Here is a 144,179-nt window from a genome sequence, read left to right as displayed (position 1 = left end):
TTTTTAGTAGAATCAGGGTAGTCAGCTGCCATCTTTTTGCTAACAGGGGACGCAGCACTGCATGTGTCGTCCGCCGCCATGTTGGTTTCCTCTCCCCTTTTCTCCTGGCGGGGCGGGAGAGCCACGGGAGATGCTGCAGGCATCATAAACTTATCCATCGTGGGCACCGGGTTGTGCGAGGATGGATTCTGCTAGCGGTAAGTGGTGTAGAGGCTGTGGGAGCCTTTAAAAGCTGTCTGCGCGGCGATGGGTCAGCGGAGCACGCTCCCTCACTCCATTAAGCCAGAAGCATCTATCACAATATGTAAGTGTACAGTCTACATTGTGTGAATTGATTATATGAAGGTGGGTATAATCAAAGGATAATTACAAAAACATTTAATTTATTTGCATCCATGTATGGTATATGATATAACAACATTATGTAAAATTATTCTAAAAGTACTTAAATGCTTTAACCAAAAACGATAATCAATTCTCAATGCTGTATAATCTGGATCTCTATCCTACACCAATGATCAGAGACTTTGACAAACTGTACCAGTGAAAATCGGCCCTTAAAATGTAACTTGGTTACATAAGTAAATAAGGTCTCGTAGATTTAAGGGGTTTATAGTAAGATGGAATTCTCACATTTTTTTAAAGATATGAATTATAATGAGCTGATCCATACAAAACACTCTACAACACTCTCCACACAAAACAGTATCAATGTGTGCTCAACACCAAAAAGTTAAGCTGCTCAAACCGGTACTTATGTAGTATCTGGGCGTCCGAATTTGTGATTGTATGCCTTACCTTAAGGCATACAATCAGATGCGATGCGATGCTGCATAGGATTCAATGTTAAGAAGGTCCTGTTCATTTCCCCACTATCCAAGTGGGCATAGAGTTGATTTTATATAGCGTGGCGAGCGCAGTGAGCCACCGAGCCCGAAGCGTGGCGAGCCGCGCGAGGGGACGCATATTTCTTAAAAAGTATTCTGTGTCCCCTCGCGGGGCTCGCTACGCTCGCCACAGGTTTATATCCAACTCCATGCCCACTTGGATAGTGGGGAAAGGAAAAGGACCCCTTTTTCCCATTGAATTCTATGTTAAAATGGACTCAGACCATTTTAACATTGAATCTGATGGAAAAATCTGGACCATCGCATCGCATACGATTTGGTCGCATGCGATGCGATTTCTAAATCGGACGCCCAGATACTACATAAGTACCCTCAAACCTAAGATGTAGTAAAGGTTCATAATGTATTACAATAACTTTCCCATTTGATTAGAACAATTGTAAAGCAAAAACAGATACAGTAATATCCTGTTTGGAAACACTAATTTCAAATATACCAATTGTTATTTGTAGAACATATCTAAAACCTATCCCTAATAGTAATGTGTCCTCAATTACTACTATAGGTAGACTTCCCTCTAGAGTATCCGGCAGGATTTTATAAATGTGGAAAGAATACATACCTTAACCCCTTCCCGACATTTGACGTACATGTACGTCATGGTCGGGAAGTACTTCCCGACATTTGACGTACATGTACGTCATGGATTCTAACTGTCACTGCGTCTATAGACGCGGTGACAGTTAGGAGATGTCTGCTGTCCCTGACAGCAGACATCCCCCCTCGTCGCCCAGGGGGGGCAGGGGTGCCCCCCCCGGTCGGCGATCGCTGTGATTGGCTGTTCAAATCTGAACAGCCAATCACAGCGTTTCCTGTGTTACCGGCGGCTAAGCCGCTCGGTAACACAGAAAACGGTGGTGATCGGTGCAGCACCGATCACCACCGAGCGGCAGCACCCCCCTCCCACCCGCCGGGCACTCACCCGGCAGCAGCAGCAGCTCCAGCGGCTCCACCGCTACGTCCGGAGCGCACGCTGCGCTCCCCTCCTCCCCCCTCCCCCCCGCAGCAGCAGCAGCAGCATCATGCTGCTGCTGGAAAAGTATAAAATAAAATAAAAAAATGTGCAAATGTGTGTATATATATATATATATATATACACACACATATATATATATATATATATATATATATGTGTGTGTATATATATGTATATATATGTATATATATATATATATATATACACACACATATATATATATATATATATATATATATATATATATATATATATATATATATATATATATATATATATATGTGTGTGTGTGTGTGTGTGTGTGTGTGTGTGCGTATACCGCAACGATCGCCAGCCCCCCCCCCCCCCCCCCCACCCGGCAGCCCCCCTCCCTCCCACCCACCCGGCTGCCGCAGCGCCAGCACCCCTCCCACCCCCCCGCCAGCCGCAGCGCCAGCCCCCCTCCCAAAGCTGGTGACCAAAATGGGGTCACTTGTGGGGGGGTTCCACTGTATTGGTGCTTCGGGGGTCTTGCTAATGCGACATAGCACCCGCCATTCATTCCACCACCAAAAATCACTCCTTCCCTTCTGAGTCCTGCCATGCACCCAACTGGTATTTTTTGGTCACATGTGAGGCATTGCCGTACCCGGGAGAAATTGGGGCACAGATTTTGGGGTGCTTTGTCTCCTTCATTCCTTGTGAAAATTAAAAATTTTGAGCCAGAACTGCATTTTTGTGTAAAAAATTAAATTTTTTTACACAAAAATGCAGATCTGGCTCAAAATTTTTCATTTTCACAAGGAATGAAGGAGACAAAGCACCCCAAAATCTGTGCCCCAATTTCTCCCGGGTACGGCAATGCCTCACATGTGACCAAAAAATACCAGTTGGGTGCATGGCAGGACTCAGAAGGGAAGGAGTGATTTTTGGATTTTGCAGCACAGATTCTGGTTGAATGACCCCCGAAACACCCATACAGTGGAACCCCCCCCACAAGTGACCCCATTTTGCAAACTACACCCCTCAGGGAATTCATCTAGGGGTATAGAGTATATTTCAAACCCCCCGGGGTTTCACCAATTTTGATACAACTGAGCTGTGAAAATAAAAAATTATTTTTTTTCATTTTCACTGCCCAGTTGTACCACAATTGGTGAAACCCCTGGGGGTTTGAAATGTACACTATACCCCTAGATGAATTCCCTGAGGGGTGTAGTTTGCAAAATGGGGTCACTTGTGGGGGGGTTCCTAACTTTTAGCATCTTATGGTGCCTAGAAACCTACATGGTGCCTAAAAAATAATCTCATAAAAAGGAGTCTCCAAAATCAAGTAGGTGCTCCTTCTATTATGAAGCCTGTGGTTTGGTCACCGTGCACACTAGGGCCACATATAGGATATTTATGAAAACCAAAGAATTGGGGGAATCAATTTTTAGTCACATTTCTCTAGTAAAATCTACTGTGTTCCTTAGAAAAATGTATTAAAATTGAAAATCCGAAAAAAAAATGAAATTTTGAAATTTCACCTACACTTTGTTTTAATTCCTGTGAAACACCTAAAGGGTTAACAAACTTCCAAAATGCTGTTTTGAATACTTTGAGGGGTGCAGTTTTTTAAATGGCATCATTTATGGGGGTGTCTCACATACAAGTCCCTCAAAGTCACATCAGAACTGAACTGGTCCCTAAAAAAATCAGTGTTTGAAATTTTCTTGAAAATTTGAGAATTTGCTAGTCATATTTGAAGCCTCCTAGTGTCCAAAAAAATTAAAAGGAAGTTGAAATAATGATTGCAACATAAAGTAGACATATGGTCTTTGTTAGTTATTAACTATTTTGAGTGGTATGATTATTTGTCTCACAAGCAGAAAATGTGACATTTTGCATATTGCTAAATTTTCCATTTTTTCACGATATTTTGGTATTTTTCACAAAAAAACACAGACTGTATCGACCAAAATTTACCACTAACTTGAAGTACAATGTGTCACGAGAAAACAATCTCAAAATCACTGGGATAAGTAAAAGCAAAAAAAAGTTATCCCCACTTAAGTGAGACATGTCAGATTTGAAAAAAAGGGCTCTGTCATGAAGGCACAAACTGGCTCTGTCATGAAGGGGTTAAAAGTGGCTTTAATACTTTAAAAAAAACAAGATATTGAAATCTGAAAAAGACTCAAATAATTTTATTAACTTCGAGAATATGTGGCCTTCAACGAAGATGTAGACCATTAGGTAGTTATATGAATGTATACACATATATACCAATTTGAAACACCCTAGTGAATTGGGATAGATATATATATATATATATATATATTTAAAGCAATTAATTATCTGCAAACTCTGCCTGATTTATTAGTTTTTATTCTAGTTATATGAATGGTTTTTAGACCAAAGTAAATCAGATGTCTCCTCATACATTAGATTCAATTCACCATGTAACATGAATGAGCCTCTGAAAATACATCTTAGTCACAAAAGATGAGACAAATGAAACTGGTCTTCTGATTTTGATGTGCTAAATCTTGTTTATGTGTAGGCAACTAAATATCTCATCATTTCCAGAAGAGAATTAAGTATATTCCCACCAGCCAAGAGTAGTTACCAACCTGATATCTCTATCACTGTTGAGAACACAATTAATCCTGCTCCACAAGCTCGCTGCCTAGGGGTCATCCTCGACCCTGAACTGTCCTTAATATTCATTCTGTCTCTAAATCATGTTAAAGGCATCTAAAAAATGTATCCAAAATGTGTCCGTACCTTACAAAATCTCTAATCCACACACTCATTATATCACATATTGATTATTGCAATGGCCTCTTTACCGGTCTCACCACTAAAATCCATTTTGAATGCAGCTGCAAAGCTGATCTTTCTGGCTAGATGTTCATCATCTGCTGATCTGCTCTGCCAGTCCCTCCATTGGTTGCCTGTATATTACCGCATTCAATATAAAATACTTCTACATACATACAAAGCCATTTCTATAACTACACCGACTTCTATATCTTCGCTTATCTCAAAATATGTCCCCACCCGACCTCTCCGCTCTGCAGAAGATCTGCGTCTCTACTCCACACTCATTGCTCGCTCCCACTTAAACTTGCAAGAGTTTTGTTGGGCAGCACCCACCTTATGGAATGCCCTTCCACGCACACTAAGACTCTCCTCTAGCCTCCAAAATTACAAGCATTCCCTAAAAACTCACCTCTTTAGGCTATCTTATATTCAAGACCCCCACACAGCCTCCAGTAGCATTCATATCTAATTGCATCCCATCAGGACCATCTAGTAATCTGATGGGACTGCCATGCCATGCTATGGAATTCTAGCCTTATGTTTCCCTCCTATTATCCCTTTAGATTGTAAGCTTGCGAGCAGGGCCCTCCTACCTCTATGTCGGTTTGTATCTACCCAGTTTGTTTAATCACTGTTGTTTCCAATTGTAAAGCACAACGGAATATGCTGCGCTATATAAGAAACTAAGTAAATAAAAAAATATGTTTATGAAGCCTGCTTGAACTTTTACAATGCCTCGTAAAAGTGTGGCAATAATCTCTAAAACAAAATAGAAAATATAATATCAGTGTCTTTGAAGATCAGTGCACATTCCAGTAAATTGCACCTTCAAGTCTGTTACTGTAGCTCATTCTTTTGGTAAAACAATCATTTGACACAATATTATCCAATATGTAATCATTCTACAAGATGGTTTTTTACCTGAACTATTTTGAAAGATTGGACGAGCAAAGAAAAAAAAACCAATCAGTATATAATAATATCTGTTGGAAACTGTTCTTGGACCCAAAGAACGAGCAACTGTTTAAAGACATACTGTATAAAACTGAATAGATCATTTGATTGGGAAATTAGGTTTGTTAAGAGATTACAGTGGCATAGGTCTAATTGCAGATGCAAGTTTGTTTACAGTGCATAAACACTGCATACTGTAAACACTGCATACTGTATGTATACATATGGAAAGGTAACAATATGCACCTAGCAGACTGGTTTGTATGTTAAAAGCACATACTTTATACTTACAGTACATTTAAGGGTTTGTGCCTGTCATCAGGGACAGTAATGTCCCTTAAATATTTTACTTGGAAAGCAAAGTTTATTTCTATAATGTAAAACTTCTTGAAACATTATAAGGTTGGAGTATAATAATGTGCGGCATACTGTATGTGTAAGGAGCATTAATGTGTTGCATTACTGTATGTGTATAAATTGACTTAATGTGTGGTTTAATATGTATAATGACCATTAATGTGCCGTGTAACATAAATAAGGAGCAATACTGGTAATGTTAATAAGTGACAATACAGTGTAATGCAATGTGAAAATTAAGCAATACGGTGTAATATGAATAGGGACATTCAATTGGGTAGGTCTGGTTCTGTGAATAATACTTATTTATATAAATGGGTTACTAAATGGGTTACTCTACAAAATGATCACCTATTTCTGCTGCTCCAGGCATCACCTGTTACCAAGTGCAAGAAGGGAAACTGTAGTTTCCCTGGTCCTCTGAGCTTGGGCTGCAGAAGTCTGTCTGTTTTCTTGCAGCAGGGGCAATCCTTTTAAGATCACCGCCTTCTTAACAAGCACAGCCATCAATAATAGGCTAGAGACAGTTGCCAAAATTAAGTATGGTTTTCAGTTAGCATGTAACTGTTAAACCATACAGCAGTAAACACATATTACACATAGATTTGGTACTAAATCTTTAAAATGATACATTTTTCATAAGGAAGGCAGAAAAGTATTATTTCAAATAATACTCACTGTGCATCAGACCATATTGATTAATTTAAGCATAAACATTATTAGAAATAAGCATTGTATTTCCCAAGCTATTGGTCAGGTATTCCTGCCAGACTCAGGTTTCAGATCAAGGCAAAACATCCTCCTTCCAATGTTGCCATTTTTCAAGTGTTATAAACTGCCATGTGTTTATGCCATTGTTCTGTTGCTTAGTAACCAGCCACATTGATGCAGCCTTTGGCCTAAGGCAGATGAAAACTATATCGGGAGTTGCGAGGTAGTCAGTCTTGACTGGAAAAGAGTGGAAATTAATGTTATCGAGGTTCATAATACTCTAGAAACAAAATAGGCTCAACTTATGTAATTTTAGATGGTCTATTTAAAAAAAAATGAAACCAGTTACAGCCTCAAATACAAAACCAATCCAAAAAACAAAAACCTTGTGACAAATTAAAGTCAGAACCATCAAAAATGGTCTTACAACTCTCTAGAAACTATTAAATCAATGTATTATCATGCTTACTCTAAAGTTATTACTGTACTAATGCATCATTCTATAAGGAATACAATACTGTAAGATTTCAATGCTACACAGAAAATGTATGATCTATTAATTGTATACTTTGTCAATGGCTTTCCCCTACATTTTCTTTAATGACACCACAATATATTGTGTGGGCAGTGATTGCACACACTTGTAAAAGTGGGTGTGGCCACGTATGTTAGGGGTGTTGCTTTGTTTGGTGGGGTAAAGGCATTTCATCTCAAACCACCATTTTCTTGACTGAGGGAGTCCGGAGATACTAAGCTGTTCCTGGGGACTAGTCAGTGTGCAGTGCCTGCTCCTCATATTATGTTTGGCATCAGATGCAGTAAGTTTCAATGCCTGACAAGTTTTGAGGTTATGATTTCTATATATAAATATATACAGTATAGATTCTCTCATGTTTATTGATCTGAAATTATTATTACATAGTTAATTTAAGTGTTCTTAGTTTTTGGTTTGGAGAAAACAATCCAATTTCACTATAGAATATTATCTAAACATAGATGTTGACGGTTCAGGGGCAAAAAATGAGTAGGAGGCACATGTGCATCCTCCGTCCAACCACTCCCTCCTCTCTAGCCAGCAACAAAGAACTTAGAGCTCAGACTCTACAGCACATGTGCAGATCTCTGGGAAAACAGCATTATGGCCATTTTCCCAGCGATTTCCATACTGTTTATGTACAAACAACTGGGAAAATGTCCACAGTATCATTTTCCTAGTGGCTAACAGATAGCTGCTGCCAAATGGATCTTTAGATACGTGAGTACTTAAGAAATGGTTGCAGGATGTATGGTGTTTGCCTTCCTGGACCCAGCGATCTGTATGCACCATACACATTGCACCCATTACAGGTATGCCCGAAACTCTGATTGTTAAATAGTTAAAAAGGTAAATTATAGTAAACAATAGATTTTAAAAAGCAGAGACTAGTTTGCATTTATGGACATAGGTCAGCCACTGAAAGGTGAGACATTTTATTAGTAGGGAGCATTTTATACACTTATTTCTTGTTTAGAGCACAATATATATTACCTTCAATACAATGTATTATCTTGTTTGCTTGAGTATTTTTGTGGTGCATTTATCAGTAGCAAAGACAGGGCAAGGAAATTATTCACTAAAGAGAAGCACTAGACATTAATCTTTGTTTGTTAAATATGATAACTTGCGAGCTGAAAACCTTACTGGTCCCAGCTAATAGCAAAATAAATCATGGAACACTGACTCATGTGCTTTCACCGTGTAAATGTATTGGCAGTCAGAATAGAACTCTAGATTAAACACTTCCCATGTCATTAAGAAAAACTTAAAGCGACACATTAAAAGCTAGCCTAGAGGTAGCACAGTAAGGTTTCTATGGGCAAACACAGCAACTCTGAATATATACGATGTTACTGTTCCAAGTCAACTACTAGTATCAAGTCAGCTATACCTGGTACCCACATTTGTTAAGATACACACCATGAAGAACTACAGTATTTAGACAAAACAAATCTCAGCATTTTAAAACCGTACTATTAAACAATTCATTTTATAACATTATAACTAGAAGCTATTTTTTTACATAACATATACCTCTATACCTGTGGTTCCCAAACTTTGTCCTCTTTCCTACATCTATCAGTGTCAGTACCACAAGGCTCAATCGTAGGTCCTCTGCTTTTCTCAATCTATACCTCATCTCTTGGTAAACTAATCAACTCTTTTGTATCTTTATTGGTGCCTGTCACTGAACGTCTTTTTGCCATTTCATCTTGGATGTCATCTCGACACCTCAAGCTCAATATTTCTCAATATAATTACTTCTTTTTCCACCAGCCAAGACTAGCTACCAACCTGAGATTTCCATAACTGTTTAAAACTCAACTGTCTGTCCTACCCCACAAGCTTGCTGCCTAGGCGTCTTTGTTGACTCTGAACTGTCCTTTGTTCCACACATTCAATCTTTCTCTAAATCTTGTTGCATGCATATAAAAACATATATTCAAAATACAACCATATCTTACACAAGACGCCTCCAAAATTCTTATCCATGCACACATTATCTCCAGCATTGACTATTGCAATAGTCTCCTTACCAGTGTTCCCAAGATAAGATGATCACCGATACAATCAATTTAGAATGCAGCTGCAAGGCTAATCTTCCTAGCAAAGTGTTCATCTGCTGATCCACTTTGTCAGTCCCTCCATTGTGTGCCCATATTATAACGCAAAGGCAGCCTACTCCAGTCCTCGAGAGCTACCAACAGTGCATGTTTTCCATGTCTACTCACAGAATCACCAGTGAAGTATTTAGCTCCACATGTGGATATTTTACAATGTGTCAGTGAGTAATGAGTGCACCTGTGTACCTGCAAGGTGAGCTGGAAAATGTGCACTGTTGGTAGCTCTCGAGGACTGGAGATGGCTACCCCTGTTCTAACATATTTAATTCAAAATACTTCTACTCACATATAAAGCCATTAACCAAGCTACACCAACATATATCATCACTTATCTCAAAATATCTCCTAACTCGACCTCTCTAGTCTTCACAATATGTGTCTCATCCACACTCATTACTAGATCTCCTCCACCCTCCAAACGTTCAAGCGTTCCCTGAAAGCTCACCTCTTTAGGTAAGCCTATCAAATTCCTGACCTGCTCACATAACCTTTAAAAGCTTTCATTCTAATTACATCCCATTGGACTGTTCTCAATAATCTGCTGGGACCGCCATACTATAGATAGTGTCTATCCTTCCCATTTCCCTATATACTGTAAGCTTGCGAGCAGGGCCCATCTATGTCTCTTTGTAATCACCTAGTCTGTCTTATCACTGTTGATTCCAATGGTAAAGCGCTATATAAGAAACTGTAAATAGAGTGAGTAAAATAAAAACAAAAAATCACCTAACTGCTGTTCTCCAGGTCACCTGTGGATATTTCAAATATTACAGTTTGTATTACACAGTGCAGCTGCTGAAAGTCCTAGAAAATTTGAACTTTTAGGGCATGGGTCTTCAAACTGCGGCCCTCCAGATGTTGTGAAACTACAAATTCCAGCATGCCTTGCCACAGTTTTGCTATAAGGGAGTGTTAAAACTGTTGCAAGGCATGCTGAGATTTGTAGTTTCACAACATCTGGAGGGCCACAGTTTGAAGATCCATGTTGTAGGGGTTCTTGAGGATTGAGAAAATGGAAAGTATCTCTAACAGTAGCTGGAAAGTACTCATTCTTAAAGAGTTGCCAAATAGGTGTCAGTACCAATTAAGAGTCTTTACAGTGTTACATTTTGATAATGTAGGGGGAGGGATTATTCTTTGAAAATTAATTCCGAATGAAGTATTCTAAACTCTTCAATTTTGGTTGATTAAAGCTTATTTTATAGGTGATATAGGGTCAAATTCAGCACAGAACGCTGATCAGAGGACTCTCAAATCGAGAGACTATGGAACAATGCATTTTGCATGCGTGAGAGGAATTAGCGATTTAAAAAGTGCATGGATCATAAACGCAATGTATCCGCAGTTTGATTGGCAGAAAGCCGTCATTTGGGGTTGGAATCCTGAGGTGTTCTGGGTGTGTCTGAAAAACCATTGGCATGCCCAAAAGTGTTTGAGGAGGGTCTGATGTCAGTGATGACCACATTCAGCCTCTCTCAGTAACATATTAGTAGGAGCCTCAGACCTTCTCACGATTGCACAGATGGGAAAAATCTTGTGAATGTTTGGGAATTGCTGATGGTTTACAATCCACTAACAATTCGCTTATGGTTTAGATTTTTTATTGAAGCCTACTGCAAATGATCGGATAAGTGATTCATGCTGAATTAGACCCATAAAGTAATTTTAAAATCACCAATATCTCCAAGCCAAAGCTGATGTGCTTCAGAAAATGTTTTACTTTTACATTTTTGTTTTGTAATTTGAACAACTGAAAACTTTTGATATCCTTGAAAAAGACCCCATAGGGGTTGAAACGCATTGGAGCACAGTCCACATACTACAGCAGTCTCCTCCCCACCGGGAGTTGAGCCCGCGTCACTCCAGTGTCCCACTCACCCCGGCGAAAGTCCAGCAGTGGGACCGGAAGTACACCGGACACTGTGGTAGCGGCACGGATGCCTCTGAGCAAATGCGCGGCAGCCCCCAAATCGGGTTCTGTGCATGCGCAGTACTGTGGACAATACTGCGCATGCACCAGACCCAGGAAACGGAGTAATACACACATGCAGACTTCAAGCTAAAAATCGCTCAAAACGGCTTTGTATATGTGTTACTTTTTACAAGAGTTAAAACTATCTTTACCAACATAGGTCTTTTCGGCATATTTATCAAAATTATTTTTACTAAAATAATGCAAAATTGGTGTATTCACACCTTTTGAACCTTATTTTAGTATCACCTAAATGTACTAAATGGTAATTATAACATAATCCATACAATTCTCCTCCAGACCCATAATATCAAATTGTATTATTAATCAGATCGCTGTGATTTTAATGCTATCTTGAGGAACTGTAGCATTTTCCCTAAGCAAAGGGTTATATTGGACCTTCAAACACATTATCAATGCAGTATTCTCTATAAAATATCAATTTAGAAATAACTATTGTTAAAAAAAAAAGAAAAAGTGAGATACTTTTAATAGCTCAATGTCCTCCGTAAGTACTTAACCCCTTCCTGACAGAGCTAGTTTTTGCGTTCCTGACAGAGCCATTTTTTTCAAATCTGACATGTCTCACTTAAGTGGGGATAACTTTTTTTTGCTTTTACTTATCCCAGTGATTTTGAGATTGTTTTTTCGTGACACATTGTACTTCAAATTAGTGGTAAATTTGGGTCGATACAGTCTGTGTTTTTTTGTGAAAAATACCAAAATATCGTGAAAAAATGGAAAATTTAGCGATTTGCAAAATGTTAAATTTTCTGCTTGTGAGACAAATAATCTTACCACTCAAAATAGTGAATAACTAACATAGACCATATGTCTACTTTATGTTGACATCATTATTTCAACTTCCTTTTCATTTTTTGGGACACTAGGAGGCTTACAATATGAATAGCAAATTCTCAAATTTTCAAGAAAATTTCAAACACTGATTTTTTTAGGGACCAGTTCAGTTCTGATGTGACTTTGAGGGACTTGTATGTGAGACACCCCCATAAATGATGCCATTTCAAAAACTGCACCCCTCACAGTATTCAAAACAGCATTTTGGAAGTTTGTTAACCCTTTAGGTGTTTCACAGGAATTAAAACAAAGTGTAGGTGAAATTTCAAAATTTCTTTTTTTTTGCAGATTTGCAATTTTAATACATTTTTCTAAGGAACACAGTACATTTTACTAGAGAAATGTGACTGAAAATTGATTCCCCCAATTCTTTTGTTTTCATAAATATCCTATATGTGGCCCTAGTGTGCACGGTGACCAAACCACAGGCTTCATAATAGAAGGAGCACCTACTTGATTTTGGAGCCTCCTTTTTATGAGATTATTTTTTAGGCACCATGTAGGTTTCTAGGCACCATAAGATGCTAAAAGTTAGGAACCCCCCCACAAGTGACCCCATTTTGCAAACTACACCCCTCAGGGAATTCATCTAGGGGTATAGTGTACATTTCAAACCCCCAGGGGTTTCACCAATTTTGGTACAACTGGGCTGTGAAAATGAAAAATTATTTTTTTTACACAAAAATACAGTTCTGGCTCCAAATTTGTCATTTTCAGAAGGTATGAAGGAGACAAAGCACCCCAAAATCTGTGCCCCAATTTCTCCCGAGTACGGCAATGCCTCACATGTGACCAAAAAATACCAGTTGGGTGCATGGCAGGACTCAGAACGGAAGGAGTGATTTTTGGATTTTGCAGCTCAGATTCTGGTGGAATTTTGGTGGGTGCTATGTCGCATTAGCAAGACCCCCAAAGCACCAATACAGTGGAACCCCCCCACAAGTCACCCCATTTTGAAAACTACACCCCTCAGGGAATTCATCTAGGGGTATAGTGTACATTTCAAACCCCCAGGGGTTTCACCAATTTTGATACAAGTGGGCAGTGAAAATGAAAAATTACATTTTTTTACACAAAAATGCAGTTCTGGCTCAAAATTTTTCATTTTCAGAAGGTATGAAGGAGGAAAAAGCACCCCAAAATCTGTGCCCCAATTTCTCCCGAGTACGGCAATGCCTCACATGTGACCAAAAAATACCAGTTGGGTGCATGGCAGGACTCAGAAGGGAAGGAGTGATTTTTGGATTTTGCAGCACAGATTCTGGTGGAATGAATGGTGGGTGCTATGTTGCACCAATACAGTGGAACCCCCCCACAAGTCACCCCATTTTGCAAAGAACACCCCTCAGGGAATTCATCTAGGGGTATAGTGTACATTTCAAACCCCCAGGGGTTTCACCAATTTTGATACAAGTGGGCAGTGAAAATGAAAAATTACATTTTTTTACACAAAAATGCAGTTCTGGCTCAAAATTTTTCATTTTCAGAAGGTATGAAGGAGAAAAAGCACCCCAAAATATGTGCCCCAATTTCTCCCGAGTACGGAAATGCCTCACATGTGACCAAAAAATACCATTTGGGTGCATGGCAGGACTCAGAACGGAAGGAGTGATTTTTGGATTTTGCGGCTCAGATTCTGGTGGAATTTTGGTGGGTGCTATGTCGCATTAGCAAGACCCCCCAAGCACCAATACAGTGGAACCCCCCCACAAGTCACCCCATTTTGAAAACTACACCCCTCAGGGAATTCATCTAGGGGTATAGTGTACATTTCAAACCCCCAGGGGTTTCACCAATTTTGATACAAGTGGGCAGTGAAAATGAAAAATTACATTTTTTACACAAAAATGCAGTTCTGGCTCGAAATTTTTCATTTTCAGAAGGTATGAAGGAGAAAAAGCACCCCAAAATCTGTGCCCCAATTTCTCCCGAGTACGGCAATGCCTCACATGTGACCAAAAAATACCAGTTGGGTGCATGGCAGGACTCAGAACGGAAGGAGTGATTTTTGGATTTTGCAGCTCAGATTCTGGTGGAATTTTGGTGGGTGCTATGTCGCATTAGCAAGACCCCCCAAGCACCAATACAGTGGAACCCCCCCACAAGTCACCCCATTTTGAAAACTACACCCCTCAGGGAATTCATCTAGGGGTATAGTGTACATTTCAAACCCCCAGGGGTTTCACCAATTTTGATACAAGTGGGCAGTGAAAATGAAAAATTACATTTTTTTACACAAAAATGCAGTTCTGGCTCAAAATTTTTCATTTTCAGAAGGTATGAAGGAGAAAAAGCACCCCAAAATCTGTGCCCCAATTTCTCCCGAGTACGGAAATGCCTCAGATGTGACCAAAAAATACCAGTTGGGTGCATGGCAGGACTCAGAACGGAAGGAGTGATTTTTGGATTTTGCAGCACAGATTTTGGTGGAATGAATGGTGGGTGCTATGTTGCACCAATACAGTGGAACCCCCCCACAAGTCACCCCATTTTGCAAAGTACACCCCTCAGGGAATTCATCTAGGGGTATAGTGTACATTTCAAACCCCCAGGGGTTTCACCAATTTTGATACAAGTGGGCAGTGAAAATGAAAAATTACATTTTTTTACACAAAAATGCAGTTCTGGCTCAAAATTTTTCATTTTCAGAAGGTATGAAGGAGACAAAGCACCCCAAAATCTGTGCCCCAATTTCTCCCGAGTACGGCAATGCCTCACATGTGACCAAAAAATACCATTTGGGTGCATGGCAGGACTCAGAAGGGAAGGAGTGATTTTTGGATTTTGCAGCTCAGATTCTGGTGGAATTTTGGTGGGTGCTATGTCGCATTAGCAAGACCCCCCAAGCACCAATACAGTGGAACCCCCCCACAAGTCACCCCATTTTGCAAACTACACCCCTCAGGGAATTCATCTAGGGGTATAGTGTACATTTCAAACCCCCAGGGGTTTCACCAATTTTGATACAAGTGGGCAGTGAACATGAAAAATTACATTTTTTACACAAAAATGCAGTTCTGGCTCAAAATTTTTCATTTTCAGAAGGTATGAAGGAGAAAAAGCACCCCAAAATCTGTGCCCCAATTTCTCCCGAGTACGGCAATGCCTCACATGTGACCAAAAAATACCAGTTGGGTGCATGGCAGGACTCAAAAGGGAAGGAGTGATTTTTGGATTTTGCAGCTCAGATTCTGGTGGAATTTTGGTGGGTGCTATGTCGCATTAGCAAGACCCCCCAAGCACCAATACAGTGGAACCCCCCCACAAGTGACCCCATTTTGCAAACTACACCCCTCAGGGAATTCATCTAGGGGTATAGTGTACATTTCAAACCCCCAGGGGTTTCACCAATTTTGATACAAGTGGGCAGTGAACATGAAAAATTACATTTTTTACACAAAAATGCAGTTCTGGCTCAAAATTTTTCATTTTCAGAAGGTATGAAGGAGAAAAAGCACCCCAAAATCTGTGCCCCAATTTCTCCCGAGTACGGCAATGCCTCACATGTGACCAAAAAATACCAGTTGGGTGCATGGCAGGACTCAGAAGGGAAGGAGTGATTTTTGGATTTTGCAGCACAGATTCTGGTGGAATGAATGGTGGGTGCTATGTTGCACCAATACAGTGGAACCCCCCCACAAGTCACCCCATTTTGCAAACTACACCCCTCAGGGAATTCATCTAGGGGTATAGTGTACATTTCAAACCCCCAGGGGTTTCACCAATTTTGATACAAGTGGGCAGTGAAAATGAAAAATTACATTTTTTTACACAAAAATGCAGTTCTGGCTCAAAATTTTTCATTTTCAGAAGGAATGAAGGAGACAAAGCACCCCAAAATCTGTGCCCCAATTTCTCCCGAGTACGGCAATGCCTCATGTGTGACCAAAAAGTGGCAGGACTCAGAAGGGAAGGAGTGATATTTGGATTTTGCAGCACAAATTCTGGTGGAATGATGGTGGGTGCTATGTCGCATTAGCAAGACCCCCAAAGCACCAATACAGTGGAACCCCCCCACAAGTGACCCCATTTTGCAAACTACACCCCTCAGGGAATTCATCTAGGGGTATAGTGTACATTTCAAACCCCCAGGGGTTTCACCAATTTTGATAAAACTGGGCAGTGAACATGAAAAATTACATTTTTTTACACAAAAATGCAGTTCTGGCTCAAAATTTTTCATTTTCACAAGGAATGAAGGAGACAAAGCACCCCAAAATCTGTGCCCCAATTTCTCCCGAGTACGGCAATGCCTCACATGTGACCAAAAAATACCAGTTGGGTGCATGGCAGGACTCAGAAGGGAAGGAGTGATTTTTGGATTTTGCGGCTCAGATTCTGGTGGAATGAATGGTGGGTGCTATGTGGCATTAGCAAGACCCCCGAAGCACGGTGAAATTATGAACCTAATATTCCATAGATGTGTGGTATATTTTAAAACACTCCTTTATACATAGGCCGGGTTTGTCGGGGCAAGTGTCACACTGGAAAATAGTTTGCTTTCTTATTCCCTTTTTATAGCAAACTTTGCACCTTTTTTGTGTCCTGCCCTTTTTTCCAGTGGAGGGGATTTCATCAGGAAAATGCTGCCCTGGTACAATACGGGGGCCAGTACTAGAAGTACTGGGGCCCTCTGCCTGCTGGTTCCCAAATATTAGGCCCTTTATGACTTCCTCTTGAAAGTGCATAAATGTCCCCCTCTGGCCGGTAGAACGGAATAGCACGTAAGCGTTATACAGTGCCATCTGGATGATATACACGGCCACCTTCTTGTACCAGATTTTTGTTTTCCGCAGGGCACTGTACGGCTTCAGTACCTGATCTGAAAGATCCACTCCGCCCATGTACCTATTGTAATCCAGGATACAATTAGGTTTGGAGGTGTGGGTACTGGTACCTCGTACAGGGACGGAGGTGGTACTGTCTCCGTGAATTGTTGTCAGTATAAGGACATCCCTCTTGTCCTTATATTTGACCAACAACATATTTTCGGTGCATATTCCCCTGCTTTCACCCCTTCTCATTACTTGGGCAATGTGCGTTTTTGGGAGGCCTCTTTGGTTCTTGCGCACAGTACCGCAAGCTGCTGTACCTCTTGAACCAAGGGCCTTAAACAGGGGGATGCTAGTGTAAAAGTTATCCACATAGAGGTGATAACCTTTATCCAGGAAGGGGTGCACTAAATCCCAGACAATTTTCCCACTAACACCTACGAGGGAGGGGGGGCATTCTGGCGGTTGAATTCTTGAATCCTTCCCTTCATAAACCCTAAACCTGTGGGTGTACCCTGAGGTGCTTTCACACAGTTTATACATTTTTATGCCATACCTTGCCCTCTTACTGGGAAGGTACTGGCGGAATTTAACCCTTCCTTTAAAATGTATAAGGGACTCGTCGATACAAATAAATTTTTCAGGGATGTACACCTCTTCAAATTTGGCACTGAAATGATCAATGACCGGCCTGACTTTGAATAGCCGGTCAAAGGTGGGATCATCTCTGGGTGGGCACTGTGCATTATCGGTGTAATGTATAAATTTAAGAATTGTCTCAAATCGAGTCCGGGGCATGGCCATACGGTAAAATGGAGTACTGTACAGAACATCTGTACTCCAATATTGCCTAATTTCTGGCTTTTTTACTATGCCCATATGAAACACCAGACCCCAAAACGTCATCATCTCTACTGCATCTACAGGGGTCCACCTAGCAAATGATGACGTGGGGTTTTGAGCAATAAACTGCTGGGCATATAAATTAGTTTGGTCCACCATTAAATTTATAAAATCATCAGAGAAAAATAATTTGAAAAAGTCAATTTCTCTGAGACCTGTGGAATCAAATTGGATTCCTGGCATGGCCAAAAACTCAGGAACCTGGGGCTCAAAATTGTCTGGTGGTGGGGTCCATACTAGATCAATTATTGGGGGGGGAATCTCAGCTGATCTACGGGGGCGTCTTTGAGGGGGTCCCTCATCACCAGAGGAGGAAGAGGAGCTTAAGACGAATCCTTCAAATTCCCCGCTTGCCTCACTGGCTGTGTCAGAATCAGAGGCAAGCATGGCATATGCCTCCTCCACTGAATACATTCTCCTGGATGACTGGGAGGACATTTGGGAGGACATTTGGGAGGACATTTGGGATGCCATTTTTATTTTTGTGTTACTGGTAGTGAAATGTTTCAACACGTGTATAGTGTAGGGGGGGGTACAAACTTTATTTCAATCCGGGGGGTATGTAGTGTGTATGTGGTGCAGAAAAAAAAAAATACTTTATACCAATAAAAAAAAAAAAAATGAAGGGGTTAAAAATAAAAAATTGAAGGGGTTAAAAAAAAAAAAAAAAGGTCCTGCGCCAAAAATTGAGCACAGATGTTGGTCAGTAACGTCTGTCACTGAACAGCGCTCAAAGGCAACAGGAATCTGATCAAAAAAAAAAAAAAAATTGATCAACCCTGTGCCGAAAAAGCTGATCAGTGATGTACGTCACTGATCGGCGCACAGTGGCCACAGGACACCCACAAAATCAGTGTGTGTAAAAAAAAAATTAAAAAAAGACCCCACAGCACTCACAAAAAAAAAAAAAGGTGATCAGTGATGCGACACTGATTACCAGTGAGGGACAGCAGGTGCACAACCTTTGGTGCAACTGACAGTGCAACTGGCAGCAACTGACAGGTATATATATAAAAAAAAAACCTCTGCGCCCCCAAAAAGTTGCTGATCAGCACAGATATACTGATCAGCACAAAATGGGGGGTAGCAGACACAAAATATACACTCTCTATCACTCTCTGTCACTATCTCTCTCTATCTCTCTATCTCTCACTATCTCTTACTATCTATCACTCTAGGACACTGCAGCAGCAGCACTGACAGTTATATGTATAAAAAAAACTGCACCCCCAAAAAGGGGGGGTAGCAGACACAAAATATACACTCTCTATCACTCTCTGTCACTATCTCTCTCTATCTCTCTATCTCTCACTATCTATCACTATCTATCACTCTATGACACTGCAGCAGCAGCACTGACAGTTATATATATATAATAAAACCCCTGCACCCCCAAAAAGGGGGGGTAGCAGACACAAATCTCTCTATCTCTCTACCTCTCACTATCTATCACTATCTATCACTATCTATCACTGTATGACACTGCAGCAGCAGCACTGACAGTTATATATATATAGAAAACCCCTGCACCCCCAAAAAGGGGGGGTAGCAGACACAAAATATAGCTCTCTCTGTCACTATCTCTCTATCTCTCTCTATCTCTCTCTATCTCTCTCTCTATCTCTCTATCTCTCTATCACACTGCAGCAGCAGCAGGAAGTCTCAGGAAGTCAGATCCAGGAAGCGTCCAGCACGCTACAAGCAGTGATAAGGTGATCAGGTAAGGTATTTGCAAGGATCAGGTAAGTATTAGCAAGGATCAGGTCGGTATTCACGGCAGGCAGGCACGGTGACCGTTCTGCACGCTATTCCAGACCGGAATGGCGTCTGCAGCGCAGTCACCGTCAGTTTAAATGTCGCGCCTTGGCTGTGATTGGTCCGTGGGTCCCACGGACCAATCACAGCCTTGGGGGCAGGTGGGGTGAGGGTGGGGTGAGGTGTCATCGTCACCGATGACCCCCTCATGCCCCCTGACGCCCGGCGGTGATTGACACCTGTGTTACCGAGCGTCCGATTCGCTGGTAACACAGGAAAACGCTGTGAATGGCTGTTCACACTGAACAGCCAATCACAGCGATCGCCGACGGGGGGGCGACATCGCAGCCCCCCCTGGGCATGCAGGGACATGTCTGCTGTCAGGGACAGCAGACATCGTCCCTCTGTCACTGCGTCTCGAGACGCAGTGACAGTTTAAACTCATGACGTACATTTATGCCATGTGTCGGGAAGTACCTCCCGGCCATGACGTAAATGTACGTCAAATGTCGGGAAGGGGTTAATTAGTGCTTTTTAAACACGTTTGTTTTATGAGCAATGTAAAATCCTAATTTCTTTTGACAGTTGTTGAACAGGACAGTTGGCACGTTTGAATTTTGCATCAAGATGACCTGAAATGAATGGAGCACCAAAAATATGCAAATGTGTAACAGGATGGAATTAATCAAGGCTGATTTTGCAATCTGTTTTCTTACTTATTGAAAAAAAAGTTTTGACATTTGCATGTGAATGTGGTTTCCATAAATACTTATATGTCCAAGTGTATATAATAGTTTCAGATGATAACAAGGTTGGAGGACTGAAACAAATATTTTATCCAGTGATTTTATTGCCCAATGTTCCTCTTTTATACATCCTAACAATAAGTGACACCTTCTAATTCACTTTCCCAACACCATCCATTCTACAACTTTAACCACTTTCTAATCTGAATTGTTTTTCTCTCTCTGCTATGTATAACGTTAGTCCTCAGGAACCATAACAGTGCATGCTTTTCATACACTATTCTTCACCCAATGTGAAGTCATTACTGACTGGAGGGATGGACTGGTCCTCAGAATCGGCCCTGGCATTTATGCACGCTGAAGTCCTGCGAGTGCACACTCTGTGCATACCCACACACAAACCAGTTAAGCGCGCACTGCTGATCCCAGCGTGCAGGAAAGTAATGTCCCCATCTCTACTGGACCCAATTGGCGCACAGAGAGAGCAGTCGGACCTGCTATGAGTCCAGCGTCTCTCTCTGTGTGCCAATTGTTAGGTGGAGCTTCCAGCTTCAATGTACTAATCGGTCCACCAAGCCATGAGCCCCTATGGCATTTGCCAGAAGTGCCAATCGGTCAGTCCGGCCCTGCTGACTGACATATTTTAAAGACATAAACTTGTGGTCATAATCACTTGTCATTCTGTGAGGAGACCAGGAAAACATGCACTTTTATGGTTCCCTGAGGATTAGAATTGGAAGCAGTCCCCCATACACTAGAGTGATATTGGTAGATTTAACCCATTTCTGAAGGATTGGGCAGAGAAATTGGTCCAAATTGGATGTGTATGACATGCCATCGGGCCAGTGCGTGGTCCCGTGTGCATCGTACCAGAGTTGGAGGTCGGTCCTGCATGCAGGTCTGACCTCCAACTTGGATCCCCTCCCTGCGGATGGGAACAGGGGTCACGTGATATATATCATGTGGACATGTGAAGGAATGTCCAAGGCATCTTGTGGGAGATAGGATGACCATACATTTCTGCGATACATTGCAATAGTGTATGGCCAGCTATAGAGTAGAGGTTCCAAAATACCATCTTAAAAGGCATCCTAGAGGTCCAGGCTTTAAGGATATCTATGGCTGAGAAAAGATGGTTGAATTTAATGGATTGAGATCCTTATTAAGTCACCTGTACCCAAGCTTGACCATTACAGTTTGGCACCTTGAGGACAGCATTTGGGAATCTCTGATGCAAGGCTGCACTATGGGCACATGCATGTATTCATTCAAATCAGGAAATGCATAGTCCGGTCTTCATGCTAAGAATTGCTGAGTGAGGTCACTGTATCATCTGTTTAAACAAGAAGGGACAGTGAAATACTGTACAGAGCAGAAAAAAAGTTTAATGGTGAGTGGAGACTGTGTACTGTATATAATGGCAGTGGGGGCTGTGCACTGTATATAATGGCAGTGGGGTGGTGTATATAATGGCAGTGGGGGCTGAGTATATAATGGCAGTGGGGGCTGTATGTAGTACTGGGGGAGCGGGGATGTGTATAATGGGAAGTGAGGTTGTGTATGAAGTGGGGGCTGTGTGTACTGGGGACTGTGTAATAGGAGTAGGGGCTGTGTATAATGGGAGTGGGGGCTTTGTATAATGTAATGCAGGTGCATGTACTGGCTTCAATATGTGAGGTGTGTGTTATGTAATATAGGGGTGCAATGGTGTAACTATGGGAGTTGCAGGGGTTGTAATGGCTACAGGGCATAGATTTTAAGGGAGCCCCAAGGACCAGCAGGCACTCCATACAACCTTTTTCATTTTTTAAATGTAGTTGTAAACTGTGGCACCATAGTCCCATGCAACCCCTGCCAGTGGCTCACACTGCAAAAAGTGGTGCCGCTACATTCCCATTATCTCCCCCCCCCCCCCGTAATGCTGCAGGACCATTCTGCCTACCACCAGCAGCTCCACTGCAGTAACATATTCACCTTGCAGCCACCACCCCCACCCAATCTCCCCCTGTCAGCGATGGCAAATGGAAGACCCTTAACTGGCGGTGCTGTTGAACAGAAGACCCAGCGACCAGTGGCTCAGGTACACAGCAATGCCTATAAAGAAGGGGGAAGTGCATAGTGCAATGGGTCTCAAGCCTTTCATACCCCTGCTTTATCCTGCCCTCCCCTCTCCACTTGTCATCTCTCACTCCCTGGTTATAGGTGTGTGCAGGATGAGAGGGTGAGCCTGGTCATTCCAATTCAGCAGCTGTCTCTGCTCTGCCCCTGCCTGCTCGGAGTCTGAGAGCAAAACTATCTCTCTCTAGCTTCCATTTTCTGTATTTCTCTCTCTCCCTCCCTCTCTTTCACACCAGCTCTCTCTCTCCCTTTTTGACTCATTTACTCCCTCCCTCTCCCCTTTATCTCTCCCACACTCTTTATCTCACTCACCAACTCTCTACTCTTTCCATCTCTTACACTTTCTCCCTCGGTCTCTCAAACGCTCTCCCTCTCACACACATTCGCTGTCGCTCCCACCTCTGTGACTCTCACATAATGTACTTCCCCTCAGTTTCTCAAAAATGCACTTGTCTTCTCTATATCTCTCATACTCTCTCTGCTTCTGTCTGTCTGTCTGTCTGTCTCACAAACACACACACACACACACACACACACACACACACACGTGGATAGGTAGCAAGAGAGAGAAGTTTTCTTTTGTTAAGTGCAGTGTTACAGGCAGAAACAACCTCATCTGAATCAGGCCCAGTGTGTTCCAGGGTTTCATCTGCCATTACAGGACACACTCCTTAGTGTTCATAGGTAGGTGGCGTTCAATATACCCTCTTGGTAAGGCATGGCACGGCCTCTCAGTTACACGGCACATTCTACTAGCAGCTAAAATCTCCTTGAAGCTAGTTTTCAAAAGTAGGCAAGTATGGCACAGATTGCTCAGCACACATCACTGATGCATTGCATGTGTGTGCTGAGGGATTGGTGATTAAGCGCATCACTCAACATGGGGCTCCCATGGCCCCGGTGTATGGAGCTAAAAGCTGGGTACACACCTAATGATTTATCTGTCCAATCTGGTAAAATATGGGAGAAAATAAGAATCCAACATTTGCTCCCATACAATGGAAAACAGACAATGGTCATTTAGACATATTGGTTAAATTCATTTTCATTTTACAGATGTATCCAAATAATCAGAAAACAGAGAGTTGTAGTAAACGGAGTACAGTCAAAGGAGGGAAAGGTTACAAGTGGAGTGCCCCAGGGATCTGTACTTGGACCGGTGCTTTTTAATATCTTTATTGGTGATATTGCAAATGGAATTGAGGGTAAAATGTGCCTTTTTGCAGATGACACAAAGGTATGCAACAGGGTAGACACACCAGGAGGGGTAAAACAAATGATTGAGGATCTAGGTAGATTAGAGGAATGGTCAAGAGCATGGCAACTACAGTTTAATGCCAAAAAATGCAAAATCATGCACTTGGGTCCCAGAAATCCAAAGACTCAATATAGTATAAATGGCACTATAATGGAAACTACTGAGGAAGAGAGGGATCTAGGTGTCACTATTTCAAGGGACTTAAAAGCAGGTAGGCAATGTAACAAAGCAATGAAGAAGGCAAGTCAGATGTTTGGTTGCATAGGGAGAGGTATCAGCAGGAGAAAGAAAGAAGTAATAATGCCACTGTATAGATCATTGGTACGACCTCACCTAGAGTATTGTGTTCAGTTCTGGAGGCCATATCTCCAGAAGGATATAAATACATTAGAGACTGTACAAAGAAGAGCAACTAAAATGGTGCATGGCCTACATCACAAAACGTACCAGCAAAGACTTAAAGATCTTAATATGTATACTTTAGAGCAGAGAAGGGAAAGGGGGGACATGATAGAAACTTTCAAATATATCAAGGGCTTTAACAAGGTACAGGTGGGAGACATTCTTCACAGGAAGCGGAGCAACAGAACACGAGGACATGCACTGAAACTAGAGGGAGGAAGATTCAGGGGAAATGTGAGGAAGAATTTTTTCACAGAAAGAGTAGTAGATAAGTGGAATAGCCTCCCAACAGAGGTGGTAGATGCAAATACAGTAGTACAATTTAAACATGCTTGGGATAAGCATATTGATATCCTTACATAAAAATAAGGATCAAATATGGTTTGAGGTAACATGTTTAAAAAAGGGGCAGACTAGATGGGCCAAGTGGTTCTTATCTGCCGTCAAATTCTATGTTTCTATAATCATTTTTGTACATTTGTAGGTGTGTACCCAGCCTTAAACTGAATACACATTACGGCCCTTATTCAGATCTGATCACAGTACAAATTTATTCTCAAAATGGGCAAAACCATGTGGACTGCAGGTGGAGAAGAAAATATTATGTCCTTTCAACAGGCAAGCCAAAAATTCCCTGTATTGAGTAACTTCCCTCTTGCTTATTTTCAAATGAGTATCTTCGCAAAATCAGTGACCAAACATTTTTCTGAAAATTGGTATAATGACCTAGATTGTATGTTGAGAGCAAATCCTGCAACTGAAAAAGCCATTTCTATACATTATAATTATCTGAGACCACTCATACCACATTCTGACACTCGCTCGGGTATGAGCATTAGATGCAAGTTAGATCAGGAAAATCCTGTAACCATAAGGTTACAGGATTTTCTTGATCTAACTTGCAAAATAAAAAACTTAAAAAAAAAACATTGTGAACTCTTGCCGCTTGCTTCCTGCTGCACAATATCAGGAATGGTTTTTAAATCTATACCATAGGGCCTACTACTCACCCCATAGGCACCTATTGGTAGGGATGTCGTCACCTGGCTCCTGCCCCTGCTGTGGGGAAACAGAGGCAGGATTACTACACTGTCTCTGGTCCTGACCTTTAACATGCCATTTTTGGCTGCAATCTGTAAGTTTGTCCTGGAAAATGTCAATTACACCCCCTTCAATGCAGAGTGGGCTATATTCTGGATTATACCCATAACTCAGAAAGTGGCCAAAGGTTGCAGGAAAGTGTTATTATCAGAACAAGTGCCCGCCTATAAAACAATATTGCAGGGTTGGATTTCCCCATTTATTACTCTCTTCAAAACTAAATCCCATCACATCTTTCAAATGGATTGGCTCGAAACGACTTTAGAGAAACGCACTCCCAAGTTTTTTGAAACCTGGGAGAGTTATATAGCCACCCTTCCTGTGGGGTTGCGAAAGAGAATTGAGGCCACACTAAGAAACACAGAATGGTATGAAGTAAGAAGACTACTGGGCAACCCCACTATCATTTTGAACTGATAGATTTGGATATTATTAGTGGGCTCTTGAGACTCAAGGCTCCCAGTTATTATTAATGTTGTATTATCGTCATTATTTCATTTATGTTGTTGATTGATCCTCCATAATAACCTCTCAACAGATATTATTTGTAATTTCATATACTGTAGACTTTATTTCAATGGAGAGTGTAACTACAAATTTATGACCTGATTGTATATTGAAAAACTCTTGTCTATCCTAACCACATTCAGTTTATCATAAGAACAATTTGTAATGTTCTAAAAACTATTTTTATGATATTGTTATAACTTTGCAATGCAATATTTCGATAAAGAGTTCATTTGCTGAGCAATAATGCACCAAACCCGAATACAGCATCACATTGGACCAGATTTCTGCAGTGTCACTTGCAATGATACAGACAGAACTCACAGCCTATAATCTGCAAGGATTTTATGTTAAAAGTTGTCTGGATATCCCCTTTATCTCTTTCCTAACCATTTTTGCTGCTAATACTGGGCATATTTGAATAAACTGCGCCATAGCTCCCATGGTCAACACTTTTGCTATTTTATATATATTTGGACATTAAGTCCTATGACCTACAGTATATTGGATAATTCAAGATTTCAGTTTGTGGATTAAATTTTCATTAGTTCTAAACTCTCTAAACGTGGTTTTAAAATGTACAAACTATATTACTGTTTGAACAACAAATACTTAAGGTTCCATATATTTGTATTTCATAGTTTAAGGATTGAGAAATCCCTTCACCAGCAGAGTATTGACATCACACTTACTGTAGTTATATTGTTTAGCTATGCCCCCAAAATTGTTGTGACAGGTTTGTGTTTCACTTGCCACCCACCACTACCTTCCATAAATTCTCCCCGTCTATCACACTGTTTCAACTACCTGCGCTGACCACCACCAGTATTCTATGTTGGCACTTGTGATGCATGACTGACAAGAGCAGTCCAAAAGAAAATCACTCAGGCCCAGTAACACAGGATTTAACCCACATGAAATACTAATGGCTGGAAAGAGGTAAACCATTTCATTGGCCTTTCCATGATATATGAAGGAGTGATTCATACTCATTGCATGAAGCCAGACAAATGTGTTTTATTTTCTATTCCTATGTCCAAGCTGCAATTTCTGAGTTATAAAAACATCACTAAAATAAAACAATAAAAAAAAAAAAAACTTTTATAAATGTTAATACAGTATATTGAAAAGCTTGTAGTTGTGGACCATTGGTGCTACTTCACACAAGTATCTTAAATCAACAACCCCTCTGACTAGAATAAAGCATGCATCCCCACATACTTTTAATGGCTATTGTTTTTTTTTTAAATTAACAGTACTTTGTGTATGGTTACTGTACCCACCTAAGGTACAGTACAACAAAATACCATGAAACTAAGCTTCAACTACAAAATATAAATGATGGAATTAATTTATTTTGATGGAAAGTGTAGTCACAAATTCATGACCTGACTGTATAAAAAAAAACTTTTTGGTCTATTTAATCACATTTCAAACAATGTATAATTTGAACAATATGTAATGTCCTGAAAACAAATGTTTATGACATGGTTATAAAATTGCAATGCAATATTATAATAAAAAGTAAAAAAATAATAATTATTATATTATATATCTCGCTGCACACCCACAGGAGTTGGATGCATACTATACACCAGTCGTTTTTTAACCACATAAACGTGAAAGTGATCCCTGTGGTTTAGCAGCTCACCTCAAGCTATTTTTTGACAGAAATTGGGCTTTCAAGTCCTATACCTCTGCAGGACAGAGGTTTTATCGAAACTGACATGGTCAGCAGAGGCGTACCTAGATATTCGTAGGCCCCATAGCAAAAGTTTTCAAGGGCCCCCTATTTAGCAACTGATGGTGTTAAATGTGTGTAAAACATTACTTAAACAGTAAATATGGGCCCCCTTCAGCTCTGGGCCCCATAGCAGCTGCACCCCTTGCACCTATGGTAGTTACGCCCTTGATGGTCAGTAACCCTTACATTCATTTCTTCACCATTGGAAGAAAACCTACTTTATGGTACAAACCAGATTGGATCCTCACTTGCCCCTGATGAAGTCCTAAGGGACTATCCTAAGAAGTTTCATGTACCTTGAAGTTGGATCTGTTCACATTCACCTGAATTAAACTGTATCCGAAGTTGTAACCTGCATCAAATGTTGTACAAACTTGTTTTTATTGATATTTTGTCATTGTATAAGTTGAATAAATATAAATCGTATGCACCATTGTATGATTTATAATATACTAAATTGGTGAAATAGACAGAGCGCACATCCACCTTTTCTTCCTTCCATCTTTTCCTTGTAGAACCTATATTAACAGCTAGGTTACGGTAGAAGTCCAGCTCACAAACCAGCACAGAAAAAGGACCACACTCCCCCCACTTTTGAGATATATATAGATATATATATATATATATATATATATGTCTTGCTGATGTCCGGCACTCCCCGCACTCGTAGTGTTCTTGCCTGGGTGCCATCCAAGGTGGAGTATCCACCAGATATAATGAAAGCAGAAGGTGAGGCGTCACTCGAGGGCTTAGTAGAAATAAACTTTATTGTGAGGCGGTCAACGCCGTTTCGGGTTTCCCCGTCGTCAGGACCAAAAAGTGCTCAACTCAAAAAAACAACTGTGCAGTGTTTAAATACAAAAACTTACATTTGGAAGACCCTCCCTGCTGCTCCTTCTCCCGACTGGGGCCACCGCATTCTGCTTCCGGGCTGTGTGTACTGGGGACTGTGTAATAGGAGTAGGGGCTGTGTATAATGGGAGTGGGGGCTTTGTATAATGTAATGCAGGTGCATGTACTGGCTTCAATATGTGAGGTGTGTGTTATGTAATATAGGGGTGCAATGGTGTAACTATGGGAGTTGCAGGGGTTGTAATGGCTACAGGGCATAGATTTTAAGGGAGCCCCAAGGACCAGCAGGCACTCCATACAACCTTTTTCATTTTTTAAATGTAGTTGTAAACTGTGGCACCATAGTCCCATGCAACCCCTGCCAGTGGCTCACACTGCAAAAAGTGGTGCCGCTACATTCCCATTATCTCCCCCCCCCCCCCGTAATGCTGCAGGACCATTCTGCCTACCACCAGCAGCTCCACTGCAGTAACATATTCACCTTGCAGCCACCACCCCCACCCAATCTCCCCCTGTCAGCGATGGCAAATGGAAGACCCTTAACTGGCGGTGCTGTTGAACAGAAGACCCAGCGACCAGTGGCTCAGGTACACAGCAATGCCTATAAAGAAGGGGGAAGTGCATAGTGCAATGGGTCTCAAGCCTTTCATACCCCTGCTTTATCCTGCCCTCCCCTCTCCACTTGTCATCTCTCACTCCCTGGTTATAGGTGTGTGCAGGATGAGAGGGTGAGCCTGGTCATTCCAATTCAGCAGCTGTCTCTGCTCTGCCCCTGCCTGCTCGGAGTCTGAGAGCAAAACTATCTCTCTCTAGCTTCCATTTTCTGTATTTCTCTCTCTCCCTCCCTCTCTTTCACACCAGCTCTCTCTCTCCCTTTTTGACTCATTTACTCCCTCCCTCTCCCCTTTATCTCTCCCACACTCTTTATCTCACTCACCAACTCTCTACTCTTTCCATCTCTTACACTTTCTCCCTCGGTCTCTCAAACGCTCTCCCTCTCACACACATTCGCTGTCGCTCCCACCTCTGTGACTCTCACATAATGTACTTCCCCTCAGTTTCTCAAAAATGCACTTGTCTTCTCTATATCTCTCATACTCTCTCTGCTTCTGTCTGTCTGTCTGTCTGTCTCACAAACACACACACACACACACACACACACACACACACGTGGATAGGTAGCAAGAGAGAGAAGTTTTCTTTTGTTAAGTGCAGTGTTACAGGCAGAAACAACCTCATCTGAATCAGGCCCAGTGTGTTCCAGGGTTTCATCTGCCATTACAGGACACACTCCTTAGTGTTCATAGGTAGGTGGCGTTCAATATACCCTCTTGGTAAGGCATGGCACGGCCTCTCAGTTACACGGCACATTCTACTAGCAGCTAAAATCTCCTTGAAGCTAGTTTTCAAAAGTAGGCAAGTATGGCACAGATTGCTCAGCACACATCACTGATGCATTGCATGTGTGTGCTGAGGGATTGGTGATTAAGCGCATCACTCAACATGGGGCTCCCATGGCCCCGGTGTATGGAGCTAAAAGCTGGGTACACACCTAATGATTTATCTGTCCAATCTGGTAAAATATGGGAGAAAATAAGAATCCAACATTTGCTCCCATACAATGGAAAACAGACAATGGTCATTTAGACATATTGGTTAAATTCATTTTCATTTTACAGATGTATCCAAATAATCAGAAAACAGAGAGTTGTAGTAAACGGAGTACAGTCAAAGGAGGGAAAGGTTACAAGTGGAGTGCCCCAGGGATCTGTACTTGGACCGGTGCTTTTTAATATCTTTATTGGTGATATTGCAAATGGAATTGAGGGTAAAATGTGCCTTTTTGCAGATGACACAAAGGTATGCAACAGGGTAGACACACCAGGAGGGGTAAAACAAATGATTGAGGATCTAGGTAGATTAGAGGAATGGTCAAGAGCATGGCAACTACAGTTTAATGCCAAAAAATGCAAAATCATGCACTTGGGTCCCAGAAATCCAAAGACTCAATATAGTATAAATGGCACTATAATGGAAACTACTGAGGAAGAGAGGGATCTAGGTGTCACTATTTCAAGGGACTTAAAAGCAGGTAGGCAATGTAACAAAGCAATGAAGAAGGCAAGTCAGATGTTTGGTTGCATAGGGAGAGGTATCAGCAGGAGAAAGAAAGAAGTAATAATGCCACTGTATAGATCATTGGTACGACCTCACCTAGAGTATTGTGTTCAGTTCTGGAGGCCATATCTCCAGAAGGATATAAATACATTAGAGACTGTACAAAGAAGAGCAACTAAAATGGTGCATGGCCTACATCACAAAACGTACCAGCAAAGACTTAAAGATCTTAATATGTATACTTTAGAGCAGAGAAGGGAAAGGGGGGACATGATAGAAACTTTCAAATATATCAAGGGCTTTAACAAGGTACAGGTGGGAGACATTCTTCACAGGAAGCGGAGCAACAGAACACGAGGACATGCACTGAAACTAGAGGGAGGAAGATTCAGGGGAAATGTGAGGAAGAATTTTTTCACAGAAAGAGTAGTAGATAAGTGGAATAGCCTCCCAACAGAGGTGGTAGATGCAAATACAGTAGTACAATTTAAACATGCTTGGGATAAGCATATTGATATCCTTACATAAAAATAAGGATCAAATATGGTTTGAGGTAACATGTTTAAAAAAGGGGCAGACTAGATGGGCCAAGTGGTTCTTATCTGCCGTCAAATTCTATGTTTCTATAATCATTTTTGTACATTTGTAGGTGTGTACCCAGCCTTAAACTGAATACACATTACGGCCCTTATTCAGATCTGATCACAGTACAAATTTATTCTCAAAATGGGCAAAACCATGTGGACTGCAGGTGGAGAAGAAAATATTATGTCCTTTCAACAGGCAAGCCAAAAATTCCCTGTATTGAGTAACTTCCCTCTTGCTTATTTTCAAATGAGTATCTTCGCAAAATCAGTGACCAAACATTTTTCTGAAAATTGGTATAATGACCTAGATTGTATGTTGAGAGCAAATCCTGCAACTGAAAAAGCCATTTCTATACATTATAATTATCTGAGACCACTCATACCACATTCTGACACTCGCTCGGGTATGAGCATTAGATGCAAGTTAGATCAGGAAAATCCTGTAACCATAAGGTTACAGGATTTTCTTGATCTAACTTGCAAAATAAAAAACTTAAAAAAAAAACATTGTGAACTCTTGCCGCTTGCTTCCTGCTGCACAATATCAGGAATGGTTTTTAAATCTATACCATAGGGCCTACTACTCACCCCATAGGCACCTATTGGTAGGGATGTCGTCACCTGGCTCCTGCCCCTGCTGTGGGGAAACAGAGGCAGGATTACTACACTGTCTCTGGTCCTGACCTTTAACATGCCATTTTTGGCTGCAATCTGTAAGTTTGTCCTGGAAAATGTCAATTACACCCCCTTCAATGCAGAGTGGGCTATATTCTGGATTATACCCATAACTCAGAAAGTGGCCAAAGGTTGCAGGAAAGTGTTATTATCAGAACAAGTGCCCGCCTATAAAACAATATTGCAGGGTTGGATTTCCCCATTTATTACTCTCTTCAAAACTAAATCCCATCACATCTTTCAAATGGATTGGCTCGAAACGACTTTAGAGAAACGCACTCCCAAGTTTTTTGAAACCTGGGAGAGTTATATAGCCACCCTTCCTGTGGGGTTGCGAAAGAGAATTGAGGCCACACTAAGAAACACAGAATGGTATGAAGTAAGAAGACTACTGGGCAACCCCACTATCATTTTGAACTGATAGATTTGGATATTATTAGTGGGCTCTTGAGACTCAAGGCTCCCAGTTATTATTAATGTTGTATTATCGTCATTATTTCATTTATGTTGTTGATTGATCCTCCATAATAACCTCTCAACAGATATTATTTGTAATTTCATATACTGTAGACTTTATTTCAATGGAGAGTGTAACTACAAATTTATGACCTGATTGTATATTGAAAAACTCTTGTCTATCCTAACCACATTCAGTTTATCATAAGAACAATTTGTAATGTTCTAAAAACTATTTTTATGATATTGTTATAACTTTGCAATGCAATATTTCGATAAAGAGTTCATTTGCTGAGCAATAATGCACCAAACCCGAATACAGCATCACATTGGACCAGATTTCTGCAGTGTCACTTGCAATGATACAGACAGAACTCACAGCCTATAATCTGCAAGGATTTTATGTTAAAAGTTGTCTGGATATCCCCTTTATCTCTTTCCTAACCATTTTTGCTGCTAATACTGGGCATATTTGAATAAACTGCGCCATAGCTCCCATGGTCAACACTTTTGCTATTTTATATATATTTGGACATTAAGTCCTATGACCTACAGTATATTGGATAATTCAAGATTTCAGTTTGTGGATTAAATTTTCATTAGTTCTAAACTCTCTAAACGTGGTTTTAAAATGTACAAACTATATTACTGTTTGAACAACAAATACTTAAGGTTCCATATATTTGTATTTCATAGTTTAAGGATTGAGAAATCCCTTCACCAGCAGAGTATTGACATCACACTTACTGTAGTTATATTGTTTAGCTATGCCCCCAAAATTGTTGTGACAGGTTTGTGTTTCACTTGCCACCCACCACTACCTTCCATAAATTCTCCCCGTCTATCACACTGTTTCAACTACCTGCGCTGACCACCACCAGTATTCTATGTTGGCACTTGTGATGCATGACTGACAAGAGCAGTCCAAAAGAAAATCACTCAGGCCCAGTAACACAGGATTTAACCCACATGAAATACTAATGGCTGGAAAGAGGTAAACCATTTCATTGGCCTTTCCATGATATATGAAGGAGTGATTCATACTCATTGCATGAAGCCAGACAAATGTGTTTTATTTTCTATTCCTATGTCCAAGCTGCAATTTCTGAGTTATAAAAACATCACTAAAATAAAACAATAAAAAAAAAAAAACTTTTATAAATGTTAATACAGTATATTGAAAAGCTTGTAGTTGTGGACCATTGGTGCTACTTCACACAAGTATCTTAAATCAACAACCCCTCTGACTAGAATAAAGCATGCATCCCCACATACTTTTAATGGCTATTGTTTTTTTTTTAAATTAACAGTACTTTGTGTATGGTTACTGTACCCACCTAAGGTACAGTACAACAAAATACCATGAAACTAAGCTTCAACTACAAAATATAAATGATGGAATTAATTTATTTTGATGGAAAGTGTAGTCACAAATTCATGACCTGACTGTATAAAAAAAAACTTTTTGGTCTATTTAATCACATTTCAAACAATGTATAATTTGAACAATATGTAATGTCCTGAAAACAAATGTTTATGACATGGTTATAAAATTGCAATGCAATATTATAATAAAAAGTAAAAAAATAATAATTATTATATTATATATCTCGCTGCACACCCACAGGAGTTGGATGCATACTATACACCAGTCGTTTTTTAACCACATAAACGTGAAAGTGATCCCTGTGGTTTAGCAGCTCACCTCAAGCTATTTTTTGACAGAAATTGGGCTTTCAAGTCCTATACCTCTGCAGGACAGAGGTTTTATCGAAACTGACATGGTCAGCAGAGGCGTACCTAGATATTCGTAGGCCCCATAGCAAAAGTTTTCAAGGGCCCCCTATTTAGCAACTGATGGTGTTAAATGTGTGTAAAACATTACTTAAACAGTAAATATGGGCCCCCTTCAGCTCTGGGCCCCATAGCAGCTGCACCCCTTGCACCTATGGTAGTTACGCCCTTGATGGTCAGTAACCCTTACATTCATTTCTTCACCATTGGAAGAAAACCTACTTTATGGTACAAACCAGATTGGATCCTCACTTGCCCCTGATGAAGTCCTAAGGGACTATCCTAAGAAGTTTCATGTACCTTGAAGTTGGATCTGTTCACATTCACCTGAATTAAACTGTATCCGAAGTTGTAACCTGCATCAAATGTTGTACAAACTTGTTTTTATTGATATTTTGTCATTGTATAAGTTGAATAAATATAAATCGTATGCACCATTGTATGATTTATAATATACTAAATTGGTGAAATAGACAGAGCGCACATCCACCTTTTCTTCCTTCCATCTTTTCCTTGTAGAACCTATATTAACAGCTAGGTTACGGTAGAAGTCCAGCTCACAAACCAGCACAGAAAAAGGACCACACTCCCCCCACTTTTGAGATATATATAGATATATATATATATATATATATATATATGTCTTGCTGATGTCCGGCACTCCCCGCACTCGTAGTGTTCTTGCCTGGGTGCCATCCAAGGTGGAGTATCCACCAGATATAATGAAAGCAGAAGGTGAGGCGTCACTCGAGGGCTTAGTAGAAATAAACTTTATTGTGAGGCGGTCAACGCCGTTTCGGGTTTCCCCGTCGTCAGGACCAAAAAGTGCTCAACTCAAAAAAACAACTGTGCAGTGTTTAAATACAAAAACTTACATTTGGAAGACCCTCCCTGCTGCTCCTTCTCCCGACGGGTCCACCGCATTCTGCTTCCGGGTTCACCCAGGAAGTGACCCTACGGGTCTCCGGGCGGGCAGGTCACAGCAACTAAGGGAAAAAGAAAAACAATAAACATAAGAAAAATATTGCAATTGTAAGACCCGCACTATGCAGGATATGCTATGCGTGATTATCAATATAAAATGACACAAAATGTGTAAAGTGCATGGTGCATAGTGTTAATGGTTTAAAAAACGAACAAATTCCCACAGCTAATTCACTGAAGGACCACTAGATGGCAATGTGGTCCATGTTTTGGAATACCTGTGTGTCTATTAATAATTCCATAATAAATATCAGTCAATATATGGCACTGTCAGGTACATCGGATCATGGAGGATTTGCATATATGTTTAGCAGGACTCATGGTATTCCACATCAAATGTCACATTGTGTTGGACAATATTTATATATAAACAAATATGCAAGCAAAAAGCTAAACCATTTATCAAAATACATTTTTTGGGATGAGATACCAGAGATGTCCTACTGTACTTGCTGTAAAGACCACTAGGGAGGTACATGGTCAGTGCATGCTAAAAGCACGCCACTGCACCAAATAAGGGGTCAATGTGCATGAAATTTTTTTTTAAAAAGTGAACCTGCTTTGAAAAAAAAAAATTTTGTATAAAGAATTGCTCACAGAAAGCTGCCTAGATTTAGGGTCTCATTGAGGCCGCCTGGGGCAAGAGTGCCCAACCTGTGTATCCAGCGGCTTTCTATCTGTAACAACCGCTTTTCTCTATCTCCCCCTCTGTTGTTATCTGGGGCCTGATCTATAATGCGGTATCTCAGGGTGGCAATTTTGTGCTTGGCCTCTAGAAAGTGGCGGGCTACTGATTGTTCACTATGCCCCTTAACCACTGCGGCTCTGATGGCTGCCCTGTGGTTAGCCATCCGTTCCTTAAATGTACAAATGGTCTTTCCCACATAGTTAAGACCGCAGGGACAGGTTAATAGATACACCACATATTTCGAACTGCATGTGAGTACCTGTTTGATCTGAAATATCTTGCCAGAATGGGGGTGCCTGAATGTGCTCCCCGCAACCATGTAGCTGCAGGTCACACATTCAGTGCATTTGTAACACCCACCTTTTCTAGACAAAAAATGTTGGGGGTTAGGCTGCATGGAAGAAACATCGGATTTGACCAAGCTGTCACCGATGTTGCGCCCTCTAATATACCCTGCCTGTATACGGGTACCCTGTAGGCTAGGCAGGCTGGGATCGGTGTTGACTATATTCCACAGGTTTTTAGTAGTCTTATTGATGCCAGTACTTTTATGGGTGAAGTGATTGACCCAGGTAATCACTTTGCTCTGCTCCTTGGTAGCTGCTTTTTTGGACTTGGACCCTGTTAATAAATCATCTCTGCTATGGGCACATGCCTTCTTTTTGTCTGTTTGCAGGAGGTCCCAAGGATACCCCCTCTGGAGAAACTGGTCTACCATTTGTTCTATTTGAACATCCCTGATATTCAGATCACTATTAATCCTACATACCCGTAGGAACTGGAAATAAGGGAGACTTCTCATGGTGGACGTGGGGTGAAAGCTATTAAACTGTAATAGCATATTTCTATCAGTTTCTTTAGTAAAGAGCTGAGTGTGTATCTTATTATTGATTATTGATATCCGGACATCTAAAAAATCCAGTTGACTGCTGCTGATTTTATAAATGAACTTGACAGGGCTGGGAGACGCGTTATGTGCTGTTAATAGACTGATCAGCGTCTCTTCTGGCCCTGTCCAGAACAGCAGCAGATCGTCAATAAATCTCACATAAAAGATGGCATAATTCTGGAAAATGGGATTGTGCAAAAATATCTCCTGTTCAGTTTTATGCATATAGGCATTCGCATAGGATGGCGCTGCTGGAGATCCCATCAGGGATGTTCAAATACAACAAATGGTAGACAAGTTTCTCCAGAGGGGGTATCCTTGGGACCTCCTGCAAACAGCCAAAAAGAAGGCATGTGCCCATAGCAGAGATGATTTATTAACAGGGTCCAAGTCCAAAAAAGCAGCTACCAAGGAGCAGAGCAAAGTGATTACCTGGGTCAATCACTTCACCCATAAAAGTACTGGCATCAATAAGACCACTAAAAACCTGTGGAATATAGTCAACACCGATCCCAGCCTGCCTAGCCTACAGGGTACCCGTATACAGGCAGGGTATATTAGAGGGCGCAACATCGGTGACAGCTTGGTCAAATCCGATGTTTCTTCCATGCAGCCTAACCCCCAACATTTTTTGTCCAGAAAAGGTGGGTGTTACAAATGCACTGGATGTGTGACCTGCAGCTACATGGTTGCGGGGAGCACATTCAGGCACCCCCATTCTGGCAAGATATTTCAGATCAAACAGGTACTCACATGCAGTTCGAAATATGTGGTGTATCTATTAACCTGTCCCTGCAGTCTTAACTATGTGGGAAAGACCATTTGTACATTTAAGGAACGGATGGCTAACCACAAGGCAGCCATCAGAGCTGCAGTGGTTAAGGGGCATAGTGAACAATCAGTAGCCCACCACTTTCTAGAGGCCAAGCACAACATTGCCACACTGAGATCCCACATTATAGATCAGGCCCCAGATAACAACAGAGGGGGAGATAGAGAAAAGTGGTTGTTACAGATAGAAAGCCGCTGGATACACAGGTTGGGCACTCTTGCCCCAGGCGGCCTCAATGAGACCCTAAATCTAGGCAGCTTTCTGTGAGCAATTCTTTATATAATTTTTTTTTTTTTTTTCAAAGCAGGTTCACTTTTTAAAAAAAAATTTCATGCACATTGACCCCTTATTTGGTGCAGTGGCGTGCTTTTAGCATGCACTGACCATTTACCTCCCTAGTGGTCTTTACAGCAAGTACAGTAGGACATCTCTGGTATCTCATCCCAAAAAATGTATTTTGATAAATGGTTTAGCTTTTTGCTTGCATATTTGTTTATATATAAATATTGTCCAAAACAATGTGACATTTGATGTGGAATACCATGAGTCCTGCTAAACATATATGCAAATCCTCCATGTTTCGATGTACCTGACAGTGCCATATATTGACTGATATTTATTATGGAATTATTAATAGACACACAGGTATTCCAAAACATGGACCACATTGCCATCTAGTGGTCCTTCAGTGAATTAGCTGTGGGAATTTGTTCGTTTTTTAAACCATTAACACTATGCACCATGCACTTTACACATTTTGTGTCATTTTATATTGATAATCACGCATAGCATATACTGCATAGTGCGGGTCTTACAATTGCAATATTTTTCTTATGTTTATTGTTTTTCTTTTTCCCTTAGTTGCTGTGACCTGCCCGCCCGGAGACCCGTAGGGTCACTTCCTGGGTGAACCCGGAAGCAGAATGCGGTGGACCCGGCCGGGAGAAGGAGCAGCAGGGAGGGTCTTCCAAATGTAAGTTTTTGTATTTAAACACTGCACAGTTGTTTGTTTGAGTTGAGCACTTTTTGGTCCTGATGACGGGGAAACCCGAAACGGCGTTGACCGCCTCACAATAAAGTTTATTTCTACTAAGCCCTGAAGTGACGCCTCACCTTCTGCTTTCATTATATATATATATATTTTTTTTTTTTATTATTATTATTATTATTATTATTATTATTATTATTATTATTTGAACAGCACACAGTATCACTGATGAAAAGAATAAATGACTAAATTAGCATACAGTAGTAATAAGAAACTTATAATATTGTAAGAGTAACAGTTATCCTCATATGAGAAACAAACATGGACATGCAATTTGAGCTCAATAAAAATCACTTGATAGGAAAAATAAAAACAATCTCCTTCTTAGGTCTATAGAAAATTGTCAGAAGGTCAGTGTAGTTGAGTCAATCAAGTAGACTGGCACAATCTTAATCATTTGGCAAGTGGTAATAATCAAGACAATAGTGAGGTACTGTATTGAATAGTTCATGCCTAATGCCCATCAAAAGGCTAGTAGTTACCCAGGTGGATGCGAGGGTCCAAGAAAGTCTGTATTGAGCAAGATATCCTTGCATTTGGAAGAGTACGGTGACGTTATGTGGTATGGCATCTGGATGTTTGGCTGGTCTGAGATGTATCAACAAAAAGGGCCTCAATATGTTTCAGTGTAGGAGCCACACCATCAGGAGCCTTGATAATTTACAGAGCCCTTGTTAAGCCCCATGCACACTAGACGAGATAGTAAAAGATATTGCTCAGAAGGCCTTTCTGAGCAAAACTTTTACTATCTCATCTAGTGTGTACAGTATATGCAATAGTGTTAACCTTACATGCGTCATTGTATCGTTAAATTACATTCTCCTTCATCTGCATGTATAGAAGAGGAAGGCCTTCATATTGCTCCCTTCTATCACTCCTCCCATGGTCGGATTCCTCCAGTATACACAGTGCATACACACTTACCGATGCCGGCACCCCATCGGGTCCCTGCCACTACCAATATTGGCATAGGCAGGGATCACCAAGTGTGTTTGAAGTATTACAGTCTACTCAGCGATACAGCTGCCTCACTCCTCATTGGCTGCCACTCCAAGCTAGGGGCCAGCTCTCTGGCTGCAGACACAGGAAAAATCATCCAGTACCACCTCACCAAGTTGTCATGAAGAGGTATACACATGGTGAGATATTGGCCCTTTAAGTGCATTGAGCTGATTTAGACTCCATGCTCTTGTGAATTTACAATACTGACCTAGCAGGGCCACATATTAGTTTTGCAAGCATGGTAAACAGTGTGCAAATGTGTTAAGATTTATCTTCTTACAATTTGCACGTTATGCCAGATATATCCACAAGAGACGACTGCTATTTAGACTGCTGTTTTTCCAGACCAAACACCATTCCCTGTAATCTGTGGGTCACCTCTATCTTCTAAATCTATACAAAAAAAGATGGTTGCTATAACTGCATCCAACAGAAAAACTCAGCTGTTAACTGTCCCAGTGCATAAACCAGTTACAGCAGGAGTCCTCAAACTGTTTTGCTCTGGGACCCCATCAGACAATAAAAATAATGATGAGACCCCAGCAAGTTACTGCAGAAGGTCATCACATGTGCAGGCAGCACATATTGTACATGGCAGCTTTGTGGAGGCACAAAATGATAGGAGGAGTCCAGAATAACAGACAATTAAACAGATTTTTCAGACTAACAGATTAGAAAAGTCATCAGCCTGATGGTTAGCAACATGGAGTCGCTGAGGAGGTCGGGACCCACTTTGGGGTCAGGATCCACAGTTTGAGAACTGCTGAGTTACAGCAGGGCCGTCGACAGGGTGGTGCCAGGGGTACAACTGTCCCGGGCCCCAGCCTCTGGAGGGGCCCGGGCAGCTGCCCACAGTGGCACGGCACCCCCCCCCCCCCCGCAGAAGTGCCCCCACACAGGCTTGTACAATACACAGTGCAAGCAAGAAAAAAATGAACCAGTTGGGTGCGCAATTAAAATACAGTGCAGCTATAAGCCTATCCACAGAGTAGAAACACCTGGAACTACTCAAGATACAATACAAAGCAAAAAGATGTAGAAAGGCAAGAATAGCGCTCAGTATTAGCTATGAAGCACTGCAAATAATACAAAACCAAATTCAAGCTTTGTAGGCAATATCACATGGATGACCAAACTCCAACAAGGACCACTGGTGGTGGAGACTGCTGCCAATAAAGTGACTTTGTTAAAAGCATGAACGGATTTGAACCAGGCAATACAGCATACAACAGATGGTGTGGTGTCCTCCTGCGGTCTGGGTCCCTCGTCCCGGAAACAAGGGGGGCTCAGTCCTGGGGTCGACGGTACTGTAGCTGTTCACGCCAGTCCAAAAGCGTCAAGCTGGGTAGTAGTACGCTTGAACGCGTTTTCGGATATGTCCTTCGTCAGAAGCGTAAGATAGAGTCCACATAGCGGGTATATATATACCCCTACCTGTTATGCTAAATAACAAACAGATGCCGCTACTCGGCGTGCAGTGTCCGGCCTCCTTGTCCCTCAGCCGGCGTTTGCGTTCCATACGCCGGAAATACGTCGGCGTCTGCGTGTCACCCACCGGAAGTGACGTCGCGCATGCTGGAAGTGTATAGATGCGTTCCAGGCTGATGCCGCTTGCGTCGCTTGCGTGTCAAGCTTGGACAGCAGGTTACTATGGGGATAACAGGGAGCTCGGACGCTGTTAACATGGACTTCATTCTGAAAAACAAATACATGTTAAAATCCAATAAAATTATAGTACAACCCAGCACCATAAGCGATAAAAAAGGTATGAAATGGTGAAAAGTAGAAAAATGAGCAACCACACTATAGGAGCAAGAAGATGGATTATTATGTCAGAAATGGCTTTAGCTCGAATTCTGTGTTTAGGCCTTTTGGAATTAGTGTTCCAAGGCGGTGAATCCACCGCATCTCTGTCATAGATAATCTCCTCGCCTCATCATTAGTACGACTTTTAGGTAGGATTTGTTCTATTGCACTGAAAAATACAATCTGACACTCATTTGCATTATGTACCACACGAAAATGCTCAGACACTGTGTGTGTCTGTACCTTTTTACGTATGTTGTAGATATGCTCTGCTATACGTGTTTTCATGGGTCTGCTAGTTTTCCCTATATAAGATAGGTTGCAGCTACATTGTAGCAGATAAATTATATTTCTTGAGTGGCAGGTAAGAAATTGTTTGATTTTAAAATCACAACCATTCACTGTAAAGTGATCCAATTTTCTCTCTTTAGATTTCACCGTCCTACAGGCAAGACATGACCCACAGCGATGAAATCCTATGGTTCGGATTGTTTGGCGTGGGCCGCTGTCTGTAGAACTGTGAACCAAGTGGTCTTTTAAAGAGGGTGCTTTTTTGTAGATAAACTGTGGTTTTGGTGGTAATAGTGTTCCCAAAATTGGGTCACTCTGGAGCAGATGCCAATTTTTTCTAAATACTTGTTCAACATCTTTATGTACGGAGCTATATTTGCTCACAAAAGCCCATTTAAACCTGTCATTCACTTGGTCCGATTTAGGTTTGGGTTCCAATAAAGTTGGACGTTCAATCAGATCAATTTTTTCTCTAGCACTTTCAATAAGACTCTTTGAGTATCCTTTAGCACTCAACCTATTTGCAACTTCCTCCAGTTGTTGTCTACACACATTTTCATCCGTACAGTTCCGCTTGATGCGGATAAACTGCCCGAATGGGATGGCATCCAACCAATTCCTGTGATGTTGGCTGTTAGTAAAAATAAAACTATTTGAATCAGTTTCTTTTCTGAATGTCTTGGTTTTCAAAACATCGTTTTCAATGTATAAATTGAGGTCCAAAAACGAGACCAACTCCTGACTACAACTGAAGGTTAAATTAATGTTCTTGTCATTAATATTCAAAGAAAGGCAAAAATTATCAAGAGATTCCTTATCACCGGACCAAATAAAGCAAATGTCATCGATGAAACGGCTCCAGGTCACCAGGCCCTCCCCCAGCACGCCTCCCTGCCACACTACCTGATCTTCCCAGTGGGCCATAAAAAGGTTAGCGTAGCTGGGGGCGAACCTGGTGCCCATAGCCGTTCCAGTACACTGTAAATAAAAGGACCCTTCATGCAGAAAATAATTGTTTGTGAGAATAAATGTTATACTGGCCAACAGAAAATTTTTTAAAAGTTCTGACAATTGGCTCTGGTTTAGAAAGTATGATACTGCTTCCAGGCCCTTCTCTATATCTATGATCGTGTACAGAGTACTTACATCTGCTGTACACAGCCATTGGTTGTTAACCCATTGTATATTGGATAATTTTGCCAAAATATCGCCAGTATCTCTAGTATAGGCTTTAGTCAATAATACTAGTGGCTGCAAATGCGAGTCTACATAAGCTGACAAATTGCTGGTGAGGCTATTACATCCCGAAATTATCGGGCGCCCAGGGGGGTTGACACAGTGCAGCCTGAGGGGGCCCAACCAAAGGGTACAGAGGGGCTCGGCCCTCTGCAGGCTGTACTGTGCAGTGAGTGCTCTGAGCCTCGAGTCCCGGGAGAAGATGCTGCTGCTGCGCCGCTGACACCACCACTGGTAAGTAATAGGGGGGGAGGCGGGTGCCGGCGCGCTTGGGGTGTGTGTGTCTGTGCCGGAGCACGCGAGGGGGGTGCCACTGGGGGCCCAGGCTGAAGATCAGATCCGGGCCCCAACATTACTAGTGGCTGCCCTGAGTTACAGTATATGTCTCTGACAGCTCTGATTGGATACCACACAGTTCTCATATGCTTAATACTTTCTTGTAACAGTGATACAGAGCAATCACTAACTGAAAAAAGAATTATATAAAAATAGTACTCCTGCATTACATTAACCAGCTGATCTAAAAATACCAATATTGTGTTTCTAAAGTAGTACAATAAAGTCATATTTTTTGTCTCTAACAAAATGAGCATTTTCTTGATCAAACTGTTAGAAATTAACTCCATGTAATTAAGAATAAAAAGAAAATGCAGATTAACACTACCAGCAAAATATGTGCATTCCTGCTTAAAATTAGCCATGTACAAATTTCTAAATATATTGACCATACCTGTAATTAAGTTATTGCTATTTAACTTTATGGACTTTCACTTTGACTGCATCTAGACAGTCAGGTTCTGCACATTGTGCCCCTTCAGTATAGTATATCATATCCTACAGAACATATTCATAAAATAATATATAGTGAACTGCAGTAATCAATATATGCATCCTTTAGGAATACAAGTTGCAGTAGGTAGCGAGATGTACAGTACACCACTGAAATTAAATGTTGTATATAAAATAAATTCTAGGAGAAATACATTAACAATTTTTAAATGTTCTTTAAAAGTTATGCAGTGCAGAGACATAATTTGTCCACTTGTAAATCAAACAAATAAATTACTGGTATCCAGGTTGAGTATCTCTTATCCAAAATATCCTTTAAGGCCCATATACACATGCCAATTTTGAGCTGAAAGATGCTCAAAACACCAAGCTTGAGCAACTTTCAGCTCAAAGATGCCCAGTGTGCATGAGCCGTGAGCAGTGATGCATGCTCCCGCATCTTTGCCGAGAAAGCCGCTCATCTGCTTGTATTACCAACAGAGTGGCGGCTTTGTGGATGTCTTTGCATAGCGCTGTGCTATGCAGAGCCATCCACTCTTAACTGAGAGCGTTGGGAAGGGGGAAAATAATATATCCCATTGGATACATTGTGCCCTCACTAAAGACTTAATATAGGTGTAACAGGTAAAGTTGGGTAACAACCGCACATTTCTAAAAATTATATATATATATAAATAATAATAATGATAAGGTAAAATCACTAAAAAGAGCAAAGAAGATTAACAAAAATGTAATTCTTTATGAACGGCTAGATTTATTAGCCAGGATTAGAACCTCCTTGCTACAATGGACACTATGGGGGTTATTCTCATTCACTCTGACAAAATCCTTCTTAGATGGACAAAGCCATGTGCACTGCAGGTGGGGCAGATGTAACATGTGCAGATAGAATTTGATTTGGGTGGGGGTTTTCTTCAAAGTGAGATCTGTATTGCAGTGTAGAAATAAAGCAGTTAGTATCCCTGCACCAAAACAAAATAACTCAGCCAAATATAATTCTGTCTGCACCTGTTACATCTGCCCCCCTGCAGTGCACATGGTTTTGTCCATCTAAGAAGGAATTTGCCTCTAAGAGTGAACTAGAATAAGGCCCTATGGTTTAGTGTATTTTTGTAGTAGTAATGAGGAATATGTAGTTTTGGCATTTTTCTATTTCAATTTTGTGTTCTTGTAACTACTGTTGTTTCATTAACAAGAAAACTTCAGTGAAATAATTTGAAATAACAAAAAAAAAGCATTAAAACTATCCAGATTGTACAAGCGACTATAAACCTATCAATTTGTAACTTGAATTGAGTAATGACACCTAATTTCTGAGTACTGGCACCTTTTTTCATAGAAACAAAGACTGCACTTTTCCAATTCTGAACCTCTAAAGTTTTTTTTTTTTTTTTTTTATATTAACTGACCCCATTTGTTCAGTTCTCCAATAGTTTTTAATATCTATATTTCCACTGAAAGGACCAATTTGGAATCTGGAACATGATACAAAAGTAGAATAAGATCTTTCATGAAACTTTATTTATAACCGTCACAGGAGGTTATATGTACTAAGCCAGGGGTTCCCAAACTTTTTTGAATCACGGCACCCTAGAGCATCAAAATATTTTCAAGGCACCCCTAGGCCAAATACTTCTTATCGAGAAATTGAGAAAAAAAATATTAAATGAAGTGCATTGTGTTTATATGTCACAGTTATCTGGTGAGGGACAGGATTTTCTCAGTTTGTCCACATATATTATGACTGGCAGCCACAAGCACTGGTTTTGCCTGGTACATTGACCATAAATAATATGAATTGATCCTGGTCCACCAACCCAAGGCACCCCTGCAAGTGTCCTGAGGCACCCCAGGGTGCCGCGGCACACAGTTTGGGAACCACTGTACTAAGCCATTGAGATTGATAAAGTACAGTACCTTTCAAAGCAGCTCCCAAATGCCATGCTGGAAAATGATAGGAGTTGATTGGTTAGTACTTTATCTCTATCCAAAGCTTAGTGCATCTGACCCAGGACATCAATGTATTGCAGAGCATACCATCAGAATGAACATCATAGATTGTTGATAGAATGAACGCAGAGCTCAAAATAATTTTTCCTAATAGCTCATAATAAAATAAAAAAATGTTTCCCATTTTCCCCCAAAGTATTTGATTGGCTAAGCTATTATCTTTAACCCCTTCCTGACACAGCCAGTTTTTGCCTTCCTGACAGAGCCCTTTTTTTCAAATCTGACATGTATCACTTAAGTGGGGATAACTTTTTTGCTTTTACTTATCCCAGTGATTTTGAGATTGTTTTCTCGTGACACATTGTACTTCAAATTAGTGGTAAATTCGATACAGTCTGTGTTTTTTTGTGAAAAATATCAAAATGTCGTAAAAAAATGGAAAATTTAGCAATTTGCAAAATGTTAAATTTTCTGCTTGTGAGACAAATAATCATACCACTCAAAATAGTTAATAACTAACATAGACCATATGTCTACTTTATGTTTCCATCATTATTTCAACATCCTTTTAATTTTTTTGGACACTAAGGCTTAAAATATGAATAGCAAATTCTCAAATTTTCAAGAAAATTTCGGTACTCTTTACCTAGAAGGGCGCCCGTCGCGGGCATCGCGGGTACATTTATGTATGGCCGCGACGCGATGCCCGCGATTTCCCATTGAAACCAATGTTAAACATGGAAATCGTGTCGGTCGCGTCGCGGCCGGCCATAAATGTACCCGCGATGCCCGCGACGCGATGCTCACGATTTCCCATAGGAATCAATGTTAAAAGGCGCGATGGACCCGATTTTACTGTTAAATGGCTCAATCCACCCGATTTGGCCATAAGAATCAATGTTAAATGGGCCACAGAGCCCATTAACCCTTAAATGTGCCCCCAAATTTTTAACGCCACCCCACGATCCACGCCAACCCGAAGCGTGGCGAGCGCAGCGAGCCCGCGAGGGGCGGCGGTACGCGTCCTCCGACCTTTTCATGCCCTACTATCCACTAGGGCGTGGTGTGAGAATATAATAGTGTGGCGAGCGCAGCGAGCCACCGAGCCCCGCGATACCTTCACAGTTATGCGCGTCCCCTCGCGGGCTTCACAGGTGTCCGTGGCGACGCGGACACCTGTGAAGCCCGCGAGGGGACGCGTCTACCTGTGAAGGTATCCGCGTCCGCTCGCCACGCTTCGGGCTCGGTGGCTCGCTGCGCTCGCCACACTATTATATTCTCACACCACGCCCTAGTGGATAGTAGGGCATGAAAAGGTCGGAGGACGCGTACCGCCGCCCCTCGCGGGCTCGCTGCGCTCGCCACGCTTCGGGTTGGCGTGGATCGTGGGGTGGCGTTAAAAATGTGGGGGGACATTTAAGGGTTAATTTGGCCTATTTGGCCCCAAATCGGGTCCATTGAGGCATTTAACAGTAAAATCGCGGTCAATCTGCCGTTTTAACATTGTTCCCTATGGGAAAATCGCGGTGATCGCGGTCATCGCGGGCATCGCGGCCATCCCGATTTACCCGCGATGACCGCAATTTTTACCCCCGATCACCGCGATTTCAATCGCTGGCGCCCTTCTAGGTAAAGAGTACCAAAATTTCAAACACTGATTTTTTTAGGGACCAGTTCAGTTCTGATGTGACTTTGAGGGACTTGTATGTGAGACACCCCCATAAATGATGCCATTTCAAAAACTGCACCCCTCACAGTATTCAAAACAGCATTTTGGAAGTTTATTAACCCTTTAGGTGTTTCACAGGAATTAAAACAAAGTGTAGGTGAAATTTCAAAATTTCATTTTTTTTGCAGATTTGCAATATTAATACATTTTTCTAAGGAACACAGTAGATTTTACTAGAGAAATGTGACTAAAAATTGATTCCCCCAATTCTTTTGTTTTCATAAATATCCTATATGTGGCCCTAGTGTGCACGTTGACCAAACCACAGGCTTCATAATAGAAGGAGCACCTACTTGATTTTGGAGCCTCCTTTTTCTGAGATAATTTTTTAGGCACCATGTAGGTTTCTAGGCACCATAAGATGCTAAACGTTAGGAACCCCCCCACAAGTGACCCCATTTTGCAAACTACACCCCTCAGGGAATTCATCTAGGGTTATAGTGTACATTTCAAACCCCCAGGGGTTTCACCAATTGTGGTACAACTGGGCAGTGAAAATGAAAAATTATTTTTTTTACACAAAAATGCAGTTCTGGCTCCAAATTTTTCATTTTCACAAGGAATGAAGGAGACAAAGCACCCCAAAATCTGTGCCCCAATTTCTCCCGAGTACGGCAATGCCTCACATGTGACCAAAAAATACCATTTGGGTGCATGGCAGGACTCAGAAGGGAAGGAGTGATTTTTGGATTTTGCAGCTCAGATTCTGGTGGAATGTTGGTGGGTGCTATGTCGCATTAGCAAGACCCCCGAAGCACCAATACAGTGGAACCCCCCCACAAGTGACCCCATTTTGCAAACTACACCCCTCAGGGAATTCATCTAGGGGTATAGTGTACATTTCAAACCCCCAGGGGTTTCACCAATTTTGATACAACTGGGCTGTGCAAATGAAAAATTACATTTTTTACACAAAAATGCAGTTCTGGCTCAAAATTTTTCATTTTCACAAGGAATGAAGGAGAAAAAGCACCCCAAAATCTGTGCCCCAATTTCTCCTGAGTACGGCAATGTCTCACATGTGACCAAAAAATACCATTTGGGTGCATGGCAGGACTCAGAAGGGAAGGAGTGATTTTTGGATTTTGCAGCTCAGATTCTGGTGGAATGTTGGTGGGTGCTATGTCGCATTAGCAAGACCCCCGAAGCACCAATACAGTGGAACCCCCCCACAAGTGACCCCATTCTGCAAACTACACCCCTCAGGGAATTCATCTAGGGGTATAGTGTACATTTCAAACCCCCAGGGGTTTCACCAATTTTGATACAACTGGGCTGTGCAAATGAAAAATTACATTTTTTTTTACACAAAAATGCAGTTCTGGCTCAAAATTTTTCATTTTCAGAAGGTATGAAGGAGAAAAAGCACCCCAAAATCTGTGCCCCAATTTCTCCCGAGTACGGCAATGCCTCATGTGTGACCAAAAAGTGGCAGGACTCAGAAGGGAAGGAGTGATATTTGGATTTTGCAGCACAGATTCTGGTGGAATGTTGGTGGGTGCTATGTCGCATTAGCAAGACCCCCAAAGCACCAATACAGCGGAACCCCTCCACAAGTGACCCCATTTTGCAAACTAAACCCCTCAGGGAATTCATCTAAGGGTATAGTGTACATTTCAAACCCCCAGGGGTTTCACCAATTTTGATACAACTGGGCAGTGAAAATGAAAAATTACATTTTTTTACACAAAAATGCAGTTCTGGCTCAAAATTTTTCATTTTCAGAAGGTATGAAGGAGAAAAAGCACCCCAAAATCTGTGCCCCAATTTCTCCCGAGTATGGCAATGCCTCATATGTGACCAAAAAATACCAGTTGGGTGCATGGCAGGACTCAGAAGGGAAGGAGTGATTTTTGGATTTTGCAGCTCAGATTCTGGTGGAATGTTGGTAGGTGCTATGTCGCATTAGCAAGACCCCCCAAGCACCAATACAGTGGAACCCCCCCACAAGTGACCCCATTTTGCAAACTACACCCCTCAGAGAATTCATCTAGGTGTATAGTGTACATTTCAAACCCCCAGGGGTTTCACCAATTTTGATACAACTGGGCTGTGCAAATGAAAAATTACATTTTTTTTTACACAAAAATGCAGTTCTGGCTCAAAATTTTTCATTTTCAGAAGGTATGAAGGAGAAAAAGCACCCCAAAATCTGTGCCCCAATTTCTCCCGAGTACGGCAATGCCTCATGTGTGACCAAAAAGTGGCAGGACTCAGAAGGGAAGGAGTGATATTTGGATTTTGCAGCACAGATTCTGGTGGAATGTTGGTGGGTGCTATGTCGCATTAGCAAGACCCCCAAAGCACCAATACAGCGGAACCCCTCCACAAGTGACCCCATTTTGCAAACTAAACCCCTCAGGGAATTCATCTAAGGGTATAGTGTACATTTCAAACCCCCAGGGGTTTCACCAATTTTGATACAACTGGGCAGTGAAAATGAAAAATTACATTTTTTTACACAAAAATGCAGTTCTGGCTCAAAATTTTTCATTTTCAGAAGGTATGAAGGAGAAAAAGCACCCCAAAATCTGTGCCCCAATTTCTCCCGAGTATGGCAATGCCTCATATGTGACCAAAAAATACCAGTTGGGTGCATGGCAGGACTCAGAAGGGAAGGAGTGATTTTTGGATTTTGCAGCTCAGATTCTGGTGGAATGTTGGTAGGTGCTATGTCGCATTAGCAAGACCCCCCAAGCACCAATACAGTGGAACCCCCCCACAAGTGACCCCATTTTGCAAACTACACCCCTCAGAGAATTCATCTAGGTGTATAGTGTACATTTCAAACCCCCAGGGGTTTCACCAATTTTGATACAACTGGGCTGTGCAAATGAAAAATTACATTTTTTTTTACACAAAAATGCAGTTCTGGCTCAAAATTTTTCATTTTCAGAAGGTATGAAGGAGAAAAAGCACCCCAAAATCTGTGCCCCAATTTCTCCCGAGTACGGCAATGCCTCATGTGTGACCAAAAAGTGGCAGGACTCAGAAGGGAAGGAGTGATATTTGGATTTTGCAGCACAGATTCTGGTGGAATGTTGGTGGGTGCTATGTCGCATTAGCAAGACCCCCAAAGCACCAATACAGCGGAACCCCTCCACAAGTGACCCCATTTTGCAAACTAAACCCCTCAGGGAATTCATCTAAGGGTATAGTGTACATTTCAAACCCCCAGGGGTTTCACCAATTTTGATACAACTGGGCAGTGAAAATGAAAAATTACATTTTTTTACACAAAAATGCAGTTCTGGCTCAAAATTTTTCATTTTCAGAAGGTATGAAGGAGAAAAAGCACCCCAAAATCTGTGCCCCAATTTCTCCCGAGTATGGCAATGCCTCATATGTGACCAAAAAATACCAGTTGGGTGCATGGCAGGACTCAGAAGGGAAGGAGTGATTTTTGGATTTTGCAGCTCAGATTCTGGTGGAATGAATGGTGGGTGCTATGTGGCATTAGCAAGACCCCCGAAGCACGGTGAAATGATGAACCTAATAATCCATAGATGTGTGGTATATTTTAAAACACTCCTTTATACATAGGCCGGGTTTGTCGGGGCAAGTTTCACAGTGGAAAATAGTTTCCTTTCTTATTCCCTTTTTATAGCAAACTTTGCACCTTTTTTGTGTCCTGCCCTTTCTTGCAGTGGAGGGGATTTAGTTAGGAAAATGCTGCCCTGGTACAATACGGGGGCCAGTACTAGAAGTACTGGGGCCCTCTGCCTGCTGGTTCCCAAATATTAGGCCCTTTATGACTTCCTCTTGAAAGTGCATAAATGTCCCCCTCTGGCTGGTAGTAGCACGTAAGCGTTATACAGTGCCATCTGGATGATATACACAGCCAGCTTCTTGTACCAGATTTTTGTTTTCCGCAGGGCACTGTACGGCTTCAGTACCTGATCTGAAAGATCCACTCCGCCCATGTACCTATTGTAATCTAGGATACAATTAGGTTTTGAGGTGTGGGTACTGGTACCTCGTACAGGGATGGAGGTGGTACTGTCTCCATGAATTGTTGTCAGTATAAGGACATCCCTCTTGTCCTTATATTTGACCAACAACATATTTTCGGTGCATATTCCCCTGCTTTCACCCCTTCTCATTACTTGGGCAATGTGCGTTTTTGGGAGGCCTCTTTGGTTCTTACGCACAGTACCGCAAGCTGCTGTACCTCTTGAACCAAGGGCCTTAAACAGGGGGATGCTAGTGTAAAAGTTATCCACATAGAGGTGATAACCTTTATCCAGGAAGGGGTGCACTAAATCCCAGACAATTTTTCCACTAACACCTACGAGGGAGGGGGGGCATTCTGGCGGTTCAATTCTTGAATCCTTCCCTTCATATACCCTAAACCTGTGGGTGTACCCTGAGGTGCTTTCACACAGCTTATACATTTTTATGCCATACCTTGCCCTCTTACTGGGAAGGTACTGGCGGAATTTAACCCTTCCTTTAAAATGTATAAGGGACTCGTCTATGCAAATGAATTTATCTGGGATGTACATCTCTTCAAATTTGGCACTGAAGTGATCAATGACCGGCCTGACTTTGAATAGCTGGTCAAAGGTGGGATCATCTCTGGGTGGGCACAGTGTATTATCGGTGTAATGTAAAAATTTAAGGATTATCTCAAAACGAGCCCGAGTCATGGCCATACGGTAAAATGGGGTGCTGTACAGAACATCTGTACTCCAATATTGCCTAATTTCTGGCTTTTTTACTATGCCCATATGTTACACCAGACCCCAAAACGTCATCATCTCTACTGCATCTACAGGGGTCCACCTAGCAAATGATGACGTGGGGTTTTGAGCAATAAACTGCTGGGCATATAAATTAGTTTGGTCCACCATTAAATTTATAAAATCATCAGAGAAAAATAATTTGAAAAAGTCAATTTCTCTGAGACCTGCTGAATCAAATTGGATTCCTGGGATGGCCAAAAACTCAGGAACCTGGGGCTCAAAATTGTCTGGTGGTGGGGTCCATACGGGATCAATCATTTGGGGGGGGTCTCAGCTGCTCTACGGGGGCGTCTTTGAGGGGGTCCCTCATCAGCAGAGGAGGAAGAGGAGCTTAAGGCGAATCCTTCAAATTGCCCGCTTGCATCACTGGCTGTGTCAGAGTCAGAGGCAAGCATGGCATATGCCTCCTCCGCTGAATACATTCTTCTGGATGACTGGGATGACATTTGGGATGACATTTGGGATGCCATTTTTATTTTTGTGTTTCTGGTAGTGAAATGTTTCAACACGTGTATAGTGTAGGGGGGGTACAAACTTTATTTCAACACGGGGGGTATGTAGTGTGTAGTGTGTATGTAGTGCAGAAAAAAAAATACTTAATACAGGAATTTGATCCCAATAAAAAAATAAAAAATTGAAGGGGTTAAAAAAAAAAAAAAAGGTCCTGCGCCAAAAATTGAGCACAGATGTTGGTCAGTAACGTCCGTCACTGAACAGCGCTCAAAGGCAACAGGAATTTGATAAAAAAAAAAAAAATAGATCGACCCTGTGCCGAAAAAGCTGATCAGTGATGTACGTCACTGATCAGCGCACAGTGGCCACAGGACACCCACAAAATCACAGTGTGTGTAAAAAAAAAAAAAATTAAAAAAATACCCCACAGCACCCTCAAAAATAAAAAAAAGGTGATCAGTGATGCGACACTGATTACCAGTGAGGGGCAGCAGGTGCACAACCTTTGGTTGCAACTGGCAGCAACTGACAGGTATATATAAAAAAAAACCCTGCACCCCCAAAAAGTTGCTGATCAGCACAGATATACTGATCAGCACAAAAGGGGGGGTAGCAGACACAAAATATAGCACTCTCTGTCACTCTATCTGTCACTCTATCTGTCACTCTATCTGTCACTCTATCTGTCACTCTATCTGTCACTGCTGCAGCAGCACACACAGAAGTCACAAGATCCAGGAAGTATCCAGCTGCTGGCAGCACGCAACCAGCGGTGATCAGGTAAGTTTCAGGCAAGGATCAGGTATGTATCACGACAGATTGGCACGGTGACCGCTCTGCACGCAATTCCAGACCGGAATGGCGTCTGCAGCGCAGTCACCGTTAGTTTAAATCACGCGCCTTGGCTGTGATTGGTCCGTGGGTCCCACGGACCAATCACAGCCTTGGGGGCAGGTGGGGTGAGGTGTCATCGTCACCGATGACCCCCTCATGCCCCCTGACGCCCGGCGGTGATTGACACCTGTGTTACCGAGCGTCTGATTCGCCAGTAACACAGGAAAACGCTGTGAATGGCTGTTCACACTGAACAGCCAATCACAGCGATCGCCGACGGGGGGGCGGTATCGCAGCCCCCCCTGGGCATGCAGGGACATGTCTGCTGTCAGGGACAGCAGACATCGTCCCTCTGTCACTGCGTCTCGAGACGCAGTGGCACTTTGAAGTCATGACGTATATATACGTTATGTGTCGGGAAGTACATCCCGGCCATGACGTATATATACGTCAAATGTCGGGAAGGGGTTAAAAAAGGTACATTTCCAAACCATGAGCATGTATCTGTAAAATGTTTGCATATATCCTTCGGATGAATTGACTACAGTATATATCTTGGTTTTATTTGCCTTTTTCAAATAGCTCCTCTAAGGTGTCTCCTCTAAAAACACCCACATAAAACATTTATCTGACCTTCTTGTAACAGACATGTGGCTGATATAATAAAAAACAGAGTAGAATATAAAAAATTAAGTTAAAAATAAAGAAATCAGAGGTTCATCATCTCTTGGGTCCATAAATTTTTTTTTTGTTTTTTTTCTTTGAAGCAGTTACTTATTTTATTTTTGACCTTGGGTTTTTTTATTATTATTTTTGTTAAATAAATAATTAAATACTTTTGTTTAGCTTTATTTAGCACAAAAAAAAACAGTTATTCTTTAACAAGTTTAATAATTTGTGATAGCATTGTATGGTTATAATTTAAATAAATATATATGTTTTTTTACATTAGAAAATCTTGAAATTAGAGTTTAGGAATTCTTCTTCTTCTTAGCAGGTTAGCTGCTGTAGTGGTCTTAGCTAGAGTTACAGTACATCAAACATTTTCTGAGGCTTTGGGATTCCTTCACAGTTGTGTTGCCTCTTCTATATTTCTATGTTGCCTCAGGTTTTAAATCTGGCTTAAGGCTGATCCAAGAATGGCATGGAGCTAATACATTCTCCTTAAATCTTTGGAGAGACCTAAAATGTAAACACAAGTTCAACAAGAATAATAAAATTGAATCTCAAAAGATTGAATGCAGGTTGTTTAGTATTGATTGTACTTTACACTTTGGAAAGTAATGAGTTCTACTTTACAAAGTAACCTGCTGATTTCTCAGATTAGAACACTTGCAGTCTCTTCTAAGAAACATGTATTAGTAAAATGTTTTATTAATACTTTACCAGCAAACTAGGAAGAAACCTGAACTCTAAATAGCGGCTGAATTTTTTGTACAATGGACAATTTCACAAAAGTAAATGGAATTTTTTTATTTTATTACATTTATTGCCAAGATTATTAGGATCACTGAAAATAACATAGGGCCAGATTTTAATGATGCCATGTGGAATGCCAGCTGAACTCCAAGTTTGTTTTTAATGGGGCAATCAATTACAAGGAAAAACAATGCCTTGTAAAAGGACTGCCCATTAAAAAAAATCACGAGTTCAGCCAGCATCTCTCACAGCCACCGGATTCATACCACATTTCATCCGGCCTATGCTATCTCAATGCAATAAAATAAAAGCTGTAGGGACATACTGCGTTGGTTATGAATACGTAAGCATATTTTATATCAACAATATTTTTGAATACAGATTTATTGAATACTACATACAATAATATGTGGCCATGGGCCATTTATTGTGGTGTTATCTGGTGGAAAGGTCTTATTCTATGATACAATTAAGTTTATAAAGACTCTCATTCACAGACCAATGTTAACATCTGATAGAAAAGACAGGAGTGAAGAATTTCCTTTTACATCTCTCCATTGAACAAGAATGTTTCATTGTGTAAAAAAAAAAAAAAAAAAAGTACACTTATATTTTATTGGTATGGAAAAAAAAATCACCATTGAGCACTTTCTGGACATTACAGAAAAAAGAACACACAGGCCCTCCTTGGAGTGAGCATCTGACTCCTATTATAGGCCAGTATTCAATGCCTCTGATTCGCCACATTTTACAGCGAATCAGGCAATTCGCCGGGGTTACGGCAAATTTTCTCACAGAAAAAATCAATTTGTCCTATTCAATGGACACAATTCGCTGCAAATGAAGAGCGAATGTCTGGCGATTCGCTGATTGCGATACGCCGGTGGTTTTCAATGGGGTTTTTAGTGGAATTCGCCCAGAGTGTATTCAATGCTAGGATGGCGAATTGCTTTCTCCCTGATTTTTGCCATGATTCGCTGTTTTGCATTCGGCTTTTTTTTTTAGGTTAACAGGAAAGTGATCTTTTGCGGGGGAAGTTTGGTGTAAAAAAAAAAGATTTTTTTTTCTAAGAAGGGGCATGCTATTTGTAATCATGTGCATAAAGCACATTAATATATATTTAATTTTATTTAAAAAAAAATTTAAACTTTTTTTTTTATACACTTTGGCCAGCAGGGGGCCGGGAGCAGCTCATTAATATTCATTTATTCGATCTATTAGATAAAGCTGATGTAGGTCAAACTCAAATAAAAAGGCATTTTCCAATTTTCCAATTTGATTATAAGCCCTAGCAGAGCAGTTGTAGAGGATAACAGTGCTCACTGTATTGATTTATTTTAGGCCAGGGGTGCTAAACACAAAGGAGGAAACATATATGCACACCAAAACAGAGCTGGCACTACACATTTTGTATTTACATCAGCGCAAAGCAAAAATTATATTATCATCTACTATTTATTTATTACCTGTTATTTATATAGAGCACACATATTCTGCAGCACTTTACAGAGAATATTTGAAAATCCATCCCTGCCACAGTGGAGCTTACAATCTATATTCCATAACACATGTACATGCACACACATTCACTCTTGGGTGCCAATTAACCTATCAGTTTATTTTTGGATTGTGAGAGGAAACCAGATTACACTGAGGAAATCCACGCAAGTGCGGGATAAAATAAACGGTACTTATGTAGTATCTGGGCTGCCGATTTTGTGATTGTATGCCTTACCTTAAGGCATACAATCAGATGCGATGCGATGCGATTCGATGCGATTTTGCATAGGATTCAATGTTAAGAAGGTCCTGTTCATTTCCCCACTATCCAAGTGGGCATAGAGTTGATTTTATATAGCGTGGCGAGCGTAGCGAGCCACCGAGCCCGAAGCGTGGCGAGCGAAGCGAGCCCCGCGAGGGGACGCATATTTCTTAAAAAGTATTCTGCGGGGCTCGCTATGCTCGCCTCGCTTCGGGCTCGGTGGCTCGCTGCGCTCGCCACAGGTTTATATCCAACTCCATGCCCACTTGGATAGTGGGGAAAGGAAAAGGACCCCTTTTTCCCATTGAATTCTATGTTAAAATGGACTCAGACCATTTTAACATTGAATCCTATGGAAAAATCTTGACCATCGCATTGCATACGATTTGGTCGCATGTGATGCGATGCGATCCGATTTCTAAATCGGACGCCCAGATACTACATAAGTACCAAATAAACAATTGCACATGTACTATAGATATCAGTAAGAAAAAAAAAAAGGGGGGGGGGGGGGGTGAATATACAGCACGTATAAGAATTGCAAAACAGCCATGCCCAACTAGCCTACCTATGGTGGCAAATCGATCCGCACTGCAGCATGTCCCAGCGTTGCGCAATGTGGCAAGTGTGACATTTGGGATTGCTGATTATTGTAATGCTTATGAACATCCACCAGATGTCACTTTTAAAAATCACCATTGCGCGTGCGTGAGTTCTCCAATCATATGCAGTACAGTTATATAGTCCAAACACTACTTTACTATATGTTAAAATGCAGTAATGTACAGTATGCTTTACAGATGAGCACTGGGCTACAGTATTGCTTAATATAGAATGTACAGTATGCCGAGCTTAGCTCTGTAAGGCCAGACTAAGCCATCTGCCACAAAGGAGTCTATCCTTATGGAGCTAAGCTCGGCCTACATTTCCCCTCAGTGTCCCTGGAGCGGAATGTGCAATTACATAGTAGATTTTAAAAAATGTCGATTAACAGTACTACCTTACATACAGCAGCATTTACATACAATACTGTTTATAATATTGTGTAGCCTTGAGTGCCAGCTTCATTTAATGGCATCTAAAGTAGTAATTACTACAGACTTCAGGGTTCCTGCATCAAGTGTGAATGAGCCGACAGGCCCAGTGGTACAATAGCAATAGTCAAGGCCACACTCAGGATGAACTCATGTTTTGGAATTCAACTGTTTAATTATTTTCTTGGTCTGCCACCATTTTTTACATACTGTAATGTACACTACCATATGCTACTCAGTCACAATTATAGCCCCAAGGATTTGATGGAGAAATGTATGCCAATCATAGTTCTGTGAGGGTGGGCTGAACTACACACTTTTCTGTACTGAGGGGTAGATTTATTAAGCTTGGTGAAGTGATAAAATATCTGTTTTTTATTACTGGCCAATCAGCTCCTACCTGTCATTTTTTTTTCAAACCAAGCCTGTATCTTTACAGTTAGGAGCTGATTGGTCTGTGATAAAAAACAGACACTTTTCTCACTTTGCCAAGCTTAATAAATCTGCCCCTGAGTCCCTGGGGATGATTGAGAAACAATGTAGCAAACTAACAAAATGGTGACTGTTACCCAGTTTACAGCATAATTTACAGAACAATGAATAAAGTTTATTTAGTATACAATACTATATTTACAGCCACCTACAGTAATTACTAAATACTTTATTGTTCTTGGATCAGGTGTGCATGAGCTGACAAGCAAGAGGCATATTTGCATATGATTTGATCTGCGATTCGATTTAATACACCCCCACTATCCACGTGAGCCCGAAACGTGGCGAGTACAGTGTGCTCCGCAAGGGGATGCGGTACGCATACTCCCGCCGACCTGTTCATACCCCCACTATCCACATCGGTGTGGAGTTGATTTTATAAAGTGAGGCGAGTGCAGCGAGCCACCGAGCCCGAAGCCATGCTTTGGGCTAATTTTCCACGTCCCCTCGAGGGGCTTGCTGCACTCGCCACGCTTCGGCTCGGCGGCTCGATACACTTTATAAAATCAACTCCATGCCGACATGGATAGTGGGGGTATGAACAGGTCAGGAGGACACTTACCACAGCCGCTTGCCACGCTTCGGGCTGACATGGATAGTGGGGGCGTGCTAAATCGCATCGCAGATTGAATTGTATGCAAATCGCGTGCAATATTTGCATGCAATTTGCATACGATGTGATCTGCTGGGAAGTGCCGCCGTGAAACTAAACAAGTACCCAATTTTTTACCATTTTATTCCAATCTGCATTTCTTAGTTTTCATTGAAAGGTGTTTATATTTATTCTTTACTTCTACACATAGTGTTGTGGAACAAAAATATGCCTGTTTAGTTTCTGACAGAGTGCGCTCTACTTTACATTTGTGTACACTCTCCATACTGTAGCTGTGATCCCAGTGGCGTAAGTACATCCCAGTTGCCCGGAGGCAAGATAAGTATTGGTGCCTCCTCAAATAGCTCAATCAGTAAGGTGTCTGTCTCCAGTAAGGTCATGGGATCTAATACAGGGTGTGACACTTGCAAAAATGCTGTTAGAAGGGGGAGTCAACCACATTAGCAATATCAACTGCTTTCAATTAACGGATTCAAACTTGCAGGGGAGGAGAGGTGCCCCCTTGGGAGCAGGAGCCCGGCGGCAGATGACTCCATTGCCTCCCAGAGTTCTGCCTCTGTGTGCTCCTACCCCCAAACATTGCCAATAAAGCTCACATTGGATGCTAAACCTGTACCTTAAGTAGATGTAAAGTGGTAATGAAACTGGCCATCAGCAGCATCAGGTGTACATTGCCAATGCGTTCGCTCCGCTGTATCAGGTGTGAACTGCAATGCATCTGCTCCACACCAAGGTAGCATCACAGTTGCATCTTTACTTTATTCACTGTCAAAATGTCTACCAGTATGGAGGAGGTATAGTGGAGATGAGCTCCTCCTTGTGAGGCAAAGCAACAGGATACTGGGGACTAACAGGGAGAAAAAATATGCCTACCTCAGGGCCCGCTGAGAAATATGGCATCGGCCGGGCCGGGACTATACAGTTTGGTCGCTCCAGAGATGCTGGAGTGACTTGCTGCACTGGGACCAAGGGATGCTGCAGAGGCTACAGTAAAAGCCGCAGCAAAGTAAAGTACAATACTTTCTATGACACTACAGTATTTATTTACTGTACTTTGCATGCCCATTACAGTGTCCATTATAATACCAGTGTTATATTTAATTTCACAGAATGTCAGCAGCGAAGCAAGGGCATGGAGCTACCGATGTAGCAGGGCACGCAACTCAGTCCCTGGGTTCGACCTCAGGCCTGGCTGAGGACCTGAGCAGCTGACCCTCATCTGGTAATTACAGTACTTTGCTGCTATACTGTAATTATGTGTCTGGTTTTGAAACAGCATTTTAGTGTATTGGTCTAGGTGTTATTAAAAGTTTTGTTTTGGTACAAACATACTGTCCAGTACCGCATGGACTGTATAGGGGGGATTTCACAGGATAGTGGTGGTGAAGGTTATGTGGGTGGTTCTTGTCATGGAACTCCTGGTGGCGATTTGTCAAGGAATGCCTGAAGGTTTGGGGACTACAACAGAATCTAATTGTGTGAGAGGTAAATTTTACACAGATGGGGCAGAAAATGTAAACTTTCTTTGCGACCACAGTCATGGAAGCAACAAACAGACATTGGCCACCCAGACACAGCCAATGCTTCCTACTATTTGGGGTAAGTCTTGTGGCTTTTTTTATTGTTTAACAGGCAGAGATGTCTAATTTATCACGACAAAAAGGTATAATATAGTTTTCAGTTTGAACTTGCCCCACTTAAATCTAACTCTCTCTGCTCATGTTACTTATGCCCCACCTGCGGTGCATATGATTTTTCTCCATTTGTTTTTGTCCAGTTATGCATTCCAGCTCTTAATCAGGCCCAACGCTCAATAATTTGCAATATTTTTTTTTTAGCTTAGTGTAATTATATTTAACCATATGTAAACCATATTTAACAATATTAGTACATTAATACTACAAGGGTAGATTTATATTTAGACACGCAAATGTTTACAGGTGTATAATATACTAGTAACCCCGCTCAAAGGAAAAGCTTTGAAAGCTGGTCTGCTACCTCCTGTGTTTGTGCACGTGTGAGAAAGAGGTGAAGTTTCACACTCTGCCAGCAGATGGAAGTGTTTTGGGATATTACTTTTTTACTACTAGATATAGATTAATATTTTCAGTTATAATGAATACAATATTACAAGTTACACATTTAATTTATATACTCGTATGTGAAACGAGAATTTAAATTATTTTTGTTACACTGATGATCTATTGACATGTGTGTCTTCTTAACTGCAGAGTAATCTGTTTTCATTACCTTAAAATAGTACTGTATCCATCTTTAATGTCATTTAACCAAAACTTCTCTTTCCATGTAGAACAGACTTCTGCTTACATTGCAATGTAAATATTGAAATCATTCACACACCAGACAGAGAAGCTGTTCTGAGCATGTTTTACAAGATGAACCATGATGTTGGAAAACAATTAGACAAGGTACGATAGTGATGAATGAGTGTCATCACTGTTCTTTGTTGTATAATTGTTTTCTAAACAGCACTTCAAACCAATTGACACATAAAATTAATCTAACAGCCAAGACCTAATTAATGCTTCTTATGACATTCACTTGTTCTGCTCCACTTAAGGCAACTACTCATTTCCTTTAAATAATAAAAAAAAAAAAGGTTATAAAGATAAGAAACTTGTTGGGTCTGTTTTCCATAACCCAAACTATGTTTTAAAGATACCCAGGTTCACACAGACCTAGATAGGCAAATACATTTTTACCTAGAAAAAGTAAAACATATATCGGCTCTAATATTTTAATATGGCTAATTGTCCCAAACAACTGAAAATGACTCTGGTTTGTTTGTAGTTACTAAGTGTAAATGATAACATGATCATAGGTTACAAGTGCTATCCCCCCTTGTCCATTTTTCATGTCTGTCCCAAGTCTCACTGCCATTACACAAGTCCTTAAATGTTGTGATATCCACTGGAGGGGAAGCTGTATAGATCGGCAGACTAACCAGTGATAATGCACAAAAAGAAATAACATAAGTGCCCTGTACTGTATATCTAAAGCGGTGTACACATGGAGCAATATAATCACTAGCAATATGATCGCTGGCAATATATTGCTAGCAATAGGTTTGCTCAGTGTCCCGTTCTCTAGGGGTCACTGATGAAAATTACACTAGAAACGTATAATTTGACATAAAATAAGAACCACTTGGCTCACCTAGTCTGCCCCTTTTTTAAACATGTTACCTTAAACCATAGCCCTTGATATATTTTAATGTTTATATCATGTCCCCCTTTAACATCTCTTCTCCAAAGTATACATCTTTTAGTCTTTCCTGGTACGTTTTGTGATGTAGGCCATGCACCATTTTAGTTGCCCTTCTTTGTACAGTCTCTAATGTATTTATATCCTTCTGGAGATATGGCCTCCAGAACTGAACACAGTGCTCTAGATGAGGTCGTACCAATGACCTATACAGTGGCATTATTACTTCTTTCTTTGGTACTTGTTTCCTAGCACGGCCACAACGATCATAATCGCGGTCATCGGGGGTAAAATCGGGGCCATCGCGGGCATCGCATGCGCAAAAAAATCGGGTGCGATGGGCCAGACGCGATGCCCGCGATTTCCCCATAGAGAACAATGTTAAATGCCGCAATTTACCCGCGATGACCACGATTTCCCATAGGAAACAATGTTAAATGGCTCAATTTACCCAAATTATCATAGGAACAATGGTAAATGGGCCAAAAACACCCCGGAACATTGAAATGTCCCCCCAAAAGTATTTTACGCCACCACGTGATCAACGTGAACCCGAAGCGTGGCGAGGGGCGGCGGTACGCGTCCTCCGACCTTTTCATACCCCCACTATCCACTAGGGTGTGGAGTGAGAATAGAATAGTAGTGTGGCGAGCGCAGCGAGCCACCGATCCCAAAGCGTGGCGAGCGCAGCGAGCCCCGCGAGGGGACGCGGATACCTGTGAAGCCCGCGAAGGGACGCGTTTACCTGTGAAGGTATCCGCGTGCGCTCGCCACGCTTCGGGCTCGGTGGCTCGCTGCGCTTGCCACACTATTCTATTCTCACTCCACGCCCTAGTGGATAGTGGGGGTATGAAAAGGTCGGAGGACGCGTACCGCCGCCCCTCGCGGACTCGCTGCGCTCGCCACGCTTCGGGTTCACGTTCATCGCGGGGTGGCGTGAACTACTTTTGGTGGGACATTTCACTTGTCAGGGGGGTTTTTGGGGCTTTCTGGCCCATTTACCATTGTTCCCTATGATGATTTGGGTAAATTGACCCATTTAACATTGTTTCCTATGGGAAATCGGGGTCATCGCGGGTAAATTGAGGCATTTAACATTGTTCCCTATGGGGAAATCGCGGCCATCGCGGGTGGACCATTTAAGCATTTTAAGCGCACACGACGCGACCGACCCGATTTTTCACTGTTTTCAATGGAAAAATAGGGGGCATCGCGTCGGTCGCGTCGCAGGCCACTCAAATTACCCCCGATGGCCAAGATTTGTGGCCGTGCAAGGAAACAAGTACCCTTTCTTTCTACTGCTGATACCTCTCCCTTCTTCATTGCTTTGTTACATTGCCTATCTGCTTTTAAGTCCCCTGAAATAGTGACACCTAGATCCCTCTCTTCTTCAGTGGTTTCCATAATAGTGCCATTTATACTATATTTAGTCTTTGGATTTTTGAGATCCAAGTGCATGATTTTGCATTTTGTTGCCATTAAACTGTAGTTGCCATGCTCTTTACCATTCCTCTAATCTATCTAGATCATCAATCATTTGTTTTACCCCTCTTAGTGTGTCTACCCTGTTGCATACCTTTGTGTCATCTGAAAAAAAGGCACATTTTACCCTCAATTCCATTTGCAATATCACCAATAAAGATATTAAAAAGCACTGGTCCAAGTACAGATCCATGGGGTACCCCACTTGTAACCTTTCCCTGTTTTTACTGTACTCCAACTCTCTGTTTTCTGTCCTGCAACCATGCTTTTATCCATTCAACTATCTTAAAATCCAATTCCAAGCTTTCAAGTTTATTTAACAGTCTGCGATGTGGGACAGTGTCAAAAGCCTTACTAGAGTCTAGATAAGCTACATCTACAGCCCCACCTTGATCTATTACTTTAGTCACCCAGTCAAAAAAGTCAATAAGATTTGTTTGACATGATCTTCACCCAGTAAACCCATGCTGTTTCGGATCCTGTACATTGCTGGTTTTGAGATATTCTACAACTCTTTGATTTAAGAGTGTTTCCATCAATTTCCCTATTACTGATGTAAGGCTCACTGGTCGATAATTGCTTACCTCTTCCTTTCTTCCACTTTTGTGCAGTGGGACTACATTTGCCGTTTTCCAGTCCTCTGGGATTACGCCAGTAGCTAGTGACTGGTTGAATAATTCTTTTATTGGTTTTACCAGCTCCCCTTTTACGCTTTTTTAGTATCCTTGGATGTATCCCATCTGGCCCCATTGATTTATCCACTTTCAGTTTTGAGAGTTCTGTGAGGACTTTCTCCTCTGTGAATGTACTGGTTTCTCCCTCAGTTTTCTGACTATACTTTCAACCTAACTGTGGCCCCTTCCCCTCTCTTTCAGCAGTGAATACTTAGCAGAAATAATTATTAATATGATCTGCTATTACAATGTCCCACTCAAGAAGACTTCCACTCTCTGTCTTTAGTCTTATTATTCCACTTTTTGATTTTCTCCTTTCACTTACAGTATGTACCTAAAAAAGGTTTCCCCCCCCCCTTTACCCACTGACTGGGCCATTTTCTCCTCAGCCTGTGCTTTTGCACATCTGATTACCTTCTTAGCCTCCTCCTGTCTAACAAGATACACCTCTTTGTCCTCATTATATGCTTACATTTCTTAAAGGCCAACTTTTTTGCTTTCACAATACTTGCTACATCTTTCACAAACTACATTGGATTCCTTTTCCTTGTGTTTTTCTAAACACTTTAGACACATAGTCCTGTTGCTTTCAGTATTGCACTTTTAATTTTCCCACTTCTCCTACACTCCTTCCAAGTTCCTCCACTCTGCCAAAGAATCCTTTACACTGTCGGGAGAAGAGGCAGGAGAAGTAGCTGGTTGGAGGAGCATGCTGGTCGGAGGACCATTTTGCGCAAGGGCACACTCCAATCACTGGCAATATGCCAGCGATGCATGCCCGTGTGTACAAACCTTTATACTTTACTTGCTATCTCTAACTAGTGTGCAGGCTAATTATGCTGCAGCCTAGGGCATCAGAAATAGGAGGGTGCCTTGCAGGTGAGAGTCGAGGAATAATATTGTCCCATGCTGAATAGCTATCACCCGCTCGATGTACTGTGGGGGGGGGGGATTCTTAAGGTGACTGCCAGATGGCTGTGCCAATGTAACTTACTGATGGAACCACTCATTTATGTGCATTCTGCTTCAGTGCCAGCCAGGAAGCCTAAAGCTTCCTACCCACGCCACAAACATAAGATCATACATGCCAGTTCTATAAAACTTGATTGCATGCACATGGGCAGGATGAATGGTAATTCTTTGGATGTCCATAAACATGTGTTTAACAGCATTAGAAGGGGAGCTACATATGTATTAGCCTAGGGCACCATGAACCTTTTATCAAGTCCTGCTAGTGTGATGCCTTGGGGTGGTTTGTTAGGGTTAGCTTGAGGGTGTCTATGCCCTAGACTTGAACATTTAGAATGTTAGAGATTTACCCAATGATGAGGTTACCTGAGAGCAGTGGGCAAGCCCATACCAACTTATGCAAATAACCTCTAGTTTTATTGCAAATGTAATAAAATTCTGATTCGTATTGTTTGGATAGTGCCCCTGCACACTTTCTGGGTGTGGATTTCAGTCTTAACATGGTAGTACCTCTCATTACTTTTAGTTAGAATATACAGTCTAAGACCCTCCTATATAACCACTGATGTCATTGGAGCTCTAGAAAGACAACTACAACATGAAGCACCTGCGTTATCTAATTAATGAGCACTAAGTAGATGTAGGAAGCAGTGATAAAGGGAGGAGAAGTTATTAAGTACCTGGTACTTTATCACTGGCCAATCAGCTCCTGACTTAAGTTACAGGCTAGGTTTAAATAGAGACAATTATTACCTGATGATAAAGTACCAGGCACTTTATCACTTCTCCTCCCTTATCACTGCTTTATACATCTACTCCTCAATTCTTTATCCCATAGATGTAACAGACAGTAAGTAGTGTTAGACGGTAGGATTTTAAAATCAGTGTTAAGCATTACATACAGCAATAAAAAGAGGGGGTTGGCAGTGACATTATGGGGGATGGATAATGTATTTAGGGGTGATGCAGTTGATATCCCGGTGGTTGGAATCCTGGCGGTCCAAATCCCGGCACTTTGTCCCTCTGTGGGTGTCCATGACACCCATAGAGGGAGAATAAATTAGTGTGGCGAGCACAGTGAGGCCACAAAGGGGGGGGGTGATCCATGTCCCCCCTTGTCAGGATTTCAGCGGTCAGGATTTTGGCCACCGGGATTTCAACCGCCGGGATTTCAAACCAATCCCTTTAGTGTTGGCTTGACAGCTTATTTCTAATAGCATTGAACTTGAGGATGGTTTTTAATAATGGTTCATTTAAATATGTTACGCGTCTGAACACTTAGGCAGAAATCATTTGATTGTTCAGCCGTACACTTGCATGTGAATGGATGTCTGAGCATGCTCACCCATTCGCATGCAAAAGCAGAAAAACATACAGGGAAGGGAGCCTTACATTTGTATGCAGCTTACGGAGCCTTACTGATTCACCCCAATAGTGTGTTATCTACAAAACGGGGACTTCTTAGGGAGTTAGAGGTAATCGTTTTAAACAGCATTGTGTCATGATATCCTATACAGGGACTGCTAGCAGAGTTTTAAAATTAAAGTGCAACAGTTTGGCATGGCTTTAACAAGCATATAAGTACTTTAATGTTGAAATGGCTATATTGACATTCTTTTGTAATATCTAAATCTTTGCAAAGATTACATATACTTGCAGCAACTGATACATAACATTCCAATAGTTTGGTGATAATGCAGAGGTGGATTTTCCTCAAGGCAACCTAGGCACTTGCTAGGGCCCAGCAGGTGCAAAGAAGCCCCATAAACATATCCTGGCCATCCAAAAGGTATCCAGAGGAACACTGTGCCACTACTGTCTGATGTCATGACATCACATGGACACGCCCACACTTCCAAAGTCCCTTTGATGTTCTTTGCTAGGACACAAATTGTTTTCCTTTGTTTGTGAGCAGTCAGTATACATTAAATGTGACAAAGAAATTAAGCCTACTTCCAAAAGACCTAGAGCCTGATTCAGATTTGCACACAATGCTGTTGTTCACACAACTGAGCATTTATTGTTAGACTGGGCACACGCCAAGGTACTTCATCAATGCTGGCGCTGAATGAGATTACAGATATATACTTATCTTGTTTTAAGGTTTTCACAATTGATGACAATTCATGCTTGTTTATTCATCTCATTGATGGAGAATGCAAAGACAACATATGGGAACAGGACGATCAGTGGCGTAACTACTGTAAGGCAGCCCCAGCAGCCGCTTGGGGGAGCAAGCAGCAGCAGGGTCTGTGTGGGCGCCGGCACCCACTCGATGCACTGACATGCTGCGGCCTGCCGCTGCCCACTGGCTGAGCAACGGAGGCGAGTCACAACGCGGGTGAGGCCATGGCAGAGATGACAAATTCCCCCCCACTGATTCAATTGACTGCACAGAGCCGGTTATTGGCTACTGTGTACTGCATGCTAGAGCGGCCTGGGATGCGTTGGAGCCAAGGGAAGCAACAGTGTCTGCTGGTCTCTCTTCTGCTTCAGCTTCTCTGTTATGTGTGTGACTTCATCACATCACAAGCTGGGGAAACCTGCTGGAGAGGAGCCTGGAGGGGGGGAGCCACAAACTTCTTGGCAGGGGGGAGCAAAATTTATAGTTACGCCACTGAGGACGATGTATTGGTGTGTCACTCCAGAACACAAATATTTTGACATAAAATGCCAGTAAGGGTGCGTACCTTTCTTACACTGAAAGGTTGTTTATAACGTTATCTTTGAAAGCTGGGTACATACCCGTAAGCACTCCTTAAAAGGTTTCTTTATGGTCTCCTCCTTAGGGAAGTATTGTGAATAAAAGTGTGTACAATTCTCTTATAATGAAATACATTTTAAAAAGGCTTCTTCTAAAACGTGTGACTTCCACATCTGTTGGGCTGTGAGGGAGGTAAGGAGATAGGGTATGGATCCACGGTGTGGAACCGGTGTGCACCAAGATGTTAAAAGTAGGATCCTACCATCTCTCCAACCTTCACCTCACAGACACCTAAAGACAGAAAAAAAGACACCTTCCTCCTACCAACGCGTTTCGAGCTTCTGCTCTTTATCAAGGCATGGAGGAAATGCTGACTGGATCCATATTTATAGGGTTACATCAAAATGGCAGGACTTTCTGTTCCTGTCTATTAATTAACTGATTTTTATATGGTTTTCCTCTCAATATCATATATGCGGTTTCCAATATATATATAATAGTGACATACACCTAAATAATGAAAATAAAACTTCTAAAAAACTGTACATATATTTTCATCTTTTTCCCGGGTGTAATTGCTCACAATATTCTGGGAGATTTACACAGGAAGTCCTGTTGTCTTATAGGGGCCAGATGTACTAAGCTTTAAAAGTGATAAAATGGAGTAATAAACTTCAAGCCAATCAGCTCCTTACTGCCATGTCACAAGCTGTGTTGGAAAAATGACAGGTAGGAGCTGATTGGTTGATGGTTTATCACTCTCCATTTTATTACTTTTTAAGGCTGATTACATCTTGCCCTTATAAGTCATGTAAAAGGTTTTCCTTGGTCAGACGATATTGCTTAAGATACAGTATACTATATCTACAAACATATTCCTGTGTGAGTTTCTTAGCTGATATTGAGCCTGTTGCACAAACCACATCACACCATTTGACCCACCCTGAAAGCAAATCTACACATTCCAAAACATAATTGAACCATTCTATGCTTTGGAACCTGAACTACTGTAAATCAATTCTGAAAGGACTTCATGTTTGGGGAAGATGTGAATATATATTTCTAAATAAATACAATACATTAGCAACCAATATAAAAAAAAAAAAAAAATCTGTGAATAAAGACCAAATAGAAGCCACATCAACCATTGTGTTGGTGAATAACAGCCAACTTAACTAAAGAAACCAATTAGTCATCCAGGTATCTCAAGGAAGTTGTGCTACAGCACCATCTGTGAAGCTCATCTTTAGAGTATACTTCACTATCCTCAGAAGCCAAAGTCTACTTTACATTAGATTCAAGATGTAACATGTCAGTTGTATAACATTTGTTACCTACATATATGCAATATGAATAGGGATCTCCTGAACTAATGGTTTTAGCCTAGACCGTAACAAGACCATTATTAGGGCCATGCAAACAAAGACTTTAACAGCCAAGTAATTTACAGTTGTTTAATCTGTCCTCAAGGCCCACAAAAAAGGTCCAAATTTTAGGAATAGACATACATGACCACAGGTGACTTAATACCTCAGTTGTTTAAAAAAAACATCTGTGCTCAAGCATCTTATCCTTAAAACCTGGACTGTAAGTGCACCCCAAAGACCAAGGATGGAAAATCCTGAGATAGACAGTAATTTCCCATGTGTTGACTAGCAAAATTGCCAATAACCGGTTGTTGAGCCTTCTAATTAAATACAATGGACTTTTTCCTCAGAACTCTGTTTCCTCATTTGAAATTAATAAAATCCTGACCAGTTAGCACATAGCTTAATACAAATACAATTACCTACAATTTTACATTAGCAATTAATGCTTAATATGTTCTGCAATTGAGAGTAGTACAATGGGATTAATTTTGTCTTTATCAGCTAATTAAATAATTTAGCTTAATACTTAAAAACATGAAAAGGACAAAATAGAAATGTAGTATTTGGTCAACAAAGAATACAATGTTACTGATTATCTAAATTTTCAAGTTTATATGTTTAATTACCATAATGAATGGGACAATTATGTGTTTGAATTTTGGGTTAATCACAAAATTAAAAGTAACAAACGGCAAACTATAAACATTGCTATTCTAGGTCAACTACTCATACCTAGAGAAAATCAATTGTAATGTGTTGTATCAAATTGGCATTAAAATGTATTTCTATTTTCTACATGCAGTAGTACATTAGCTATGCAGGTCATAAAACTTAGTAAATCAAACTGTGGAGTAGAGTTTCTCCCACAGTAGGTGAAGTTATCAAAAATCAAAGCTCTACTGATTACATACGCATTGTTTATTTAAAACTCAAGAGTGTTCATATTCCATCGCATGCTGGGTTTATGAAAATAGTTGTAAGATAAAAGTTGTTCCCAGATTTGAACAAAAACAAGATTTCACACTGTGCATTGACCAGTGCTTTCCTATTACAATCATGAGTGAAATCACTATAATCTCGGTAATTAAAATGTCATGGAGGCAAGTAATAGAGTCAGTTGAAATAGAAACCAAAACAAATGACATATGCATACACTACACATACAGCCATGGCCAAAAGTTTTGAAAATGACAAAAGGGTACTTGTGGAGTATCACGGCTCCCATCATATAGCATCGTATGCCATATGTAGTGGCATACGATGGTATACGATGCGATTTTCACAGATTTTTGGTCAAAAATCGTACGCGATCGCATCGGATGCCATACGATGGCATACGTTTTTGATCTTAAATGCATCCAAATGCATTAAAATTAGTATGAAACATGTTAATTGGCCCCCAACTGCCATTTTTCACTGTGTACCACCCCCAATATCAACGCCAACCCGAAGCGTGGCGAGCGCAGCGAGCCCGCGAGGGGCGGCGGTACGCGTCCTACGACCTTTTCATACCCCCACTATCCACGTCGGCGTGGAGTTGAGAATAGAAAGTGTGGTGAGCGCAGCGAGCCACCGAGCCCAAAGCGTGGCGAGCGCATCGAGCCCCGTGGATACCTGTGAAGCCCGCGAGGGGACGCGTATAGCTGTGAAGGTATCCGCGTCCCCTCACAGGGCTCGCTACGCTCGCCACACTTTCTATTCTCAACTCCACGCCGACGTGGATAGTGGGGGTATGAAAAGGTCGTAGGACGCGTACCGCCGCCGCTCGCCACGCTTCGGGTTCACGTTGATAATGGGGGTGGTACACTATGAAAAATGGCATTTGGGGGCATTTCACATGTTTACTACACATTTTGATGCATTTCAGTGCAAAATCGGGTGTGATCGCATCGATTTTTTTATCATACGATCAAGGTCGTGGGAGCCGTGATACTCCACAAGTACCGACAAAAGTTAGTACGTCATTCTTGAGTATATGCAAATTGCCATCATAAATACGACAGCAGTCATGAAGAGTGATCAGATGACTTTAAATTAATTACCAAGTGCCTTTTACCATGACATTGAACTTCATACTCCCCAAAAACCCAATGTTCAATCATGTCAGCACTATGACAAAAGGACCAGCTGTCATCAGGTTAGTGATTCTCTCATCAACATAGGTGAGAGTGATGAAGACGACCAGGCTTGCGATCATTCTGTCATGCTGAATGAGTTAGAACAACAGACTGGAATCTTTTAAAAAGGAGGCTGGTGTTATAAATTCTTGTTCTTTTGTGGTTATCCATGGTTAACTGCAAACGCGCAGTCAATGTTTTGCACAAAAGGGGATGCACAGGCAAGGATATTGCTGCTAGTAAGATTCTCCATTAAGTTCTAGATGATCCAAAATATGATTGCTTGAGGTGCAGAGGTTAAATAGTTGTAAAGAATACTTCAGATCACCCAACAATGTCCTGCAAGCATCAGGATTGACTCCTAAAGTTGATTCAGCTATTAATTGGAGTACCACCATGCACAGCTTGCTCAGGAATGGCAACAGGCAGGTGTGAGTGCATCTGCATTCACAGTGAGGCAAAGACCTTTGTAGAATTGCCTTGAGTCATGAAGAGCAGAAAAGAAGCACCTTATGTTATCATCAGAATCTATACACTACCATCAATCCTGTCTCATAACAGTAAAGCATCCTGAGTCCATGCATGTGTGGGGTTGCTTCTTAGTCAAGGAGTCGGCTCACTGCCAATTTTGCTTAGGAACACAGCCATGAATAAAAGAATGGTACCAAAAACATATTCCAAAATCAACTTCTCCCAAACATAAAAGTTTCCAAAATGATGAAGCACCTTGCTATAAGGCAACAGTGATAATTAAGTGGCTTTAGGAACAAAACATTAAACGGTTGGGTCTATGGGCAGAAAACTCCCCAGACCTTAATCCCACAAAGAACTTGTACAGTAGGTTATCCTCTAAAAGGGGGTGGGAAACAGAACCCCACAAAACATGACAAAATCTGAGCATTGATTGGTCAAGAATGGGCAGACAGTAGTCAGTATCTGGCACAGATTTTGATGGACAGTATGCAAGGGTGCACTGCTGAGGTCTTGAGAAATAAATGTCAACACTGCAAATATTGACTATTTGCATAAAACTTAATGTAATTGTCAACAAAAGCATTTGACATTTATGAAATGTTTGTAATTTTTCTGAAGCAGAAAACTTTGTGAAAAACAATACTTTCACTCTGAAAACTTTTGCCCATGGCTGTCAATTTTGCCTTCCTTATTGGAGGACAAGCGCTCTACCAAAAAGATCATCTGTGCGAACGGGGTTTAGAAGCAATAAAAAAGGCTTTCAACATGAAAGCAGCACAATGCTAGGATCCTAAAAAAGGCCCATTTTTTTCTTAAGTAGAGCTTATCTTGTGCATTAACATTTTACAAGGGATTCACCAAGGTTTAGCCCCTTAGCCATTTTTGCTGCAGCCAGCAAATGTGGTGGTCTGACCAGAGGGCTGTGCAGGGTTGAAATCCCAGTAATTTTAGGGTCAAATTCTGGGATACAAGAGATCCCGGGATTGGCCACCCAAGTGTTGAGATGTGTTGTGCAATAATATACTATATAGGTTAATTCCTGTACATTTCATAACATTTGTGCACCTATACTCATCATATGAGAATACATCTGTACTGATCTTTATCTTCTTTCTTCTCTTCTGTTCGCACTGATTTTAATATATACATTTGAAACCAAAAGATTTATTCCAGATTTTTGTTCCATTATAGAAATGTCTACATCACATCTCCTGTTTTTTTATTGTGCACTTTCTAAAAACCCAAAATCAATTATTTCTATTTTGTAATTATCCACAAACGTGATAACTAATCGGGGAGATGTATTAAAGTTTGAAAAACGACACGATTGGTCTCTCTCCAAACAGCTTGTAAAATGATAGAAACTGATGGGTTAATTTTCTTCTCCACTTTCTAAGGTTTGAATAATTTCACTCTTAGCTTCAATGTCATCCAATAGCAGAACTACCATGGGTTTTGCTGGTATGGGGCTCGGACTGCCTCAAGGATTTCCAGAGCGAGCTGTGTCTAAAGCTGATGGACCGGTGACATGAGTGCATGGCCCAAGGCGTAGAGGAGCCTGAACATGGAGGGGGTCATGAAAAGGAAGGCTCCTTCCTACTTTTAGTCATAGCCCCCATTCTCCTCATCCAACACTGAGAACAAGATACAAATCAGTACAGGCCCCAATAGGAGAAGCATGGAGTGGGCTGTGCTCAACCTACGGGCTGAATATGTTAAAGCCATGGACTCAGCCAACAGCCCTGTCTGCAATCACTGTTCATGTGGTGCCTAGCTGCCTGCATCCATAGCCTCAGAACAGTAGCAGCAAGACCACTTCCACTGGGCCCTCCATGCAAAGTGCAGGGTGAATAATGACAGTTCCTCAAAATGTGTTCATAGCCTAACCCTGCCAACACATACATAATACACTGTGCAGAGTGAGCACCGACCCTTACAACCGCCTCCAATATGTGCTAATCTATCCACTCCAACCCCTACCTTACCTACACTGTGCAGGCCAAGTACAGAAACCCCCCCCCCCACACATACACACACACACACGCACGCACACACACGCACGCTGTGAGCATGCCTGCGCTATATAAGAAACTGTTAATAAATAAATAATAAATAATCCTCAATATGTACCAATTCCCTACCCCCCATACTATGTGCAGAGTGAATACTGTAACCAGGCCACATTATTTATCCACTGTGATAACTCCCCCAGCACACAAACACACACTGCTGTATTTTCTAAAGCACAATGGCAGCAGTGCACAGTATGTATAGCATGTGTCCATAATGGTTCCCACATTACATGCACAAAGATCGCTACATAAAGTAGTTGTACGCATTTCTGCGATTGGGCCACCATATAAATATACTTTGTTTTATAACTAACTTCATTAGAAAGTATACACTTAAGTTGCAACAGCTGTATTCTGCAATAGACATATCTGGAAACAGCACAATTATTCAGACACAAATCCCCACAATTCCAATTGAATGCTCTCACAGAGCCTATCCTATCAGTAACAATACAGGTTGAAAATTAGAATACAGTTGGAGCCCCTGTCAACTATCTTCCTTAGGTCATGGCTCACCATGGCTTTGCTATTGTTCTCAGCAGCAATACAATACATAGAATAATACAGTAGGGGATAAGCAGAGTAATCGTATTACTCACTTATTCCTATTAAAAGGGATAGATGAAGAGGGCTCCATCTGTATGTCTATTACGCTGTCAGGGGAAGATGCTCTGACACCGCAACTTACGTATAGTACAGTATGCTTGGCTTCAGAGCATGTAGCGTGTGAAATATCTGCATCAGCCTCACTGACAGAGTACAAAACCCATATTTTTTTCTTTTTGTCACTAGCGCTGTTAGCTAATACCGCTTTCAGACCGCACTCCAGACCCGGGTTATTGCCGTGTTCTTGTGGCCCCAACACGGGTCAAGGTGCGGTCTGAAAAGGCCACCACGGGTCGAGCAACACGGGTATTCAATCCTGGTAATGACCAGGGTTGAACACGGCTATGACCCGTGTCAAGTGCAGTGTGAACGGGTGCCTGGGTCGAGCGACCCATGTCCTGTTCACAATATGGAGGAGGCAGCACTGTCAGCTCCAAGTACTGCCTCCTCCCGAGCCCCCGATGATGCGCCGCCGCCCAGCTCCGCCCCAAGTGACGTCACCGACTCGGCAATATGCCGTGTCGGTGTCTGAACTTTCAGACCGCAATGCCGTGTTGCTCTGGGGATGGGACCCGTGTCCTAATCTCATGTGCGACACGTCATTTGCGGTCTGAAAGTAGTATGAGTACACATATGCAGGCAATTACATATATAAACTAGTGTGCTTTTTTAAAAGCACCAAACCTGTATTTTAGTCAATTAATTAGAACATTTACTGTATATTGTGTATACACAGGAAATGCACTGTGTCTAGCATGAAATAATGTTTCTCTGCACATCTCACTATTCGTTGTAGATGAAAAAAAAAATCCATGAAATTATGATAAAACGGACACTTGATAAAAGTTCCAACAATAATGAAACTTGTTGAATCGCTATCATTTCCATTATTAAATTGTGACAAATCTGTTTGCCACTCTTGTGTAGATTAATAGGACAATATATCAGGCTCTTGAAGTGGTAAAGACAAAGTCCCTATGAAATTCCAATTAATTACCAGTGACTATTCACAGCACTTTGGGGATGAGCATTATGAAACAAGAGTGATGAAGTTGAACATTTACTCAGATCACATATTCAAGAGTGGTTAGATGAGGACAGAAATGTGCAACTCGGTATTGGCCATTAAAATAAGTGTTCCACATATTGTCAAACATATTCTGCTTGGAGAATGTATACCTTTCTCAATAGCTTAATTGGTGAGAGACAGACCACTGGCTATTATTTACAAGAATATATTGATCACAGCATGTAACATACAAATTTGATCAGTACCATCCCCGTTGCTGAATGAGGTGTTGCTACATAATAATTGTAAACAGACATTGGTACTAAATACAGCTTATTTTTTTTTTTTTTTATCCAAAATGTAAGCTTATACAGTATATAATAGGCATTACCTATACATAAATATATGTATAGCCTCTCACCCTTTTCTGACTCATTCTGTCATTTCCATTATGTCTCTAGTTCCAACAGTCTCAACAATATAATAATCAGCCTTATGCAAAATTATATAAAATGTCAAAGCTGATTTAGTAGCCATTTAGGATGGTCAATCCAACAATAGAAAAAAATAAGAAGGCTACAGTAAAAAAAGACATCTGATTACCTTTTAGGAGGTCAGCAATGATTTTGGAGGATCAAATGGAGACAACTTCCAACAAAAATTCCAAAAAAATAATACTATTGTAGTTTCTGAAAGTTCAGAAACACACTACATAGAAGAGTTGTACTGTATCTGCATTTGTGATGAACTATGCATTAGTTTGGAGAGATGTTATACCATTACTACTTTATATCATCTTATTGAGTTAAGGCATGTCATGATTTAATATTTGTGTGGCACAGTTTACCTGGACTTAAGTCCAGTTGTCTAAATTAAATACTGTCAATTTATGAAAAGATCCAGGAATAAATTTGCAAATGGCAGTGTTTCAAGCATAAAAAAAAAAAAAAAAATCACATTTGAACCGCGTAAACATCTAAGGTTTTATTTTAAATAAAATACTATAAATTGTTGCATTTCTGTTGCTACTGTAATTTATTATATGTACACGAGGTTGTCAAACCTTTTTTCTTTTTCTATATAAAAGTGGTATAAGCTGATGCATGCAACTTGCACATTGATGTAACTCCAGTAGAACAACATATTAGTAACCGTTAAACATGCTTTAGAGAGCTGTAAGATTTATGACATGAGCTGTAGTGCATTTATGAACTCATGATAAATGAAACCTCACAATAGCAACAACACCTTTAATTTACCATGACAAATTAGCCCTTGTCCACAGCTACAAAACAGATTTAAAAAAAATTCACAAAAATAAAAATTGGAAACATTTATAGTACACAAATGTAGATAACGCGTACAAATGAAAAAAGTTAGGTGAACGACTGGAGTAGAAAATACCAACACTTTATTTTTTGTAGACTAATGACAATGTTCGCATAAAACAACTTGCATGGCAATATAACCCCATGAATAAAGATTAATTTTGATTTTGTCCTTTTCAATTCAGATTCAAGCAATGACCAGGACCTGCTACAAGGATATTCCACTACAGTGACTTTTAGCACTACTATGCCACCTGTTTGCAGCAGTTAGTGTCTATCATCTTAATATTTACAAAAATATAAAAAAGAAAAAGGAATAACGAGAAATCAAGAAAGAATAACAGATGTTTAGATTTGTATTAAATACAGATATCAATGAAAATGATGCAACTATTTTGGATGATACATTTCAAGAATTTATTTATTCTACACACAGAGGTATTAGGCAAGGCAGGCATCGTAGGTATGGTACATAGGTTACATTGGGTGGAATAGGCAATGCCTGAAATAGATAAGAGGAATGGGTAGGTTTAGGCAGTGTATGGGAGTTTAGGATTTTAGGGGGTATAGTTAGGGTTAGGCACTAAAGGAGAGTCATGGGGTGGGTTAGATTGCAGTTAAGGAGGGTACGGCTGCAGATAGGAGGGTTAAAGGGTAGTGCTCGAATAATTAACACCAATAACAAGAAATAAAAAAACATTACTTTTGTAAAGCACTGCCAAAACCCTAAATCTCCACCAATAAAAATGTCTTCCTTAGTGCTAATTCAAGTATGAAAAGAACATGTCTTTTATATAATATTTTAATGATGTGGGAACCACTGTACAAGTAGCAATTCCATGGAGCTCAGTAAAATCAATCTGTGCAAATTCTAGTCTCTATATATATATATACGCACAAACCCACATAAAAGGAGTAGATTAATTAAATTAAATGAGAAAAGCATATTTAGCATTTATTTTAACTCCTAAAATTAATTCAAACTCAAAGTTCAGTTCATGTTGAAAATGTATTAATATTTAGTGGAATTGTTATTTTGTGCAATTAATGTATTTATATTATACTGAATGCTGATCATTCTTATAAAATTACATTATGGTGATCAAAACAGATTTTTATTAGATTTCCCCTAAACCTCTCTGTATAGATAATGTAGTTAATAAGAATGTAATCCCCCCCCCCCCCCCAAAAAAAAAAAATCTCTGCTGCACTTGGTGCTACTATAATGATATGCTGATAATTGTTCCAACATGTTAGGCATACAACACACTTGGGCCCTTATTCTGGTTTTCTGGTTCACTCACAAAGGCTTCCTTCTCAAATGGACAAAACCATGTGCACTGCAGGTGGGGGGCAAATGTAAAATGTGCAGAGAGAATTATATTTTAATGAGTTATTTTGTTTCTGCGGAGGGAAAATACTGACTATTTTACTTTTACACTGCAATATAGATCTCACTTTGAAGTAAAACCTCACCCAAATCTAATTCTCTCTGCACAAGTTACATCTGTCCCACCTGCAGTGCACATGGTTTTGTACATTTGAGAAGGAACTTGCATACCCTTCATCATCTCATACCTAAAAATTGGTATAAATTGGGGAAGTGGCATGGCTGTGGGTAAAGTGGGTGTGGCCATGCCCCCTTTCCTATTGTTTCAATAAATGTTGTTATGGTAAAGTGATGCCTTCCTTGCATCAGGTACAATTTGCTCTGCTCCTTGGCACCTCACACACACACAAAAATAAAAAATATATTTATAGACCAATATATACAGTATATAGTGGGCTACAGAGTGGGAATAATGACCCCCTGTGCAGAGAGCCTTCTCCCAGTTATACATTGCTGAGGGTCTCCCCGGCTCACCACAGCCTTTAGCTCCCCCTCCTTGGGTATCCCTTAGCTCCCTCTCTGCAGTATCCAGATTCTGGCTCAGCTCTTCCATGTCCAGCAGTTGCCATGCACTGTGGCCCTCCTGCACATGCTCGTACATCCAGCTTGGGAGCCTCGGGTTCTCCTTGCTGCTCAGGGAGTGTCTCCTTGCTGGGATCCGCCGCACAGTGCATGTACACAGCAAGGCAGCCATTGCCTCGGAGTCCTCCTAACCTCAACTGGGGGGGGGGGACACACTGACCAGAAATGAGTAACTATCATACAGCAGTTAGTGCTGCTGTCACAGGGACTGTCCAATTAGAGGCAGCAGCACTGTGACTGACACAGCACTGGCCAATCACACAAACAAATTCACTGCCTCAGGGACTGCCTAATCACAGGACAAGCATGGAAATATTTCGACAATTTGCAGCCCCACTGATACCGAATGAAAACCAGTACAAAAAGGTACATTGGTTTTAGCCGGTACAGACCATAAAATAACGGTACTGTACCAGCTAAAATGGTACAGTTGGAGGGTATGAATTTGCCTTTGCGAGTGAACCAGAACATTGCACAAATTAAAAATGGGTTAAAGGCAAATCAAACCTTGATATGGCCCAAATAATTAATAAGAGTGAAGTCTCCTTGAAGATTCTTTTATTCTGCGTTGTGTAGCATACAAAAAGGATAACTATAAGTTGACACATTTATAGTGTGAACACATTTTTATACTGTAACATATTGCAGACTCAACACTAACCAATCAAATTAACAGACCAATCATATACTTAGGCCAATCAGATATCAGTAATTATAATAATTAAACACCCCTTGCGCTCTTGACACCCCTAATGTTGGATTTTTTATAGTATAAGCATCTTATGATTTGTCTTGTGATAATGACTATTGTATTAAAAATATAACCTGTCAAAGTTTGAATTTTCGTATCTCTTGTCTTCAAGGACACTAGCTGACCACAGACTATGATTCAATGGCAGCAGGTTCTAAACTTGCTTAACATATCAAAAACAAAAGTTTCATTTAATGCTTTTTAAATCACTCTTAAAGGCAACAGTGTCTGTTCCAACTTAAAAGCATTTGCATAAACATTATTTGAATTATTCAGCTTCCAATTACTATTCAATAATCCATATCAAACCTCTATGGGTTTAGTATGCCTTTTACATGTATAGGTGTGCTTCAGATTCTTCATACTCCAACTTAATATTAGCATATATTGGGGGGGAACATGTAGTAGGGTGAGAGAATCAGAAAGAGATTTGGTAAGAAATCTCCAGTTTTTTTAAAGCGGCAATTATGTACACTGCAAAATCAAACTGGTTGCCAAAATCAAGATGTCTTACCAAATCTCTCTCTTTCTGATTCGCTCATCCGGTTACATCTCACACATTGACTTTTAATAAAACTGTAGTGTGTAAAAATATTGTGGCTTCATATTTTTTTTGTACAGGCCCAAATTTGTCCCCATCCGCAATGGTAAGGGTCTGTGTATGCGCAATTATGTGCCAGTGCAAACCCCCACAGCAAGCGCCTTCTGAATTTGTCTTTCACCGGGGCCCTCTCTGCCTAAGTGACAGGCAGGGGGCGTTTACTGGGGTTCGCCCAGCGTTTAACGTGTGTGCCCACAAAAATGGTGGCAGACCCCAGCAAACTCAGTCATGGCCTTGTTTACTTGGTGTGGGCAGATAACATCACATGACGTCAATGACCACCCCAAATTCCTCAGAAAGCATCCATCTGAAAAGTCCAGCCTTACTTTTCATAATGAACAGAGGGATATTAATTTGATGGTGAGTAACCATCAAATGATTTCTCCTCTGTGTGGGCGCATGCGAGCGGATATGTAACCATACACATCAACTCAAGCAGTGTACCGAGGGGATCCAGATGGTGGTGGGTTGTAAGCAATTGATGGGGCGGTGCCTTGCGAGCAGGTCGGACTTACCCCATAGTTTTTAAGATCCTTTAGAAAAAGAACTGAGAGAAATTATAAAATATTTCTGTAAAGTGCAGCACAATAGGCTGCAGCTATAACACGATCAATAAAATACCAATATTGTGAACGAAGTTTAATTGTGAGAATTTCTAAAACATACTGGGTGAAATTTTATAGGATGAGACATTTAGAAAGTGAGAGATTTGGTAAGAAATATCCAGTTTTTTTTTTTTTTTTTTTTAAAGCGGCAATCATTTACACAGCAAAACCAGCTTGATTTTGAAAATGTAAAGGATTGCACTTTAAAAAAACCTGGAATTTTCTAACAAAATCTCTCATTTTCTGAATCTCTCATTTAATTTCACCCCCTGTACACTATGACATTTTGCAGAACTTTATTATCTGCAAGAAAACAAGAGCATGATAATCTTGTTACATTGAAACAGGTTTGATGGTGCCAGTGTATTCAGGGGAAATTCAATATTTTTTTTTCTGTCCCATCATGTAAATGACCTCTTGAAGATATCATTGTAGTTCCATTACTGTTGTGGATATCACTACTCTTAGCATGCTTTGGCATCATACATTACATTAAAGGGTACTTGTTTCCTAGCACGGCACCCATCGCATAGCATACCATAACACTAAATACTAAATAACGTATACGATGGTATGCGATGCGATGTTGTACAATAAAATATCACATCGCATCGCATGTCATACAATGGCATACGATGCGGTCGTATACGATTTTTGATTTTACAATCACCCTGATGGGACCGTACAATGTTAAATGGCCCCCCATACTCAATGCCACCCCCACGCTCAACGCCAACCTGGCGGGTACGCATCCTCCGACCTTTTCATACCCTCACTATCCACGTCGGCGTGGAGTTGATCTTAGTTAGTTTGGTGAGTGCAGCGAGCCACCGAGCCCGAAACGTGGTGAGCGCAGTGAGCCCCACGAGGGGCCGCGGAATACGAGCCCGAAGCCTGGCGAGCGAAGAGAGCCCCGCGAGGGGACACGCAATACTTTTAAAGTAATCAGTGACCGCTTGCCACACTTCGGGCTCGGTGGCTCGCTGCGCTCGCCACACTATCTAAAATCAACTCCACGCCGACGTAGATAGTGGGGGTATGAAAAGGTCAGAGGATGCGTACCGCTGCGCTCGCCACGCTTCAGTTTGGCGTTGAGTATGGGGGGCCATTTAACATTGTAAGGACCCATCAGGGTTATTGTACAATAAAAAAATCGTATACCATCGCATCACATGCATTGTATGCATCTATATGGCATGCAATGCGATGCGATCGCATAAGATGAAAATATTGGGCGCCGTGCTAGGAAACAAGTACCCATTAAAGTTATAAACACTAAGGGGGCATATACACACGGAGATTATGGGCTGTTTTCTAAGTGATCTGACTAGATCGTTTTTGAATTATGCACAGATTGCTCAGTTTGTATGTACTATAGCAATGGCTGGTTCCAGCACATCACCAATCCCCCGTTCAGCTCTTTAGCACATGCAGTCAAGATCTGGGTAGATACCCTGCATATGCTAAAAGAAAGCATTTGTTAGCACAGATCGCTCAGCACACATCGCTGGTGCTGTGCTTAGGGATGTGTGCTGAGCGATCTGTGCTAAACAAGATCACTTACCACAGCACAAAGTCACAATGTGTGTACGGGGCTTAAGGTGTAAACGTACAAAGATGGGAGTTCTTTTGAAGATGGAATGTTGCCCTTATCTACCAATCAGAATGTAATTCTTATTTATGTAGCATCTTTTAGAAGATAAGAGATATAATGGTACTTGTTTCCTATCTGGGCGCCCAGGTTTTCTACGTACGGCACCGTACTGAAATCGGATCGCATCGCATCGTACACATACATGATATTGAACGATGCGATGCGATGCGATGCGATGCGATCCGATTTCCCATAGGAAACAATGTTAAATGGCTCAATTTAGCCAAATTATCATAGGAACAATAGTAAATGGGCCAAAAACACCCCTGAACATTGAAATGTCCCCCCAAAAGTAGTTGACGCCACCCCGCCATCAACGTGAACCCGAAGCGTGGCGAGCGCAGCGAGCCCGCGAGGGGCGGCGGTACGCGTCCTCCGACCTTTTCATGCCCTACTATCCACTAGGGCGTGGAGTGAGAATAGAATAGTGTGGCGAGCGCAGCGAGCCACCGAGCCCGAAGCGTGGCGAGCGCAGCGAGCCCCGCGAGGGGACGCGGATACCTTCACAGTTATACGCGTCCCCTCGCGGGCTTCCCAGGTGTCCATGGCGACGCGGACACCTGGGAAGCCCGCAAAGGGACGCATTTACCTGTGAAGGTATCCGCGTCCGCTCGCCACGCTTCGGGCTCGGTGGCTCGCTGCGCTCGCCACACTATTCTATTCTCACTCCACGCCCTAGTGGATAGTAGGGCATGAAAAGGTCGGAGGACGCGTACCGCCGCCCCTCGCGGGCTCGCTGCGCTCGCCACGCTTCGGGTTCACGTTGATGGCGGGGTGGCGTCAACTACTTTTGGGGGGACATTTCAATGTTCAGGGGTGTTTTTGGCCCATTTACTATTGTTCCTATGATAATTTGGCTAAATTGAGCCATTTAACATTGTTTCCTATGGGAAATCGAATCGGATCGCATCGCATCGCATCGCATCGTTCAATATCGTGTATGTGTACGATGCGATGCGATCAGATTTCACTACGGAGAATAGCATGGTGCTCAATTAACTTAGTGGGCGCCCAGATAGGAAACAAGTACCGATATAATTTGATTGGTTACTATGGTCAACATTCCCTCTTCAATAGAACTCCTATCTTAGTAAATTTACTCCTACATATAGAAAACGTTATTGCATTGAAACCACTGGTATATTGTTATGAAATTATGTGACACAATCATTAATTCTAAATGCTGTGAATATGCCACCTATTATTTATGTTGTACTTGTATTCAACCTGTACAATTGTGCCACCAGGCTCTTTAATGTACTCACACTGGGCTTCAGTTCTCTAATAACTAAGGAAGTTAAATACCCTTCAAGAAATGTCAAAGTCTTTTGAAGTACTTTGTGCTAATAATTGGTCATCTTCACTCTTGACCCTGTCATTTCTATTTTAACTTCTGCATTCATAATGCAGGCTTACCTGTCATGTGTAGCTATGCTCCAAGAACATACTATGACATAAGGATGAATCAGATTAGCAATGTCATTAATAAAGAAGAGCCATCACATCAATATATGTCATCATGAATGTATTTATATCAAATCAAAGTTAAGCTAATTATGAAAGATTTATTTTTCCTCAAGCTGTAGCGATAATGTAGTTTTCAACCTTTAATAGTATATTAATGCAGCGAGCATGTAAAACACTGAATTATTTAGTAGTCAAGTACATTGAGGATATTATACAATCATATATCGCTACATTTGCTCTTACGACTTTAGCAGTTATTGTTACATTAAAAAAAAATCTGCAAAGGTCAAGTTTAAATGCATAGCAAGTTATTTTACGTAGGCAATATCTGAAAGACATCTAAAGTTACTAAAAGTTTACTGTGAACCGGTCTATACAGTAAGCTAGGAAATTCACGAGCGCTCTTGCAAATTACTGTATATATTATTTTTTTGCAGTATATAGCTAAATTGAAACAATTCTTCTTTAGATGTGAGTGAAAAAAAAAAGTTTGATATTAAGATTATGGACATTTTAGAGATTAATAGCCTGCCAATAAATTCACTAATGGTTAAGATAACACGTAGAACTAGATTTAACAATAATTCATAAAAATAATTAAAACACATCTAATGAGAAACATTTAAAACTTTTTGCAAAGTATCTGAGTTTTTCAAAAAGTATTTTCCTAAACCACTTAATATATGTAATGAGAACAAGATAAACTTCACATTATTATTATTATTATTATTATTATTATTATTATTATTATTATTATTATTATTATAATTATTATTATTATTATAAAAATATGGACAGTGGCAATGAGTAAGTCTGCAGCTTCATCCCATCTTCTGTAATGGACTTGTCCAGGTATATTTCTGGTTGGAAGTAGCATTTTCATAGGTGCTTCCAAAGAAGGTTGTACTTGATGGACTTATGGGGCATACACATGGGGCAACTACAGCCCCATTTCTAAGTGATCTGACAGCGGGTCATTATCGCCTGACTAGATTAATGCATGCAGTATAAATCCAGTCATTGCACGAGTTCTCTCTATTGAGAACACGGGCAGTGACAGATCATTCAGCACACATACCCGGTGGGTGCAGCGCTGAGTGCACAGCGATCTGTGCTTAATTAGATCACTCAGCACAAAGCTCCTGTTGCCCCGTGTGTACAGGGCATTAGGTCATTTTTTAATCTCACCAACTATGTTACTATAATCTAGGTGGATAATCGCGCTTGAGTTGCCAACAGTATATGCCTATTATATTATAGGAGCTACTCCGTATTTGGGGTTGTTCAGACCCCGGTGATATGTTACAGTACAGCAGGAATACTAAGCACTCAACTAGTGTTGTTATGTGAGTGGTAACTTTGGTATGTAAGTGATGAAAAAGGAGAAGAAAATAAATCAATAAATCAGTATAATGTGATGCAAATAAATGTTCTTTGTCTGATAGCTAGGTATCACTCTACAAGACCCCTCTAAAATGGGCTTTAGGGTATCTTTTATGGAGGACCCTTTGACCATAGGACCCTCACCTGGGACCTATGTTCACAGCAGGTGACCGCAGCGGTCTCAATTGGGCAGGTGCGGAAGGGGATAAGAACCTGTGCATCAAATGGGATATGCTGAGTGGGATAAAAAGTTAAGTTCAAATAAGTTAAAGTACAAGTCACTGCGGACAGCGGCATCCCGCTGTCTCCTGCTTACCCCTCTGGATGTGCTGCCGGCGGTGTCCAACTAACAGCGGTTGCTGTGACTGCGGACCGTGACCGTGTCTTACAAAACCTGCAGAAGTCTTAGTTTGCATCCTTCTAGCCTTAACACTTATGCTTATAAGAAACTATTCCAATACAATTCATGCTAAACTTCAAGAATCATACGTGGTGATCATAAAGTACTCCTTTTTTTTTTCTTTGGTTTTATATGAATAGGACACAAAAGGGCCAATACTGGATCAAAAACTTAAGCCAAGCAGAGCGGATTTAAAACCTACATACAACATTTGTATCTGGGAAGGTTTGGATAATCACAGAAAAGTCATCTGACCCATTGTTAATATAAGCGATGATTTATGAACAACTTTGTTAAAGCTATAGCAAAAGACTATATTATTTAGGTGTGAACAAAGTTTTTAAGACTATCACATGTCAAAAGGAGGTTATTCAATGAGCTTGAAAGTACTTGGGATTGTTTGTGGAAACTTTGGAGCCATTAGTGCAGAGCATAGAGATTTAGAAAGTGGACAAAGTAAATTGAATGACAGTAACATTGGCGTAACAATAGCCCCGCAGATTTTGCAGTCGTGGGGAGGTGCTGAGTAAGTGTGAGCACCGGGTCTCTGCAGGGCTATCAATGCACTGCATTGCTACTAGTGCCTGGGACCAATCCTTCTGCTCTCCGCCGGCAGGACCCACAGATCTACTTGTCTGTGGTTCCGGTTCTCCTCCTGGCAGGTTCCGGTTAATGAAAAATAGCCCACACAAAATGTCCACCTCCTTACAGCAGACACTTTTTGAGGATGCTAGAGGAGGTGGTGGCCTCCTCTAGCATCCTCAAAAACAGCGCTGTTAGAGGCAGCCATTTTCTAAGGGTCATTTTCATTAGCAGGAACCTGCCAGGAGGAGAGCTGGGACCGCAGACAAGTAGATCTGCGGGTGCCACCGACAGCAGGCAGAGGGGTAAGCAGCGGGGAAAGGCAGGGTAGGGGGTAGGCTTTTTTATGGTGACATGCTTTAATTTACAGAGGGGGGGTGCTACAGAAATTTACGGCATTGGCCACTCAATTTATAGGTTACAACACTGAACAGTAACAGGGAAGATGGAAGTGGAAAATGGATGGTTGTCCAGTCGTTAGTCAACAAGTGTATACAGTAGACATAAAAATACCCCAAAAAATGTTGAAGGAAAGGAAAGAAATAGTACTGTATAAGGGCTTATAACATTGTAAAATGGTTCTTTGTTGCACATTCTTGTATAATTTTTAACTTAAATTAACATTTCACTAGAATACATATGAATAAGTTATTTTCTCATATCCTAACATCCATTTTGTGGATTTATACAAGTGTTTACGATGAAAAAATAATGAGCAGTTTGTGGTGTTTTAGTTGGTTGTGAAATCTATTTTGGGCATTTAAGGAAAATTGTCAATGCTGCAGTTCTAATTTCCTTGTATTTGTGCATCACTGGATTGAAGCAGAAGACAAGTCATGCATATTTGTATAGCACAGCGCATAACTTCATTCTTTGTATGTCATGGAAGGAAGCATGCTCAAGTGTGTGCAATACAGAACTGTATGCATTCAGGCTTCCTTAAGAGAATCTGTATGATGAAAATGCATATGGATAGGGACAGGTGTACAGCTCAGCATACAGACAACCTCTATGGTATAGAGATCACAAGGTACTTTTGTATTTGCCGGGCGCCCACTAAGCAAATAGCTTAGTGGGCGATTCTGCATAAGAAAATCGCATGCGTTTTTTGCATGCAATGCGATTTTCCCATGTAATTTATTCACTGCTCTCTGGCCTTGGGTGGTGCGATGATATCGCATCGCATGCGATCTCAACGCACATAATATCGCATATGATTTTATAGCGTGCGATGCCATTTAATGTAGTATACATTTGTATGACATACAATGGGATTTAGGCAACCCCCCATTATCCACGCCACTCCAAAGCGTGGCAAGCGCAGCGAGCCACTAGGTATTTAAGTATGCTCCCAGTACTGAGAACCTGCTGGTTATAGACCTGTATAGATCTGTTTAGTCCTGTTCCTGGTTATTTCCATGTTCCTAGAGATTCTTACAGTTCCTAGCTAACTACTGTCTGAGTTTACTCCAGTGTTGAGTTTGTTCCAGTCTGTGTCTAAGTATTCCAGCAAGCATTCCTGCTGGGTTTCCTCTGAAGTCCTATCTGTGTCAGAGAACCACTGCTTCCAGTGTGTAAGATATGGTCTGTGTCCAACTTATTTGAGTACCAGCGGCTTCCCCACACATTGTGGTGGAAGTGGCACCTTTCATAACTATTTGCAATTGGTATTCTAACAGCGCCAGCTGGAGCCATAGCTTTTGTTCTGAGACAGACAGAGTCATGGATATATTTGGGGTGAAGGTCTAATATCCTGCTGACTTATCTAGTGTATTTTTCTCGTTAATTTGTCTCTTGGCAGATGCCAGAGACATTGGTATAGCCTGGCGTCGCTGAGGCAGTTATGTTTTATTCCTATCCGCAATACCTTGTTTATTGCGACGGATTCATATTACAGCGGTAAGGGATGCAAATCCTGTGTTCAGGTACTGTTTGCAAGGTTGCATACTCTTATGTATGTATATGTGCAGAGCCTAGTAATGTTTTGTTATTTAGTCAGTTTATCCTCTTACTAGTACCCTGACTCGGTTGGGACTTTGTGTCACTGCGAAAGACCAGGTGGCATTTGAGTACAGGGTGGAGCTAGTCTGCCCTGAAAAGGCAGCTATTAGTAGCAAAGTCTAAGACCAGTGCAGGTGCCAGCCAACTCTGGGTATAGTGAGAGAGGCAGGGTCAGGTTCAGGTACTGATGTGGATTCACCACCTGGGCCACAGGAGTACAAATCAGGCTGTAATCAATATCTTGCAGTCATGCCAGTCACAGCAAGAGTTAACCCTGAGTACACCCCAGATAATCCTAACTGTTTCTTCATTGTATTATTACATTCCTAAGAAAGCATTACTATGTTGATTTGTCAAGAGACATTCATTATTGCTCTCGTCCAGAGACATTGCCCAAAGTTATTCCGGCTTCCCTGGAATCTAAAAGTATTGCTTCACTAGCAGTATTAAGTTTCCTAGTCACTCAGTCACAACCATAGGCGAATCTAAGGGGTGGTCCAGGGTTGCACCGGACCACCCATTAGACCACCAGCCGCTTAAAATGTAAAGAAAAAACAGCCGGGTAGAGAGAGCTGTGTGCTGCCCGGCTGTTTAGTCTAAGCTGCAGTGGTTGCCAAACTGTGCGCCGCGGCTCCCTGGGGTGCCACGGCTGGTGACTAACATGGAGCCTCACATCTGCAGGTCTTTTTCTTTTCCAATGCGGTGTGAGTGGACGGGCAGTAAGTGGACACAATCAGCGCCGCCATCCGTCCTGATCACGGCACTGTTCACAGCTGACTCAGCCTCTGGCGCCACTTCCCTCACGCTGGTACTCACTGACAAGCCCGTTCAGCTATGCACGGGTCCCACAGCGATGACGCACATGCCTCACACCCACGGCGCCATCACCATGGAAACCCGCCGCAGCATCCGGCTATCAGAACCAGCGGCATCCCCCGGTCTCCCCAAGCACCGCCCCCTCCTGTCATCACATAGCGTCAGATGCGGCTCTCACACACATCTTCATTGCCATGGAGACCCGCCGGGACAATGCTGCAGGGACTTGGACAGACGATCAGCGTAGTGGCAGTACTAAAAAAACAGGCCATAACACAAATAATGCAACAATTCAACAAAATAAACAGTGGGCACGCAGTCAGTCCAGCCGCATCCAGAAAGCCAAGAGGACCAAGTACACATCTCTCACTTGTGTACCGGTCGCCATGACAACTGAACGCAACATAAAAATAACTGCATGTCATATAGGGGCAGATGTATTAAGTTTTAACAAGAGATAAATGCAAGGGTGATAAGGAGAGATAAACGTCCAGCCAATCAGCTCCTTACTGACTTTTTTCAAACACAGCCTGTAACATGGCAGTTGGCAGGTGATTGGCTGGAAGTTTATCTCTCCTTATCACCCTTGCATTTATCTCTTGTTAAGGCTTAATACATCTGCCCCATAGACCCAATCAGGTGCCCCAGCGGTAAAGCGCAGTCAGGGCCCAGCCCCACGTCAGAAACGGCTCTCACCCGTGACAGACGTGTGACTGACACCCAAAAGCCACGCCCACCATGGGAGAACCCTGACACTATAAAATGTGCAACTAACATATATAAACAATAAAAACATATACAGAATGTAGATACCCGAAAAGACAATGTGCTGAATACTAGCATATAGACTAACCAGAGATAACATAGACAGCATACAGAATAGTATTGATCAAAAACTAATAGCAGGGTCAACTAAAAGGTACTCCATACTATCCTCTCATTCAATCCATGAGGTGCAACAGTATTAAGCCTGTGTATCCAAGTAGCCTCCAACTTTAGGAGGCGTTTGACCTGTCTCTACCATGGTTAGATTGTGGTATATGGTCAATGGCCAGATATCTAAGTGACTCCAGTGTGTGATTGAATTCTTTAAAATGGATAGCAACAGGCTGCTCTGCTTTTTTGCCTAGTAAAGCAGCTTTAATCGCAGAGTGGTACATGCCCATGCATTCCTTAAACTTCCTCGATGTCATGCCTATGTAATATAAGCCACAAGGGCAGATTATTGCATAGACAATAAATTGAGTATCGCACGTGAGTACATGTCTAATGCTATACTCTTTGGAAGAGTGTGGGTGCTTAAACTTATTGGAAGCAATAATAAAGTTGCAGGTCACACATTTTTCAGGGATCAACATCTACTCCTGATTCCAGCATAAAAGGTGACTTTATTCGTCGACAACACTTGTCCACTTTTGACCCCCACAGTAGCAACACATCAATTAAGACTTATACTCGTCTTATAAATTACTCTATGATCAGATTTAATGCAGCAGATCAGCCATTACATCATATTTTCTCGTATTGAACAGAATGCCCTTAAAGTTTTGAGTGTCGATCGTAGTATCACTATCCGCCCCGCCGATAAGGGGGGCGGGATAGTGATACAAAACTTATGTGACTACAGGGCTGAGCTAGATCGTCAATTGGCTGACAGTTCTGTATATTGTGTTTTATCTTCTGACCCTACTAAAAGATTTCAACACAGTATTAAAAAGTCAGAAATCCCATACACGTTACATAGGGTTAATGTAGCACTAAAGTAATACTGATTATGTTGTCAAAATGAATAGCTAGAAATGTGGGCTTTTTCAGTAATACAAACCCTAACAGAGGGCGATTCAGATTTGGCTGATGGTGGGGGACTGCGCATGTGCGAATATGCACATGTGCAAACCCCTTTGCAAACGCCTTTGACAAGTTTCACAGATCCATAGTACGCAATTATTTATTTTATACAATCTGGAAAATTTTATTTTTCATATACAATTACCATCTTCTTCATAATGCCCTGTGTATCTGTAAATATTGTTACACTGTGGAAAATTCTGTTGCAAAACATGCTTGTATGAATTTAAGCTATTATGTGACAGCTATTATGTGACAGCTAATCTCGGCCAAGTTTACTTTACCCACATTATAGTTTTGTATTTGTTTATATTGTAATTTCAACTAACACCAGGAGCTAATCAGGTCTTGTTCATAATCTCCTCATGCATAGATTTCACAAACAAGAACTATAAATGTGAATTTCAATATTTACGTCTTTTTTGAACATTTCCTGCACTTTTGAACTGAGCTCAGTAAAGCTGCTCTCAGCATTCCCCACTGCGAAAGACTTTATGAAAAGAAGTCATGTCGATGGAAGAAGTAAATAGAACTCATTTCTCTAAATTGTTTTTGATTGTTCAAAGTGAAATGTGAAAGCTGAATTCAAGCTGTGTGACATTCAAAGGATCCTGAATACTACAGAATAAAACTGGTGTCCTTATGTAAATAGGCCATATACTTAAGGGGAATCATTTGTCTTGTAAACAACTTCAAATACGACCTTTTCTTAGTGATTTTGAAAAAAAATGCCATTTTGACAATACCATTATGGCGCATGAAAAGGTCCCTGATTGCTGGGACAAATGTAAGATATTCCGGTGCTTTTCCACCTTTGCCTTTGTCAACACAAACTAGGTCTCTACAAAGCCACAGCATACATATCAATTAACCAACTACAATCTTAAAATACAGTACTCTCTCTGACAATGTTAGAAATCTATAATCACTTCAATATATTAAAATGATGACGACATCTTACATTTTGATCTCTGCTCACAGTTGCAAAAAGGTGAGTATACAAAATGTAGAAATGTAGCATTTATGCAAACTGCAGAACTTATTGTGGTTTGTAATGTTAATCAGCAGAAAAAGTAATTGAACAGCTGCGCCAATCACAAGAAATAACAGACGAGCAGCGAATTTTGCAGTTACACTAATCACTTAACTATGTATTCATCCTCCCCTCTGCTCTGTGTAATTTTAGCTTCTATTCTGTCTTTATCTCCTAGCCTGCAATAATGTACAAGTTATTCAATACTAAAAGGGTCACCGTAATTGTTCTGCACATTTATACCATCAGGAAGTTATTCACTCTAAAAGTTTTTTTCTATGTAAGTTTATTGTACTAAAAATTGGATTTGATCAGTGCCCAACAGAGCAGAGAAGTTTTCGATAAAAGTTCTAAAAGTAAACTCTGAGACTTAATTTATGAAACTTTATTAAATTAAATAAGTTATTGTTTCTCAGGGAAATTAGAGGACAATGCTTGACCTTTTACAGTCCGATTATTCTCACAGCTGGGGTAAAATAATAAAAATACCATTGACTACCCTATCCCTAACTGTAGACAAAGCTCAGGCTAAAAATCTATTTCATAACCCATACCCTAGTCATTCCTTCACTTCCATATGGGTTATTCCAGTTGGTTGCTCTGTGTGAAAGGGTCCTCAAGTGACCCAGAAATCCATCCCAAGTAGTAACCTGGGTTGACCATCAGATGACCCAGGTTATGGGTCAATGAACCCGGGTTATCCAAAAAAGAATGACCTAGGTCCAGCTTGCGGTGTGAATATGCTGTGACGTGGCTTGAAAACCATACTGTATTTAGGATTTTAATAAAACTATAACTTTAAGTCTAGGGATCTTTATATTAAAATAATTTAAAAAAAATAGTAGACCTTCTGATATTAAAGATATATTTTATGAATTTTACTTAAAAGAATATATAAATTGGGACCATTATAAGGACTAGAGATGTTAGTTTAAATAAACGGTCTGTGAATTAATCTTTTCTCCCCATTAAATTCACCAAAGTTCCATGATCGTGCCAGTGTATCACCTTTGGATTACATTTTTACTTTGTCAAAATGCCATTCTGCATTCTATTTATGAAGACATTTAGGTCACAACAGAAATGATTTTGGGATTAACAAAACCAATGCAAAACATTTATTCAACCTATTGTATATCAACAGCCGAACAACACGGACATTACATGTGAGAGGGATGGAACATAGGAGAAATATGTTGGGGGGGCTGAAGTCCCACTCTGTCTCCAAACATATCTTCGCATGTCAACAAGGGAAAGTATATAATGTATCCATTATAGGAATAGAAATGGTCAAAGCAACAAAAAGGAGAGGAGATAGGTTCAGTAGGCTTTGCAGTCACAAGGCCTACTGGATCTTTAGAATGGGATCCATGACACGATTGAATTAAATAACATCTAATCAACCCCCCTGTGTAAAATTAATAACCCCTATTAAATACAGTACTTCACCCATGGATATACTGAAAATCAGGGTGGGGTAACCCAGTGCTCTTTCTGTAGACAGAACCAGAGGTCCATCCGGACTGCAGACAGTTATGAGTGCAGGGGCCCAATACAGAAGGGGGGGGGGGGGGGGAGAGAAAAAAAAAACCTCTAAAAACCAAATAAAGAACAAAAAAGGAAATTGCACACTTATTAAGGTTGATTACATATGAACGGGAAGTCTTGTGATATATATGACTTTGCTTTGCCACTCACTTCCCTCTGGGCAGCCATAATACCAATCACATAACATCAGCTATCCTTATGAATTTTCACATTCAATGGGTGACCCATGTCTGTGCTATTGCTGTGGGACTGGAGGTCCATCCAGACCAGAGACATGAACAGACATGGAAACTTGAGTCTTCGAGTGACCATAAGTATTCAACATTAGAGATAGAGATATAGAGATTTATATTTGCGGGGATCTCACTCAGAATAAATCAACAACCAGAGACCTGGATGGTCACCAACGTTTCTGAGCTGTTTCAGCTCTTTTATCAAGGTCTTCTGCACCTTGATAAAAGAGCTAAATCAGCTCAGAAACGTTGGTGACCATCCAGGTTTCTGGTTGTTTATTTACTCTGAGTGCCGCCTCATCCCCACAATTATTTCTATCCAGGCAGTCCGGCTGGGCTGTCTGTAACATGGACGGCACCAGGTCATTCACTTTGAAGCCAAGGTCGGAGTGCCGTGCTCTATACAGAGATATAGATTAGATATAGATAGAGATATATATGATCTGTGATTCATTAGAATGAATAATAGGATATCACCATGACAAGTTTTAATATACATGTCCCAAAATCATTAACCTAATATGAATACACACCGATATAACTCTATAAGAAGATAGCATTGTATCTGCTAGTATAATCTATATGCTGACAAACAACAACTACTCTACTGGTCTTTAATTTAAACTAAATGAAAAGTACACAATTTTTCGTTATGTGCTTCCTATACTTATATTTAGTATATATCTATCTATACATCCACCAGAATAGTAATATTCAATCTGATTTTCTGTCATTTGAAAACAAATACGTCCTCCGCAACATCTGTTAGAAACTAATGTAGCTATAGTACATATGCTCCTACTGTCTCATAGAAACCTATTTGTGGGTATGTATGTATGCATGCATACATATACACGTGTGATAATTGGTCTCTATTGGTAAATTCAGATGTCCTGTGCATGTCATAATATAACTAACCCAAAAATAATCTATTCTAAACAATCATTTAGATATTAATTTTCATTTTAAATATATGTATATTTTTCTTTTTGTACATATAAAATTCAGCCATTTTTAATAATTCTTCCAATTTTTATCTTTTAATGATTAATTACACCAATTATTCGAAACGAAACTCTAAGATACATTTTGTTCAAAATACGAAAAGAATAAACAGTTAGCTGCCACATATGAATAATAATAGATGAAGAGAATTGGAGTTCGGTATGCATTAATAGTTATGCTGTGATATATGAATAATAAATTACAATATAAATGTTTAAGTGTAGTAACCTGAGGGCTATAACATCTACATTCCACTGAATAAAATGGCCGCCATAGCTTCAAACATGGAAATCAATACAGCCATATAATAAGCATGAAGAGTACAGACATAGCTAGATATGTGTGGAACGCAAGAAACCGCCCACTTTAACATCAGTAAGATGCAACAAGCGAGTTGTGATTGGAACATGAATGTCCACGCAAAGAAAGCCAATCACAACACAGTTAATAGTGACGTATGCCGAGCAATGACCGGAAGTGGAACTGCGTAATCGGTGGAACACAGGGAAAGCCGGAAAAGGCACAGAGTTACCGCTACAAGGCAGGATGTACTTATTATGCCTGTTAACTATAAATATCGGACACTGGGCAGCACACTCTTACACAATCTCTTTGAGAAAGCCTTTGAGAGCGAAAAACGTGTTGGAGTACTTATTCCTTTCAGTTTTCACTTGTCATCAACTTCACTTGATTACATATTGACCACGGCTCCAGCATCTGCAGAAAGCAAAGACTCCGGATAAAGTTGCCATACCAAGGTGATTCAGCACCAGCAACTGGGAGCTAAGCGATTCAAGACACCGTGGCAATATTAAGGTACCCAGTCATAAATGTCTGGCCAGACTTAACAAAGGACTATTAAGTATAACTGTATGCCTGTATTGGATAAAATAACGGCACCTTAACATCATATAAGCTAACAGGCTACAGCTTATCAAATTGCTAATCCAGGACACTAATTTTATTTTACTTCATTACAACTGTGAAACACAGTTCTGTGGGTGTAGGGTGGACTTCTGAGGGTCCTCTTCAAACCACAGGGCCCGGTGCTAAATGAAAAAATATTTAATTAGTGATTAGTAATAGGATTGGCCTGGGCTCAGCTGCAGCAAGTGCAGGTGAGTCTGCTTATGACTCACTGGAGGATTGCAAAAGAAATGGATTTTTGCACTCGCGCTGCTGAGATCAGATATATACCTCGTGAACCTTACAGAACAGAAGGACACCAGGGCACGTTTTGATTAACACTGTTAAATTTTATATTTAAAAATGTTTCATGTTAAAAAGGAGCTTATACATATACAAAACATTACATAAATATGGACACAAAATTATAAATGAAAAATCACAGGCAGATACCATATAATTTCATATAACAATGAAGCACTTGAATAGGTTTGTGTCAAGTAGCCAATTCCAAAATGGGTCACGTATTCGGTCAATAGAAAGATAGATTTCAGGAGCAATATTAGTATGAAGCTTCAACAGCCAAAATGTTAGTAGCAGGGTGAAGTGGGTTGGGGCAATGGTAGGAGGTACGTATTGACTGAATACGTGACCCGTTTTGGAATTGGCTACTTGACACAAACCTATTCAAGTGCTTCATTGTTATATGAAATTATATGGTATCAGCCTGTGATTTTTCATTTATAATTTTGTGTCCATATTTATGTAATGTTTTGTATGTGTATAAGCTCATTTTTAACATGAAAAATTTTTGGTACTTGTGAGTTATCCGGGCGTCCGATTTTTAAATCGGGTCGGATCGGGACATCGCATCGCATCGCATGCGACCATCGGATGCGATGCGATGCGATGACCCGATTTTTCCATAGGAATCAATGTTAAAATGGACTGAGTCCATTTTAACATGTAATTCAATGGGAAAATCGGGTCCTTTTCATACCCCTACTATCCAAGTGGGCATGGAGTTGGATATAAACCTGTGGCGAGCGTAGCGAGCCACCGAGCCCGAAGCGTGGCGAGCGTAGCGAGCCCCGCGAGGGGACACGGAATACCGTCCCCTCGCGGGGCTCGCTTCGCTCGCCACGCTTCGGGCTCGGTGGCTCGCTACGCTCGCCACAGATTTATATCCAACTCCATGCCCACTTGGATAGTAGGGGTATGAAAAGGACCCCTTTTTCCCATTGAATTCCATGTTAAAATGGACTCAGTCCATTTTAACATTGATTCCTATGGAAAAATCGGGTCATCGCATCCGATGGTCGGATGCGATGCGATGCGATATCGCATCGCATCGCATCTGATTGTATGCCTTAACTTAAGGCATACAATCAAAAAATCGGGAGCCCGGATAACTCACAAGTACCAAATTTTTAAATATAAAATTTAACAGTGTTTATCAAAACGTGCCCTGGTGTCCTTCTGTTCAGTACGGTTCACGAGGTATATATCTGATCTCAGCAGCGCGAGTGCAAAAATCCATTTCTTCATTACAACTGTAATAATTATATGCATATCTATATTAACAACTAATGCTGTTGCAATACTAACAACTCTAAAAGTGCTATTAACTGCCCTGCTTGTGGGGAACATGTTAGCCTTGAATGTTGTAGTGACCTATGTTTTATGTTTTTAGCCAGAGTGGTACCACTAAGGTTTTTATGATGTAATGTTATAATAATTTGTCTATATTACATTTTTTTATTTTAATTTAATAAATGTTTATTAGCATTGACCTTTGAAGCATGCGCAGTTTTGATTTTTGTCTTGTCTATTGTATATCAGTTTTGAAATGTTTACTTATCTCCAAGTTAGAATTACAGTATAAGAAAATCATGTATGGGGTCTATCGAAAAATTACTTAAAAAAAAAAAATAATAATGGAGGGGAGCAACATATATATTTAATAACCATGACAATTTTTTTTAGTCATCTCAAAAATCGTTGTGGAGTTCCACCTTGCTTCTTATGCCATTTGCAGACTAGGGAAAAAAATAATATATCTAAAAAGGATGATCTTCTTTATTTTAGTACCCTGGGTAGATTAGGGCATAGTGGGTCAAGTGCATACAACATAGAAGTGCCTGGTTCTTGGGCATCTTCTCACCTGAGCTACTCTCTTGCAGTACCACACCCTGGAAGAGAGTTAAAGGACAGTACCCACAACAGACACAAACAGCATAATTATCTTTCAATTATAATAATTATATTTGTTCTGTAACAAAGATGTCTGGAAACCCACTAAATCTCAATTAGTCTAGGATAAAGATACGATAATAAAACTTAAGAAATGCATTCAATTTTCAAACAAATTTACTGTAGTTCAAAAGAGATAAACACGCTTAAAACCCATTTTAACAGAGGTGTCCTAAAGAATTTAACTAAACTTAATATTTAGCAATCTTCAATATATTTATATAAATAATTGTCACATATCGGAGGCTTACCTCCGGAGCAAGGAGCGCCCGCCGGGGTGCACATGGTGGTGTGCGGCATCGCAGGATGGGAATGACCAGACAGCTTCTCTGGAGGAGGCAACAGGCTAATTCTTAGGTGCGGCGACGTCTGCCATCTTGCCAATGTTTCTGGTTGGTGCTGGTGGCTTGTGCAGGATACGGCTGACTCTGGTTTCAGCATGTGTCGTCTGTACAGGGGGGAACCATGTGGGGGACCAGATCAGACCAAGCCTCCTGAGTTCCTGCGCTAATCGTTCAGTCCTCTCTCTTAAAAGGAACCAGGTGCTCAGCCTCATTGCCAGTACTTCTTGTTGCTGTAACAATTAGTGCTAAAATGTTATATTGGTAAAGAAACAAATTTAAAAAAAGGTGCTATAATCAATTTTAATATTCTGCCTCAAAGAAGCCAGGCAACACATTGTTATATTGTAATAGTGTAACACTAACTCAATACATACTGTAGCTGTGAACACTAACTCTGTAACACTAACTCACATACTTCTTCTCTCTAAATTGAGTAAAGAATAAAATATGTTGTATTAAAAAAACAAAAATACGTATTTCCTTTATAAAAAGGTAAACATTTCAGGTCATTATGATGAATAAAAAGGTTTGCTTGGCAATTTTCAAACCAATTTTGGCAAATTCACTTGGTACTCAAAGAAGTACAAAACAATTAATATATGAATATAATGAATTCTACTGTATATTTCAAAAGCAGGTGTTAGATTGACAGTGTGCCACAAATCTTAATTTTTTTTTTAATTTTTACAAATAATTCAAGAGCCTAAGTATTGATTCTATAATATATGATCCCTTCTGAAACCTTCCAGCAGTTTCTGTATTAAATTTTGTTGTGTCCTTTCTTTAGTCTAAGGTATTTATATAACTGTACTGACTATTATTACCACTAATAATAATGCCATGATACAGTATTTCAAATAGACTTATAGAAAGGCATGGGATTTTACCTGCGCACTGAATCTATTTTGTGTTTCTTAGGACTAGCTGCTGTACACTCCAGGCGTTTGCTGCGGGGCTGACTGGATCAGTGCTGGATCAGTCCTGATTGGTTGTCAGGGATAAAGTGTAAATGCATTAGTATCTAAATTATTTTATCATTAAAATATTCCGAACTTGTGTATTATCATGGCACCCACAATGTTCATCTTAGTACATTGCATGCATCGAATCGCGATCCGATTTTTAACTGTACAAGCACCCTAACGGGTGCTTTCAATGTTAAATGCACCCCCATTGTCAACGCCACCCTCACTATCAACGCCAACCCGAAGCGTGGCGAGCGCAGCGGTACACGTCCTCCGACCTTTTCATACCCCCACTATCCACGTTGGTGTGGAGTTCACTTTAGATAGTGTGGCGAGCGCAGCGAGCCACTGAGCCCGAAGCGTGGTGAGCACAGCGAGCCCCGCGAGGGGACGTGCATGACTTCACATGTATTCCGCATCTGATCGCCACTCTTCAGGCTCGTATACCACGTGCGCTCGCCACAATATCTAAAATTAACTCCACACCGACGTGGATAGTGAAAAGGATCGGAGGACATGTACCGCTGCGCTCACTGCGCTTCGGGTTGGCATTCATAGTGGGGGTCGCCTTAACATTCTAGGGGCATTTAACATTGTATGAACCCATCAGGGTGCTTGTACAATTAAAAATCGCATCGCATGCCATTTGCTGGCCAGTCATATTTTGAGTGCATTTTCACATATTTTATAGGTGTTAACAAAATTTCTTTGTATTATACTACCCAACCTGGCCTAATATAAGAACTTCACTGCTATTAAGGGGGAAATTTACTAAAGAAAATTTGTAAAAAATAGGTGTATTTGTATCCAGAAATACACTTATTTTTGACATTTACTATCCCGAAAATATGGCAATTCGTAGTCGTATTGATGTGCTATCAATACAACTACGAATTGACGTATTTTCGGGATAGTAAATGTCAACAATAAGTGTATTTCTTGATACAAATACACCTATTTTTTACAAATTTCCTTTAGTAAATTTCCCCCTAAGTTGCTATATCTTTCCCCAATAGAGATAAGTATACAGATGGAGCAGCTCTCATTTGAGCTGCTCCTGGCAATAGCATCACCAACCGCAATGTTTAACCATCTGACAGAATGGGGCTTGTGCACCCCATTCTATCAGAGCCAGTTGCCACCCACAGCTGGCTCCCGCTGCTCCCCTGTTGCTGCCCGCAGCCCACACTAACCCTGCCCGTCTCCCTGAAGAGCTAGCGGTGTCATGACACACCTGGGGTCCTCCGGTTGAAAACGCGACTTCCATGGCTGGTCAGCCTGGACAGGGTACCTGAGGGAGTGGGGACCTCCAAATAAAGAGTTCAGCCATCCAGAGCTGAGGCCCGGGGCTGTCCCCACCACCACTTGGCTGCGGTTAACGTTAAAAAAAATGTTTCACCATCTGACAGAATGGGGCTTGCGCACCCCATTCTATCAGAGCCAGTTGCCACCCACCGCTGCTCCCCTGTTGCCGCCCGCAGCCCACACTAACCCTGCCCATCTCCCTGAAGAGCTAGCGGTGTCATGACACACCTGGGGTCCTCCGGTTGAAAATGCTACTTCCATGGCTGGTCAGCCTGGACAGGGTACCTGAGGGAGTGGGGACCCCCAAATAAAGAGTTCAGCCATCCAGAGCTGAGGCCCGGGGCTGTCCCCACCACCACTTGGCAGCGGTTAACGTTAAAAAAAGAAGATAAAAAAAAAATACATTGAGTTTCACAGTAGAACTACAAGTCTCAGAAGCCCTCCTCCACATGCTGAGACTTCGAGTACCACAAGTCCCAACATGTGGGGAATTAATGGACCCACTTAGACTTAAAGTTTTACTGTGAAAAAAATTAAAAAATTAAAATAAAGTAAAAAAAGACAGATACAGAAAAGTATAACTTTTACACACACACACACACACACACACACTTTTATTATCCATGCCCCTCCCCAACTGCAGTCGCTCTTTTCCCATACTGGAGACCCTTTTCTAAGTGGACCAATTAATGCCAGCATGCAAAGACTTGTGATTCTCCAAGTCCCAACATGTGGGGGAGGCCATCTTGGACTTTTAATACTAGGTTAGGTTGTGGCACCTTGTAGAACAAGTGTTCCCCAGCTGTGGCATGACATCGCTGGATGTTGCAGCTTGATGCTGGTTTCAAAATATAGGGGACTCCCAGTGTTTTTCTCCCAACATTTTTGGAACCAGGACCTGCCCAAGAGCTCGGTGCTGGTGTCTTAAATATGAGGGTTCCTTCCAAATCCCCCCCCCTGGGTTTTGGGGAGCCAGGATCAGCTCAATGAGCCCAGAGCAGAGCTAGTTATGCTAGGTGGTGATGGTGGTGTACATATTTTTTTGTGTAGATAGCACAGATAACTCTTTAGTGACTTTAAAGCTACTAAACTTCAAAAGCTCTGAAAGGTCATCCAGGCATAAATCAAACCTTCTATGGCTTTAATTTTCTTATTGGAAAGCCAATCTATGGCCTTTGTCCATGTTAAATAAAAAAATATTTAATAGTTCATTAACTTTAAAGGTGACTGTGTATGAAAGCAAGGGCAGATGTAGTAAAAGGTTATTTTTTTTTGTAATGAGCGATTTTTTGGCTACAATCACAAGTCTTCAGAAATTGCACATGTAGTAACGTGCAAATTATAGTAAAATTTGCTAATTTTATAGTGACCAAAAATGTAAAAAATATTTAAAAAAAAATAAAATAAATCGCACATAACAAATTTCACTCAGATGTTTCCCCATTAAAAGTATACAACAAGTGTAATAAAGTGTAAATCACACCCCAAACATTACCAAAAATCATCAGGAAAAACAGACGTGTTCTGGCTGGCAATTTTGATAAAAGCACGATATCACAACTTGACATCAATATCAGAATTTTACTATCTCAACAACATCACAGCTTATTACTGTACATCATCTAATCACATACATTCATGATTCATTTACAAGATAAATACTGGTCTTCAGACATCGCATATGAATGTATTATTGAAAAGTAAAAGGTGGTTATACTGTAGGCTTTGAATTTTCAAAAACAACTTAGTGAGAGGCTGAACACACTTTGTGGAGCTATTTTAATATATAGCAGGGAAAGAGCCACTGAGCCATTGAGTGACGGGAGCCACTCAGCCATTGAATGATGGGAATACAGTCAACTCCTGGGATGTCCAGACAGAGGAGGTTTGTTTTACTTGAGTGGGTGCTGGGGCTCTCTCTGTGCTGAGATCAGACTCATGGAGAGTTGGTTGATGACTGATATCACTCTATGCCCTGGATTATGAAGACAGTCAATTTCCATAAGGAGAATTATTTAAATTAAGACAAGCTGTGGGTAGGTAAGCGCTGTTCTAGTGTAATAGAGATATTCACTTCTATTTAAAAAACTACATCTATCAGGCTTGAATTAAGCCAGCCACAGAACCTGTGTAATTAACGAATGACCCTGTTTAGATAGGATAGTACTGTATGTCGAGCTTGCTTTTAGTAGACATGTGCAGCCCTCAGCAATGTTTCCAATTACCCATCAAAGTATCCAATTCTAAGACTGTTCTATTTCCTCCGTTCAATATACTTATTGCTGCTATACAGCTATAAATGCATCTCACTAATCACAACAGTAATTATAGAGCTCTTAATGCTGGAAAATCAGGAGCACAATAGTTCATTTTAAACACCTTTTATTTTGAGAATAAAATGCCTACCTTATTTAACAGCTACACCATAAACTACTCATAAACTATGAGTGCCAACAGCTCAGAGATGTTCCAAATATCCACTGAAAATGCCAGCGTTAATCACATTGGTACTTGTTTCCTAGGAAGACAGGGGTTTTTGGAGTCTGCACACTACAGAAAAATTATGCCTCTGATAATTTAGGCCTATGTACCGCTATCACAATTTGTATTCGGAGCGGGGGTGCTATCCTAATCAACTGGAAGTCAATGGAACCACAAGAAGAAAAAAAGACAGTTGTCGGCGGATGCACTCCTATTTGGAGAATTTGTAATAAAGTGCTTTTATACACAATTTTCTTTTAAAAAATGGGAGCTCCAGTTATCTTTATTATTATGTTTTTTGATAAGGAGGTGCCCATTGGTATGCGAAATTGGAAGAGTTTAAAAATTGTACACAAACAATGACATAAATTGTGTTGGAAAATAAAGAAAGTGTTGATAGAATATAAAACGTGTTGGCAGATTTTATTTAAGGAAGATGTAGCTTATAATTTCAGGAGTAATTTCCCTTATTGTAAATGTCAATACGTGGATGGAACACACCACTGTGCTATTTATGGAGTTGATGAATTAAATATGGCCTTAATAGGCTCAGTACTATTCCGGTAATAGCTCTTTCATCAATCACACTCCTGGGGGTTTACATTACACATAGTTTACACCCATTTTTAATACACAGTATACATTTTTTCACGGTATAAATTTTTGTGCAAGATTGAGTATGGAGCGTCAACTGTCCAGCTCAATGTATAGGTTCCCTTGTTACACCAGCTTCTCTGCTGGTAGACGGTGTCAATACAGTATCAGATACTTGTGGCAATCACACACTCTGCAGAAATTGCTACTTTGTATTGTGTGGAATTATCTGCTGTTTTACATGGACTGGTTAAGCCCTTACTTGGTCTGGCTTATGGGGACCTCTGCTGGATGCAGGTGGTATGTGGCTAATTTCTAGCACACACATTATATGGGGTTAATACACCATCCATAAATACCCTGTGGAATGACCACAGTTTATTTGCACAGGAACCTGTTCAGTGTTGGACAGTGTTATTCCCACACCTGTATGTTGGGAGGTCAGACTGCTCCGGGTGCAATGACCCTATCTAATACACGTGGTGGACCAAACACATTAAAATCACATTAAATCACATTAGCTAACATCAATATATCCTATAATCTGCCAAACACGGGGTTGTGACACGTGTTTCGCATCAGAGCTTTCTCAAACAAGCCAAACGATTGACACCCATGTTCTGGGCTATATTCGTATGTCCAGCCTATCGCTGGCTCCGTTGGTGGTCAGGTGGAGTTTTCAGCCTATCATCCGGCTGATTATCCGGCCTCGCTCACTGAGCGCTTCCGCCCGTCTCCTGTCGGGTACTGGCGGCGTCTGCTGTGACGTCAGGACGCGGACCACGTTAGTACTTGGTCATGACGCGCACTGAGTCACATGGGCGGTTAGAGCCTATCACGGCGGTGATGTTGTTGCCGCCCGTGCGTCTGCTTATTCTATACTGCGCCCTGGACTCTGTATGTCTCATAACATTCCTAATTTTTTGTACTTATATTTCCGTTCATGTATTTCACTGGGCTCATTTTTGTACTGGTCTATGTGTCCCGATTGGCGTGTACCACCTGGGTTCATCCTATGTACTGTTAAGATGCAAGGTGATTGCGTAGTTATACTGTGTTTATGCTTTTGAGCCTGATGCAGGGTCTGCCCTGTACTCTGTATGCATTGAGTTTGTTATGATCTTGCTGGATGCTGGTACCTAACATCTTTGTCTAGTAGGTGATGCTGACTATGTGGTACCCTGTTCTCTATACATGGCCCTTTGGGCAGTTGCTGTAATGGTGATAATTGTGGGACAAGGGAGGGTGAACTTGATGTATTACATGGTACTTCATACAAACTAGTATGCTGTGCAAATGGATAATTTTGTACAATAACATTTGCACAGTGGGATTTATATATTTTCTTCAATATGACCAATGTTGTGGGTCAAAGACTTGTGAAAAAAAGTGTGAAAAAGGTGGGATTCATGTTGGAACTGGAAACTTGGTGACACATGCAGCGTGGAAAAATGTGTAAAAATGTGATTTTGTGTATTTGTTTATTTTTTATTTTTTATATAATTTTTTGTTTCTTAATTTTTTGTTTTTTATTTTTGCTGTTTAATATGTGCATAGGTATTGTACTTTTCAACTGGTGGGTAGTGTCTACAGGATGTTAATCCTGCTAGTGTTATTGGTGAAGCCTGGTACTTGTGAATATTCCAAGTGGGGAGATGAATTTTAGTGAAATGGGGGTGAGTACTGTGGTTTTGGTGTTAATGTGACCAATGGTAGTATGAGTTAACTCTTTAGGATCTGTTGTATTATGTCCTTAACTGAGGATTTTGTCTAAACAGTTTTAGTTTGTAAGAAGATGGTTGCATGGAAGAGCTAAAGGAAAGGTAAGTAGCTGTTAAATTCGTTAAGTCCTTTTGGTTGAAGACAGTCCATCAGGAAGATGAGTTTGGTTTCATTTTTGAGAAGTTCAGCATCAAGGTCTCCCCCTCTGATGCCGAGCTGTATGTGCCGCATGCCAAACACTCGTAGGCCACTGGGATCACTCTCATGTTGGCGCATAGGTCTGATGACCTGTATGCACTAAAACAGGCACTCATGAAACAAAGTAAAACGGTTTGGAACCGTACAACTTTTGATAATTATCTTAAACACAATCTGGTCCCTAGAGGCCTAAGGCCAAAAGTCTTCCCGGCATTCGATTTGGCCAACGAAGATTTGAAAGTGGAATGGGAGAAAACCCTATTACAATGTTCAAAAGATTTAATAAAAATTTTGGTGAAACATGACGAAGTGATTTTGAACCAACTGTCACAGGAAATCATTGTATTAGGAGAAAAATTAAAAAACTTTGAAGCATTAGAGCAATTTCAAACCCAATACGACAAATATAAAAAAGAGATAGAAACCTTTGAGTCGGAAATCATTGAACGCAAAAAACGTAAATTCCAACGTGACAAAATGGACTTTCAGAATAATAGAATTTTCAAGTGGAATAATAGAACCAACAGACCTCAATTTAATACCAACAGGAGTGGCAACACCTCCAACTACACAACCTCTGAACCTGAGTCATCGGATAGCGACTCTGTAGAAAATAGACTCTCCAGGGTACATTTTTTAGGAACAGGTCGCAAACCAGGCAGAGACCCTGGAGAAAGATCAGGAGGGGCCAGGGGGGGAAGAAGAAGAAAGCGGGAATATCTAGACTGGAGGGAAGAACCCAGAGAGAGGAGGCGTTTCAGGGAATAATACATCCAGAACCTGCTATAACAACTGCCTCCCCCACTCCCTTGAAAATTATCAACCTAACTGACAGAGAACTTACTCAGAACCAAGAGTCCATTTTAAAGAGAGGTTTATCATTCTCACCATCCTCTCAAGCTGACAGATTCGACCTAGAAAAGGACCTTCACCTCTTTACAAGGAAGTTACTCCTAAAAAAATTCTTCTGTCACCAGAATATTCAAAACAAGAAAGACCATCCTTATAATCAGGAAGCACTGGAAGAAGACGACCAACCAGCATTAGAAATACTGATGGATCTGGCGTCCGAGAATGAGATACAGCTGCCAACAGCAGTAGAATGTGACACGCAGCACATGACGCCCGAACCATTTGATAAACAAAAATTAAGAAGAAATCTGTATTCTTTCCAGATACAAAAATTTGCCCACAAATACAGGTCTACCAGACTCTGGTTTCACAAGACCTAGACCAATTACTGGCCCAAAAACAGTGTAAATCAAACAACATCAATACAGGAGAAAAAAGAGCTCTCCAGGAAATATCCACGTGGCACGATACAATAATCAAACCTTCTGATAAAGGGGGAAACGTGGTCTTGTGGCCACGTACCCTCTACACCCAAGAATTGCAGCGACAACTAAGTAATTCAGACTGTTACACCAAGTTATTCTTCAATCCTTGTGCAAAGTACTCACGACAGTACCAGGATTTAATTACAACGGCACATGATAGAAAAATCATTACAAACAGCGACCTAAAATTTCTACAAACCCCCAATCCAAAAACACCCACCCTTTACTTGCTTCCGAAAATACATAAGAACGCCAATGTACCACAAGGCAGGCCAATAATGTCAGGTAAGGGGAGCCTCACCGAAAAACTGAGCATTTATGTAGACCAGTTTTTAAGACAATATGTCACAGCTCTCCCATCATATCTACGTGACACTATGGACACGTTAAACAAATTGGAAAATCTAACTGCAAGCAAGGATACATGGCTGGTGTCACTGGATGTTGAGAGCCTATACACCAGCATCAAACATGACAAAGGCATTGGAGCTGTACAATACTTTCTCAATATGAACAGCAATCATGACTTCAATGCATTTCTGGTAGAGGCGATCACATTCATACTCACCACAAACTACTTTACATGCCAGGGCTCCCACTACCTCCAGGTACAGGGGACTGCTATGGGGACAGCGTGTGCGCCGACATATGCCAACCTGTACCTGGGGTGGTGGGAAAAGGAAGAGGTGTTCAAGGATGCACATACCAAATTTACAGAAAAAATCCCACTATACCTACGTTTCATAGACGATATCCTACTCCTTTGGGAAGGGGATAAAAAAGAATTAGAGGAATTCATTCAGATACTTAACTGTAATGAGTTAAATCTCAAACTCACAATGGAAGCCAGCCAGGAGCAAATCCACTTTCTTGACCTTACCATCAGTGTTGATGAAATGGGCAATATATGTACGGACATATATCGAAAGAAGACCGCCACTAACAGCGTTCTACACGCATCCAGTGCTCATTTACCAAGCACAATTAAAGCAATCCCAAAAGGGGAACTGATTAGAACTAAACGGAATTGCTCAAGCCCAGGAGTATTTGCAGACAGGGAACAAGAACTCTCACAACGGCTATTGGAAAGAGGGTATAGTAAAAAACTGATCAAAAAGGCGTGCAAAACAGTAAAACAAATACCCCGAGACTCTCTACTGGCCCCCAAAAAACGAAACCCCAAACAAGAAGAACCTGTACGCTTCATCGGTACATTCAGTAACCATTGGAAGGATATACGGAATATTCTGCAGAAGCATTGGTCCATACTGCATACTGACGAAGACTTGAAAAAGATCCTACAGCCACAAGTCCAAGTCAGCTGGCGAAGAGCCAAAAATATTGGTGATCACCTAGTACGCAGCCATCTGGCTGATCTACCAATGACCATTAATGCTTCTAGACAAGGTTCAGAAAAATGTGGTCGCTGCAGAGCGTGCCGGTACATGGTACCCACCAAAACATACCAAGACAGATATGGTAAAGTGTGGACCATAAAAGGATTGATCACTTGCACCACAATAGGGGTGATCTATCAAATTAAGTGTCCATGTGGCAAAGCCTATGTGGGCAAAACCAAAAGGCCTTTGAAAGTGCGAGTACTGGAACACATTGGCTCAGTACGCAACGCAAAGAAAGATACAGACAATTTTAAAAAATTGACCCCCATAGCCAGACATTTTATGCGCCAACATGAGAGTGATCCCAGTGGCCTACGAGTGTTTGGCATGCGGCACATACAGCTCGGCATCAGAGGGGGAGACCTTGATGCTGAACTTCTCAAAAATGAAACCAAACTCATCTTCCTGATGGACTGTCTTCAACCAAAAGGACTTAACGAATTTAACAGCTACTTACCTTTCCTTTAGCTCTTCCATGCAACCATCTTCTTACAAACTAAAACTGTTTAGACAAAATCCTCAGTTAAGGACATAATACAACAGATCCTAAAGAGTTAACTCATACTACCATTGGTCACATTAACACCAAAACCACAGTACTCACCCCCATTTCACTAAAATTCATCTCCCCACTTGGAATATTCACAAGTACCAGGCTTCACCAATAACACTAGCAGGATTAACATCCTGTAGACACTACCCACCAGTTGAAAAGTACAATACCTATGCACATATTAAACAGCAAAAATAAAAAACAAAAAATTAAGAAACAAAAAATTATATAAAAAATAAAAAATAAACAAATACACAAAATCACATTTTTACACATTTTTCCACGCTGCATGTGTCACCAAGTTTCCAGTTCCAACATGAATCCCACCTTTTTCACACTTTTTTTCACAAGTCTTTGACCCACAACATTGGTCATATTGAAGAAAATATATAAATCCCACTGTGCAAATGTTATTGTACAAAATTATCCATTTGCACAGCATACTAGTTTTTATGAAGTACCATGTAATACATCAAGTTCACCCTCCCTTGTCCCACAATTATCACCATTACAGCAACTGCCCAAAGGGCCATGTATAGAGAACAGGGTACCACATAGTCAGCATCACCTACTAGACAAAGATGTTAGGTACCAGCATCCAGCAAGATCATAACAAACTCAATGCATACAGAGTACAGGGCAGACCCTGCATCAGGCTCAAAAGCATAAACACAGTATAACTACGCAATCACCTTGCATCTTAACAGTACATAGGATGAACCCAGGTGGTACACGCCAATCGGGACACATAGACCAGTACAAAAATGAGCCCAGTGAAATACATGAACGGAAATATAAGTACAAAAAATTAGGAATGTTATGAGACATACAGAGTCCAGGGCGCAGTATAGAATAAGCAGACGCACGGGCGGCAACAACATCACCGCCGTGATAGGCTCTAACCGCCCATGTGACTCAGTGCGCGTCATGACCAAGTACTAACGTGGTCCGCGTCCTGACGTCACAGCAGACGCCGCCAGTACCCGACAGGAGACGGGCGGAAGCGCTCAGTGAGCGAGGCCGGATAATCAGCCGGATGATAGGCTGAAAACTCCACCTGACCACCAACGGAGCCAGCGATAGGCTGGACATACGAATATAGCCCAGAACATGGGTGTCAATCGTTTGGCTTGTTTGAGAAAGCTCTGATGCGAAACACGTGTCACAACCCCGTGTTTGGCAGATTATAGGATATATTGATGTTAGCTAATGTGATTTAATGTGATTTTAATGTGTTTGGTCCACCACGTGTATTAGATAGGGTCATTGCACCCGGAGCAGTCTGACCTCCCAACATACAGGTGTGGGAATAACACTGTCCAACACTGAACAGGTTCCTGTGCAAATAAACTGTGGTCATTCCACAGGGTATTTATGGATGGTGTATTAACCCCATATAATGTGTGTGCTAGAAATTAGCCACATACCACCTGCATCCAGCAGAGGTCCCCATAAGCCAGACCAAGTAAGGGCTTAACCAGTCCATGTAAAACAGCAGATAATTCCACACAATACAAAGTAGCAATTTCTGCAGAGTGTGTGATTGCCACAAGTATCTGATACTGTATTGACACTGTCTACCAGCAGAGAAGCTGGTGTAACAAGGGAACCTATACATTGAGCTGGACAGTTGACGCTCCATACTCAATCTTGCACAAAAATTTATACCGTGAAAAAATGTATACTGTGTATTAAAAATGGGTGTAAACTATGTGTAATGTAAACCCCCAGGAGTGTGATTGATGAAAGAGCTATTACCGGAATAGTACTGAGCCTATTAAGGCCATATTTAATTCATCAACTCCATAAATAGCACAGTGGTGTGTTCCATCCACGTATTGACATTTACAATAAGGGAAATTACTCCTGAAATTATAAGCTACATCTTCCTTAAATAAAATCTGCCAACACGTTTTATATTCTATCAACACTTTCTTTATTTTCCAACACAATTTATGTCATTGTTTGTGTACAATTTTTAAACTCTTCCAATTTCGCATACCAATGGGCACCTCCTTATCAAAAAACATAATAATAAAGATAACTGGAGCTCCCATTTTTTAAAAGAAAATTGTGTATAAAAGCACTTTATTACAAATTCTCCAAATAGGAGTGCATCCGCCGACAACTGTCTTTTTTTCTTCTTGTGGTTACTTGTTTCCTAGCACAGTGCCTAGACAAGACATGTAAGATAAGGAGAGTAAACGTTTTACATTTACACTCACTTTCACTTTGTATAAAGAAATAAGGTGCTCTTTCACCTCACGGTCACGTCATTCACTGGGAGGGTGTCAGCGCACAAAGTCACTTACCACTACTATTCCACTATAGCCCTCTACCCACCTGTCAGCTGAAGAGCACCCTCCATATCCCTTTCCCTTCCCACCAGCTGCAGAGCAAGCAGCCCACTATACCCCACTTCCATCCAAATGGCTGCAGAGCAGAGGGCACTTTGAACCCCTTTCCCATCTGGCCAGCTACATAGTAGATGACCCTCTTCACCACTATCCCTACATGTCAGCTGCAGGACAGGCAGCCCTCTATACCCACCCACTGGCTACAGAGCAGTCAGCCCACTAAACCCCTCTACCCACCCACCCACTGGTTCCAGAGCGTTTCCGAACTTCCAGTCCTCTGTACCCCTCTACCCACCCACTGGTTGCAGAGCAGGAAGCCTACTATACCCCTCTATGCACCCACGAGATGAAGAGCTGCAGAGTAAGCACCCTATTTTACCTCTCTACATTCCCATTAGCTGCAGAGAAAAGGGCCCTCCACACTCCTTACCCTTCTCGCCAGTCGCAGAGCAGGTGACCCTCCGCACCTCTATTCCTACATGCTGGCTGCAGAGTGGGCAGCCCTCTATACCCCCTCTACCCACCCACCAGCTGCAGAGCAGATGGTCCTCTGTAACCCACTCCCTCCCCACCAACTACAGAGCAGGCAGACTTTCGTACTCCTCTCTCTACCTGCCGGCTGCAGAGCAGAGAGCTAGTTAGCCCTCTATCCACCAGACACAGATAAGATGACTCTTCACCCCACTCCCTACCTGTTGACCTGCTGAATGGATGGTCCTCGGCAACCCCCTGTACCCCTCTACCCACCCACTGACTGCAGAGCAGGTAGTCCCCTCAGGTAGTCCCCTGCTCTGTCCCTCTTCTTGTCCATGCTGTCACTCTTCTTGTACTGACTGCAGACTTCTCCACCCAGCAGTCGCTGCTAACTACTGCCTCTTTTTCTGCTCTGCCAAAACCAGACTCCTCCACAGCTATACCCAGCTTAAGTTAAGGTAATCTTGCCCTGCCATCTTTCACTTTCCCAATTGTATGTCCATGCTGTCACTCCATGTGCCTACTATCACTCTCACTTTCCCTATGTTGCTGCTGTTTCTTTATGTCCCTGCTATCACTCTGCCTTGTCCCTATAACCCTGCTGTCACTCTTCCTATCTGTCCCTCTACCTGTCCTTATGTCCCTGCTATGACACTCCCTTTCACTGTACCTGCTATCTCACTCTGTTACTGCAGTAACTGTCCCAGTCCCTAAATCCCTGCTACCCCACTTTGCCCCACTCCCTTTCACTGCCATCACTCTCTGTCCCTATGTCCCTCTTTCTGTTCCAGCTGTCACTCTGGGCCTTATTCTAGTTCACTCTGACAATATCCTTCTTAGAGGGACAAAACCATATGCACTGCAGGTGGGGCAGATGTAACTTGTGCAGAGAGAATTAGATTTGGGTGGGGTTTTACTTCAAAGTAAGATCTATATTGCAGTGTAAAAATAAAGCAGCCAGTATTTACCCTGCACAGAAACAAAATACCTCACCCAAATCTAATTCTCTCTGCACATTTTACAGCTGCCCTCCTGCAGTGCACATGGTGTTGTCAATCTAAGAAGGAATTTGTCAGAAAGAGTGAACAAGAATAAGGCCCTCTATCTTCATTCACTCTGTCCTGACCACAGCCTCTTCTGCACCGCTGCTGCCAACCTCAGCCGCCTCCTCCTATGCATCACTGTAGAAAATAGCCTCACTGCTGCTCATTGAATAATATTAGCTTGCTTCTATTCCCTCTCACACCTCCCTGAATTTGGTCTCATTCCACGTGGCATAATGTGAATGTTTGCTCATTCCGCGTGGCATAATGTGAATTTCAGCTCATTCCATTTGGCATAATGTGTAAGGGGCAATATTATTAGAGAGCATAAGGAATCCTTCTATTTTGGAATAGAATGTGTATCAGGGTACATGGTGTGGTATACTACAATTAAAGACACTTAATTCAATTTATGTAGCGCTGCCTATATTTTGTTAACAGGCAATCCCTATATGTGTTAAATTCTTATTAATAACTAACAATAATAAAACTAAAAACAATAAAAATACAAGTATTAAAAAAATATATATAATAAATACCCTTTTCTGGTCAATGGGGGGGGGGGGGGATTGGTGTAGGATGGTCAGTCTATACCAATCCCCCCATTGATCAGAAAAGGGTATTATTATTTTTTAATACTTGTATTTTTTAATTATAGGTTTTTAGTTTTACTATTGTGTTATAAATAAATTATTAACAGGCAATCCCCTATATGTGTTAAATTCTATTTATGTAGCGCTGCCTATATTTTGTTGTTTTGTTAAGTATTCTTTAGTGGCCCACTATAACCACTTATTGACAGCTGCTTAGTTCACACTAATTGAAAAGCACCTCATACTAGCGCTCGGTTCTACCGTTTACCTAGGACTTTTTACAATTAAAGACACACCTTCTTTTGAGAAGCCACACCCCATATTCCGCAAGCACAAAATTACTTCAAATGGTCGACATGGGGTTTTTCACTGTTTTTTGAGCCGACAGGCGGTATTTCATGCCCTACCATCCACTAGGGCGTGGTGGGAGAATAAAATTGTGTGCCGAGCGTAGAGTAGTGCACTTTAAACTGTGTCCATGTCGACTGTGATGACATTCAGGTAAAAAAAAAAAAATACAGTGAAAAACACCATGTCGACCTTTTCACTGTCGACCTAGACATTGTCAAACTAATGGCCTGTCAAAATAACGACCTGTCCAACTAATGACCTTTCGACCTAGAACCATGTCGACCTTTTCTTATGTCGACTAGCCCCATGTCGACCCAATGGGGTCGACCCTCATGCTGTGGACCAAATGATCCCAACCCTCCTGTTCATGTGCAGTAAGGGTCTAGTGCAGAGTTCCCAAACACTATCCTCCAGGCACTTAATGTTCCAGGTTTTAAATATATCCATGCTTGGTTACAGGTGACAATTAGTACCCCAGACAAATGTGTGCTGAGCCATGGATACACGTAAAATCTGGACCATTGCGGTGCCTTGAGGACTGAGTTTGGAAACCTCTCGTCTTGTGCCCGGAACAAAGATCTTTAGGAAAACGACTCACAGAAGTGCAAAAATCACTATTCAATGATCTTCGCACTTCTATGCTTGCACAGCCATAGCATGTATGCACTGAGACTCAATGGAGCGACTTGCCTGGGGCGCAGAGGTACCTTTCACCGGCAGGATGAGACGAGTTTTAGGGCGGCATCTGTGACTTGAAACTCAGCTGCTGCAAGCCAGAAAACGGGTGCACAGGCAGATAGCAACCATTGAAATGTGATTGCATCACATTTCTGTGGTTCAGGGGCAGATTTATTAAGCTCGGTGAAGTGATAAAGTGTCTGATCTTTATCACCGGCCAATCAGTTACTACCTGTCATTTTTCAAACCAAGCCTCTAACTTCACAGGTAGGAGCTGATTGGCCAGTGATAAAGTACCAGCCACATTATCACTTCACCAAGCTAAATAAATCTGCCCCTCAATCCCAAATAAATTGAAATCAGATTGCGGGGAGGAGCTAGTCATGCTGGAAAGCCCCGCCAGCATGTTAGAGACAGCGGTCACAGTTCTGCTTTTGAAGCACAACTGTGACTTAAAATGAATCAGGCCCACTAGTTGCTTTTTAGATTCATCTTACCAATGGAACCAAAAAAATGCCAACAAATCTCCAAAATAAACATCCATTTTTCATAAACGGCATCATTTTTAGTAATAGCTATAGGTTTTTAGCCTTTGCCTGTTTTATATATTTTAGTTGCACAAGAAAGCCCTTGTCATTTGCCATTAAACATATAACGTCTGTGAAACCTTCAAGGTTACATAAATGAAAATGCCCCACAGTAACATTGGTGAACAGTATTGTGATTCAATACATTTCATTAAGGGTCCTAATATTATGCAAACAGTTTCCATCCCTGTGTCATTGCATTGGAGGACTTACTACTACTTTGATAAAAAAAAACAAAAAAAAAAAACCTGTCAAGCTTTGAATAATGTTAGAAATAATGCATTGATTCAATAAACATGCAGAACAAAGCATATTTAAAATTATGATCGCTCTTTAAGCCAGAAACATAATTGAAGGATCTTTATCACTCTATCCTGTAGTGTTTGCAGCTGTGAGAGGCATAACCTAGATAATAAGAATGAGATAATGTTACCAAAACCTGCTGATAGACAAGCAGCTCCCATGACAGCCAATTTATTCAATGTAGCTTAATCATTATTCCATTTCTCTACTGCCGTAAGATTTATTAAGCATTGTATCTATATCTATCAATTAGGATAAGCTCACTCATGAAATCTGAAAAAACTTGCACAGTTGGTATTAAATGTAGCTGAAGCTGAAGCATCTTTTCCAAAGTCAGCAGAACAAGCTGAATGTTTTAATAGTCAAATGATATAAGTATTCACCCAAGAGAGCAATGACATTTTATTCAGAGTATTTCAATTCATTCAATAATCTACCATGCTTCACTAGTTTTCAGCTAAATGTTTATACAATGCTTAAAACATGGTCAAAATCTATATTTACCATTATTTTAACATCATTTAAGTCTAAATTTAGCTTTTAAAGTACAGTAGAGTAGAAATAGTTGGAGAGGAGAAAAAGTCAATAAAGGGGGTATTCAATGCAGGATCACGACTGTCGGGCTGGCCCGTCAGCCGTGACCCTGTTCCGTTCTCGGCCGGCTCAACACTGATTTGGCAGGCAAGATTCAATGCCCCATCTGCCAAGCGTCGAGAAGGAGGCATGGCTGCGAGAAGCAGATGGAAATAATCAAGCTGCAGCCTTGAGCTTGACAATTCCCGGCTGTTCTCAGAACGTGCCTGATTGCTTGCATAAGGGACAATTCAGCTTTATACTCAAAATATGAAAAAATAATTCTGAGTATGCCTCTGGAATACACAACCGCAGTCTAAATGATGGTAGGGATGCAGCGTTAGGCGAGCAGAGATGCTGCATTGGGTGGGAATGGTCTGGACAACAGAAGTGTGTCTGAACTGCTTAAGAGGCAGTTTGCTGTGTGCCATGACACGCAGATGATTAGGGTCAAAACATTGTGGCATCGGCAGGGCCGAGGCGGGTAGGGTGTCCACTGGGGGGGGGGAGGTGTCTGCGATGTGGCTGCCCGGCTGCTGGGGGGGGGGGGGGGGCGTGCGATGTTTACTTACCGAACACCTGTGAGCTCCTTCCTCCGGCTCTCCTGCTCCTCTGCTGCGGTAGCTTTCCAGCTCACTACCACCCTCCAGTGGACGGCGCCCTAGGCAAATGCCTAAACCTGCCCAGTGGTGGCGCCTTTGCATCTAGGCTACCTTAGTTATGAAAATAAGTTGCTGTTCTTTGAAGCATTTACACTTTAGTGATGCAATCTTGCAATTGTGTCGTGGGGATGATCTGGCATTCTGGTCAGCCCCCAGCATGTTAGGGAGGACAGTTGTTGTTTTGTGTTTTCGTAAAATTACAACCAATACTCAATAAACCCCAAGGTACACAATACTAAACCAATAATGTGAGCAGATTCAATTATGTGCAGCAATGCAAGCTACCCATGCCTGATTTCAAGTAGGGTAGTCTTCCAATGCACCTCACCAATGGTGTTGCGCATTGGAAATAAATTTTACATATTTATTTTTAGTACCAGTTATCTCCACTGCAATTGTGTATGTGGCATTAATGGAGGACTGCTGTGGCACTGCACTAGTAACAGTGTTGTTACTAGTGCAGTGCCACAGCAGTCCTCCATTAATGCCACATACACAATTGCAGTGGAGATAACTGGTACTAAAAATAAATATGTAAAATGGCCACTATGTAGCTAGACCACCCACATGCCAAGCAGACTTCCCAGGTGCCAATTAAATGGCCTGCATCGCTTACTGCCAACACATCACCCCTACATGCCATCAGTGACCTTAGACGCCCATAAGTCTACCAATCTTCCATCTGCATACTCATGAAATCTCCCCAGATTCCCCTTATATTATATCAGATATTCTTTCAAGGACTTATCTGCCATGGCATTTCATAATGTGTAATTATAGGACATCATACATAATTCACACACCATTAGACCCCACTAAAGGTTATTTACCCTATCCACATGCTTCTTACATGGGAGGGTATTAACACAATTGCACTGCTGAGTATTATAGGACACTCTGAGTGATAGTCTGCTGACCAAAAAAGCACACTAGACACGCTTTTGAAAATTATTATTTTTATAGATATATAAATATAAAAGAAAAAACATATATAATGTACAGTACAATTAATAATACAATTAATAAAAAACACCTTGGAAAAAAAATTAGAAAAATTTAGAAAAAATTGTTATCTAAAAACATATGGACTAAAATGTCAATTGCAGGTGTGTCTCCAAGAATAAGTAGATATATCGGTATTCAGATTTGGATTTAAATAAAACCTCAAGAAAGAAATTAATAGTGAATCTCCTTTGTAATATGCCCGCAGAAATAAGGTTGTTTGCCAATTAGCATGTATACGGTACATGCACTAGGTATAATAGGCAGTTCATCAGTGGACAGTAGATACTACAATTATAAGGTATCTCACCTATAGATGGTAATGGAGGTGGGGAGCGTTATTCGTTTATTGCTCAACCCTGATGTTAAATCGACCAGTGTGTACCTCTGAGATTTTTGTAGAAGTACACCAAGCCCGTGCTGTGAGCGGCAGTGATGGTGGGGAGCATTATTCGACCAAAGCTCAACCCTGATGTCAGAATCTCCCGAAGTATACTGACCCACCGGGGCAGTGTATAGAGAGCCCGTGCCGTCGGACCAGAAAGCCCGCGAATATGATGTTTGAACAGCGGCTTTAAGTTTCAGTCGGAGCCGGTCCCACGGCTGATGATGGATTGCGGCTGTGTAGTATTAGCCGACAGTGCGGCTCACATTAAGCGGTAGCTGTAGAATAAAGGTCGGTCTCACAAGCATCAGTGAGCCGTCGCTTATATGTCCAAATGCCGGTAGTGATGTTGGCGGTAGATACCGGCTAGGAAATAAATGCTGGTAGCGCGGCTAATGGTGAGCCGTAGTGCAGGGTTGTAGAAGGAGTCACAAAATCTTGGAGACACTTGTCTTGAAAAAGTTCCCAACCATTGTGGGTACGAAACGCGTTGACGCCAGATCCTTTCTAATTGTGTCTCCAAGATTTTGTGACTCCGAAAATTAGGGGGCATGACCTACTATCGTGGTACTCCTGCGAGGCCACGTCCCTCATTTTTCTGCTATGGGGGCCTGGCCAGCGCTCTGAGAGCTGCTGGCCATGCCCCCAGCCTCTCTAAATAGTGCATGTTGTCTCGCGGTCTGCACCCCTCCATCACCTTTCTGTTCCCCCAGCCACCCTTGCATGCGTCTGTCCCCCCATTACACCTTTACCTCCTGCATCTCTTCATCCCGTTACCCCTGCACCTTTCTGTCCCCCCTGCACCTCTCCATCCCCCTAACCAACCTTGCACCTTTCATTATCTAAAAACATTTAAAAAAAGTTCCTCAAAATGTATTAAACTTTTATAACCTGCTGGTGGGCAGCAGGCATCAGGTGGCTGGGCGGGTTGGCAGACAACAGGCAGTGTAGCGGGCAGATGAAGGAAGGAAAATAGGATACACCTCCTGCCTCTCTCCCGCAGTAGCTGCTGCCGTGGCTGTGTCACCGCCTCATCCAGTGGAGCTCAGCTTCACAATCATAGCGGTCACAGCCAGGGGCAGATCCAGAAGTAATTGATAGGGGGGCACCATTATAGGGGACGGGGTGGCATGAGGGGATTAGTGTGCCAGGGTGCACGTTCTCTGAGAGAATGGTAAGAGACAGACAGGAGAGAGAAGGAGAGCGGAGAGAATAGAGAAAGAAGGATAGGTATGAGAGCGGAGAGAGAAGGAGAGAGGAGAGACAGAAGGAGAGAGAGAGAGAGAGAAAAAAAGAGAGAGAAAAAGAGAGATAGAGAAGAGTGGGGGAAAGGGAGTGAAGGGGATTGAGATAGGTAACCGTATGTGCCTGCACCCCCCCCTGTACTGAACACCACACCCTCCAATTTAATATACAAGTGTCATACCTATTGCAGCAGCAGGGCGATGGTCGGTGTCAGGCAGCAGGGATCCCATGGAGGAGGCTGAGGCGGGTCCTTATGGAAAAGGTGGGTGAGGTGATGAGTCTCATGAATGCTGCGGCTTCCGTGGAGGAGGAGGCTGTGGCGGTGGTTTGAGGCCTGAAAAAGAATAGAAATTACTTGCTTCCTCCTCTGAGGAGGAGACCGACTCTAGAGGTCATATTTCACCTCTAGTGTCTGACAGGGAGCAGCGCTACCCGGAAGTGCCGGGAGTGCTTAGCGCTGTACTCCCTGCCTGTCAGGCATCTGGTCTGTCTCAGGGGAATGCAGTGGCAGGAGATGGAGGGACGGATGGGAGGGCGGTGGGAGATGGATGGAAAGCCGGGCTGCAGCGGCGAGAGATGGATGGATGGACAGGCAGCTGCAGAGTGGCCGACAGGTCGGCGACCACACTATGATATATGTGAACAGTGCCCTCACTTGTCCAGAACCCACGCAGTCCCTGCTCCCTCAAGCAGCAGCGGGGGCTGCCTTATGGTATCTCTGCCACTGGATCATAGAGAGGGATCGCAGAGAGAGAGGGAGAGGAATCGCAGAGAGAGAGAGAGAGGGAGGGACCAGAGAGAGAGAGAGAGAGAGAGAGAGGGATCACAGAGAGAGGGGGGGGATCACACAGAGAGAGAGAGAGAGAGAGAGAGAGAGAGAGAGAGAGAGAGAGAGAGAGAGAGAGGGGGGGGATCACAGACAGAGAGAGAGAGAGGGGGGGGATCACAGAGAGAGAGAGGGGGGGGATCACAGAGAGAGAGAGGGGGGGATCACAGAGAGAGAGAGGGGGGGGTCACACACAGAGAGAGAGAGAGAGAGAGAGAGAGAGAGAGAGAGAGAGAGAGAGAGAGAGAGAGAGAGAGAGAGAGGGGGGATCACAGAGAGAGAGGGATCACAGAGAGGGAGAGAGAGAGAGGGGGGGGATCACAGAGAGAGAGGGATCACAGAGAGAGAGGGATCACAGAGAGAGGGAGAGAGAGAGAGAGAGAGAGGGATCACAGAGAGATCACAGAGAGAGAGAGAGAGAGGGAGAGAGGGAGAGAGAGGGGGATCACAGAGAGAGAAAGGGATCACAGAGAGAGAGGCGCATTTATCATTCTATAGTGATCCCGGCGTGATGACATCGCCAGGCATCGCATTGCGGTATCTGATACCGCCGAGATGTATCATTATGGGGATGCGAAGCCCTGATCCGGAATGCATGCGCTGACCCCTGCCGACCTCTCTGACCGCACTGCCCTGCTCGGCAGTGCGATGTGTAGCCATAGGCTACAATGGGTTATCGCCATAACAGAATGGCGATAGCCCAGGGGTGCGATGCCGGGCTGCCCGATGTTGATACATCGGGCAGCTTCGCATCCCTCATAGAAACCTATGGGGGATGCGGCCGGAGGGGTTCAGGGGGGGATCGCAGCAGAGGTCGGAGATTCCTGCTGCGGTCCCCTTTAATACATTTCAGTGATACATAATATTTGCGGTTAACCCCCGGGCGTTTTCAGGGATTTAGCCGCAAATGTTACTTGATAAATGGGCCCCAGATGGAGAAAGAGAGAGAGAAAAAGAAGTACTCACTGTTTATGTTCGGTCTGGCAGCCACTGGAGGAGGAAGGTGCTGGCAGGAGGAGAAAGAGGAGCCACTGCAGGCCAGGTTCCCGATGCATGCTGTCCTGACTACGGAGCTTTCACCCTGCTTCCAGCCGCTGCCACAGGCCTGCTGAGTCACAGCAGGTGTTAATCAGTGTGCTCTGGCGGAGGGGGCGTGACCACTGCTCTTCAGGCAGAACGGTCCGGCCAGAAAACAATGCAAAATGGCAAATAATAAAATCTTACATTTAATATAATTCGAAGCATGGCGAGCGATGCGAGGGGCTGCGGTTCACTTCAGACTGTGTCCATGTCGACATTTCGGCCAAAAAACAGTGAAAAAACCCATGTCGACATTTTGACTGTCGACCCAATGGCAGTGTCGACCTAATGTTATGTCGACCTAAAAGCATGTCGACCTAATGAGTTGTCGAACTAATGGCTGCCTATCTACTTGTTGTCTACAAATGGTCCCACATCCAGAAGCAGAACACCACTGCATGAAGTCATACTCTTCAGTGCTGTACATTACACTAACCTTACCTATCAGTCCCTGAATTACCCTGGTAACAGCCTTGCTTGTGATATATACACACACACACACACACACACACACACACATACATATATATATACACTGGTAGGAGGATCCGCACACAGGTAAGTCACAGGACAACAGGGAGGTGCTCCACTCTAAGGGAATTGAAATCCCAAATATAATTTCTGTTTGCTGGAAGCAGGCACTCACCAAAAACTAACTCAGAGCAAGTTGAAAATGGATGGTTTAATCAATCATCATGTATGTCGACGTTTCGATCCGCCACAGGGATCTTTGTCAAGACAAGATATGTCTCAAGCGAGACAAGCAGCACAAGGGAGTGTACATGTATGGTGTCAGTGGTCGGCTTTTATGGGATCACTGTGCTTAATGGGGATACACCCACTTCCTGTTAAACAAAAAAACGGAAGTAGGGTTAAAAGTGCCATCAGCATTAATCTAAAGGACTAAATTGTATATTATGGAGAGAGCCCTGCTGGCGATTAGCACCTATCAGGAGTTTCTGCTATGTGGCTGGCGTTAAAGCTGACCAATTTGAAAGAAGAGACGCAAACAAGCGAAACAGGAAGCAGCGTGCGTTCCACCGCCGTGGAACGCACGAGCTTCCGGGTACTCGGCTGGAATAAGCCAGCCGGATATTGTTCACTGAGTGGTAAATACAACCAGGAAGTAGCGTGCGCTCCAACGAGATGGAACGCACGCTAACCCGGAAATGGGGGACAGATAAGCTTACCATTGCTAGCGCATAAACCAGGCATAACCTGATGTTAATGAGTGTTACTAATTATATCAAGAACGCGCTGCTTGTCACTCCTGACAAGTAACCAAAATAACTCAAAAATATAATATATGAATTATATGATCATTAATCAATTCCAAGGACTAAATTTGATCCTTATATTAGGTGACCATAAATAACCGACCATAACACACTACCTGATACATCACATAACATGATATCTATGCAACTTCAAAACTATGCATATAAAAAACATGAAAAAGCTGACAGACTGCCTAATAGGGGTCTGCTCATAGAAAAATGACGACAAAAGATATTTTTCTAAAAAATCCTAGAAAAATGGAAAAATATGAGAAAAATAGTAAAAAGAGTGAAAAAAGTATCAGCACTGTCTAGAAAAATTGAAAAAACTTGAACAAATTTTTCACAAGAAAATGTTATAAGAAATATATTCATTAAGGCCCCGCGGGGCTACTGTCCCCAGGTCATAAATCCACCGAGCTTCACGCTGGTGCAATTTTTTTGCACGATCACCACTACGTAATGGAGGTGGTACAAAGTCGATGAGCATACATCGTAGGCTGGCCATCATCGTCTGTCCATTCGCCAAGCCCTGGAGAACAAAAAATCGGATAAACCGGTGGCAAAACATTTTATATTGCATGGACACTCGGTGGCCAGCCTACGATGTATGCTCATCGACTTTGTACCACCTCCATTACGTGGTGGTGATCGTGCAAAAAAATTGCACCAGCGTGAAGCTCGGTGGATTTATGACCTGGGGACAGTAGCCCTGCGGGGCCTTAATGAATATATTTCTTATAACATTTTCTTGTGAAAAATTTGTTCAAGTTTTTTCAATTTTTCTAGACAGTGCTGATACTTTTTTCACTCTTTTTACTATTTTTCTCATATTTTTCCATTTTTCTAGGATTTTCACTCTTTTTACTATTTTTCTCATATTTTTCCATTTTTCTAGGATTTTTTAGAAAAATATCTTTTGTCGTCATTTTTCTATGAGCAGACCCCTATTAGGCAGTCTGTCAGCTTTTTCATGTTTTTTATATGCATAGTTTTGAAGTTGCATAGATATCATGTTATGTGATGTATCAGGTAGTGTGTTATGGTCGGTTATTTATGGTCACCTAATATAAGGATCAAATTTAGTCCTTGGAATTGATTAATGATCATATAATTCATATATTATATTTTTGAGTTATTTTGGTTAATTGGTTACTTGTCAGGAGTGACAAGCAGCGCGTTCTTGATATAATTAGTAACACTCATTAACATCAGGTTATGCCTGGTTTATGCGCTAGCAATGGTAAGCTTATCTGTCCCCCATTTCCGGGTTAGCGTGCGTTCCATCTCGTTGGAGCGCACGCTACTTCCTGGTTGTATTTACCACTCAGTGAACAATATCCGGCTGGCTTATTCCAGCCGAGTACCCGGAAGCTCGTGCGTTCCACGGCGGTGGAACGCACGCTGCTTCCTGTTTCGCTTGTTTGCGTCTCTTCTTTCAAATTGGTCAGCTTTAACGCCAGCCACATAGCAGAAACTCCTGATAGGTGCTAATCGCCAGCAGGGCTCTCTCCATAATATAAAATTTAGTCCTTTAGATTAACGCTGATGGCACTTTTAACCCTACTTCCGTTTTTTTGTTTAACAGGAAGTGGGTGTATCCCCATTAAGCACAGTGATCCCATAAAAGCCGACCACTGACACCATACATGTACACTCCCTGGTGCTGCTTGTCTCGCTTGAGACATATCTTGTCTTGACAAAGATCCCTGTGGCGGATCGAAACGTCGACATACATGATGATTGATTAAACCATCTATTTTCAACTTGCTCTGAGTTCGTTTTTGGTGAGTGCCTGCTTCCAGCAAACAGAAATTACATTATATATATATATATATATATATATATATATATATATATATATATATATATATATATATATATATATATATATATATATATATATATATATATATATATATATATATATATATATATATATATATATATATATATATATATATATATATATATATATATATATATCCTGTGTATCAAGCAGCACTCGCAAAACGGTACTTGTGAGTTATCTGGACGCCCGATTTTTTGATTGTATGCCTTAAGTTAAGGCATACAATCAGATGCGATGCGATGCGATATCGCATCGCATCGCATGCGATATCGGATGCGATGACCCGATTTTTCCATAGGAATCAATGTTAAAATGATTCCTATGGAAAAAGGGGTCCTTTTCATACCCCTACTATCCAAGTGGGCATGGAGTTGGATATAAACCTGTGGCGAGCGTAGCGAGCCACCGAGCCCGAAGCGTGGCGAGCGAAGCGAGCCCCGCGAGGGGACGGTATTCCGTGTCCCCTCGCGGGGCTCGCTACGCTCGCCACGCTTCGGGCTCGGTGGCTCGCTACGCTCGCCACAGGTTTATATCCAACTCCATGCCCACTTGGATAGTAGGGGTATGAAAAGGACCCCTTTTTCCCATTGAATTCCATGTTAAAATGGACTCAGTCCATTTTAACATTGATTCCTATGGAAAAATCGGGTCATCGCATCGCATCGCATCGCATCGCATCCGATGGTCGCATGCGATGCGATGCGATGTGCCCGATCCGACCCGATTTTCAAATCGGGCGTCCGGATAACTCACATGTACCCGCAAAACTCATAGGCAACAACTGCTGGGGTGTCCAAAAAGCTTTAGGTCATAGCAAAAGTTCTCCAATGCATGCCATATGTATCCAATAAATGTTGCTTGGTACAACAAAGCGCACTCACCAGACTTCATCCACTGTTAAAAAATATTTCTTTAATCCATTTCAATTAAAATCATCCAGCATAGTCGACGTTTCGAGTCATAAAACGACCCTTTGTCAAGACAGCTTCAAGGTGTCATTACTCCATTTGAGCAGCAGCTAACAAAACTGATCACAGGTGTCCTAAAATACCATTATACTCCGCCCAAAAGGATGGGACAAATTCATTCATAGCCAATCATAAAGCAATATCACGCTTAAGGTGTTAATAGCGCAGGTGTAATCAATCAAACTTACCCCTCCAGGTTATGTGGCTCCTGCACGATGCCGCAAACAACTGACACCAGCGTGTGTTCCACTTATCTAAGGCACTTCCGATATGCGCTTCACTAGCGCGTCATCACTCAGCCGGAGGGCTAGCAGCGTCATCACTCATGTGATGCGCTGATCTTACTGCTATCAGAGCCCAGCGTGCGTTCCACCCAATTAGGGTACTTCCTGTATGCGTGTCACTTACGCAACATCACTATACCGGAGGATTAGCAGCGTCATCACCCATGTGATGTGCTGAGCTTCTCTATGCGTTCCACCTCATAACTTATGCTTCCTGGAACCGCCATTTTGCGTTCCACGCATACAGACATTATGGCTCTGAACCCTAATAAAAATATCAATTAAATTATGGCTTTGTCAGGGTACCTGGTCACCGCTCAGTCAGCTACTGCTCAGCTAAAAACAAACAACCATTTATCACACAATAATAAAAATGTCAAAATCAATTCCGACGGCAAGAACAATCGATCTTCACCATCGATGTTGATATCAACATGAATTCTCTCCAGTGTTTGATATTAACCTCTGAACTTTTTTTTAAAATAATATATAATGCAAACGAAGGCAAGGAAAAAATAAACAAGATTTTTTCCTTGCCTTAGTTTGCATTATATATTATTTTAAAAAAAAGTTCAGAGGTTAATATCAAACACTGGAGAGAATTCATGTTGATATCAACATCGATGGTGAAGATCGATTGTTCTTGCCGTCGGAATTGATTTTGACATTTTTATTATTGTGTGATAAATGGTTGACCAGGTACCCTGACAAAGCCATAATTTAATTGATATTTTTATTAGGGTTCAGAGCCATAATGTCTGTATGCGTGGAACGCAAAATGGCGGTTCCAGGAAGCATAAGTTATGAGGTGGAACGCATAGAGAAGCTCAGCACATCACATGGGTGATGACGCTGCTAATCCTCCGGTATAGTGATGTTGCGTAAGTGACACGCATACAGGAAGTACCCTAATTGGGTGGAACGCACGCTGGGCTCCGATAGCAGTAAGATCAGCGCATCACATGAGTGATGACGCTGCTAGCCCTCCGGCTGAGTGATGACGCGCTAGTGAAGCGCATATCGGAAGTGCCTTAGATAAGTGGAACACACGCTGGTGTCAGTTGTTTGCGGCAGCGTGCAGGAGCCACATAACCTGGAGGGGTAAGTTTGATTGATTACACCTGCGCTATTAACACCTTAAGCGTGATATTGCTTTATGATTGGCTATGAATGAATTTGTCCCATCCTTTTGGGCGGAGTATAATGGTATTTTAGGACACCTGTGATCAGTTTTGTTAGCTGCTGCTCAAATGGAGTAATGACACCTTGAAGCTGTCTTGACAAAGGGTCGTTTTATGACTCGAAACGTCGACTATGCTGGATGATTTTAATTGAAATGGATTAAAGAAATATTTTTTAACAGTGGATGAAGTCTGGTGAGTGCGCTTTGTTGTACCAAGCAACATTTATTGGATATATATATATATATATATAGATATATATATATATATAGATATATATATATATATACACACACATATATACATACATACATATACATACATACATATACATATATACACGTTATAGTAAAGGTAAAATAGGAAGAAAAAACATACTTTTCCACCCTGAAAATCATGTCCACCTCTCAATTATCCCGCATTTTCCTTGGACTCTCCTCACTCCACCACCCCATAACCCCACATTACCCACTACAGCATAGTTCAATGCTGGCGTTTGCGGCAGTTCAGGAAGGTGGTAGTGGTGGGCGGTTGCTGGCGACGGCAACCTGGGGGGGGCATTGGCGGAGGCTGCATTGGGGGGGAGGGGGGGAGGGTAGTGCTGCTGTGATGTGAGGCGGCGGGCGGTGTTTGTAGTGCGGGCCGGGGGGGGGGGGGCTCTCACCTGCACTGCTTCCTCCAGGTAGGGAACGCGAGCAGTGTGAGCCTGCACTGACACCGCACAGGAAGTACCACGGGAGGTGCTGTGCGCTATCGCGCATGCGCAGCAGCCCTCCCGTGGCCATCTTGGATGTGGGCAAAGTGCCCAAACAGTCCAGGGGGAGCGCGGCCGGCCCGTTTTTACGGCGTTTTGGGCCGGCCCACCGGGAAATGGCCCGGTTTCCCGGTGGGCCAATCCGCCCCTGCCAATTGGTACCAACCCATATTCACAATTTTTGTCTCGTTCTACATGCTTCTTACATGTTCATAAGAAACCCCAACATACCTGTCAATGCCCTTACATATCTTCTTGGACAATCTCTAACAGCCCTATACTGCAGGGCCGTCTTTTCGTATGGGCTTTATGGGCACTTGCCCAGGGGCCCCAGGTGTATAAGGGCCCTGATAGCTGAGGATCCCCTTTTTACAGGGATACCAGAATATTGAAAAATCTGCCCTGGGGAGCTGGAGATATCCAATTTAAAAGCAGCAGTCCACATCCGACCTGTTAATTGCAATTCCCAGTCATATTTCTCAGGTTACCTCTGACTTAGAGTTTTTTCTGAGAGTATATTACAAAAGCTGGGACTCTTTCCTTTCTACTTACATTAGCGGCTTGTCTCTATCATGCCCAGAACCAGAGATTTCAGCCTTCCAGCAGCCGGTCCCTGCTCCAGCTTCAAACGTCTGGTGTACAGTTTTATATTTTTGACAATGGATTGCTCTGGCTCAGTCCTGATCTCTGATCCCCAAGTCCCCAGCACCTCCTGAAAGTTGGGACTCTAGGTTTTTATACTATTGAAGGCTAAGAAATCTATTTCCAGATAATGGCGATATCTGCAGTCAAACAAGCTGCCCTTCCACTGGAAAATGACGACTATTAAGCCCACTCCATTATCCAACCCTCCCCTGCGTATAAAACACCCCCTACCTCCCTGGAAGTCATTTACAAGGGACCCTTCATACAGCTCAGTGCCCCCTCCCACCACCTGTGCAGTAAAGGAGTAATTAGCAGAAGTTACTGCTCCAGGTCCTACATGTTGAATGGAAGATAGAGCACCCCCTGCCACCCGTGGGACATCAAAGATGCTGCTGATAGCACCCCCCACCCCTAGGAGGGGGAAATGGGTAAGGGCCCCAGTGCATTGCTTTGCCCAGGGGCCCACACTGCTGTTAAGACGGCCCTGCTATACTGAGATCACTCATGAGGCTGCTAATCTCCAGCAGTAGCAAAAAAACAAGAACCTCCTCTGCAACTCTGTGTGTGTAGCAGTCATGGTAGCGTTAAGCCCAGTTGTGCACAATAAGTTTCCTCTGCTATTTATTGGGTTAATTTACTGGTTCACAGCAGTTTGCAGGAGTATTTCAAGTATTGGATGTGTTTTTTTTAGCAGAAATGCCTCAATTTATAACAAATGCTGTCAGATATAAATGATCAGTTTGATTATTATTGTCTGAGGTTGGGAAGAACCTCAGTGCCATTTATCATGAGGCTAGTATGCTAATGAATGGGGCTCACTTTTAACGTAGCCTCATGATGGATGAAACTACGCAGACCAGCCTGGTACGGATTCCAGATTTGTAGCTGGATGGATGTTTTCCCAGCTTTTATGTCATTCACTTCAGAGTTTGGGTTAACTCATTTTTGTACACAAATACAATTGCAAATTCTTGGCTACAGAACTGCTAATATTAGCAAATGATCTGCCATCCAGGAATGAACAGTCCACCAAAGCCATTCCAAACTCATTTGCAAATGCATACATATACGCAGCCTAAACGCAAGAACATCGATGTTGAGGACAGCCCTATGGCTACACAGACTAAACACAGCAGTAATGATGCGGGGGGCCTTGATATTATACTTATGAGTTTGGAACGGACAGCAGATCCCCACCCTGGAAATAGACATTACACACCTGCATTTCTCCCTGTAAACTTCTGATTGACGCATTCAAACAGTCACTTCATGTCAATCACTCTGTGATTTATTACTCAACGTGAGTGAGATCAGTGGCACTTTATCATTGAACAATGCAATGAATAAGTGCAGGTAAATGGCCTTTGCTCGCGAGACTCCCGTGAGGCTACGCCCCCATTTTTGCCACTGTGGGGGAATGACCAGCGTGGTGTATGCTGCTGCCCATGCCACACTGCAGCCAGCCCCAGCGCACAGGATCACAGCAGCTCAGTCCAGCCCTGGGAAAGTGAAACTTAAGGAGCCCACACACGCACCGTTGCCGGCGGTGCGATGCTGTACGATGGGGTGCGCGCTCCCGCGGCACCTCATCGTACAGTACAAAAAGTATGTGCTGCACATACTTTTTGTACTAGCTTTTTTTTGTACTAGCTTTTTCTAGCATAGCATCGCATCGCATGCACATCGTATGCACAAGGCATACGATGCGATGCTATGTGTGCTAGTTAAGCCCACAACGCACGCCGGGATCGGTGCGTGTGTGGGCTCCATAAGAAGCATTCTGCCAATCACTGCAAGCAGGTGGGGCTGGGTGGCTCTAGGCCAAAGCCTCATACAGTTTCTCTGTCCCTGGGAAATCCTGGAAGTCACACATGCGATCTGCATCAAATAGCCATGGCCATATACACAGAATGGCAGTGACAATGCAAAATCCCAACTATACCCCCACCCAAGAACAGCAGATGGGAACGACCCCCCCCCCCCCAAAAAATAAAAATAAAAAAAAGGATGTGATGTTCCTGCGAAAATCAGGACAGTTGGATGTTATGTGTATTCTGACCTCATAGATACTATAGAGCCTAATATAACAAAGAATGGAAAATGGAGGGATAAAGAATGTAACATTCATCATCACACATATATATATATATACATATACATACATATATATATATATATATATATATATATATATATATATATATATATATATATATATATATATATATATATATACACACAAATACAGGGACTCAACACTCTCCATAATGAACTAACTCACCTTAGTATACAATTAATCAAATAAACAATGGGGTTTTAGTTCATGAATTGATCAATGCATTTAAGCTTGCAGCCCATCGCCAAGGGACCCCATTTCACTGCAAGTCCTACACTAGCAATTTGTTTCTCAAGAGCCTGTTAACTGCTGACACATCATAGCAAAAGTGGACATGTGTTTTTTCCTGGTTTAAAGCTCACCTGCCAAGTGCCTTATGGCTTTTAAAGATGAGGCAGTCACCTAACACAACACCTGACTTAGAATTAAAGGGGCAGCTGTAACAGGTTACAGATAAATTAGCTCATCTGGGGTGAAAGAGAAAGCTATGATCACAGTAACAAAGGTTAATAAAAATTAACCCACATATATACACACATACAGAGTACCACAACACTCGCCATCCCTGCGAATGGGGTGCAAACAGCACTCGCCATTCCAGGTTGGGGTGAAAGTGGCCTGTGACTGTGTATTTATTTGATTAATTGTATACTAAGGTGAGTTAGTTCATTATGGAGAGTGTTGAGTCCCTGTATTTGTATTTATTAGAGCATGTGGTCACAGGCCACTTTCACCCCAACCTGGGAATGGCGAGTGCTGTTTGCACCCCATTCGCAGGGATGGCGAGTGTTGTGGTACTCTGTATGTGTGTGTATATATATATATATATATATATATATATATCTCTCAAACGGGCAGGATGGCACTCCCAAGATTTCCACAATGTAGATAAAGAAATAACAGTCAAACACCAATAGCTTGTGTCAACGTTTCGGCCTGAGCCCTTTATCAAGACAATCATGTCTTGATAAAGGGCTCAGCCCGAAACGTTGACACAAGCTATTGGTGTTTGACTGTTATTTCTTTATCTACATTGTGGAAATCTTGGGAGTGCCATCCTGCCCGTTTGCTACATTTGTCCTTATTTGGATTGGAAAGGCAACCCAAGTCGCTGCTTGCTCTTATACCAGAGTGCCGGGACCCATTCTACTATATATATATATATATATATATATATATATATATATATATATATATATATATATATATATATATATATATATATATATATATATATTTCTTTCAGTACCCAGCCGGGTGTTCTGTCAGAAAGCCGGGTGTTCTGTCAGAAAGAAGAGGCGGCACTCGTCGGGCTTTAAATTCAGTGTTGGTTTATATAGGTAAAAAATTCATTACACCAGGTTAAGACGACGTTTCAAGACCCATATTGGTCTTTTCATCAGGTCTCAGTGCAAATAGTACAGTGCAAAATCACAAACAAGAGTATCTTACCTCGGGAGAGACTTATAGCAGTGTTCAATTAACATGTGCATGAAAACAGGTCTGCAGCTAATCCACAGGACTTCCGGGTAGACGGATGCAGTGTTCCGCCTCCACATCATGTGACCCCGTGATGTCACTATGGGGCTGCAGACTGTGAATAAAGAAACAAGTGATAACAATAAGTGTACAAAGTAACAACAATAATATGCGTGCGTGAAACATAACAGTGAAATCATACACATCTAAAATATTAAATACTAAAAAATGTGTTGAGGGTATGCACGATTACTTAGTGGAGATATTAGCAGCGTGGTTTGTCAAAACACTGCTGTTTATTAGCGCTGTCAAGCAGCGTGTCTTGTCTTATGTTGCTACTGCTACCCAGGGTCTATAGCGGGCGCCCGATTAGTGTAATTAGTTTATCACTTGTGTCAATTAATTGTATAACTTGTATTGTGTTCCCCTGGGTGTCCTCTACCTCGTGGGGAAATGAGACTATATCTGCGCAGCGGTGAAACACCGCCCGTCGGTGACAGCTGATAGCATAATTAATTGCCGCTTATCCTGAAGGGAAGACCCGCTATTTCATTCTGGTCAATTTTAGGCTGTGGCTGTTGTTGGCTCCACGTATCCCTACATACCCCCAATGTTAAAAACATGACATTGATAACCCAATCAATTATGTACTGACGGTTCCCAGTTATTGAGTATACATGATTTTAATATTTAATAGTGTTTAATCCGTCCTGGTTGCCAAAGATAATCAAGTTAATAGTTCTGATCAGACCAATTAAAGTAATGTTAGCATGATGCTAAAATAATGTAATTAAATTGGTGCTGGGTGATCCCCAGTATATATAGCGGACCTATGTACTGGTATCCTGAAACATAATAAATAAACAGATGTAAACTGACATATTGTATGCTGATAATATAAGCCATATTTAACAAAAACAGTACTGCTGCAGAAATAAGTTTAACGAAGATATATAAAAAAAATATATATAAAAAGAAAATTATTAAGGCAAAAACAATATTGCAACAAAAGTAAGGGGGGTTGTTTTGGGGGGGATAAAAATATCAAAAACCTGGTTAGGGAAAAAAAGGTTTAAAGAAAGATGTTCCACGTGAATTGCTCATTTAAGCCATGCGGGAACAAGGTTTTTAGTGTGTGAATCCATTTGGATTCGCATTGTGAGAGTTTTTTCAAGCGATCCCCTCCTCTTGGCGGCTGTGGTACGTGGTCAATTATTTTGCACCTTAGGCTAGCAAGGGTATGTCCAAAGGTTTTGAAATGTTTTGCAACGGGTTGATCAATATTTTTAGAGTCCTTTCCTTGTAGGGCCGCCCGAATGGCTGCCCGATGCTGGGTCATACGGATTCTTAAATTGCATGTAGTTTGCCCTACATATACCAGCCCACACGGACATGTGATGGTATAAATAATGAAGGGCATCATGCATGTGAGGGTATACTTGATGTTATATTTTTGGCCTGTGTGTGGATTTTTCACATATGTCCCTGGCTCAAAAGCGCTGCAGGCAATACATACTTCGATAATATATATATATATATATATATATATATATATATATATATATATATATATATATAATAGAAGGGAGTTCAGAAGGGAGTTCAGAGTGCACCTCAAATTACAATCACAAATAATACTTCAATGAGTTACAATAAAATGTTTTTAAAAAAACAACTTTTATTCAAAAGTGTCTTCTGCAAGATGTCGGTAGCCCAACGCGTTTCGTCAAAAACTTGACTTCCTCGGGGGCATTATAGCAGATTTGTACAGACAGATTTCACACTGTGAATCATAATAAAATCAGTGTGATTTTACACATACATAAAATGAATACAATACAAAAATGTTTATATATATATATATATATATATATATATATATATATATATATATAAAAAACGAGAAGAGCATGATGAAGGGAAGGAGAAAAAAATCAAGGACGAGGAGGATGAAGGAGAGGTCATTAAATAAGAATAATTTTTCTTAGGAGAGGTTTTGTTAGCCCTTTAAATTTGCCAGAAGACAGGTATTTTGACGTATTTGGAACTCAAATTAGCAGTAATATAAGTTTGAGAAAATTCCATTGTCTTTTACAGTGTTTGGGAGTGAATGGTTTATTGTCATCAGCTCTAATGCCCCCCATACACGGTCCGTTAATCGGATCCGTTGTGTGCTTAAACAGAACACATCGGATCGCATCCCTAGTGCATGCAGTGTGCATGCACTGCGATCCGATCCGATGTATAGCTAGTACAAAAAGTATGAGCAGCACATACTTTTTGTACCGTACTATGTGATGCGCGGGAGCGCGCATCGCATAGTACAGAACGGAGCCATACACAACGGACCGTGTATGGGCTCCTTAAGTTATATTGTACATTACCAGATTCTTGTTGGCACCAGACAGTTTGGACAGACTTTAATTGTTCATGCAGCATGAGTCACAGAAGCAGAAACTGCAATAAGAAAAATATGGCACTATATTTAGAGCCCTAACTAAATTAAATGGGCCATTACTAAGCTTGATAAGTAATATAATGGTGATTGGTGATACCAGTCAATCAGTCCCTAACAGTCAATCAGTCCCTAACTGTTATGTCACATACTGTGTTTGAAAATAAATTACAATTAGGAGCTGGTTGGTTGGTGGTTTATCATTTTCCATGTTTTCAAGGCTTAGTACATCTCACCCAATAAGAGAGGGAAAAAAACAGCTGGGCAGTAAGAGGATTTTGGGGAGAAGGCTCATCCATAGCTTCAGGATCATAGTCCAGTGCATGGTGCCATTTTAAAGACTTTTGCAATGGCCAGGTGCCTGTACAAAGGGTCCCACAATGCATTCTGGGGCAGAAATGCAATACCGGATATCTGTAGCATGCCCGCTGCAGCTGAGATGGAACCCTGTTTTTGGAAGCTTCCACCAGGACTGTCAACAATAATTTCCTGTGGCGAGCGCTGGTCACAGATCACCCACTCACCACGGACACAGGCGAATTACGATCCACACAACATAACAAAAATAAGATAAGCCACACTACAAAAAAAAAAAAAAAAATCAAGCCTTCCACTGCTTTTGACTAGCAAACATGGGGGGGGGGGGGGGGGATTGGTGAGAGGAGGAGCACAATTATATTACCAGAGTGGGCAGGTCCTATTAAATAGAAAAAAAAAAACATTGTGTCTACACTTGGAGAAATAGGATATTATACCGCAATAAGGACTGCCGTGAAGTAGAAAAAAAATAAATGAAAATTTCTTGCAGTGCAACTAGTTAAGCAGCAGCTGAAAAAGAAATGATAGTTCGGGTGGCACGATTGGTATAGAAGTTAACACTAAAGTCTAACTGCCCTGAGGGTAGGAGGTTCATTTCTGACCAAGGCAATATTTGTGTAGCCTTTGTACTGGATGTGCACCTCTCCTGTGTATACACTCCAAAATTATACTGTACTGGTAGGTTAACTGGCTTTTGACAAAAATGAACCATACAGTACAAATGATAGGTGATATAGGCTGTTAACTTTTGTACAATATTATATATGAACACAGTCACATATATACACACTGCCTGGGTTCCTCCTCCTCTAAGGATCAGGTGCCCACCTTTGGACACCTGCGTTATGGATTGACAGGTGTACCGCGCCAGTCACACTCACCATCTGCTACTGACCCCGAAGTGGGACAGTGAATTACAGTTATACTTCACACAACTATGACATACCTCCCAACTGAACCATCATAATATGTCCACCACCATATAGCAGACAGTTCTCTGAATCATTTTTGATGGGCAATTTTTGATAACAACAGCCAGGATGGGAGACGGGACCGCACCGCAGACAAGATCTGCTGGTTTTTGCTGCTGGGTGGAGGGGTAAGGCATGGTGGGGCATGGGCGGCTGCTAAATTTTCAATGAGGGGGTGCATATATTATAATTACGCCGCTGGTTATGTTGTATTTTCTAGTTGCTGTTCTAGATCAGAAACATTCTCATTCATTAACTAAGAGTATTTGCAATAAATATTCATTATGGGACCCAGACCATGTACACGATAATAGTTAGCCCAAACTCTGCGGCAGCTGGCCATACCCCTAAGCTTGGCCCCCTACCACTGCATTCCTGTATCTCATTTTTTTGGGGCATATACTGTATGTAAAAATAAAACTCTTCTATTAATTCCGACAATTGTTTTACTTTTCCTCCCCCAAATACGATGTTCCAGAATTGCAGCTATGTTTATACGGCTGTATTTTATACTTTGTCTTATATTTTTTCTACCAAAGCAAAAACAAATTTCCTTGCTGCTAAGGTAACTAGCAGGGTCAGATACCCATAGAATTGTAGCACAGTCAATCGCTCAAGATGATCTTTGATGATGATAATTTTAACGCCTGTATTGCTTCAAAATCATAGTTAGAAATAGGAAATTATATGCCTGAAAGAAAACAAAATAACAGGCATCAAGATGATAGAAAAGACAGTTCTGTAATGTAGAGTCTCAGTGTGACAATGAAATAGATGGAAATACAACGGCCAACTAGGAACAAGATGTAACCTTCGTGACAATGTAGAGGGAAACATCTGTGAATGCTGAAGATAATTGACTGAGTGGTACTGAAGAATGTGTTTATTATCAAATATAAGCACTAAAGAAAATTTAAATACAAGCAAGAAAGCAATAGCCAGCAAGCGCCCTTCAAAATATAACTGTACATTTTAATTTCCTATTTTTGTATTTATAACAAAAACAGATTTTTTTTAATCAAATATTTTATTTGCAAATGTCTACTGTAAATACACCTTCCAGACTGCACTCTCAACTCAGGTTATTGCTGGGTCATTACGTCACCAACCCGGGTCGAGGTGCATTGTGAAAAGGCCACCCCGGGTCGAGCAACACAGGAGTTCAACCCTGATCACGACCAGGGTTGAACAAGGCTCTGCTCCAAGTCAAGGTGCAGTGTGATTAGGTAACCTGGGTCGATCAACCTGTGTCCCTTCACAATATGGAAGGGGCAGCGCTGTCAGCTCCAAGCACTGCCTCCTCCCCCGCCACCTGATGATGTGCCATCGCTCAGCCCCACCCACGTATGACTTCACCAACCCAGCAAGAAGCCGGGTCAGATGTGGAGGTCGCTCCTGGGATGGTTCCATGTCCCTATACCAGATGTGATGTAGCCTTTGCGCTCTGAAAGCGGTATTATTAAAAGCTATCATGTGGATTGCTAATTAAATTAGCATGACTTGTTAGACAAATTGGAGTTTTGAATTCCCAAAACCTTTAAAAAGGAAATAACTTAAGTTGGGTACGCGATGATATATACATATATCAATAGATATATCTACAGACGGATCTGGCAGACTGTTCTCCATGCACACTGCCAGAACCATTGGAACAGACATCACAAGTGGGTGGGCGCATGCACTCATTGAGCTGCCAATCACCAGCGGCTCTACGGATGGTCGGCCCATACACACTGCGCAGATATAAAACTCTTGATATATCGGGCATTGCTTGTGTTGCAGACCCGACAGGAGTAGCGAGGGCGGAGCCAGTGGAGCACATGCTCCAGTGACGGAAAATAGCATAGCGCCGGAGCTGTGCCAGCACCGCCAGCCAGCTCGCTGCACCGCTCCCCCACTCTCTGTGTACGGACTCCAGGAGAGAGACGTGCTGCTCTAACATTCACTTCTCACGCTGGACCGCTAGCCAATGGTGGCTGGTGGACCGCGAGTGCCTATTGGCTAGTGGTCCAGCGGGAGATATGAATTTTACATAGCAGCACATCTCTCTCCTCCTGGAGTCCGGACACAGCGGGCAGGGGAGCGGGGAACAGCCCAGCCCAGGCAGGGGGGGGGGGACACAGACGCACACTGGCAGGGGGGTGGTGTCCCTGCTGCACACTACCGCTCCCTCCCTCCCTGCTGCACACTACCGCTCCCTCCCTCCTGCACACTACCGCTCCCTCCCTCCCTCCTGCACACTACCGCTCCCTCCCTCCCTCCTGCACACTACCGCTCCCTCCCTCCCTCCTGCACACTACCGCTCCCTCCCTCCCTCCTGCACACTACCGCTCCCTCCCTCCCTGCTGCACACTACCGCTCCCTCCCTCCCTGCTGCACACTACCGCTCCCTCCCTCCCTCCTGCACACTACCGCTCCCTCCCTCCCTCCTGCACACTACCGCTCCCTCCCTCCTGCACACTACCGCTCCCTCCCTCCCTCCTGCACACTACCGCTCCCTCCCTCCCTCCTGCACACTACCGCTCCCTCCCTCCCTCCTGCACACTACCGCTCCCTCCCTCCCTCCTGCACACTACCGCTCCCTCCCTCCCTCCTGCACACTACCGCTCCCTCCCTACCTCCTGCACACTACCGCTCCCTCCCTCCCTCCTGCACACTACCGCTCCCTCCCTCCCTCCTGCACACTACCGCTCCCTCCCTCCCTCCTGCACACTACCGCTCCCTCCCTCCCTCCTGCACACTACCGCTCCCTCCCTCCCTCCTGCACACTACCGCTCCCTCCCTCCTGCACACTACCGCTCCCTCCCTCCTGCACACTACCGCTCCCTCCCTCCTGCACACTACCGCTCCCTCCCTCCTGCACACTACCGCTCCCTCCCTCCCTCCTGCACACTACCGCTCCCTCCCTCCCTGCTGCACACTACCGCTCCCTCCCTCCCTGCTGCACACTACCGCTCCCTCCCTCCCTGCTGCACACTACCGCTCCCTCCCTCCCTGCTGCACACTACCGCTCCCTCCCTCCCTGCTGCACACTACCGCTCCCTCCCTCCCTGCTGCACACTACCGCTCCCTCCCTCCCTCCCTGCTGCACACTACCGCTCCCTCCCTCCCTGCTGCACACTACCGCTCCCTCCCTCCCTGCTGCACACTACCGCTCCCTCCTCCTGCACACTACCGCTCCCTCCCTCCTGCACACTACCCATGTGTAATGGGCATTATGGTGTGTTGTATGTAATTGGCATTGCAGAGTGTTATATAGTTTGTCATGGGCATTGCGGAGTGTTATTTAGTATGTCATGGGCTTTGCAGAGTGTTATATAGTATGTCATGGGCATCATGTGTGGGTTTATGTGTTATTGGAATTACAAAGTTCACTAAAATGTGCAATGGGCATTATGGTGTGTGGTATAATGTTGGTCCGTGCCCACTTTTCACTGCGCAGGAGCCTCACCTGCTAAAAATGGGGGGTGGGGAGCGAAACATGCCCTTGCTCCGGGCGCCATGGCACCTAGCTACACCACTGAGACCCGATGCTGTGCACCTTTAGTCCTGTTATATTTAACAAAAGCCAAACAAAATTGTTTTCATAGTTTGTCAGTGTAAATGCACAAATATTTAAACAAACTCTCTCTGCATTGTTTTTACACTTCACACTTTGAGGCGAATCCTAAGCAAAGAAGTAAAAGGCAAGTAGTTTTGAAACAGAAATCAGAGCTTAATTGCGCTTAAACATAAAGCTGTCCTGCATTTGTGGGCTAAATACAAAAGCAGCCATTATTTACACTGCATGCAAAAAAATAATGTACATTTACCAAAGTTACCAAAGTCCAAAGTTATTTCTTTTTCTCCCCCCTTTTGCTTCCAAAAATCTTCCCTCTCTTCTTATCAAAGAAATAGCTATGTTATGAGTCACATCTGCTTGCTCTGGAGTATTGATTATAATTAATAAATTCTAACCACATCTACTGAAATCTTAACTTGATTGAAACAGGTGATACTTAGACATAAGCATATTAAAAAGACATGACAAAACTTATACCTCACATGTGCCCATATTTTAACAATTTATCGCTTTAAAACATACTTGTAATTAGGCATCAAACAACTAAAAACATCCATACAAAAGCATTATATATGCATACTTCCCAACATAACCCTCTCCAGGAGGGACACATTTCTCACTTTCCTCTTAATGTATGATTACCATCACCTGTGGTGAAGCACCTTTCTTATTAGTTAACCTGTTCAAAAACAGGTGATGGCAATCATACATTAACAGGAAAAGTCCAGAAGCAGAGCATTGTGTCCCTCCTGGCATGGGTCATGTTGGGAGGTATGTATATGCTAAAGATAAAGCTAAAAATAATAATCTGTACTTGTGTATTATCACGGCGCCCCTGATTACCATCGCAGGGCATTGTACAATGAAAAATCTGATCGCATGCAATGCGACGCAATTTCACCCGATTTCTAATTGTACAGGCACCCAGATGCCTTATTACCATGTTAAATGCCCCCCCAGACCAGATTTTTTATTGTATACCCACCCTCATGGATCATGACTATGTGAAATGCCCCCCCATTGTTAACGCCACGCCACTATGAACGCCACCCCGAAGCTTGGCGAGCGCAGCGGTACGCGTCCTCCGTCCTTTTCATACCCCCACTATCCACGTTGGCGTGGAGCTGATTCTATAAAGTGTGGCGAGCGCAGCGAGCCACCGAGCGCAAAGCGTGGCGAGCGCACGCGTATACCTGTGAGGTAATGCGCGGCCGCTCACCACGCTTCGGGCTCGCTGCGCTCGCCACACTTTATAAAATCAACTCCACGCCGACATGGATAGTGGGGGTATGAGAAGGTCGGAGGACACGTACCGCCGCCACTCGCCACGCTTCGGGTTGGCCTTGATAGTGGGGGTCGGTAACAATGTGGGGGCATTTTACATATTTATTACCCATGAGGGTGGGTATACAATTAAAAATCGGGTCTGGGGGTTCCATTTAACATGGGACTCAATGGCATGCGACGTGACCCGATTTTAAAATTGTATACTCAGCCTGGGAAAAGGCTGAAATCGGGTCCATCGCATACCTGAATTAGTGGTATGCGATGCGATGGGCGCCGTGATAATACACAAGTACCAAATAATCTGATAAATTATAGTTTATAAACACTTAGTCATTTCTCTCGCTAGGGACCCCATTAATTATCTGCTATTTACAGTATATCTACCCCTGACATGCCACATACTCTGTGCAGGGCCATTTTAATGCAGCCACCTTAAAGCCCAACAATTATAGGAGCCTTCAAGCAGGGGTTTGCTGGTGCCTCTGGAGTTTTCTGTGAGGCTAGTAGAGATTGCTATACACAGAGACATAGGGGATGCAAATACACTATGCGATCATTACAGGATAATATAATATGAGGTAGTTTTACTATCATTGGCCTTCCCACCAATTATCCAGGTCTTGTCAAGCAGGGCCCTAACACTATGGGGTCACCATCTTGGGCCCAGGGAACCCCAAAACATGACTCCCCCAGCGCATAACAATAGAGAATTGTGATCGTACCTACTTAGTGTTTAGAGGTAGAGAGTGTGTGAAAAAAAGTGTGCATACGTGAATAAAAGCAAACAGGATATAAAAACTCACTGTGTAATTATTTAGTGATGCCCTGAGACAGTCCAGCAAGAACAGCCCGGGGGGGCCAACACCCAAATGCCAGCCCCAAATTTCTGACACTATATACAAATAAATAGTAGGACTTACTTAGAATTATGCCTATGTCGCAGTGCAGTCCATGCTGGTTCCTTGCTTAACAACATAGAGGGCGGTGGGGGGAGGGGGTATCAATGTAGAGGAGGCATTCTTAAACCTCAGGTGTGTATTTCTACACATATACATTGTAGGGAAAGTGGCTCTAAATTGCACCCCCTTCAGCAGATCACGGCACCTTTCATTACTGAAGGGTGTGCAATTTAGAGCCATTTTCCTTAGTAGAGATTGCTGCCTGGCTGCTTTGATGATGAATTAGACAAAATCAGGGCTGCTCCAAACAGTTACTGGCTGTAAGCATGATAATTGCTGGATGGCTGATAGCAGCTATGCTATTTTTTGTACTTTAGCAGGAGCCCCATTGCATTGCTTAGCCAAGGGCCCACAATGCAGTTAAGACGGCCCTGACTCTATGCTACAGTACAAAAACTATTACTGCACTCTATACTACAGAAGTGGGCCTAATACATATGGTCTTATACAGTCCTATCTATTTAAAACAAATCTTGGAAAACAACTAACTTTATATGTTTATGCAAGCCAAACAGTACCTTCTACAGTCTGTATAAATGTGCAAGTGTTTCTTTCCCTGACTTCTTCTTGTTCCTGGGACCTTTGTTAAACTAAAACTGGGTAAACGCCTACAAATTTACTTGTCCAAATTATTTGGTGGGAACAAAGATCTGGTAAGGTATGGGAGAAGACAAGAATGGAACATTTGCTCCCAAACACGGCAAAACAGACAATGGTCATTTATACAACTAGATTAAATCCATTTGATATAACAAATGTATGCAGACAAACATTCATGTCCATTTTCAAGCATTTGGGAGCAAATGGTTGATTGTCCTTTGCTCCCGTATATTACAAGATTTTTGTTCCCACCAGACCGATAGACAGATATTTGTAGGTGTGTGTACCCAGCATAAGACACAACTACCCTCCAAGGAAATGAAGTCTTTAGTTGCTCATTAACCCTCTGAGTGTCAACATCTCTGTGCAAAATATCTGCTAAAAACGCCAGCGTTGCTCACATTTGTTATATAAATTCAAACAAAAAATGTTGTGTAAAAAAAGGCCATTATGATGAATAAAAAAATTTGCTTGGCAAAGTTCACATCAATTTTTACATTCACTTTGCATTTAAGGGTTAAGGAGCATAGCATATCACCAAAGTGGGTGCAGCTACCATTAGAAGGAAAAACTTCTCATTAAAAGGGCCATGAAGGACATGATATTGCCATAGTATAGTACATGTTGGACTCCTGCTGTTGATGAACTCTAGAATGCACTGCCACACTTTTAACACAAAGAGTATCTGGACTCATGATAGATTGACAGTCATAAGCTTGACCACTAATGGTCGACAGTCAAAAGGTCGACAGGGTCTAAAGGTTGAAAATGAAAAGGCTGACAGGGTCAAAATGTCGACAGTCAAAAGGTCGACATGGAAAGGGTCGACATGCCTTTTTAACAAAATTTTGAGCCGACATGTGGCGAAAGGCGGTATATCATACCAACCATTTACTACGGCGTGGAGGGAGAATATAATATTTTGCCGAGTGCAGCGAGCCACCAAGCCTGAAGCATGGTGAGTGTAGCACACCATGCGAGGGGACATGGAGCACTTTGACAGTGTCCATGTCAACATATGTCGACATAGACACCCAAAAATCTTTTGAATTTCGACCTTTTGACCCTGTTAACCTTTCGTTGTCAACATTTTGACCCCGACCCTTTGACTGTCTTTGGACCCTGTTGACCTTTTGACTGTCAACCATTAGTGGTCGACCATATGATTGTAGACCTAGACATTGAAGATATAATATATCAGTGGTTCCCAACCCTGGACCTCAAGTACCCCCAGCATTGCACGTTTTCCAGGTCACCCAGCATGTGGACTCATTATTCAGACACATTTTAAAAGATCCACAGGTGGAGCTAATTATAGCACTTGTGATTCTGTGTGGAGTCCTGGAAAACGTGCACTGTTGGGGGTACTTGAGGACCAGGGTTGGGAACCACTGTAATATATCATAACCACACAAATTCTCCCAAACCAAGCCTATGAGATACCCCAGCAGTTCAGGTTTTAAGTATATCCATGCTTGGCCATATGTGACTTAATTAGTACCTCAATTTGATTTAACCATATGTTCTGAATCATGGATAACTTTAAAACCTGGACTGTTGAAGTACCTTGAGAACCATGTTTGGGAACTTCTGACTTAACAGCAAAACAGTGAAAGGCCATGCTGGCATGTGCGGTTCCAAAGCAGCCGAGTGCTACACAATTGCTACCTCTAGTACACTTGGACAACAATTGAGACCGGTAAAGTGTGCAAGGTGGCAGACACAAAAATCATGAAAAACTCATGTCTACCTATTGCATACCTCCCAACATTACCCTCTCCAGGAGGGACACAATACTCTGTTTCTGGACTTCTTTCTTATCGTATGATTGCCATCACCTGTTTTAAACAGGCTAATGGATAAGAAATGTGTTACAGCAGAGGGGATGGTAATCATAACTTAAGAGGAAAGTCCAGAAACAGAGCATTGTGTCCCTCCTGGAGAGGATCATGTTGGGAGGTCTGCCTATTGCATGTCAACTACTTGTCTATGACAGGCATGTCCAAACTATGGCCCTCCAGCTATTGTGAAACTATAATTCCCAGCATGCCTTGCCACAGTTTTGCTATAAGGGAATGCTAAAACTATGACAAGGCATACTTGGATGTGTAGTTCCACAACAGCTGGAGGGCTACCATTTGGATATGCCTGGTCTATGGCAACCTAGTGCATATAGTAGTCCTGACCACTCCTGGCTAAAATTGCACTTCAACAGCCTTCATAACGCTACTGAATACATGCAGGCTCTCTAGAAGCATCTGCACCACAGCCACAGTTTCAGCAGCATGTCTCATCTCACAGTTGATTCTGGATGTCCCTTTCCTGGTTTCTGTCCAGTGCTTCCACCTGATCTCAGCTGACTACCTCTGCTGCCACTATTGACCTTGGCTACTGATATGTCTCCAGGTTCTCCAGTCAACACATCCACCATCTGGGCACAGTGGCGTAACTTCAAAAATTGCGCCCCCCGCAATGTATACTTACATACTCAGGAGTCCGTCTGTCATCGGTGCGGATGGGAGCTGGGATGCCTGTCAGCGCTGCAGTGGTCCCGGCTCCCGTCCTGGCTTCATTCTGATATGAAGAATGGACCATCACAAAATGTCCGCCCCCATACAGCAGACAGTTTCAGAGAACTGTCTGCTATATGGGGGCAGACATTTTATGATGGTCCATTCTTCATATCATCAGAATGAAGCCAGGACAGGAGCTGGGACCACTGCAGCGCTGACAGGCATCCCAGCTCCCACCCGCACC

The 144,179-nt window shown here is 41.9% G+C and overlaps 1 long non-coding RNA gene across 5 annotated transcripts; it reads right to left on the bottom strand.

Moving 5' to 3' along the window:
- Positions 1-40,593: 40,593 nt before the first annotated feature.
- On the bottom strand, positions 40,594-141,398 carry LOC146006995 (uncharacterized). 5 transcript variants are annotated; one of them, XR_014444174.1, is made up of 5 exons: positions 141,341-141,398; positions 131,244-131,385; positions 98,888-98,981; positions 97,908-98,230; positions 54,163-54,430 (listed from the first exon to the last, which is right to left on the bottom strand). It is a non-coding gene; the product is annotated as an uncharacterized LOC146006995 (long non-coding RNA). The 5 variants fall into 5 exon arrangements; XR_014444175.1 differs by lacking the exons at positions 54,163-54,430; positions 131,244-131,385 and adding an exon at positions 40,594-41,110; XR_014444172.1 differs by lacking the exon at positions 131,244-131,385.
- Positions 141,399-144,179: the final 2,781 nt, after the last annotated feature.

Source organism: Crinia signifera, chromosome 6 (assembly GCF_055691185.1).
Source record: "Crinia signifera chromosome 6, ASM5569118v1, whole genome shotgun sequence".
NCBI lineage: Eukaryota > Metazoa > Chordata > Amphibia > Anura > Myobatrachidae > Crinia > Crinia signifera.
This window is presented reverse-complemented; position numbering and strand designations above follow the sequence as displayed.